Consider the following 144,179-nt stretch of genomic DNA (forward strand, 5'->3'; position numbering starts at 1 on the left):
AAATTGTCCTAAAGTGCTAGTACAGAATCAGTGAACGTGAGAGCCGAAAAATCTATTTTACAAATGAATAAACAAAATAAGCGGCGCTTCCCTTTCAAGAAAATTACTTAGAAATATGATGGGATACAGGGGGTTTCGTTTTAGGAACACACTATTTTGTTAGATTTTTTTTTGTATGTATCTTTTTTTTTGCTTAGCAATATTATTTATTATGATTTAATAATAAAATCTACATGGTTTTGGCATGTGAAAAGGTAGTGTTTTGGGGGTGCTGTCCTTTTGGTGAAAACATGTGCTAAAAACTAGCTTAGCTACTTTCAATAAAAGTTTTTGACTTTGACTTTATTTTTTTAGGTTTTTGCAGGCTGGGATTGAAGCTATAGTAATATTACTATATTTTAATGTATTTACATATTTAGGTCAATTTATCATAATTTACTCTGCGATATGCTTATTTATCATCATTTATAATGCATGTAATTCTCTGTTCAATATCAACTCTGTTCTGGTTAATACAACGCGAATATTAGCCACGGTCACCGTATCAGGTAACTTCAAATTACAGTTATTAAATGCAAATTTATTTAAACAAATTATGAAGATCTAATAAATCAATTTGCACACCATATTTTATAAAAAATATTGAAATCATAGTAGTAATTATTTATAACTTTAATAAAAAAAAAAACTTAATATTTTTTTAAACATAAATACTATGCAAATGGAGCTATTAATTAACACGTATAGCTTTCTTATAATTATTATTATTTAAAAATATGGTAAACATCTCTTTAAAAAGCTGTACAAAAATGGCAAAAACTTTGTAATAAATATGTAACGTGGAAGTCGTGCAACGTGCGTTGAATTTTATTAGTTTCCTTATTTAACCAAAAGGCGTACTAATAAAAAGCGTGTTCCATTTATCATTAATATATGTAATATATTTTTATTCATAGGTACGATGATGGATGACGACCCGGAGGAAGACCAAAAAAACGATGGAGAGAAGACTTGTATAGCTTCCTCGCGGAATGGCCACAAGCAGCGGTCAATATAGATAGATTTAAGGGTATTGAAAGGCCTTTGCCCAGCAGTGGGACAGTATAGGCTGAATAAAAAAAAATGGTACCTATGTTCGCATTTTTCTGAGTATCTTCACATTTATTCAACATCCGATAAATAACAGCCTGTACACAAAATAAGGCGGGCGTCACACGACGAGGGCGATGCGTAACGCGTCATCGAACATCACAGGGCAGGCATTGTTCTAAACACACCATAGGAAACCAGCCTAAGTGATTGTTGACTTCCATTCTATCAGTAGCATGTGTGTGTGTGAGTAGTGTGTGATCGTTATGATAAAGTATTAAGTTAATTTATGATTTTAAGCGTAATTTTTAGGACTGATATGTAGGTATATGTGTGAGAGAATGTATGTAAAATTCTTTCCTCTAAATATCAAGTGCGACTGTGGTTTGCGTGGTTTTTATCTAATCTAGTCCCATATATTTTAAGTGAAAGTAAAAACATATACTTGCGTAATATATTAATTATTATCCTTTAATATATTTTTTTAACTTTTGACATTAATTTTATATTTTACCATCCTGTTGGGCCATAATTTACCATGCACCTACCTATAACAGTGAGGTCAATATATATAAATAAATATGCATGTGATAAAGTCTACATACTACTACATTCGAATTGACTACTCTTTTTTTGGAAGTTAGTCAAACAATCAATCAGCATTTATCTGTAGTTTTATGGCATCATTATTTAAACTTCACATTGAACATTTAAGGAACACTGTTCCCCAATAATACTACACTAAACACTGCGATTGGTACTGATCAACGTAAGTGATAGTCAATTTTAATTTCGTTTAATGGTATGCGTGCAACCAATCGCTTTATTATCCTGGGCGAAATTGTAAATTAATTTCATAATAACCGGTAAACGGACACGACGGGTATCGGCGACCGATACAAAATTAAATTCACTGTTTTGCCTGGATATAGGGAATGCTTAAAATTATAGATTTCAATGTTTATTAGGGCTTTTTAGCGCTTCAAAAAATGTGTATTATCGTTGAAAAATTAAGTTATTATGTATTTTTAAGTACATTTTACATTACACTTTACATGAATTAGTCAGCTTTTCAAAAATTTGCATATTTTTATATACCTTCCCAGCCTTTTCCCAAAAAGTTGGGTTCGGCTTCCAGTCTAACTGTTAAGAGCTAAATATCAGTGTTTCACATAGAGCGATTGCTTATCTGGACTGTCAAAAACATGCGTGTACAAACTTCTAAATACAAACCAATAAAACCAAATTGGAGGTCAAAACTCGCCATCTTCACACGCGCTCGTGGTCTACACTTCTAGAATTTTATCTTTTCCTTATCAAATGTCGTTGGTGGCACGTGACACGGCCACGACACGTCCACGTTATGGCTGGCCAACACGGAAGGTCCGACTTGATTGACACTACTTATTTATTCATTCTCGTGTCCTTTAGAAGGGTTGGGTCAGTTTTGGCCCCTACTAAGAGTAGTAGGAGTAGTAGGATTTGAGTTTGGAAGGACAGAAGTAAGGTGTGGTTTTGGTAATGGGAAACCTGTACATACTTTGATTGCTTGCACTTTTTTTTATAAATTGACCAATTTTACCCGGCTACGTCAGAAGGACCGTTATATTTTGCAACAGTGTCGCGCATTTTAGATACAAATATGTAAAAGGAGAGTATTTCGCTATTGGTTGAATTTCAGCTAATTACTTAACTAGATAAATGATTGATAAAAAAATCACAGTTTAGGAAACCTATCCTTTTTTACCTATAGAGTTTCTACCGTCGTAAAGATGTTACGGAACTTCGAAACTTTCGACTTCCAAGTGTAGGGCCCATTTTTGTTTGCGGTGCCTCTTGGACCCTTTAAATACAAATAACCTTACCTTCTGGGAACAATGTTTATGAGCTTTTCATTGAACGGAGGTCACTGGGAGGGGGGCGGAGAGGGGAGGATGTTTGACGTAAGTAGTGTAAAGTCTACCTTGGGACGCGTTCCTTATTTGTCAGGTCATTAACTCGTAACATGCTCCAGCGAAGATATTTGTCTTCTCGTGTTTGTCAGTAAATATTGTGAGTGTGTGTGCGTGAGGGTGTGTGCAAGTAATTGGGGATTAAATGGCCGGAATTATGAGATGTTAACTTGTGTTGTGATAATACTGTGGTTTATGGTCCTTTGGAAATATGTATATGTAGTTGTGTGTTGATAGAGTGATCTTTAAGGATGTTAAGTTTAGAGGTTTGTGATTGAAAAGGATGTATCATAATGGGTATATAATGGGCTATGGTGATAATAATATGATGACGATGTCCTTATTAATATGGCAGTAATTGTTATAAGTAGGGGATAGGGATTCCTGCCACTCATTAATGAAGGCATATGTAGGCACTTAAAAACATAAATAAATTAACTTTATAAAACATGTCAAACCGCAAACATTACCTACAATCTATCGAACCCAAAGGTCTAAGCTAAGTCGTTGACCCTGTCAGTCAGACGAACTAAGTTGCCGTCTAAATTCATTTAAATACTGATAATATTGATAACCGCCTAGACGCGGTCAATGACCTCTTTTATCATAACGACCTTCGCCGCCACCAATATTTTCTTTTATTCCGCATTATTCCAATAAATTCTGACGTCAGAATTTTTATGATTGTGTCTGCATAAAAAATTGCTGTGTCATGTTTTTTGCAAAATCATCAATAATTTCACTAACAGTTTTATCACTTTCATCAATAATCTTTTGATAAATTATGATAAAGTTGACATTGTTTTTGTGTCAAACTGCAAATGGTGGCAAGTCATTAGGTAAGTTGGTTTTTAGTGCAGGTCTTTATTTATACGAGACTATAGTTCGGCCATTCAGAGAATGCGTTCCTGACACGTCGCGATTGAACTGACGACGTAACTTTGCAATGGCGTTGCAGTTACGATAAAAATATTTTTGCTGGTTGTTTACCGTTTTAACAATTGAGGAGCATTAAAACAACATTATTATATCAATAATCAATGAATGTTATAATTTTGTGCCAAACTGAGTGTCAAATAACTTGGTAAACAATATTTTTCTAAATCTATACTGCGCTATTACAAGGTTATGTCAGCGGTTTATATTTTGTAGTGCTGTGCTAAAAATAACAGGCAAGTATCGTAATCTGTTCTTATACAGTTATAATATAAAATAATACGTTTTGATTTTCTTTTTAAGAATTGGAAAATAATGGACTATAAGACTTAATTATAACGTTTATGAAATATAAAAATAAAACTATGACCAAACCGCATTTTTATACTTAGATTAAAAATGGTAACCCCAAATGGCGTTATGGGCCGCCATTTTGTGACGCTAAAACAGTCGTCCGTTGTCGTTTCGTGCGCATAGACCACGTTTTTCAAGTGTTTTCGATCTGTTTTTATTTGATTACCCGGCTTTTGTTAGACCGAGATATCAGGATTGATTCTGTTATTGATAATAATATAATTATACATGTAGGCGAAGATGATGATGAAGACACCACCTCCTCAAGCAAATCGGAGTCTGATTAATATTCTGTTCGCACATTCAATTCAATGTACTTGTAACAAAGAATAAATAAAACAATTTTATTATATGAATATTACCTTTTTTTGGTTTCCACTTAAATAACTAAAATATAAAACAAATGATTCCGCCAATTTAAAACGAAAATAATCTTAAAATAATGCGGCGGTTCATTTTGAAGGAACGGTAACGAACTCAGTGTTATGTTGTGCCCATCACTAGTCGTGACTAACTGATAGGTGTCAGGAACGCATTCTCTGAACGGCCGAAGTATAGCATTCCCTCGCGTTCTTTCCTGTCTGTTGATTTGGTTTCATTTGTCTTATGCTTTAAGAAAGTGTCCAAGTTTCATTCTAAACTGTTCAGCACTTGTTTGATTAAAGATTATCTTTATTTTGCTCATACTTAGCCTTTAGGAATAGCAACATTTAGGTTTATAAGGCACAAGTTAACCGACAACATACACATCACTTTTTTAAAAACAATTTTTTACTATGGATTTTTATGTTCAATTTTCCAACTAAACAACTGTTTCAATAGGCGTGTTTCAGTCCTAAGTTAGTTTATTTCACATTAGACATAGGTAGGCCTTATCGCTAAATGTTGTGTTAGGCACGACTCACGCGTCTATCACTAATCCCCCCTTCCTCAATATTCATCATGTAGGCAGTTATTTAAATCAATACCTAAATATGTATTTGTTTTCAATACCGTTCGGGACTTGTTCAAACTTGTCCGGCTTACTCATAGTAGGTATAGTGCAATAATCTTGTTATTTATGAAATAGGTAACGTTATGCCTATTCATTTTATTATTACCTGTATTTCAATAATATACATCATGTGAAAGTATTACAGACAGTTAATATGAAGGGAAAAAACTAACTTTTTCATTCATAAAATGTTAGCAAGGTTGTGCAACACTTTCAAGGTTACATTTAATAGAGAAGAAGAACGAAAGAAGATCCTGATGCTGATGTTACATCTACCAGGAAATTCATAGCAGAAATGAAGCACATATCTGTCATTAGGTTTTCAGGGTGAAATACCCAAAATGTACTATGACTGATTAAATAATGGAAGTCACCGATAGATAATACAATCAATTTGAAAAAAAAAAAAACTTAAAAAAGGTTGCATTTCAGCTATTCCGTCTTTCGTCTATTTCCCTTTCTAGTCTACCTACAAATAATGTTTTAATTCACACATATTTACATACCCAAAACATACCTGTTTTAACAAAATACATACTTACATACATTTGTAAATAAATGCTCTGCCATGTAACGTGAGTGGCATTTACCCACATCACATCTACATGACAGCTATTTACAGTTTTATAACTTTTACCAAAATAAAATGTTACCTTCGCGTCTGTTTGGTGTTTATTTTTTATGTATTTACCTGTCGTTTACATGTTTGTGTGTAAATATAGGTGAAGTATAGTTTGATGTTTTGTGTTTCTATGTGACGTTACGAAAAAACTTTTCAGTGGCTACATTTGTGAGTCTGAAAGTATTTCAAAAAGATACACACGTTCTTTATTAATAGTAGCTTATTAAGGCCGAAGTTTACCGACTAATAATCGTTGTTTTTTTTTTTTAATAGCTGTTTACTATGAATTTGCACGTTCAAGTTTCAAAGTATACAGTTGTTTTCAGAAAAAAACTTGTAGATACGTTTTAGGTGAACTTGAGCCTAATTGATTTAGTACAAATATGTTTTCACTAATATGAACACCGAGAAAATAAAAGATTATTCCAATATTGATAACCTTCAATATTACCTACAAAAAAAATACATTCAAAAAAACACAAATAACACCATTATTATTACCGAATCAAATGTCATCAGCGCAGGCAATTTCGAGCCGACCTACCTATCATATGCTCGTGACGTCACGATCAAAATATTAGATAACGTATACAAGGTGACACGATGATAAAAAATATAAGAGTTCAATGACCGTGTTATCACCACGACCTCAGAATCACCGATAGTGTATCGCGATGGGTTCGCGCTAAACAATGTTTTGGAATACGAATATTATCTACGTTAGTACTTATGTTTTTATGGGATTTAGTTTGGGTTTTTAGTTGTGTGAGCATATTCTGTAGACTGTATTTTTACTAAGAAATGGGCTGTAAAAGTTCAATAAAAATAAAAGTGTATAAGTAATCATTATATTTGTCTGTATTTTATGAGATGAAATGCGTGTATGTATAACCAAATTAATTTTATTGGAGAGTGACTCATAGTACTTATTTGGTCTTAGAAATTGAGCTTAGATTGAATTGTGCCTCTAAATACCTACTCATAGGTACCTAGGCAACTAAAATATTCGTCTCTTCGGTTATAATTTTATAATAACCAAAACAGGCTATCGGAGAAACCTAAACACATGACCACAAACCAAACTAGCTTAAATAATATTATTTTCCTTAATTCAAAATAGGTGAGTATGAGTACATATCTTTTTTGTAAACGCTTCTAACGCGAAATTTAACCACAGCGGTGTTTATTTAATATGACACCAATTTGAATTTTAATAATGATTTTCCGTTTATATTCACGTAGATTTCAATTAATATACCGGATAGAATTAAAAGGTCTTAATATTTTTTTTTGATATCCATGAAGTTTCTTGTCAGTTCTTCTCCATAGGACACACTTTTTCGAACCATGATGACACGTACAACCAGCTATGTGTCTACCTATTTCTAAAAGGGTACATTACCCAGTGACAGCGACGAGAAGCAATTTTTTGATACAATTTATTAGTTTTAATTTGTATATGTAAATATATTTATGTGTTTATTTTATGTGTAAAAATGTATACATTTGTTTAATAATAAAGTTAAATTATATTAAAAAAAACTGTAATATGTTTACATGAAATAAAACCCTTGACTTTGATAAACAATAAATACTCGATTTAAAATCTAATATGGCGGTCGTCCATGAATCATAGTACCAAACAATTAACCCAGATACAGCGATCGAGGCATAAACTCCATGAAATTATAAATTATGTAGGAAGTAACGCTGATGAATCAACTGGTTGCATGCTGCACTCAAATTGTGCACTAACTTTGGAGTTAATACCATTTTATTGTAGTAAAAACTTTAGTATATTATTCAGAATGATTTTATAGCCGTCCTTAGACACTTTAATACTGTACCTGAATACGTATTTTGATGTTTAAAAATTCAATTAATCACCACCAGACTTTGATGCTACCCTAAAAGTTTCCATAGATAGGATACTCTAAAATGTATACATGTAGGTACTTGGTAACACAGACTTCTTTATATTTTAGTAGCCTGGTATATAGCCTGTTTCGTCACCAGTCATTTCATATTAGTTCACGAATATACAGTCAATTTTTTTAAGTTCTGGCTGCCTTGTCAAATCTCACAAATAACCTGTGAAGGCATCCATTTTATGGCCTTGCGCGTGAGCAGTAGTAAGTATTTCTTTCGTACATTAGGAACCAGCACGCATTGAACGCCCAAAAGTTCTTTAACTCCACCTACTTAGATCCATCCTAAAATGTCTTTCCAAAACAGCACATATTTAGATAGATTTCTACCAACTTGCATGTAATCAAATAGGCCATGCCTTTTAATGACGTCATCGGCTGGACCAACCGTGCGTAACACGTTCGTGCGTGGCAATGGAAGAGCGTCCTAATATTTCGGACGTGGCCTAAACACCGGAGCGAAATTATGATCTTCGTTGAAGGTGTTACAAGAATTCTTTGAAATATGTTTCTCGTAAGTAGGTTAATCAAATAAATTAGCTATGCGAAATTAAATTGGTAAATAAGTTTTTTACTATGCTTACACTTCCTATTACTTTTTTCGTCACGAATAAAACTTCCGTATACTGCAAACTTTTAGTCGGCCAATAGATTTGATCAGGCTCTTAAACACATGTGCGCACATGTAAGCAGCGAAAATTTCAACGATGAAGTATCATCCTACTAAATAGTTTGATTAGATATTCGTCTGACAGCGTAGTCTGCAGTCTGTCGCCCTTCAATTAATATAATTTATCACTCATTAGCTTCCTTTAAAAATAAAATTCCTCTGAAACAACTAAATAATGCACCTAACTCCACATATTTAGCATCGGCACCTAACCTTGCAGCTTATCTAAAAGTGAGTCAGTATATCCAGTGCAGTCGTTTCTGGTAACTCGCCCTTCATATATCGTGCGTCTCAAAGTTACTTAAATACTTAATAACTACGCACTAGGTCAATGTTGCATCGCATGATTTTTACTACTAATCTGTATTGGGATAATTGCTTTGGTCTATTAAACTTAGTAAGAAATAAGCATGTCATTATTTGTGCGTTGGTCTGTATTTATTTTAAGTGTGGTGTTTGAAGGCGGTTTTGTTTCATGCTACATTTTAAAATATGACATAATAGCAATTCGTATATTTTAAAACTAAGATAATGGTACACATATGATAAGTATAATATTAAGGCACTTGCTTGAGTCTCATATGATGGGAGATATACATAGATGTAGGTAGTTGGTACCCAATTAAGAATCGGGTACTACTAGAATATTAATCGGTTTAGAAATATAATTTTACATACACTTGCCTATACCAGTAAGTGAGTCTTGAATTAAATAATTTTAATGACAAAACTAAATTAAAATAGCATAGAACGAAAAAAAAATTGTCCTAGGACATTCTAACGACACCACTATGAATCAAAATTGACGTAACCACTTTAAACAAGTTACAACAACTCAATAACCAATATCTAAATTACTATATCCTACTTATAAACTAATCAAGAACTCTCAGACGTAACATCCTTTCAACTGAAAAGTTAAGCACTTTATCAGTGCCTACTGATTACGAAAATGCGTCTAAAACACGCTTTACAAAACAACTTTCTCTGTACCCAGACAGTGATGACGAAATCGGCTGATAACAGGTAATATAAACAGTTTCTTATCACTTATCACCAGCTGACCTTGGTGGTAAAGAACTCCTGGGAACGTGATCTTGGCATGATGCAAGGTAAAATGATGATTGATGAGCTGATTATCAGCTGGCTTATTTGTTGCTCGTTTTTGAGTTTATTGGTGTCGTTTAAGTCGGGTAAATCCCTTGGTTGCTTGTGTTCTTGAATTTTTCCAGTGGTTTCGGGTACAAAAAATGGGAATTATTTCGTACATCTGAAAAAAAGTAGCCTTTTGCCTTCCTCGATAAATGGGATGGGAATGATAAGTAATCATACCCCAAAAGGTTTTATTTTAATGGGACTAGTCAAAATATAATAGCGCGTCCAAACAAACAAACTTTTCAGCTTCGTAATATTACTTTAGATTTTAAAATTAAATGGAAAATTCTTCAGGAAATGGACGATCTGTTTGAAGTCATCCAATAATGAATTCATTGCAAATTACACATTTTATCACTTACTACCGTTTACGTATATAATGTGACTCAAAGTTCCTAGTTGAATCATTTCCTAGTAATGCCGTTTTCATTTCGAGAACTGTCGGGGAATTTTGATATTCGATTGTAGCACTCTTATCTTTTGAAATTGTTAAAAGTAAGTCATTTTCTGATAAAAAATGATTTTTACTGAATGGAATAACTATCCTAGTTTATACAGAATGGAATTAATATAAGCTTATGCTTACTTTACTTGCTTTGCATAGTATTCAGTCAGTATATTATGATAATATATTCAGCTGTTTCAGGAGTCTTAAGGTATCAAGGGGGCTTAATAAAAGTGACAGACTTTCAAATTGTACTAGTAATTCCTGAGATAAACGCGTTCAAGCAAACAAACTCTTTACTTTTATAACATTACATGCTACACAGACCTATAGCCACACGATACGGGTGGTCAACAAAAAACCCTGCACCTAATAAATTAACTTTATTCAGTAATAATTAATTATTATTTATAGGTACGTTATCTGCATATCCCGTGCAGGGTAATAATGATTCATTGGTTCCCGATACCTACGTGACTGTGGACTTGTAGTCATATCTAGTAATACTAGTAGTTACGTGTTTATAATTTGTAGTCTTTATTTCGTCAGCCAGTTTTAATGTGTGTTTATAGACACCTGTGGTTTTTAATTGCGTTTAATTTAAACTAGGACTGATAAGTTTTGTTTTAGCTAAGATTTGAGACTTTGTTACTTAACTATGGCTAAAAGGCAGGCTGATTTATATTTTTTTTCAGATGCAGATGGCTGGTGTGGTCAAGTCTGAAAGAGCCAGTCCGTCATGAGCAGCATGGTGATTATATACATATGTATAACGTTCATACCGTGTTTGCATCAGAAGATCAGCGTTTGGCTATGCCCTGCAGTTACACAATAAAAAGGTTTTAAAGACAAATATTTCCATAGGTGTGAAACAACAGGTAAACACATAACACCAAAAAACAAAATTGTTTTTCCCACAATTTCATAACATTGGTAAATGCGCATCAGACATAATCATCTGATACAGGGATCATCACGGAATTAGTTCACAATCAGTCAAGTCCTGATGCAAGACAATATTGATATCCTCGGGTCACATTGTGTATTGACGTTCCGCGATGACGGTAATGACAATTGACGTATGGCGTGACGTAAAAATGTCAATGGGAGTAAACGTGTTGAAACTAAAGTAAATATTTGGAAAACTAATGAGTGGGACGTGATCTAAGAAAATGCATTAGTTATATTTTTTGTGCTGATTTACTGAACAGATTCTCCTGACATATAATTATGATATCGGTATTCTGATGAAACCTAGGTTTTAATTGGAGGCCATTTAGATAGATAGATAGATAGATAGATAGATTATTCTTTATTGTACACCAAGACACAACACAGGACATCACAACATACAAAAACACAGTACAATCGGCGGTCTTATTGCTAAATAGCAATTTCTTCCAGACAACCTTTGGATGGAGTTTATCTGTAGAACACAGTGAAAAACGAGCAGTTTAGATGGGTTTCCTTTTCTAATAAAATACAGATAGTTTAGAAATACGTCATCATAGCTAGGGGTGTGGCTACCATTTATTGTATATTCAAGTATTTACTTTAACACCAAATACAAACATTAAACTGGCAACACTTTAGCTGTTTATTGCCGTTCTTGCTAAGGTCGCATGATTTTAATCTCTTATATATCTTCTTGATCGTGCAATAAAATTGCAAAATAAATACTAAAATACTTCAACACTGGGAGTGCTAAATTACTGTGTAAATTGATGATATAATTACTGAAACAAGGACATGAATCTTTTGCAGTAAAAAAGTTGTTAATAGTGTGTAGTTTTTTTATTTATTTGAAGGGTAAATATGTCTGTAGGCCACCTGGTAATAAATGATTGTAGCATATTTGGATTTCGAAATTTTTAGGCATAGCAGCAGATGCATTATTTTTTAGGCAGGTATGAAGGTGTATAATGATTTTATAACTAACTCACCCACGTCTCGGTCTATACCCTTCGTCAATAATTGGGCTATTTAACTCATCAAGAGTTATTTACCAGTCTGCAGCAGAATGACGAAGAAGAAACGTAAAACAGGCGCAAATGCGGCGAAAGGATGCTGTTATTAGAATGTAGGGTAAATGACAGTGCGATTCCAAAAAGTGAAAATTGTGACGACCAAGTGAGGGTCATCAGTCCACCCGTGACCTCGGTCAGTGCAATTCGACCGAAATGTCGGAAAAAATAGGTACCATACCTTTACATACAGTATCGTGTTTAAGTCCCGATTATTTATACAAATATGTGTTCACCGACGCTTCAGATTCATAAAAAGCCACTAAACTTAAATAAGCTTCTACTACTTTCTAGAACAAACTTACTCCTTAGACGACTTTAACAAGTCACCACAGGATCACGAAGGGATACTCAATAAATACCTTACTATCCTCAAAAGGTCAGGCGTTATCATCACCCCTTCAAGGAAACATACTCGATGTGCCACTAAAAATAGCAGCGATAAGGCTTATCATAGCGACAGATTGTCTGCAGTTACGATTGGCGAGTGAACCGCGCTTTCAAGCCGATAATGTTGATAGGAATGTTCGTATGTCTGTGGGCTATATATTGGCGTTTATTGTGGCTGTTACAGTTTACTTTCTGTTGCAAGTAAAAAAATATATGAGTTTTTGAATTGAGTACCCCCTTCTTCTTTGGGAGTTGGTTGATGTGTTTCTGGTACCTAGTCCTCTGAAAACTCAAAAGTAGTCAAAATGTATGGCAAACTTTATTGACGGAAACTCTTTTTTTTTAACTAAATTTAATATAAGTCAGTTAGATTCCCAAACATTATAAGCATTTTCTTTCCATGAACATCCTATAGGTTCTCTGAATTCACCCCAAATCTGCGTCCATCCACTAAATATAGGAAATCGAATGTAGAATTTATTTATGTATATTCATGAGAACAAGGACTGAACACCGCCCTCTACAAGAACATACCAAATTAATTTGGATCCACCTACTTAACATTCATTCCGTATAAACCAATCCCCATGTTGCATTAATACGCCTGAATTAATCAACAGTTGTTGTTGATAAAGTCTTTCACTTGATTAAGACTTGACAGAATTTAGTTTTGCCCTACGATTTCTTAGGAGAATTTATTTGTTGTGGGCATAAAATGCTGAAAATATGCGCCAATTCCTTTGATGCAACTATTAGTATGCACTTTATTAGCCTATTTTATAGGAATGTACGATCGTGTCCTGTAAGGCAATCTGTATCGTGTCATTTCGCTGAGATAGGAGATTGAAAAGATTACATGTCTCATAGACCATCGTCGTCTTATCTTGTATCAATTCTTGTCGGTTATTGACCTCTTAACTGTTAAGCACATGTTCATAAATGTTCGGCTCAATATGATAACGATAAACTAGGGATAAGGTATGCTAACTTTCTAATTCACCAAAAAAAGTAATTTATCTAACTTTCAGCACTCGGACCAGTCCATTTAAAAACTCTCAACAAAAATCCAAGGCAGCAAATTATTTAAATTAATTCGTACCTTCCAAGCAAGGCAAGATCAACACCCTACTTTTCTTCCAAGTTTAGAGCCGAAAAGTACATCGTATCGTAAAATGGGAGCTTCATCAATCAACTTAATTAATATGTAGGTAGGAGGAAAATATTTAGCTCTGTAATGTAACAGATAAGAAGCTGATGCTGGGCCCTGAATAACAAACAGTGCTTAGCATTCACGGCAAAACCCTTAGATATTGGACGTGATGAAAAAATACGCTGCGGCCGAAGTTGAGCCCGTTTCAATTTGTATTTACTTGACAATCGGCGTTCTTGTTTTAGTGGCTTTAATGGGAGCACGACTTTTTCTGTTTGCCACTTTTAGGGTAGTCGGAATATGATTTTGGTTTGGGAAAACCTTTGATGTGTCGTGAAGAGGATTTCTAGGCAATGGTTGGTTTGGTTGATTGATTGATTTGTATGTGACGGGGGTTTTTTATCCATTTATTTTTATGTTACGGTTGAAGAATAAATCAATGTTGAAATTCCGTTGCAAGACTTAAAATTCAAATCGATTGCTTAACAATAATATATTTTGTGAAGTAATTTGAAAGAATTAATTATTGTCTGAGACGTAAAGACCAACCCACGTTTTCGACTGCACATTTAATTCCCTCACGTGAAGAGAAATCTCATTGGCGCCAACAGTAATTGTGTTGTCTTCATTCAAATAAATTATTTCTTCCTGAATAAATTGTACCTTCGTAAACATATTAACTTACCGTTTACCTTGTTCAGAAGATAACAATATTCTTTGTATGTGGATAGCAGCTTCCTTGTCAACAATAAATAATGCTTCTCTGTTAGGTCTTCCTGTGTTTAATATTGTATTGAATAAGCTCTTTGCTTTTAGAAATTACTTCATCGTATTGCAAATTATTTATAACATTATTGATTTCATATTGCACAATATGTCAATCATCATTCGTTGTATTACGTTTTTGGAAAATGATGTCAAATAAATAAGTTCCACTTTTCTCTATAATTGTGTTACCGTTGTGATTTCTCTTATAAATCATGGTTATTGCATCCATTATCTTTTCAAGGTCATTCAAAGAAGCCAAAGCGAGGAAAGCCCATGTTTCATTTGTAGTCTAATACGTCGTTTCGGTCCGCTCACCTATTAAATTTACAACTCGCCATCAAACCCACATTCGTTTACCGTCCATCCGTATGTACACATCTCAGGTCATTCCCATACCCATTAAGTGAAGCCATTACGTCAAAATTAAATCCATCTGCGTACATTTCAACATTATAATTTTAAGGGCATTGCAAAATTGCTCCAAATATGATGACGTCATCAAAAATGAGTAATGATCCGTCTAATGCGATGTGGCATACGAAATTAAAGCTATAAATTTGAATAACAGGATAGGACCCTCGGCCGAGGCGTTATTTGTGGAGCCTCTTTAATGAAATTGCATAAAGGAGAATTTAATATGCCTTAGTATCGATAATCTTGTAACATTATCATTTAGCTGAGTGGACCTGAGAGCACTAAGTTAGAAGTGAGGGTCTCCCAGGGGAGTGTGTTGGGCCCTAACGTCTCGAAGTAGATATAAATTGGGATCGGCCTTTTCACCGTTACTCAGCATAAGTTATTGCTTAAGACTTGTTTATTGATGACATTACTAATTTTCTTTCTTCGTTTGGGAATTTAGTTCTATTGCAGAAAGTATTTCAGTTTTATTAACTTTTCTAATGCTACCAATATTTAAGTACCTATGGCCTTTTTTCTTCATTATATATTTAATTTTAGATATATTAAATTAAAATTAAATGTTACAGATTTGGCTGCTTTGTTCAAGGTTTATTTTATCTTAATTTCGTTTTATTATTTATCTTCAGTACTCTCTTTATCTTCCATATACTTATTTGTTGCATATACTTACTTACTGTGTATACTTACTCATATTTCAGGAATATGGGCAGCCACTGCCTTACACCTGCGCTTCAATCGTCAATGGTTTTCAGGTATCAACTCTTTTTAATTCAGAAAGTACTTCAAAGATTTTTTAGGAGTATATAGTTATACCATTGTTGAGGTATGTAGAGATATCTAAAAAAATTGTTTTTCTTGAAGTTACTTTTAAGACTTTTTAAATGCATTGTTAAATGTAATTTAAGCACTTTGTATAAAGTAATTTATCTTTTGTAGGGGTGTGTGAGTTATGTTCTTGGTGTTGCTGTGTATTTTATTTTTTAGGGGTTTCAGGGAAGTTTTCAATAAAAATCGAGTTATTTTTTAAAAACTGGATGTTTTACTTTACGATATATAATAATTATATGTTCATTGAAACAAATTACAAATACAAAATTTACACAGTTTGTCTTATGTATTAATCAATAACTACATTATTATTTAATCGTACCTATCATTTTAAAAGACTACTCATACATTTTATGTATATACCTAAAGATACAGTGACAATAATTTATACAACGGACGAGGGGAAAACGATGTTTAAAATATGTCTTGCATGAAAACTTAAACATAATAGAACTCCTAAATTATTGGACAAAGATGAATAAATGTGCCCGTGGAGGGCGAATTACTTAAAGATAAACCAAACTGATCTAATATGTACAATCTTTAAAACCAATGTTACAGAAAAAAGTTGAAAACAACAGTTTCCAATTTTTGGTAAGCCGAATGTTTTATCGCTACGTAAAAGAGATCCATCGGTAACAGTGTTGAAAGAGCTTCGTATCTTTTTGGTATAAATTGAATAACACAAACTAATAATCAGGTATCAGGGCCGTTAATGATGAAGGTTCGTCTTATCAGACTAGAATGTATCGGATCTAGGATGCAGCTTCCGACGTGGCCAAAAATATTTACAAGTCCAATGGCAAAAGCTGGAAAATGAAACATCAGTCCGATCCTTAGCGATATTTGTTAAAGCCATGCTTTCTAGCATCGTATTAAGTTTGGCATTGTACACCAAAGCACATATTTCGAATGTATACATGCATCTACCTTAATATTATTTGTTAAAATTTAATGGACCATTTTTTTGTTCCTAATTTGTTCAAAGTAATTATATACAGTAAATCAACTTGAAACGTTCAATTCAACAATTAAGGACAGAGTGAATCGCAGGCGCAGCTTCTAGCGATTGTTGGACAGTAATTACACAGAGCAGTGCATCCCCCTGGACACAAGTCGTTAACACAAAGGTCGCATCTTACAGTAACATTTTCTTATTCAATATGCTTTAAAACTATCAACTTTATCTTATGTTAGTTCCTTGATTCATCTTGTGCGAAAATTTTCGTTATTTTTTATTATTATTCTTGTTTAATTATTAATAGTTATTATAGATACCAATAATTATGACACACTCTACTATAACAACGAATATATGCGAGCTACTGTCTGGTGATACATTATCGTTTATATTGAGTTACAGACACCAATTATTTTCTATTTAATATTAATGAAGTGCGTGAGGATACGAGAAGGGAACAGAAGATTCGTTGTGTCTTGAAATATTTCGAAGCAAATAGGTTTAGGGACAAACGGCTCTAGATCGCGACCAGCGTTTGCACTCGCGACCAAACACACAACATGGCTGTGCTCTTGGTCGCTTTCTATAGTTTCAAATGTGGACGCAATATCTTAGAAGATTAACGTCCAGTTCTTGTTATAAAATACGTCTGAATGTACAAGGTTATGCAAAAGCCAGGCCTTTGGTCTAGTGAGAGTCCTAATTTAAAACCTGAAACTTCCCCATTTGTTTCGAAACCGAAAGAGAGGTACTAAGATAGAATATGCTTATAATAAATCAACAATAGCGTAGATACATATGATACAGAGATATAATTACGATCAATTATTTTTTTAAACAACGTAACGAGAATATCAACTTTTCAGTTCTGTGAATGATTTCACTAACATTTTAATCGCATTTAAAGTTATTATAACCAATTCTTATTATACAAGTAAAATACTTCATCGCAATTTGTCGCCACGAAATATACATCTAGTCGGTTCAAGCGAGATTGTAAGCTTTACTTAATGCGATCTCGATAAATTGATACACAACAATACTTCTTACTTATACCACGGTCAAACCACTCGCTTATTTCTCGAAGTAACCGGCCAACACGCGAAATATACTAGTCATTTCTACACAACACCCAATCGGTTCGTAAAATATTATAATTTGACCGTAGTATACGCACGTACGTAATATATAATAAGTATATAATTACATAATTATATAACCTACAACAACTACGTCCTTTATGATATTTTTACTTAAGACGTTTTAATATACCCTCTAATTTTTTGTCACAGTGTCGCTTTATTTTGACTTCATTATTATAAACATTTTTTTTTTTTCAATACTTACTTACATACCTGAGATTAAAATATACTTCCATGGTATTCATTAAAAGAATTTTAAGGCTACGAAGAGAAAGCCTTATGCAACGAATTTCGAAGAACATTGTCCAAGGAAGGCAATGATAATCTTAGGGACATTTATACATCTAAAATACATAAATGAAAACTATTAAACCCTGATAATTCCAATAATTATTGAAGAGAAGCGCTAATTTACAACATTTTAAATTCGATGTTGCTTTATTAAATACTCTTGGGGTTTTGACAGCTCCCCACTAATAAAAATCATATTTACAGGATTTGTACAGCGGCTTTGCAAATTAACATTATTAAAATAACGTTAACATTGTGTTGTCAATCGGTCCGTATCGAATCAAAATTAAATGTTGTTTTATTTGTATTGAACGCAAGCATGAAAGGCGTAAATTAATTTTTATTCGAAGCAGAACGATTTGTATCGGAAACAGTTCAATATTATACTGAATATTACAATTTAACACGGTAGCTGAATGTCTTACACTAGGCCTATTGTTGGATACGACAGAACTTACAATTTTTATTAGTAGAAGAGAATTATTCTAATTTGAGCGTAATGTCACTTACTGTAGACACATATATTGCTTTTAATCGTTGATTTATTGATTATGAACCCCATTATATATGGAAAGTTGCAAAAAAGATGGCAGAAAATATAGCGACTTTGAAACAAACGTTAAAGGAAGGTCCGCAGAAACCCGCAAAGATAAAGCAAAAAAAAGATGACACTTTATTGTCAAAGTTGAAAATACGGAGGGACTGGTATACAGTCAAAACATAACTAATGAAATTCCTCATCCACAGCAATATTTTACTTGTTGAGACTTTTTTGACATCATACCGTTTTAACTAAAGCCAGCGAAATGCCAAAAGCGTTAACTTAAAAAATGACTGAGTAATCTGAGTATATCTACTTTTCTGAATGCATTCTACCAAAATAATTTTACAATACTTAAGAAATGATATTGAAAATGATTTCTATTTCGAAGACCACATTAGAATGATTAAGAAGAAAATAAAAATGACTATAAAAATGCCCCAGAACAAAACCGAATCAAGAAAAAACTCAAATCTTCTGGAAAAGGGAATAATCCAAATTATCAGGAGAATTTACACAAAAAACCGTTTACGGGTAATTGCAGATAAAATAAGGAATTCCATTAGATCACAAACGAACGAAGCAGAATGATAAAACAAAATGCAAACCTGGCATCGAATAATATAATCTTACAATATCTTTTATACAAGTTTTGTCCATTAACAGCGTCTAAACACTACGCGCTTAAAATACTTGTTTGAGCATCACTAAAATAAGTATTACAAGAATTTTCAAGTTTTTTTTTATTAGGCACAAATTTATTTTTTTCGTCCTTTCTTATATTATCGCCCTACGACACACAAGACAGATATAGATAACGCTTTTTATGCATTTTTCCTTATTTATATGGGTTTTCATAGACACTTACTAATTAATACATGAACTTTTTTACATATATAATATATTATATAAAGAATATAATATAGGTAAAGCATTTTCTTTCTTACCTATTAGAGCACAACGGATCCCTTATATTTCTTGGGACACAGAAGTATCTACAAATATTATTACAATTTGAAAACAGGTATATTATGTAGAAGGGTTATCTATCTTAATAATGTATGAGGCAACATTCCTTTAAATATTACCTCTTAACTGACACGATTTTCAATGAATTGACAGATTTTTAGCAAAAATTTTTCTTTTTTTTTTTCTTTAAATACAATTTGTTTAGCTTATGCTCTGCTGTGGAACTCGGAATCAAAAATGGTTTTTAATTTCTTTATCTAAAATTTAATGATTTGATCGTTATTTTTGGCTATCTAATCTGGGAACATTGTTGCTATCTATTTAAAGTATTGATGAATTTGTAAAATGTCCGAAGTCCATATTCCACAGCAACGCAAAATATCAAAAATATGTACGTATTTTTTTCACAATATAAAATGTTATGCCCAGTATTAAAAATTAACAAAAAAAATAAAAGAGTTAGAGAAGCTAGCGCTGCTAAAACTAATCTATGCGATATCAGTCTCCACTAGAACCTTATAATTTAGAAAATCCATAAAGTAAATCACAGAGTTTGAATTAGCAAAACATTTTGTGTTGAAAACTAACAATTTGTTGACCCATCCAATATATTTTTTGTTTATAACCCACCGTCCCGCGGTACAACGCATTCCAATTATTGATATGTATCTTCTATAGACATTACTGAGTTGTCAATGTAGCGAGAAGAGTAACGAAACGAGAATTGAAACTGTCCCTTCACATCGATCCATAGGTGCCATCATGCTTTACAATATAATTTCATACCTTACCATTGAACAAATATTAACCTTACTCTACGAATCTTAACTTACAAGACCGACTCGAAACATTTAATATAAATCAAACAGTGGTCCCCTACCATTTCACCCTGGGAGGGGCGCGGCGGGAGCGAGGGACGCGCAGCGGAAGAGACTTGGTATACATACAGCAGACAGAGTACGAGTACGCGCCGCTCGCTCCGGTGACGAGCCGGTGGTAGGGGCCCACCGCATCCAACCGAGACAAACACGAACTCCCGCACACCGAAATTCTTCCAATGACATACCGATCAGCTTCCAATAGTAAAATAATAATGTTTAACTATCATCTACGTGTGCATCAAAGTATAAAGTGAACTTACGTACAGTATATACGAACGCAAGACAAACGACTATAACTAGTCTTATTTTTCTATTACTCGAAGAATGATACATATATTTCAATCTAAGACGTTTCAAAAATAAAAAGACGACCCTTAAAAGTACAAATGTTAATAAAATAAAAAGAAGGTGTGACGTAGAATGCAAACTCACGATTTTCGAATGCACTAGAAGCCAAGTCGTGTAATGAACACGTACAAAGAATACGGCGCGACAACGCGATGCGAGCGTGGGGCGACCTGACTGGCCCATGGCTAACTAACCAGGCGACGGAGAGCAGACGGATTATTTACTGAGATGCGTCTGAGACGTGTCGTTTGGAAATTACCTCCATTATGTGTCGAAACCATTAATTTAATAACGAAAGCAAAACGACAAAACAAGAACCAACTCACAGCCTACGTTTATAAAACCCGATGCCGCTTCCTAGACGAAGCGTCGCCGTTATCGAAAATGAAACTTTAAAACTAAACGATTTAAAAAGTAACCGTACGAACCGAAGAGGAACGCGACCGTGAGGTCGGTTGTCAAAACAATTTTCACCCTCGATCCTTATTAAATAACTTTGTACATTAAATCCAAATGTCGACACGTCATTTTGGATAGGCACTCTCTAGGCGGAGCGGCGAGCGGTCGCCGCGTCGTCGGCCTCCGTGGGGCGGCCCGTTGGCCGACCGCATGAGATCAGTGGAACCGGCCGGCAGCGGCCGTGGCGACCCGAACACCGCTCTAAGACGACGTCAGATACGACGAGAACGTGTGGTCGACCCAGTCGCCCGCCACGCCGATCTCGCTCAGCATGTCCGACACGTCGGGCGTGCACGAGAACTCGAAGTGCGACCCCGACGATGACGACGCCGTCTCGAACGAGTCTATGTCCGTCGTGAGGGCCTCCAGGTCTACCTCGCAGTCCGCTGGGAGCGGCAGCAGGTCCGTGATGGAGTAGAGATCTGTTAGGTCCGCCGGCTCGCGACGACTATGGTCTTCGTAGAAGCAGGCTGATTCCGGGGAGTCGGGTGAGCCAGCCGGACTCGCCGGTAGTGGCGGAGGTGCGGGAGTCTCCATCGGTACACTTGGCACCGATGGAACTGGTCTCCTTCGCCTGGCGACGCCCCTGTTGTTGTTGGAGTCCGCGCGCTGCTTGCGTTTTGGTTTCGATACGCCTCCGGTCTTTGGGCCAGACCTGTCTGATTTGGCGGTTTTCTTGCGCGGCCTGTACTTGTAGTCAGGGTATTCCCTCATATGTAGCTGCCTTAACCTCTCCGCCTCGTCGATGAAGGGTTGGCGTTCCTCGTCGTTGAGCGTCTTCCACACGCGGCCGAGGTTTTTGGATATTTCCGCATTGTGCATGTCTGGAGTCTGCTCACATATTTTCCTGCGCTCTATCTGCGACCAGACCATGAACGCGTTCATCGGCCTCTTTATGTGGTTTGGGTTGTTCTTCTTTGTCTGTGAACAAGAGAGAAAACACTGTTAGTCGAGATCACGTTTTCAAATTTTACAGGCAATTTGTGCCCAACTATAATGTAAATTCGCGTTCGAGGTGGAAAATCAACGTTATCTGCTTAATTGTGGGAGCACTATTATTATTTCAGGCATGTCCGATTCGCGGAGCCGGGCCACGTCCAATTAGTATGCAAGGTGGTGCAACATTAACTCAGTGTCCTTACTATTAATGGTATTGTTATCATAGGAATTATTATTATTACAAACAAGTCGAAATCTCTAGTAGTGTACACAGTTATTGCGTTGTTATGGCGGTTTGTGTATGTTATGTTCAGGATAGTGGAACATGTTGAGTTTAACCGAGTTTACCGTGATCCAGATAAGTTTGGTAACTTTATATTATTATTGTAAACTAGATTAGCATTCGCACAATTTTGGTATACCTTAGTGTAGTTCTCACGCGACTATACGTCTGTTGATAAGGCACCAAAACCTACACCAAACACGGACAAAATTCAGCGCAATTAGACCAAAAACAGCGCGCGATAACGTCTGCCACTAGTGACCCCATTTGAAATTCTATTTGAAACGATAGCTCCAACTGGAACTATAAAATGTTCAAGTGCAATAAACATTTCCGTAATTTCTTTATACAAAACATTGACTAACGAGGATGTATAAGGACGCAGGAAGTTATTATCAAATCATGTAGGAAGTGATCTGAGGACAGAAGCCGGTAGTCTCTCCTTGGAGATAAGCGCTCGACTTTAGGGAAAGTGTCGCCGTTAACACGGATTAGAATCCGAGGTCGCTTAAGCGAAGGACTGTGTGAAAACTCCATTTATTTTAAAGCGCCCATCCTAAACACAAGTAAGTTAAACTCATACCATAAATGACATATCCAGGAAATGTACCAGTTTCAATTAGAAAAGTAACTACAGTGACTCAAATATTGAGCGAAGGTTGTCTCAAGAAAGCAGCTCATCCAAGGTTAAGCACCAGATATAAACCAATTTACAATGCAAATGAATAGAACTCTTCCTCATAATCTGATCTTCGCTAAATCACGCCAATACACGACCTCGGATCCCTAAACCGAACCACTTTCGTTGAACACGACTTGACAAAAAGTTTTTTTCCAAACTTATTTATATTCAAGACAAAAAAAGGGTTTGTACGATAGCAACTAAATCAAGTTCAGAACACCCACACAGTTTCAAGGTGAACCGAAGAGGCAGTTTTTGCGGTCCGCTATCCAGCTTGAAAACGCAGTTATTATTTAGCTGAGTTTTTTTCTAAAATTTGTTTTAGGCCAGAATTGCAACGGCTGTGACTCGATTAATCACGTGTTTGGTGTTCGTGACCGGCCTGTTGCTAGGCCACTTTTTGTATGTGCCTCGAGTACGTTCCGTGCTATTGTTGGTTTTAGGATTTTCGGTTGTTTAAAATGAAACTTCTTTTAGTATCCCATTTTGGGGATTTGTAAAGTTTTTTAACCGTTTTTTGGTTACGGTTGAGTTAAGTGACTTGGAGTTTGTCCTATTTTTTGCTCGCGTCATTTGTTGTATCAAAATCCTCCGCTGTGCTACGGATGCACGATAGTTCAAGTTCAGAGTTAAATATAGGAGAGCCAATCATTCACTGACATTGATGAATCATGTCTCTGTCTCAGTAACAGACGTAATGACGGTCGTACCCAGTTTTTACTATAGTTTGGTGCATGTTTAATGTGCAATAAATGTCACATGTTTTTGTAGTTGTCGCAAGGCTCGGTTTGTATTGCTCATTAAAATATCAGCTATAATTGTGTCCAATGAAAAAGCTTTCAGTAGAGTGGAATCGTTTTCTAATATTGCCATGGTGGAATTATAAGTAAATACTTCTACAGAAATGGGTTGGAGGTGTTTAAAATTCTAATTAATTTAGTGGTAGCCTCGTCACTTGGCAAGTGTATAATTTCTCAATACTATTATTGTATCAAATATGCAGTAAATAAGACATTTAAAGACTATAGTAACTAAGCAGAGAAATGACAGCTGAACGATTAGAGTATTCTGGAAAACGATGCGATGAACTTCGGTATTACTAGAAAAATTGTATTATGTCTGCATTAGCGCAGGCAATTGTGGAAATTAATAGGCTTTACTCTGCAGCCTGTAATTTATTCTACAATACTGACTTTGTTTGTTTAGAAAAAGAGTTTATATTCTTTGCAAACAATGATTAAAAAATTACCTTTACTTGCTAAGCGGTTTCCTTGACATTATTTATTACTGTCTTTTCTTGAAATGTCTTAAGTATTTTCTTTTAAATACCTAGTCCATTCCTTGTAAGACTGAGTTCTAGATAAAATATGGAAATAAGTATGCAAGAAAATATGTGCACATAAAACATGAGATTGTATCTCGTTATATGTTATTACCTTAAAGACAAATATGAAACTTCCTGAAGTGTAGTTTGTGCGGAAAAGGAGTGCTGGATTGTGTGTCCCTTTTAGTATATTATCAGTGTTTGTACGATCAAAACTTTACACTATGTACTTGTAAGCACGTGGTCGTTGCAAAATTATAGTGTTTTGCTTGTAAGCCTTTTATGGAAACGGTGTTGCTATAGGCAAAGATCTCAGATTTAATACAGAGGTGATTGTTTAAGAAATTCTGGTATATTGTTTTATTGAAATATTGCGATAAGTGAAAAGGGTAAAATGTTTCCGTATTTTGAAAGACTTTTTATATATTTTATAAAAAAAAAAAAAACATTACTACCAAAAACTACCATGGTATAAATAAATGATAACGAAGAAATACGTAGGTATGATGGCTTTTAAAGAAGTGTTTTTTTTTTATTATCGTACATTAAATAATTTCAGCTAAATTAAATTGTAAATAATCCAATTAAACATGAAAAACTGACCGTATAAAATAAATTAACAATACGGAACATCCTGCATTAGCTGGCAACACCGTATGTTTATAACTCGCTTATTATTGTGAGCGCGTAGAGTCGACTCTACAAGGGCAGCCGGTTTGTTTCCTGGAACCATAGAGATTGCTCTATGTATCAATGTCTAACTGAGAGTTTAGCTGACCTTACTAAATCGGTCTGTTTTATTATTTTTAGATGTAGAGTTACTGTTCCCTTTCTCTTGTTTACTTTATACCATTTTAGGTACTCTAGTCGCCTAATAATGTTGGTCGTATTTTGGTTGAAACTTTTTAATAGTGACTTTGCAACTAAAACGGTTTTATTATTGAATAAATTATAATTTAGATTTTTCTTATCAAATGAGCTTATTGCAGCTTAAAATATTAGTTGCATTAATCAAACTTAAAAATACGATGACAGTTAAAAATGTACTACTTTAAAATATCTTTCCGGCAACCATTTACTAGCGATCGGGAAATTAATGTTTATTATTCTATCTACACATTAAAGTCTAATGATTAATTACTTGTTTCTCGTCATGTTAGTCAAGCGTGATCGCCATATACGGCTACTAGGCCCAAACGTATGCCTATCGGCGAAACCAAGGTTAATATCAACTTCCTAGTCACTTTATTATATTCCGGAATTTTCGCAAGCCTTCGAACAGAAGGTCGAATTCGATAAAGTTTTTGAAGAAGATTTATAATGACTTCCTTTGAGGAAACGAATTTATTTAAATGAGACCAGTTTTTTTTCTAACAATTTTTGATAGTGTAACACTGTGTATGCTAAAGAAATTTGAACCTTATCTCTAAGGCGTTAAGGTTGATTTTTTTCATATGGAAATTGGACTAAATATTTTCATCGATGCTTCTTTCGTGTCGATATCGATTAAGTAAACAGTGACCGTATTGTAATTATGTGGTTTATAAATAGCTACTTTTTAAGCAGTTCATATTCTTATTATTGGTTATGAAGTCTCAATCGTCGAATCTCAGTTTATTTTTAAATACATTGACATGTCCATGACATTAAGATGATATATTAAAAATGCTAGTTTTTTCGTAAATCTGCAACTATTAACCAACTTTCTAAAAAAACATAGGCTTACCTTAATCAGATATCCAAATAACCAAAGTCTAAAATTACGTACTTATTGTCATTTCTATTTAGTCCCAAGTACCCTCTTCAGTTTAAAATCCATTAAGCAAAACTACCTCTTTAACTGTCACTAAAAGTACTAAACTACCTTTCTCGATCGTCGGGCTACCATCAGCCTCACGCTTATAAGGAATTAATGGCCAATCAGATAAAAGCAACTTTAGATAACTACATAATGTACTCTAAACTTAACTATAGTTCAAGTAATCGTTTTACCTATTTTGAGAGTATTTTGGTATCTATTTTGAGAGTTAATGCTGTCGTATTGGCATTCTCTCTGGCTTTTGAAATGCCAAAATTAATGGTCGATGCGATTTTAAAAGCTGTTTATGCCATAAATAGTGTGCTCGAATATATGTAATAGTATTAACAGTCGTTGTATTGACCTATCAGTTTTAACGAGCCATTTGTTAATACTTATTTTATACCAAAATAGGACAGGTCAGATTGTAATGAGGTATATAATTTATTATTCCATTTTGTATATTCCAAAAATAACAAGGGAATATGTGAATTTAATGCGTATAAAAGAGATTAGCGCTCTATTAATATTTAATTTGGTTAATTCATTTCATGTTGTGCACGAAATTTTTCGTTAGTTAATTTTAGAATGGTAATTTAACGAAATTAGTTTGTATGGATTAACTCAGTGTCAGTTTGCCTTAATGGAATGTTATGTTATTATGACATACTAGCTGTTTTTCGTAGTTCCACCCGCGTCTTGAGGGAACTAATTCCCGTAGTTTTGATGTTAGCATGAAAGAGCTACACTACAGACTTTCACATTTATACCTAATATTAGGTGAGGGTTTGGTTTCAGATTATTTTTGTACTTTAACATTATTATATATGTATTTTAACATTATTATATATGTATTTTAACATTATTATATACGTATTTTGGTAACATAAATGTAACCAAAACCGAGAAAATTTGCTGTCAATTTAATAGAAAACAGAATCACAGCTAAACAAAAGTGCACTTAACTAAAACAATTAATTAGATGCGCGGGTATCTAATGGTCTCTGCACACAGCGGGCGCGGCGCGGCGGGACGGGACGGCGACGCGACAAAATGTACTAGATCGTCGCGTCCCGTCGCGCCGAGCGGGACGGCTCTGTGTGACGTCGTCCGTAATATCTAGTACATTACAACTGCTCAGCGTCGCGTCGCCGTCCCGTCCCGTCGCGCCCCGCCCGCTGTGTGCAGCGACCATAAGGAGATTACATCGATGTCCGCACACTGGAACAAAGGCCAAAGTCTCCGGAAATATTAATGAAGATGTTCGACACTTTTGGGGCTTTTAACTCAGAACAAAGAACCCTCGATTATGGGACCCCATTGTTGAGGACCCAGATGATGTCTTCTGTTTGTGGATAATAGTCAAAATGAAAGTTCCTTTTTTTATTAAAAATCGGACCGTTATTACTGAAGCAATTTGACTGGTTCAAGGAATAAAGATTGGAATTTGACGCCATGTTGCCAGTTATTAAGTTTGATTTTATTTCGCAAAGGAATTTCTGTTCGTATTAATTCTTGATTTATTTTTTATTTGGTAATTGAAAATGGTTTGAGTGAATTTTCGTGTTTATTGGCCTCTGATTATTTGAATAAAGTTATTTATTTTTATGGAATCTTAACAAGAGTCCTATTAAGTTCTCTTCATCTTAGTTACCAGAAAATATTCTCAACTGCTAGATAAGAAAGATACCTGCACTTGCAACCCAAAACTACCCAAAAATATGTATCATTTTATATAGATTTTAAATTTAAATATCCCCATAGAGTGGCGTTGACTCGATATATGTTAAACAGGCTACAGAGAAAAGGCCGGATTATGCCGGCTCTGGGAAGCGAATATAAATTGCGCTTAAGTGAAGGATTGTCGCCCAACGCAACAGGGATGCACTTTATACCAACACTACTTTATACCACTGGCTTTGGTACCGCATAAAGGATTTTTCGGCTCAAATTTATGTTTTTAGACTTAGCTTTTCATATAAAGTTATCTATACTAATACAATAAAAACATTTATTGTTTGTTTGTGCTATTGGCTCCAAAACTACTGAATCGACTTGAAAAATTATTTCACAATTATAAAGCTACACTCTTCTCGAGTAACACAGGCTATTTTTTATCCCGCTACGGGCACTAGTTTCTACGAAACGCGGGTGAAACCACGGGGAAACTACTAGTACCTAGTAGTAATTCATAAATATTAAGTTACATATTCAGTGAAAATAGAACATTAAAAACTAAAATTAAAGCCGAAATCGTAAAGGGTACTTGAACATTATTATTCAGTGTCTGAAAGCGTGATTATTATGAATAAAATATTTTTGTCTACAACGTAATGCCTTTCGACTCACTGGGGATACACAATTTAAGAATTTCGAGTGCCTATTTTTTACTGGCGACGTGAAACACTATTAAAGTTGTAGAAAGATTTTATCAAACATTCAAAGTTTTTCATTATTTATTCATTTTTATTTCTGTAAAGACTAGCTTCTGCCAATGATTTTAGCTGCATCCCACGAGAACACCTTCGCATACCTCGATAGAAAAATAGTATATAGTATTCCTGGATATAGGTTATCTAACACTGAACTTCTATTTAAATCGGATTAGAATTTTCTGACATTAGCGCTTTCAACAAACAAACTCTTAGCTCTCAGTATAGCTTTGACCTCTTAGTTAGAGCTATGAATTTTATTTATAAAAAATTAATAAAAAAAAATATTATTTCATTTTCATATTTAGTCGTACATAGTCGTTGTTATTCACACAAAAGCTACACTAAAGCTAAACTAAAAACGATGTATGATGACTTAAAATAGATTATCACGAACAAGACGTACAAATAGTTCCGTGTTTAGTACGTTAAATTGATTTGTTGCAGTTGTAACAATTTACTTTGCAATCAGGAAATCGTTGCCTTTAAGAGTGTAATGTATTAAGTTTATTCAATAAAGCTCACTTAAGTATTATGGTTTCTATTACGGTGTTATTGGTTTCAGAATTAACTGCTAGATATAAAATAACTAAAGAAAAGTCTTTAGATAGCTTATAACTACATACTTAATCTATACTTTCTAATTTTTTTCAAATAATATTTCATTTTCACTTGTATATCTTTCTCTTTTTCTATTTTGTTTGTCTTAAAATAAAGTTTCAAAATGTTTTCTCCGTCCGCTCCATAATTTTTATTGACAGTCCTACAAAGTACGACTGGTAGGTCAAAACCTTTTCAAAGATATGTCCAGTCTGACCCACTTTTCACTATAATCGTCTATTCATAAGCGTACATGAGGCGAATTTTAACCAACTTTAACCTATAAAGTGGTAACGTGTTTTAAATGTGATACAAGTACCACTTTAGCATTTGTCAGTGTTTGTCATTATTTTGTTTTGTTATTATTTAAATTTGCATCGATTTCCAAATTTTCTTATTATATTGCAATTTTGTAGGCACTATAGGATTGCAAAATGATAACAAACCAGTTATTTCTCAGCAAAAAAGAACAAATGATATTCAAACGTTCTTCAAATAAATTAGGTCCGGCATTTTTTTATTACCTACAAGTTACCTAACTTAGGCAAAGCAGTGTCGTGTCTGTGACGTACTCTTTGCCCCCAAAGTATACAAACAGTATACAAAATAGGCAGTCCTCCATATATGTGTGTACTAATTTGGTACAGCCAAATACAGGCGATTGTCTTGTATTACAATACTTATAAAATTGATTATTGATCAATACATTATTATTAACTGTTTATTGGGATGGCAGCATTTTGTTTAGACTGGGTAAAAAGTAGTTAGTTTTCTCTAAAAAGTTGAAAACTGTTTTGCCATCGCCATTATTAACTGATACCTAATTCAATAAATTAGTAAGCACCTATAATGCTCTATGGATTTGAAAAATTATAACTTTTTTGTATAGTATTATCTCTATAAATTCTTGATATTATACATTAAGTTGCAGTCCGAATAAATCACCTTTTCAAAGGTATCAAAAGGCAAAAATAATACCCTTCAAATCTTAACTTCCAGTACATTTAACTTGAAAGGGCTCATGTAAGTACATTACGCTGCAAGTACATCAATATTAGATAAAAAAAGTCCTTTGCAAGGGCATACAATTATAAAGGTTTTCATATAATACGTGATTTGTGTGCTTTTCATATCAATAACAATGGCACTTTTTAGAGCACTGCATTTTAATGATATGAGCTGTCAATTGTTACATTAAAATTTGCCCTGTGTTTGTCATTTGTTTTTTGGTTCAATATTAATTCAATACACAGCTTCTCAGTTCATAATGTGATGCATATCAGAACAATATTCATCAGATCAGATTGTTTTTTTACTAAATGTAAAAAAGTCCACATTATTTAATCTTTTTATCCAGATTTATAGCAACTTTTCAATCTATATAATGAGCAAGATACGGAACCCGTATAGTATCACTATCAGGCACTATTTCCATTGTTCTTCATAACCGTATACACTGAAGCAAAACTTGTAGGCCAAGGTTGATCCGAACATCACGTACAGTTTTTTATATATTTTTAACAATAAATTCACGGTTTTTAAAGTGGGGCAACGAAACAAGCGATGCTTCATAAGATCTGTGTGTGTGTGTGTGTGTGTGCGTGAGGCGCGAGCGTGTCTTTCCGGGTGTTGGTTTAACTAGTAATCATTAAGTTTGTAAGTATCAGCTTTAGGAGTAAAATGTATGTTTAATAATACTAATACTAATATTTCATCTGCCTAGCCTTTTTCCAACTATGTTGGGGTCGGCTTCCAGTCTAACTGGATCTGGATGCAGCTGAGTACCAGTGTTTTACAAGGAGCGACTGCTCATCTGACCTCCTCAACCCAGTTATTTGGACAATGCATTTATTAATTCACGAAGTATAATAGTTATCAATGGAAATGTTCTGTTTGTTTGCATCTAGGTACATTATGAAGAAGTGTGCATATGAAAAATCGCCTGTTCTAAGGCTCCACTTTTAGCCACAGTTTAAAATTCTACACCCATTTATATGGTAATGTTATGAGATATTTTTAGACACCTCGTGTAAAACTATCCACTACGTTTGAGTTTTGAATAATAGTTTTATTTAAATGTTAATTTATCTGTGAGCCTATTTTTAGATACCTACGTGAACGATGATTGCATTTCTGTATTTTCATGAAAATAAACTTTGCAGCGCATATTGTTATTGATGATTTATCAGAAGACGTAATACAATAGTTTCGAATAAGTTTTTATTCCACCATTCTCCTTGGTATCGTATTCTTACATTTTAAAATGTCATAAACTGATGGCTTGGCATTTTATACTGTGTATAACCTTTAGCTGACCTTGAGTAAAAGTCAAGCGTTAAAGCGAACAATACAGAACACAGATTGATATAACACAATACTGTAGCATAAATATTTGTTACGAAACTTGATGGATAGGTTGTACGGTAAAATGTTTTTGAGAGCGTATTTCGTATCATTATTCATTGCTACTATTGCGCAAGACAGATTTGATTCGGTCAATTTAGACCTTCAATCTTACCACTTGATTACACTTAAGTACTTTGAGTGTAAAATCACTTGGATATGAGCCTTAAAATATGCGTATAAAAAAATAGTCCGAAGTGACATTTAAGGGTGTAGATATCATAGTGTGACGATAATTTGTAGTTAGACATAAGTAGAGCATTGTTGGCTGTCAAGTTGGCTATCTGACGTCTCACACGGCCACTGCACGATTAGCGGCGACTCGATCGTCATTTCAAGTCCTAACCGATTATTACCCTGTCATTTCCAGCACAGAAACCCGTCCACATCAGCTGACTCACTAACTCAATGCAGCTGTTATTTATCATAATCCCAGATCACCTTGAAACTAGACAATACCTAGTTTTAATAGGCGAACTAAAAATATAGTTTGGAAACGTAAAAAAAGTGTAACAAAAACGTCAATAACGACGGAATGACTTAGTGTCACGTCAAACGGGTCAAAAGAACAAATTGTGGCTGTCATTACAAGAACACGACGCATTTTGTATTTTGTCATGGTTACTTACTAATACATACCTATGTATGGGGGAAATTATAGGAGGTATGGGATTAAAAGAAATAATATACTAATTTGATATTGAAATATTTATTCTATACTTTAAATGGTACTTGGAAGCAATACGTCCGTCTAACAAGATCCCGTGACGCAGTGTGTGTAGAGTTAAATAAACAGTAGATTGTTCAGATAGAACAAAGAACAATGTTATCGAAAGTTAGGGGTATTAGTTTTTGCTTTATATAATCCAACACGCCCCCTCAAAAATTAATCCCTAACTTTTAGTCATTCGTTAGTTTACTATACAGTATCTAGTCTACAATTCAACATTACAAAGTGAATACTAACTTATAAATACGACGTAACATATTATACTTCCAAGTAAGGTCTGGGACAACTGTACAATAATGGTCCAACATTTGCTGCACAGGATCAGGGAAAACCCAGAAAAACCTGATCAGACCATTTCATAATGAAATTGTACTTAAATTAAAACTTATTCTATACCCAATCCTTTTCTCAGTCTTATAAAAGACACGACTGGTAAAGGTTTTGTCAACAAGTCTGCCAACTGGTTACCTGTGGAAATATAATTTAATTTTATTACATTTTTCTCAACTTGTTCTCTAGAGAAATGATATTTTATATCTATGTGTTTGGACCTTTTATGACTTGTTGGATTATTAGCTATGCTAATACATCCGTTATTATCTTCATATAAAATAATGGGCTTATTAATTTTTAAGTTTATGCTTTCTGCCAGAGACTTAAGCCATAATGCTTCTTTAACAGCTTCATATAAAGCCATATATTCGGATTCAGTAGACGAGACCGCTACTGATGTTTGTCTCTTTGTACACCATGTAATTGTATTTTGATCAAATAATTTAAACACATATCCAGTAGTGCTTTTCCTATCATTACAATCGTGGCCACCCCAATCTGAGTCGACATATCCACTTAGGATGTTATTGTAATTATTTCTTGTATATGTTAACTTCAAATCAATTGTGCCTTTGATATATCTTAAAACTCGCTTTAAGCATAACCACAATTCTTTATTGTTCTTATTTGTGTACCGACTTAAAATATTTACGCATGTACTTAAGTCCGGACGCGTACAAAGCATAATGTACATTAAACAACCGATCAGGTGACGGCATGGTGCGTCACACTTCTTATCAGCGTTAAGAGCTTCATAGTTTAATTTAAGCTCCATCGGTGTGTTTATAGGATTGCAATCACTCATATTAAATTTATTCAAAACGGTTTTAATGTAAGCACTTTGGTCTAAAGTAATTTTATCATGGTGTCTCTCTATTTTAATGCCCAAAAATAATTTGATATCGTGTAAGTCGGTCATTTCGAATTTAGTCATTAAATATGCTTTGAAATTATTCATTGTTTGCAAATCTGCACATGCTATAACCAAATCATCGACGTACAAGATTACGTAAATATTTTTAGAAATGTCTCCTTTACCTTTCATATATATACACCTATCTACTGGGGAGTTCTGAAAACCTATTTCTTTGAGACATTGTTCAAATGTTTCGTACCAACATCTAGCTGATTGTTTTAAGCCATAAAGAGCTTTGTTTAATTTGCATACGTAATTATCTTTACATTTTACACCTTCAGGAACTTTCATGTAGATTTCTTCCTTTAGTGTACCATTTAGAAATGCTGTTTTTACATCCATATGATGAATCAGTAAATTATATTGATTTGCGTAGCTAATTAAGAATCTAAAGCTTGCTATTCTAGCAACTGGTGCAAATGTTTCATTATAATCACTAAGATATTCTTGACTGAAACCTCTAGCGACAAGACGTGCCTTATATCTTGAAGGTTGACCTGAAACGTCATTTTTAATAGTGAATATCCATTTACAGTCTACAATATTTTTATTTGATGGTTTTGGTACTAATGTCCATGTATTATTTTTCTTAAGAGAATTGAGTTCTTCTCTGACTGCTTTTTCCCACTGATTCCTATCGTTCAGAGATTTAATTTCATTTAATGATTTTGGTATATTACTTGTGATGGATAACGCACTATAGACATCATAGTCATTTTCATTATATGATTTACGCGAACATGTTTTCAGTCTTTCACTTCTTCGTAAATTTAAAAATTCATCAGGTTTATCCTGATTTTTGTGTTTCAAACTACTCTCAGATTCATTTTCAGGTTCATTCGGTATTTCATGACTACCGATTTTTCGAATTTTACTTGTACTGCATTCATCAGATTGAGAGCTATCTGATTTAGGGCCAGAACTATGAGACTTATAAGACACTGATTTTGTTACGGAGTCATTATCAGTTTCGTCTTGGGAATATGTATTATTACTCCGTTCAGGTCGTAATGAAGGCCTAGATTCGATAAAATTAGTCTCATCAATTACAACGTCCCTTACAGTTTCATATTTTTCGAATTCTGTATTCCAAACTTTATAACCATTGGGTTCATAACCTACCAGTATTCCTTTCCACGACCTATTGTCAAATTTGTTTTTACTGGTTTTATTATGAACATATACAGTTGAACCGAAAACTCTGAGATTTTTAACGCTTGGTTTCCTATCATGCCACATCTCGTATGGTGTCTTTGATTGACTTAAAGCTTTCGTAGGCGTAATATTTATTAAATAAACTGCAGTTAAAACTGCATTTCCCCAAAAACGTTTTGATGCTTTAGTGCCATTTAACATAGCACGAGCTTTTTCTGTTATTGTGCGAACCATACGTTCTGCAACACCATTTAACTGTGGGGTCCTAGGAACTGTTAAATGATAGCTTATGCCTCTTTCTCTACAGTAGTTTTTCATTTCGGTGGATAAGTATTCACCACCGTTATCACTATAAAGATTTACTACTTTGAAATTGAATTTAGCCTCACTTTTAGCGACATAGTCTTTAAAAGCTGTAAACACTTCTGATTTGTAAGTTAACATATACACCACACAATAATGTGTGTATTCATCAACAAATAAAACAAAATAATTTCTGTTATCTATTGTTGGAGGTGTTATAGGACCACAAACATCTGAATGCACAATAAACAGAGGGCGTTTAATGTAACTTTTGTCTTTAACTTTATTAAAAGGCAGGCGAGTCTGCTTCCCATTTATGCATGCTTCACACAACTTATCATTTGGAGTTACGGTATTTATTTCATCTAAGTCATCAATCATATTATGACATTTTAACTGCAGGAATTTAGTTTTACTTATATGTCCTAGGCGTTGATGCCATAATTCATATTTATTTTCATTAACATAACATGCTTGGGAAGCGGATTCCCCTTTTATTACTGGTATTTTAAACTCTAGAACTATAAGATTATTCAATGTCTTACCTTTCATGATGATTTTACCTTCCTTTGTAATTTGTGTGCCTTTGTCATCAAATATTATGGTGAATCCTGCTTGCTGCATCTTTGATACCGATATTAAATTATATGGTACTTCGGCACAGAACAATACATTTGTAAGTATTCCTTGCACTCCTGTTTGACTGATAAGATTTATGTTTCCCCTTTTAGTTGCTGAAATAAATGTATTGTTTTTAGCTACTGAAATTTTTAAAGGAGGATTTAAACATTCAAACGATGTGAAGAGATCATCTCTATTTGTGATGTGATCAGACGCTCCTAAATCTAATAGGAATTTAATTGTCGAGTGGTCTTTTTCATAATGGTATGCGCTTGTCATGAACGCAAATCCTGAAAAAGAAGAATTCGAGGTCGTTCCCTCTTGCAGGGCAATAGTTTGGACTTGTCTTGTCCTTTCTGGGGCATTGTTTTGTATATTTGTCTGTCTTTTGAAATAGAAACAATCCTGTTTCTTGTGTCCTTTGCGTCCACAGTAATGACATTTCACAAATTTTTGTTTGTTTGTTTTCTTGAATGTTGTATTCTTCAAATAGTTTTGTTTTGTGCGATTGTATCTGTTTTTATTATATTTTTCTTCAACATGGAGTATCTTTAAACTGGTATCACGACTCTCGTTTTTTTAATTTTACTTCGTGATCTAATAGTCTAGTTTTTACAAAACCGAGAGTGATATTTTCTTCAGATAGTGTCTCAATTGCAGTGATAACGCCATCATATGTATTCGGGAGAGTAAGTAATAAATGAGCTACTTTGTCCGTTTCCTCTAATTTAGCTCCAGCAGCTGATAATTCTGTCAGCAGATCGTCAAATGTTGAGAAGTGTTTGATCAAGGGTATATCGGCTTTTAATTTTAATCCCAATAATTGTTTTCTCAGCGCTAATTGAGTTGCTACACTTTTCCTTTCATAGATCGCGTCAAAATGTTTAAAAACTGCTTGAGCAGTCCCATTTTCATTAATATAATTAAGATATGAGTCCGCCAAATATTCGACTATAATACTTTTGGCTGCCTTATTATTCTTTTCCCACTCAGCGGATCGCGTTCCAGGAATTTCTTCGTCAATAACACTGAGCAAGTTTAACTCTGAAAGCAGTGTACGAATTCTAAATTTCCATACACTGTACTTTTCTCCATTAAAAGGCTTAATGTTTCTTTTCACTTTTTCCATTGTCACAACTTTATTTTTATTTACAACTATGCACTTTACTGTCACTACGCACTACTGAATGTTCTCACTACTAAATGTCCTTTTTCGCACTGGGCCCATAACCTATAGGAGGTATGGGATTAAAAGAAATAATATACTAATTTGATATTGAAATATTTATTCTATACTTTAAATGGTACTTGGAAGCAATACGTCCGTCTAACAAGATCCCGTGACGCAGTGTGTGTAGAGTTAAATAAACAGTAGATTGTTCAGATAGAACAAAGAACAATGTTATCGAAAGTTAGGGGTATTAGTTTTTGCTTTATATAATCCAACAGAAATGTCAATAATATTGCTTTGTTTTTTCGAGGAAAACATGATACACGATTTGGAAATAAGTACTTTGAAATACATTTTCCTTAAAATGCAGTTTTTTACACGTTAACTATTTTATGGATCATTGCACAATATTTTTCCTTAAGAATCCTATATGTCAATAGATTTCTTAGAAAATCACGTTTTTGAGCACAGTTTTCGTCCTGATAAACGCTGATATTCCGACAGATCCTGTTGCTTCCGATAAGATATACTTAAACTAGTTTCTTTCCTCTCTTAAAAATTCAGTATGTACTTATATAAGATAAGTGTTGTCATCACAAATGCGTCCAGACGTTCTCGTCCACGTTCCTAAGGTTACAGTAAAAACAATTATTTGCTTGTTCTACAAAAACATAATCCGAGTGATTATCTGTGGACGTGATTACACGAGGTACAGTTAGACACACAGGCGGTTTGTGCGACAATATGCCAGTTATACGAAGAATTCATTTAAAGACATCATTTATGCTATGTTTTATATGCCTTGTTATCCTTCTAGATTATAATAGTTTGACATTAAAGACGATTGATTGTTCAATTACTATTATAATTGAATTTTATTTATTTTAATGTCATTTTATTTACTCATATAATATTTTATTTGTTTACTTACATAAAATTACGCGATTTTTTGCTGACGTTACAAAATTTATGTCTACCGTACAAAAGACCGGTTTAAATGATTATAACTATGATAGTTATAAATTTTGTACTATTATTTACGGAACTCGACCTTGTCGGTCTGTATGTAACGATTCAACTACGAAACTCGCCCACAGGCGCAAATGTAATTTATACGTCTTCTACTAGTTTAATAATGGATGTAATTATTTTTGGTGTATATAATAAGCTTCTGTACGCATAAAAAGTGTAGGTATTTAGTTTAATGAGTTTGTATTTTGCATAACTAGCAATTAGTCAGAATATATGGTTATTTACTTATAATACGGAAACCCTATTTCACTTATAACAACAGCAAAGAATTATTAACTTACATCTTACTGAATAAAATAATATTTTGTTGAGAGAAGTAAAAGTATACCCGCTACCGCTCATGCCTTTCACCAAATTCAATACGGAAGGACAGAATAATTTTGTGTTAAATGATTTTTTCGATAGGGCCCTTTAATATCACTGTTTTAATGGCCCGACAGCTTTATTACAGGTAGAAACCGCCTAAGGCTCTCCGTGTAGTCGAAAAATAGTAATATAAGATATAATTAATGTCTTATAAACGCTTGAGGCTAAGTTACATATGTACTGGGATGGTCTCGACTTTGTTTATAGTTTATTTGGATTTTTTAAACATAATAATTTATGTGTGGTAGTAAATTAATGTTAAAAGTATACCTACACTGATTTATTTAGCAGATGTAAGTCAATTTAGTGACTATGTCGACTAAAACATTTTCCGTCTTACCTCAAAAACTTTTAAACGTCAGTTTAAGACTTGTCTAAAAAAATGTCAAATTATGACGTTGACATATGGTTCATTTTGCAGCCACATTTTTTTAGACAAGTGTAAAACAGGTGTTTAAGTTTTTGTGGTAAGGCCATTTATGTTTAGATATAATGATATTTTATGTTAGTGTAATGTACCGATTTATCGTACTAAAGATAGTAAGTTACTAAGTTAAGTTACTACCACTATTTTAAAGATAAATTTAATAACTTCTTGAACATAAACGAAAGCCTAGAACCAGTTCATTTGTGATAAGGTTTCACATCGACTAAGTGGTTAATAATCGATAATTGTCATGTTCGGGTTCGATTCCTGTTTGAGGCACGTTTCTAATTTGACCTAGTATTACTTGCGGTTCTAAGTTTAGATTATTTGTAAGAATATTAAGATAATTTTAAAAGGTGCCTGTTGGTGTTACAAATTATAAACACTGTATTTTGTTTATATTTTTAAGGCAAACTTAAAAACCAAATAGGTACTAAAACAGTACACTATATTATTTATTTAAATACGGACTACACTTTTTGTACGTCCATAATAAAAAAAAATCGTAAAACTAACTCTAAAATACCAACTAGACACAAAACTAACATTGGCCTCGAGTTCCCAGCAGTAAATGCAACAAATATTATTTAAACACCAAAATGGCGGATGCGAAATATCATTACATATAAAATTTATGATTTTGGAAGATAAATTGGATCCTAGTATGGGTCGTGATTTCCTGAGTGTAATGTATTCTGAAGAGCGAACGACTGCTTGTTGGCTTTAAAGGCTGCCACAGACTATCAAGTCTACGTAGACACGACACTTCGATTATACTGCGACGGTATTCTACCTAAGTTTCTGAATAGGTTAAAGATGAGCTCTGATTTCGTATAAGGCTGTCAAACACTATTATGTGTCAGTGTGGTTAAAATCTGATACAAATGACAATCGATATTAGTTTCGGAATACGTTTGTGCATTCAATAGGAATGTTTTACATAATCACGGATTATATGGAGTTATGTTTCGCGTTAACGAGGTACAATTGCAATTGAATAATTATTTTATTGCCATAAAAATTGCTGCATAGTAATAAAATGTTTATTTAATACAATCATTACCACATGATTGTAAATTACAATTTGCATTACAGTAAAATTTTCCTATCACACATATCTGTTATATGTAGGCAAATTTTTCTCCAAAAGAAAATAACGACTACGTATCTGCATGTTCCTCATCGAGCCACGAAAAATACATTTAACGCTGCTCACGTTACTCCCAGAGCTGCACAACACATAGGCATAATACATGCGTAATTACGACCATCTGTATGTCATCTGTATGTCATTAGTGCACGCATCACGTCCTACTCGACAACGTTTGGCGAATGTCAATGAAACGCTTTTTATGCCTCACCACGTAATGTTTATTGAATCTCGCATTGACTTGCGTAGATCAAAACTGTGGCTACGAATGACCTTATGGCCAAATCGGCTAGTTAGGGACACGGAGTCGTTTTCTATGAGTGTTTGTTATTTAAATTATTGTTTTGTTGACATTTGTAACGTGAGTTGCAGGCTTAATGAGTTGTGGTGCATTTTTGGAAGTTGAAGCCTCTCTTACGATGCCAGCTAAAGTGATCTGGGTTAGTCCCTCAAGAAAAGTAATCACAGCATTTTTTTTCTAGAGCTTTGTTACCAAAGAAGGCCAACAATAATTTTATATGTAGTGCAATTTAAATTTACACTAAGGTCATAATATAATTTAAAAACCAAATCACGGCCTACTTACAATTGCAGAACAATGCATATAATAAAATTAATTGGAATCTTCCGTCATACAAATCATTATACAGTTCTGACGAGTTCGACAATCCAAGGTGACATTGGAGTACCGATATGCGGACATGGAATTATTTGAGAACAGATCCTTATTGCCTTCTAGGTATAGTAACCCTATAATTATCTCTCTAGAACTAGAGATTTTTGCCCTCTGAAAAAATCTTCAACAAACAAGATAGTGATACAAAAAAATGTATCATGTTGGTAAAAAATAATATGCATAATACCGCAAATAACTGTTCAAGTTTACAATATCCAAAAACATGAAAAGCTTCCCCACTTCGCGATAAAAACCACAAACGACAGTATAAGTATACGGCAGACTATGTCCTCATTAAAAACGCTCGTAAAAATATAAGACCTCTCATATTCTCTATCAGAGATATAAGCCTCTTCCCTTTCGTAAGTTATCACTTTAATAACCATTTTTGTATGATATAGGTAGGAGTAATATTCACACAAATGTAGGTTAGGACAGTCATTAATACGAGACTATGAGGGTAGTCATATCAGCTGATTTATTTTACAGCTTATACTAAGAGGGGAATCCTGTAAACGTTTATTGATGTTATTTTTGGGCACGATAGGGAGACGAAATTGTTTGGTGATATTAACGCTCTAGCTATATTTAATGCAGAATTATTAGAAGCTTATAACATAGGTCTTATTTCCTCAAAATTAAACGAGAAAAGTCCTAACAATAAGAAAGTACAACAAGAATTTATACAGGTGTCATCCGACCACGAACATTGCCGCAACAAACGAGTCTCGTAGACTTCTCAAGTAAAACTTAAATCATCCGGACTCCGTGAATGAAATGAATGTAAAATAAAACAGTTGTAATGCAATTTGCGTTAGTCTAGACTTTGGAGATGAAAGGAGACTGTATCTCTTGGTTTTCGCCGATAGTCAAAGACAATTGGAGTTTGTTGTAGAAACGATTAGGAAAAATCTGGAAGCTTTACAATTTAACTTATGGATAATGGATTTCAATTATATAATAGCAGTTATTGATCACGTCTACTAAGTTCTATTCTTCGATGATGATTAATGATCATTTCTCAAAATTGAAATCAATATTATTAATGTTTGAAATGATTTTGATCAATACAACACAAATCCTAAACCTAACACTCATCACCAAACAAATACACTAAAGAAAAATAACAGCACAATTATCATACGTACACATATTAAAAAAACAAACACAAGAAAAAGAAACATTTAAACTTGTGTGTCACCTTCTCAGAGAAAATGCGAAGTTATAAAACAACAAGACTTATAAGACGGGAACAGCTGTGAAATTTAAATCTGCTCGTGGTATGAATGCAAAATAAACACTGTTAATGCAATTTGGGATATCATTTACAACTGGATGCGGTTCTCAACTAATGTCGCCTGTTCTGCGTTCAGGAGTTATAATGCTTGGGGTTTGGGCTCCCGGAGTATGATTGGATTTTAAAGGGAAACTCAACAGGGGTTGGGATTTGGACGGATTAAGCTGCTTTATGTTGTTTGGAGGTACATTTTGTTTTTTTTGTTGAGGAAGTGAGAGGTTTCCTTATTTGCCATTTTTTGTCTACAAAAATAATTTACAGCTTACTTCTTAAAGTTGTTTACTGAACGAAATCAGATAGGAAAATATCTCAAAAATCCATAACCAATTTTGAAGTATTTTATAGCAAAATTTTCAAGGAGCTGTGGCCGCTAAAACAACATGAAGTGAAGTGCATATCCGAACTTGGTGTTTGCTTTAACGTATGCGAGCATCTTCTTTGGAATAACACCTCGGCGCTTACCAACTTTCATGCACTTTGGGCTTCAACTTATAGGAAGGGGCGATACTGAAAATGGAGATAGGTTATTGACCTTCCACGATGTGATTTTGGGCCAAAAAATTTAGACTACATATAAGAATCTACAACTTGAAAGAAAATTTGATTGACAGTGATAAAAGTACATAATACAATGTTGGAAATCTTTATGACCCTTTTAAACAAACTACTTTTACAAGATAACGAAAATCATAATTTACCTACTCGTCTTCTACAAAGCCATTAAAGTCTTAATGTCATACAGTAAAACTCGGTCTCATACCTGTGTACAGCACTTTCAGTAACTGCATGCGTAATAAATGCAGTTATTACCATACCAAGTATAGGACAAAGAGTTGAAATTTTCTACCTCATAAAGCTAAGACTTTGTAACGTCTACTTGGTAAATACTTGTTCTTTGACAAAGTTATAAGTATCAAATGACGAGTCTGCGAGTTGCTCATGTTTAATCTTTGGTGATTTTGTGTGAAGGCGAATATTTAACTTGTATTTTTTTCCTTAGTAACTGATTAGGAAAATGACGTGTCATTGTTTTCTAGTTGGTTATAGGATGATAGTATGACCGCAAATATGTTGGAAGTAACAAATATTTAGTCACCAGGTGACTCATTAACCTTTTGGTTATTTTAATTTCTATTAAAGTGGCCTTTGCTATAGCTAACCTGTCTATAACGACTATAAGTAAAGGTGTTAAATCAAAACAAAATTATATCATCCAAAGACTTGTTAAAAAAATAAGATAATTATAAATCTAGAGTAAACATATTACTTGTTTGAATAAAGTTTGTTAATTACAATCAAATGAAAGTTTATTGTGACAACCCTTGCTTAACTTCTGACGCACTGATGTAATTAAAATTTTAAAATGTGTTAACATTTTATGCAATATTAAATTAGTTTTTGTTTAAATTGTAGATGTTGAGACTGAGTTACTTTTTGAATATGTTGAAATTATACGCTTAGATGAAAAAGTTAAGCAGATAATCCTGTAGCAGATGTTCAAAGCCAAGAAAATCATAGAAATATAAACCAAGTTCCACTTGATAATAACGTTGATTCTTAAGGTCCCTACGAAGCCTGACACGGTTTTCACGCACGGCCTAAGGTTACGCACAAACTTCACGCTATTAAAACGTACAGCGATAAGATTACGATAGTCGTGACAAATGATGATGATGTGAAATGTCACGGAGACCATTAAACCACAATGGTCGCCAATAAAATGGGATAAATCTGACCAGAATAAGATTGAATAGCTTCTTCGTGATCTCTTGAAGAATTAAGAGTACTTCGTGAAGATGATGAAGGGCTTGTACATAGAAATGGAGAGAAAGTTAATTTAGATACAGTAATAAAATTGTTACTAGCAAAAGTAACGCGTAATGAGATCGGGCTTCAAAATCTGAACTCGCAAACTAATCCCAACCATCATTAAATATTCTAGGCATTGGGTTTTTACATATCCAAATTGTAAATACTTGAAACATTGCGGAATGATCAAAAATATTTGAGTTAATTGCAGCACATAGCTTAATGCTAGTTGTGTTAGCTACTAATTACACCCAGACTATGTTTAGACTTCAATAAAAAGCGCTGGGCTATTTATATTATTCTCAGTTAGTGACTATAGTAATTGAAACTTCTTCTAGACTATTCACCTTGATTGCAGCTTTTTTATTAGTTACTTAAAATGCTTTACCGTCATCTACTCGAGCACAAGGCTCTCCACCTACCGTCCGTGGTATCTCAAGTTTCTCGAATATTCCATTACCAAAGCCCTCTAACACTGCGCCATAAAAACAAGAAGCAACAAAATATTTACAAGGAATTCCTCAGCTCATCTCGGTTATCGTCGAAAAGCGGGAACTCTCGTAAATCCACCCTGTCAATGTTTCAACTTGGCAATGTAAAAACTTCAAGTTCCAACGAAACCGCTGCACCTCTTAATATGGAACTTTAATAAAGTTACTTGCCAACGAATTGCATAGTTTATGATCGGGGATTAAAGTTCAAGCGAATACTTTGACTTTCAATTGATGTTTTAATTGAGTTTGTTGCTGTAGTTATTTTTTGTGCAACGTGAACTATGAATGTTTCGCATTTTTAAGCAGAAGGCTGTAAAATTTTAATAAAATTCGTCGCAGCTCCATCAACTAAAATCTAGAGTAAAATAAAGTAAAAAAGATTTGTGAATATTATAGAGGTAGCTAGGGGCGTGTATACGGCCGATAGCCGTTGGCATTTCTGAGTGTGATCGAAAAACAGTTCAGAACACAGGTACCTATTATTTTTTATCATCCGATACCCAGGAGGTGCATTACAACTTTAATATTCTCATACACATAAATACAGACTCCAAAATACACGGTAAGCAAAACGAAATTACATTTGCGAACCGACAAATACTAAATAGAACATACGGAGTGCGACCAGTTCTATTCAAAAACGCTAGCTCCGCAAATATGCTAGACTCCGAATGTCTGCAATTCGGTCTGCCATCTGAATAAACAGGTAACAGTCTTAATCAGGTAAGATGTGTGTTGCAACGACTACATTCAGATTTTGTTAATTAAAATCAGATTCAAATTTCAGATATGCAGCCTGCAATTTCCAGGCCGAATTCAGTTTATATTTACATTGCAGTGGATAACAATACCTCAAATTAATTAAATGACATGGCTGGAGTTACTCAATTTAGAAGATTCCTATCTCGATATGCTGACTTAATTTTCACGCAGCTCCAAAGATGCGCAGGTCAAGAACCTCAAGCTAAATTAAACAAGAATGTATATCAAAAAGAATTTGATGAAATAAAACATCAGAAAATGTTTGCAGCGCACAAAATAAATGTTAATACTAAAACTGCATTCGAAATTCACTGCGTTAATTACTGCGTCAAGGTAACGTATAAATGAGGTGAACTAAAAAAATGCTTCATGTGCACGCTACGAGATTCAATCTCCTAATAATGGGCGAGTAATGTTGCCAAGAAAAAATAACACCACAGCATGATATGATCGCGAACATGCGAAAGAATATATTAGCCAGTAAACAGTTTTAATTATGCAAAACATTTTTAATTGTACCTTGAACTTATTCAGACATGTTGCACGCATTGAGGGCATGAAAATATTTGATTAATTGATAATTGCAACTGCAGATAACGTCTTCGAGATTAAATTATGAGTATCGTTCGTAATGAACAACTTATTTTATATTACAACTGCATATTTATTGATAACGATCGACTTTGTGAATGCTTGTGGATTATGAAATATGGTATTTTCTGCTCATAAAAGACCATTGAGATGAAGTCTCGAAATGAAACTGGAGCAAACATTTTAAATTTGACTTCCCATAACCTCAACATGTACGAAAAGGATTGGGAGTTTCATTAAAACATTCAAAATTAAGCGGGACTTTTGATACATTTAAAGATATAGTCAAAGAGAACTCACAACATCTTAAGAAGTTATAATCATACTTAAGTCAAGACTAATTGAACTCTTAATTAAGTTAAGTGTAACTCAGTGAAATGTCCCAATTTCAACGGCTGACGCAAAAGTTATCAGGGGTTTCAATGAAAATTTATTAGTTCAACTATTTGTCAAAATTGTCCCGAAGGGTTGGGGTCCGATGGAATTCTGGCAAATACCAAGTTGAACAGCCAATTTGTTTGGACGACATGACGACTATGTTCCATTCAAATATGTGAGGATTTTAGATTAGTAGTATAACTTTTGAATTGTAATACGTTTTCAAGGAGTATTGGAAACCTTCGCATTCTGTCGGAAGTTATTTAAATGTAATGATAACTTATTTACTTTATCTGTATATTTTGCTGTGATGAATTTAAATTGCAGCTTTAATTTGGAGAGGTCAACAGTTGTATCGAGAGGAGTGTGGCAGATAATACGTTTATAACATCCTGACACGTGTAAGACTTAACTTAAAATTCTCAAACGTTATCCAGCATATAATATCGTACGTAATTTACAAAAGATGTAAGTAGTACTTAAAATGATTTCAGAAAAACATTTTTTTGGAACAAAACAAAAGGTCTTTACCCTCCAAAAATCAAAGAGTCAAGATAAAACATGTGAAGTACACAAAGTTATCCATGTTAAAACAACGGGCGTCGCTTGGATATTGTGAAATATGAACGTGGATCACCGTGTCATTCCCTCGCCTGCTCAACGAATTTATCACGTTTCTGTCCGTCCGTACGTATGCTGCTCCAGATATTGAACGTTTCACGAAACGAATTGGATGATCCTAAAATATTTGTTATGTTTTCTGACGCCACTCCCGGTTTTTGGTGGAGAAATTATTGCACCGCTTGAGGTCCGCTTTATCGAATATGATTGAGCGTTCGTTTCAATTCCATCCAATATTTGTGACTGTTTGTTCCCGTATTATTTATTCTATTTGAATTTATAAATCGTTTGAATCTAAAAACGGATAAATAAATTCAGAACCGGTATCGCGTTAGTGTAGAAATCGCATTTAATCCAACTGTCATGCGTTTAAACGTAAACGAAGCTTATGTTTTTTGTACAATATCACATGAAGTATGAATAAAAAACAATGCCGGTGAGTCCTTACTTTTAATTTATTCTCTTTCCGTTCGTTCACTGGACATCATTTCATTTTGCGTAAAGCAACAAACACGCTTATGCTTTTATTTCCCCGTTGGAGTGCTCCAGCGTTAAACCATTTATTCACCGTTCTCTCGGAAGACGTTAATTTGTTTGGCTTTCTTTAACAGATACTTGTTAGGCTAAACTTGCGAAGTTTCGGATCTCCGAGATAAAACACTAGACTACGGGAATATCTCGTTAGCACCATATTTAAGTGAATCTGGACTAGTGAAGATTGTATCTCGCCCGGGGTGAAATATATCGTTTTAATACACCGTCACTTTTAATTAAGGCGGAGAGTTCAAAACTTTGATATTTAATACGAAACTGTGGCGAAGCTATAAACCGTATCTGTTGTTTATGTGAGCCATCAAAGCAAGATAACAGCCGTCTTTACATCCAGAGTTTAAGTTAGTGTCATTGTTTCGTAACTTACAAATATAAACGATGTTTGGGAACAACGCGACGCTTTAGCATTCATGAATAACATTAAGCCCCCTCGTCCTGTTTTGAATATCGCGAATCTCTTTTCAAACCAACTTTTCAGAGTTGTGTTTATGCTTATTGCCTTTTAGGGAGGCTATTTTTCGTGTGACTTTACGAGCATTACAATATTCACAAGTAAACAATGGACAGCAGGATCCCCGCGGGCCGCACGTTAAAAGAGCAATCCGACGTTCGGAGGCAATACGCCTCTATTTGAAAATGTCCCAAAAGGTTTGCTCTTAAAACACGGTCCGTCTACGATGGTAACCGACATGCAAAGCGTCGCATTTAAAAGAGGAAAGAATAAAATACGTACGGTTGAAAGCAAACAGGAAAGTTAGCCGGGAGCGGTACCCCCGCAACTTGTACGAAACAAGTTTTCTATGGGCATTATTTAAGTTTTGCCTGCAGTAGACACTATATTAAACGTATCAGAGTTGAGTTTTAAAAGTCCTGCCGATACGGTTGAGTTGGCGGGCCGCGAAACAGCCACAACTTGAACACTTGGCAAGGAGCGCCTATAGGAAAAATAAAAGGCAGGCAACAGTTTGCTGTCAACTTGTACTTGCTTGTACAACTGCAAAGAATTATTGTATTTGAAAAAGTGCCGCTTTTAAATGTTGGTTTTCTTGCCTTTTTTGTATGGGTGATGTGATTTTTTGCAATGGTGTCTGCAGTTCATTGTTGGCAAAAGCATTCGTAATAATTTCAAACATTGGAGTGAACAATTGAGTAAATTTAGATAATATAATAGGCAGAACAGGAAGCATCTCAACTTAAAAGTGCAGACGACATGTCAAATCAATACTTCAAACTACTAACAACAAGCCATTATCTTAATGGCAAAAAGGTCTGGAAGATGGCAATATTAAATGCCATAAATACAATATTATAAGCATGCCAGACATGCTTTATTCTGAAGTTGCAGTCTATATGTCCCTGCCATTAAAGCAGCCGAGAGCAAACAGAATTTTATAACAGGAATTAAAAATGTAGTGTACAAAGTAGTAGACTTTTCTCTTTTGTTTCACTTGGAAAGCTTATTAGCAGCTAGATTTTCTAGGAATGGCTTTGATAATCTCTTTTTACAGGTATAATTGTATAACAGGTGTGTTGAATAACAAGCTACGCTTTATAAAGGCTTAGAGAGATTCATGTTATGAGCTTTGCGAATTAAAGGATAATAAATAATTCTCTGAATTTAAAGCTTTGTGTTGAATATTTAGTGAAAGGATAAAACTTCAAGTTGGGAAAATGGATATTAGTCAAGTTTTGGTATAACAAGATAATGTTCTGAGAATTATGAAAGATGATCGTCGTGATACTGTGAATGATTTTAATACTAATCTTCTCAAGTACAAGCACAAAAACCTTGACAGTATCATCAGTTAATTCCGAAACTAATACAGCCACAATGATAACTTTAGCTAACAAAAAACCGCTCCCAAACCCACAGCAGCATAAACACATTCATCTGAATTAAGAGCACAGTCCACAAACAACGAATGGAAACAATTTTCTATTTCGAAATGTCTTACTTGGCCCACTATAATTTAATATTACACGAACAGCCAGCTTTGGGCGGAGACTGCTGGCTTTAGTAGGATTGCGAGAGTGAATAATTTGACTATGGAGGGCTCGGTACCGCGGACGCCTCGCTTGCAATTTATTTGCAACTAACGAATTGGGGCGAATGATGTATGGCTGGAATTTAATTCTGGAGTTTACTGTTCTTAGCTTCTGTGTGACGAAAGTAGTTTTATTGATTTCTCTAGTATATTCTTTCAAGTACATTCCAACATGTAAGTTGTTAAGGCCTTTGCAGGATTATCAAATTCTAAAGACAAAAATCCTATTCCAACAGTTGAAACTATTCTGAACTAATCTTATCTTAAACAAATCCTACAAATGTTTTACTCAAGGTATCTGGTACAGGAACGAGATCTCTAATAGGCTGTTACTATTAGATATCGAGACGGTAACACGAGCCTATTATTCTTGCGGTATCTCAAAGATTGAATGCTATCCTTCAGCCAATTACCCGCCGGTGTTTCGTTACCAGCGCTGTTTTGACGTAATATGCGTAACTCAATTGTCTTGCGGTTAGCTTGCTATCTCTGGTAAAACGTAATGGATTTTTTTGAGATGATCGTCTGAAATGGCACTTACGTTATTGAAGATTATTGTCGGAATGAGGTCTCTATTTATTCGATTGCTCTCTTACTAACTCAGAATGTTTTCAAACCACTTTCTGAGATACGCAAGTCAAATGATGTTGAAAAAGCTAGACAAGAATTGGCTTTCGTTGGTAGCACGATGGGTGATTTAGATGAAAAACCACAACGTTTTAGGTGGAATGGTGAGCAATCAATTTTAATTAAAGGAAATGGCAGTCATTAGGGTAAGTCAGAAGACGTTAAAACCCACTGACTCGGAGGTGAAAGGTGGCGTGATTAGATAACCAGTTATCGTGACCGATAGCCAACCTTAGGAAAACACGCGAAAGAAAATACTTCTAAATATTTTACAACTCCCAATATTGGAATAATTTCTTTCAACTACAAAGTAAGTATCGTAAACATTATTTACGATTTCTTTAACTTTCAGGTGATAAAGGTTTGTATCAGTGCGAGCATTCATTGCTGTTTTATCAATAGCTTGTACGAGTGTGTTTACTAGCTCATTACCAATATGTCAATGTGAGTTGTCTGTACATTATTGCAGGTGTGTGCGTGCGTGTCATCAGTCATATATCGCAGTTCGTTCAACCAACCTTGCGATATCACTTGAACGTTAATCGTAAAAATTTTACGACACTTTATTTTTAGTATATATTGATGAAAAAAATAAACAAACAGTAAAGTTTGCTGTGTCAATGGTCGATCCGTGAATGACGGTCGAACTGAGTTTCGAAGTTATAATTGGATTTATTGGTGTTCGTCACGATTCCCTCTTGATAAATATAAAATGCAATAACGTAGATGTGGCTCGTTTTCCGAACAAGAGAAATATGGCTATGGATATGAAATTTACTGAAAAATCTAAGCCTAAAAATATAAAGTTATAATTCTCTTCCTTTACTGCATAAAGGTGCTGACATTTCTTTACACAATAATTTCAACCGTTAGCCATCTTAATTCAGCTCAAAAGCTTATTTTCTTGCGCAAAACTTTAATCTCCAACTCGAAACTAAAAGGGGCTATTCTCAAACGTTTCGCGAACTAATCTATTCATAGTTAGTTAGCATTAATCATAACAAGTTAACTATAAAGTAACGAAGTTCAACCCTCTTGAAACTTGAGGACGCCAGTCAGAAAAACAATCTCCCCAGAATTTAATAAAGCGCAGTGCACTGAGTGTCTGCGACTGCCTGGCTCCAATATTGGCCCAAAAATATTTGAACCATATTTGTAACTAGGTTTATTACTGTCACTTAAAAAAGAGCTCGAGCCAAAGTACCTAATTTAAGCAAGTACTTTTTATATCGCAAAATAAATCTCGTTTCATTTTCTTGGAATTTCAATTAACTTGACGTTCAAGGACTGCTAAATTAACTTAGTAGGTACAGACGTTATTGAGAGTAGGTAAATAATGTAAACGTCTTTTTTTACGGATAAAAATTGCTATAATTATTAATATTAGACATGGAAACCGTTGACAAAAAAGTATCAATTTTTATTTAATATCAAAAAAGCTTCTTGTAGTTTACAACATAAAATGACAGCGTTGCCATCACGAACCTTGGGCCCAACATTCCCCCAACCTTACGCCCAAAACTTGGCTCAACGTCTAGTCTAGTCCCCAGAATATTACGGAATACGACAGCTGTCTAGCCGCCCTTTCAAAGTTACTTTGTAAAATGAAATCGGCCTAAAGGCGACGTCGAAAAGGCTATGTGTGGTTTAACAATGCTTTTGTATTGCCCCTTTGATAGATAGCGTAGTGATATTACTGAAGGGCTATCGGAGTAATTGTGACGTGACTTTCAGAGGTACTTTGTGTATTGGGAGGCATAACTAATCACTTTGGTAGTAGCACTTTGACACTAGAGCTTTAGTAAGACAAAGGGTGGGAAAACTTTAGGTCAGTTTAGAAAATTATATTAAACTGTAAGGTTTAAAGGATATTTTGATCTCCACTAACAACTTCCAAAAACCTTATAGCTATTTTAACAGCCCTACAAAAACAAATTAGTTGTACCACAACAAAATAAACCACGAAATCAATTTACTTTATTTTCTCAAAAGCAAAGTTCAGAAATTGAAAGCATCGGCAACAAAATTTTAATTCCCTGCCGCGTGTAAACATGTAAAACGTTCGGGTAGTCGGCTCAGATTGCAGAAATAACAGCCTAATAAAAAACCTACCTCGGCCAGATGTGCAGCATTCGATTCCACAAATAATATAAACTCACTTTGCGGTTCCGTAGCTTTTCTACCATTCTTATTTTACTTTGCAACACTTTGAAAAAGCAAGCTTGATCGAAACATTGCCTTTTTATTCGCGGAAACGTTTGCGAAGAAAATAGGTATGGTAATACCAGTTTGTATTTATAGAGAATCGATACTAAAAGTGGCGTTTTTATAAACTTGTAATTAGTAGGCACGAGTTATAATGATTTCAAGTAATCACAAACAAGCCTTGTGACTCCGTGTGGGCGAGACAGTAGTTTAAATAATAATTAGCCTCATAATTAATGCTTTGAACCTATTTATAATTCGATATGATTTTAAAATGGTAATTAACATGTATCGCTTATAAATTTCTTAAAAATTATGTCGTCAAACAATTTGTAAGAATAAGAATGAAGTTATTTAATATGTGCTTTAGATGTTTTTAAAGTTTTGAGTGAAGTGAACATCAACTAACATCGATAAAATGAATACTACGTTTTTGTTTGCCTTTAGTGTATTACCTCGAATTTGTAGGAAGAGAAGCACAATGCTGAATAGTGAAAAGAAAAACACGTATAGCAAAGATAGCAAATCCCATCTACGTTTATGAGGCAAACAGTAAGCAAAAACGAAAATGCCCTTGTCCAATTTCGTAAGGAACCCCGAAACTTTCCTCTGTTACCTGCGAACGTAAATACGGGTTTCGGAGATCGGGATATGCACTACGATATATTCCGTGCCAATTTTTGCTACCATTTCGATATATCGGAGCAAAATGTTTTCAACCCCACTTCGGAGCGAGCTGCAATTTCTCGTGGATTTCTTTCCGTATGATAAACTAGGTATGATAGTGTACACTATTGCTGTTTTAAAGTTATGCTTCTAGCTTTTATTGGTCTTATCTCTTTGGAATTTGTAGAGGGTTTTATTGGACTTTCTATTGTTGATAAAAATATTATGCTTTATTATAAATAACTTATATGTCAACCTATTAGTAAACATGTTGTGTTCGAATTGATAACTACAATCAAAACCTTGACAATAAATTGCAAAATAAGCTTAAACACAACAATAATTGCAATAATATTGTGTCCCGATATAGTAACATCGATAAATAATATGTCACAAATTATCGACAGTTGCCAACCCTACGCCGCCGTGTTTACTAAAAATCTCTTCTATGCTCGACACTTAATTTTAGTCTAGACATCTAAAACTAAAATTATATACGTCTGGCAATACTTCAAGACGACACTTAAAATTATTGACAGAGAAAATGAAAAACAGATTCAAGAACGACATTATAATACATTTTCGTATAAGTATTTTGAGTTATATGAAAGTTTATAAGTGAAATTTGATGGGTTCGTTAATGGGATCTTGTTTTATGGTAAAAGGGTGATTTTATGGGGTGGGCAGAAGTCCAAGAGGCATTAAAGATCGATATTATATACCAGAAGCTTCTTCATTTTAGTGAAGGCGTGGTTGTTATCGATAGTAATTTCATATTATATGTAGCATGCCATAGATACACAAACTAACTAGAATAGTTACAACATTTTGTTTTTCCAAAACATTCAGTTTGTTTACTTCAATCTATTGGGTGTTACTTCAGTCATTAGTAATAAATTTTTTAAAGCCAATCCTTACAAATGGTTTGTCCGTGTTAGGACAATTTAGTCAGGCGTTTAGCGTAAGATTAATCGTTGTTACGATTGTTTTTAATGAATATTGTAAAGTATTCAAGTATCGGGCTTCAACTTGATGACAACCGATAAATATTTTCATAGCTTTTTTTACTTCAACAGTTTTTTGATTGACTTTAAAAGGAGGGTGACATTGTTGACTTTGCCAGCGAAGTCTTTGTAAAAAAACGATTTTCATATGTTTGATAGTCAGTTTTGATTAAATTAAATTCTGCTACGCACATATTTAACCCATCATCAATTTTTTAAGTAAGCAATTCTGCGCCTATTTTTTTGTGATAACCCTATAAAACTCGAGCTACTTTTCAACCGTTAATGACATAAAACGCAATTGGACAGTGGGCACACTTCTCGTTCTGTCAAAATAAATTCTGGCTTCGTGATCACCAGTCACGATCTTAGGCGACAATATCAGAAGCCATAAGCCAAGTATCAATATTTAAGAGCTTTTAAAAATATGCTTTTATTCCTTATCTCTTTAGACGTTTTAAAGGAGATAAAGTCGTGTAAAGATAACGATTAATGTTTATTTTATGATCAATTAGCCCACGATTATGTTTTATGAGTGATTTTTAATTATTTTTAGATTCCTCTTACTTTTCTTCGAATGATTTCATCTCCAAAGTTGGTGATGTTGTAACTAAGTGAAGTTGAAGAATGTTATCAATGTAACATATCTGCCCTTTACACCTAATAATTAAACTTAATGATACACTTTCCATCAAGATCCGATAGCAAGCTCTCAAAGAAAATACTCTAGAACAATAGATATTTATCAGGAAAGAGGATCTACCCGTCAATCTAATGCGTCCCCAATACTGGAATACCATCTTCTATATGCAGTTCAAATCTGGAGAAACAAACTCTATTGTTTAGGTAATAAAGGTGATGTGGGTGCTTCTTTATCTTGGCAGGAGACATTATCGAACAGCGAGTGTGTGTAATGATAACATGGGATTAAGCTATTTGTGTTATCAACAAAATTTAGGGTCAGCTGTATTAATAGTTTGGGTTAGTAGGTATCAGTGTTGTGGTGTTCTGTTTTGGTGTTTTCATGGTGAAGTTTGATTGGAGTTTGAGTTAGGATTATGAGGTTAATTAACTATTATATTTATTATGAAACATAATCAGCACCTCCTTGATCCTATTTTAACTTTGAAGATCATCTTTCGAAAATAACTGAAGCCCGGTGTCAAGTATTAGTAGAGTATATCGGAAAAAAAATCCTAATAACCACACCTTTGAACATCCCGATGAACAAAGAAAAAAAACCAACAAATCACATCCATGTAGGTACCTACCTACCTAATAACAAATATTAACCACCGAGAACCTCTTCAGCCTATCATCTCCTTCTCCAGTACATTTACTATACATTACACCCCACGTGCTCAGTTAGAAAGATAAATAATATATACACACGTATACAAGGAAAACCATCGGTGTTTCAGATTCAACCCCCCCTTGTAACGACGGTCATTAACCTTTACAACACCGTAGATTACAGTGCCCTGTTAACTGTGATGGGTTAACCTTTTTTGTTGGTAAACAGTGCAGTTAGTTGAAAAAAGGTTAAATTAGATTCGGGGAATAAAATTTTGACAAAGTTTGTGGGGGACAAATTGATGGTGCAGTGAAGGGTTGAAGAAATTTGCGAAAAAAAATATGTTTTATGTGTCATTTTTTTTAACTTTAATTGCAGCATTTTACAATAAAGAAAGGTCTCAATAATTTTGATTTATTTATAATCCAGATTATTCTGTTTTGTAACCTACAAAAAATGCCCTCTGTAACCCCTACGATCCCATATAAAAATTCAAGACATTAAGCAAAGAAGAACAGTTGTAAAATTCACAACTTTCCGCCGACTCTGTCCAAGTCTAAACAGTATTTGGAATAACACTCGTGAATCTATAGGCGAACAGTTTACACAATGTGCGCTTATTTTACTTTTGCAAACTGTCAAGTTAGTTTTCTTTTGGCACCTACCATATTTTTGTAGATATACATTGGCTAGGTAAAAATGGCTATACAAAACACGAACAATAGTTACAACTCAGCAACAGACCAGCCGACCGCCAAACATTTCACCACTATTCCCAAAAAGGCACAAAAGGCATAAATTCACAAGTTATTAAAACAATATAACGGCCAGGACGGACGGATTAACCAGTCGATCGGTATTGACTGTGCCCGCCTGCCCGTCGCCGATAAACGTAGATTAAACCTGGGTGTACATCACCCTTAATCCGGCAAAGTCCAGCCATGTTTTTAATATGGCATTCTGATTTTGAATATTTTCCCGCCGATTTTGTGCCGCTGACATTTTTTTACCTTTGGCACAAAAACGCGCTTTTGAAGGGTTAACTTTTTTTTTAAATAATGCGCCGCGAGAGGGTTGGGTAAAATCAGGTGTTTTTCTGAAAGGTTATAAATGAAAAAGCTATTTCGTAAAATTGGTAAAGCTACGGGCAATATCGCGAATTATATTTGGGGGTACATTCAAATCATACTCAATACTCAATACTCAATTCTTTATTGCATTCCACAATGTAGGTTTAGGTGGTAGACATTTATTTGGTAGGTAACAATTATGGACCCTGTCGGGCACAGCAAATGATTCATCAGCAATGATCATGGTTTGGCAATTTAATAAAAATTTCGAGCGAAATATATTGGAGAATTTTCATCTCCTACAAGCTCATTAGAAGATTTAAATTTCAGGGAAACTTCAAACAGGTATTTAAAAAGTAAAAAAAAATATCTTTAAAGGAAAAGATAACAACAGACATTGGAAACAGCAAACTTAAGAAAGTGATGGACATGTCGCATCAAGATAAAGCCTGGGACCATGTTAGGTTATCTACAAACGCACCTAAGTGGGTCACTTCGAAATAAACTATAAATAGCCGACTGTCGGCTCGCTTTTGGCTTAGCAACGAAAAATTAGGATTCTGTTACGTTATTAAAAATATTGTGTCTGAATATAAAAGTAAATTGAGAATAAATTAGCATACATACGTTTGCCTATTTATATACTATCTTAGCTGTAAATCCCCTTATCTAAGCTACAAATACCTATCAATCTATTATAGATATTCAATTATAAAATCTAGGGAGAATTATCAAGACTAGTTCATCAAAATAATCTCCATTTTAAGACTACAAAGTATCAAGTTGATACATTAGTTACATCTGAACTCACTTGCATTGCACATAAAAACTGCAACAACTTTTTATACGCACTTAAAAATATTAACCCCGAGATAAGAAACACATTTGCAACGACTTGCAAACATCTCGTTTTATTAAAGTACATAAATAAACAATATGGCACATAAAAAGGAATATCATTTTTAATATAAACTTTTCCATAACAGGAGTTTCAAACAGTCTTGACGCGGAATAATAATGTAAGTGAAATAAATAAAAAAACTCATACATAAAATATGGGTAGTTAATCCCCAACAAATGAGGTCTAGACCTCAGAAATACGAGCTGCAATAAATCCATAAAAGATACGTCAAAAAAATCAGGAGAGATCGTTAATAGCCCGTAATTACGAAACGACAACTCGCAAACGAGTTGAACTATTCCATTTTGTGAGTTAATAGGTTTTAAGTGGTTTAACTATTAAATAATAAATAAATAGATCTTCTAATGGAAATCGTAAATTTGTTTTCTTTTAGTGTTATTTTGTTTGGCTTTTATATTTATTGGTTTTATTTTTATTCTTATCGTGAAATGGACCACCCAGCTGACATGTCGTTTAGCGTAATTGGTCAATTAAAATAGCTAAACAGATCGTATGTAATGATTTATTTATTTACAAAGATTTAATTATGCTTTGACTATGAATTGTTAATGTAACTGGTTTTATAGCAAAAGTTTTCCTACGCTTTTAGTCAGACAGTAGATACCTTTTTACACACAGTACATAGTAATATTTATTTATATAGTTTATCGAAACACCTAAAATTTCATCACAATATACAAAATAAACTCGTTAATATATTTCGAAGCTTAATATTTATAATTGACAAATAAATAACGATAATAATGACAGATATCCAATTTGGCATGGTTTTCGTCCACGCGCCGTGGACACGTGGCGCCATCTAGATTGCTATAAACAAATCGTACTCACGCAGAACATTGTAACGTCTTCGAATCATCGCGTAAACTGTGCCAAGTGATTTAAAACAACATTATTCGAAAATGTAAACAAGATTAATTGAACTATTAGTACAGATTCTAAATTTCTTTCACTATTTTTCGATCTTGGTGAAAACTAGAGCTCGTACATACAGACATATCTAAGTATATATATTATAAATGTGATTAAGCGACAGAAATAGCAAATCTAGACGTTGGATAAGATTATCGTTTCTCCATTACTAGATTATTGACATGACATAATTGATAACAATGTTCTAATTTAATTAAATACGTTTGTAATTAGACTGTGTTAAATGGAGATTAATGCTGTCGATGTAGACTGTTGACGACAATTGACGATTGCATGCGTCTTAGGTATAAATAATCAAGACTGATCACGTTGTCATCATACACTCATGAGTCATTCAAGCAATTTTTAAGCTGTAAGCTTTCGTCAATTTGACGATTGCATGCGTCCGACACGTATCCTGAACTTAGTCATCATTATAACGATAGTTTAAATACTAAAAACTGAATTCAAAAACCTGTATTTTTTATATAAAAATCTGTTGTAAGTTCGATGACAATGCTAGCAGCTGCAAACTGGACGGTGATACATTAGCGCAGATAATGAGGTCATTGAACTCAATTCTAGTGTTTACTCGTACACCTCATTCTGAACTAGTAAATTAAATACGATTTTGATTTTATTTCATTTGGTTTTATGTACGTTACATTCAGTATTTTTTTGAGTTTTGAACGTTTTTTTTTTGCGTCAATATTAATGTCAAAAGAAGATTTGTTGATACTGAAATATGCATATTGAAATTATTTCATCTTACTGTGCAAAATACTAACTTGTGGTATAAAATCTAAAATAAATAATATTTTTTTCGGGCAAACGATACAGTCGTTATCTTAATTGCTTATGTAGGCATATATTATTTGCACAGATTGTGGTGGTGACTGAACTCTGATTAGATAACTGATATACAATAATTAAACAAACAACATACTCATGGTAAAATACCTTGGGATAGGACTGAAATTATTTAATACAATAAAGCTAACTGACAACTTCAAGTGTTCAAATTACGTCATCATATTAAAAAGATGGTCGTAATTAATTTAACTGTCATAAGAATCGAACCAGTGACCCTTAGCTCAAATGCTCTCTTAATCAAACCAGTTGACCTATTGACACTAAGATATCAAATCTTCATAAACCAGTCAAAACCTGTCCAGATGACACACATAAAAAAAAAAAACTTTTTTTACTAAGACTAAAATGTGTAGTTAAAATCTTAAACTTGAGTAAAAATTAGTTAAAAATAATGATGATTAACTGGTGGTTTTAAGACTGAAATTTTGAGCCGTAAATAAAAACTAAAGGCATTGAACCGACCAGGTTGTTCGCCTTTGACCTCGCATTGACAACGACTTAGCCGCTTAATCATTCACTATACTGAAAAATTTTACAACGATTTTGACAGTAATTTTGTAATTATTTTGAGAGTTATGGTATTTTTATAAAGTTCGATAATTTATTTTTGAATTTAAATATTGAGATATATGGTAGTTAGCTTAGGCCTGTTTTAGTGTTAAGGTATAATATATTTTTGGTTATTTACCCAGAAGCGTAAATCCCAACACAAAAACAAAACAAATGCAAAGTACAGAATATTAATTTTGAAAAGGGTCGCGTTAAAAATAACTTTTGCAAAGCCACACGATGAATTCAAATGTTATATTTATATTCGTTTATATTCAACACGCGGCTTCTTTTAGGTTGATAAACTTTGAATTTCTAAACCGATCGGGTAATAGAAAATGTATTACATTGCCCCTACATATTGCCCAGCTATTTTACTTCCATTGCTCCTTTAGTAAGGACTCACTCGGTAAAGTTTGCTACAAAACCCGCAATGGATATAAGTCACATGATTATTATTCTTCGCGAGTGACTATAGTCAATAACCAACGGGCTGTTGTCATCCATACAAGTCGGTACTTGCTTTTATATTATGATTTTAGAACTGTCATTAATATTGCAACTACATTTAAGCAGCTATTTCTTGAAAATGTAGAAAAAAATCAAAAATAATATAAGCGACATATAAAATCACTTGAATCTTTTTACGCTATTTTCGCAATAATATTTGTACGAGTTGAATAACTGCTAATGATTATACCAATGTTTCTGTAATGAGAGTGACGATGACGCAACGGTGACGACAGTCATCGGCGGAATCGCGAAATTCGTCCCATATATTATTCACGAGAGGCCGATAATGAGGACGTTCACCCCACCGCGTTAGACACAACTCTACTCAACTGATTCTCAAACTTTAGGTATTTTTTTATTTTGTATTTTGAAACTTTGAATTAACGATTAAGAAACTTTGAACTGTGCGTTGACAAAATTGTAATATTATTTTAATATGATTGATTTCAAACGTAATTTATTCCAGTTTTTCTTTATAAAACTGTAGGTACGTAAAAAAAATAACATACCATTCTAGAAGAGTTGATTACCACCTCGAACTTTCATAACAGTAATCACTTAACCATTTACGGAAGTCCAAAAAAACACCTTACCTGAAATCAAAAGAAAAAACACCATTAGTATCATCGTTAACCGTTAATTTTTTACCGAAAAATTCCGACATTTTTGAAAACGATCCATTGTTTGTAAAGTATTCTCTCACAGGCCAGTTCAATGACCGACCAAATTTTTAAAACATCACCTAGATATTGTGAAAAAAATTATAATACGATTTAAAAATTGAATAAAACATAACTGGTCGTGCGTGTGTATTAATGAAATTCAAAAATTCAATAATTGATATACCTAAACGAGTCACGTTTTCCGTTTGTTTGCTTATCATTTGAATTGCATTTTCTTTTATAAATAGTGTAATAGAACTGTCTTCAAAGATTGTTCAGAACTTGTATAAATACACGATTTGCTTAGACTTTCAATTTTTTTTAAGACATTAGTTCATAAAAAAAGTCTTTCAAGTATTTTTTATTTATTTTTTCTAAATGATCAAACCACCATACACCCGATCTGTTTACTCTCCCACATCACCATACCCCCGGCATAATCACCAATGTTTATGAAAGCTATGCTAAAATATACGAAGCTATGTCGCACGCATGGTTACACGCCCTTAGGTCTGGCGTTGTTTTCATTTCAAGCTTCACGTGTAGGTATATAAATCATTCATATTAATCACCAGGAAAAGAATTTCTGATGTTCAACATTTATTTTGTTTTTTTGAGATGAAACAGAGGGTCAGGTATTCGCTGGATACAGCTAGTTTTGAAAACGATTCAGTGTCTAAAGCAAGCTGCTTTTAAGGTAAAGAAATGTACTTAATATAAAAAAAATTGTAGTGAAGTCTACTTGAAATAAGAAAATAAGTAAGGCTCATTATTCATAAAGCCATTTTTTTCAAGAGCTTTATATTTATTATTACAATGCTCACATAAACTGCGATTACATACTTATTTACATAACATTTCGTTCAATTTAAATTCAACTTTCACGGCAATCAAAAACACAATAATTTAATCCAATTTCGGCGCTCACATCAACAATAACCTTTAATAAGACCAGCCCTTAAATATCCGCTCTATAATTCGAAGTTTTTGTTCCAAAGCCCCCAAAACCTTCTTCCAGGCGAGTTCCCCCAAATTACTGTAATACCCCAATGTGTATAAGCGTTATTATAAAATGGCGCTTCGCTGAGCCCACCTTTAGGCCTTATATTGAATGTCCCCTAACTCGTAAAAAAGTTCAGATTATGAGGATTGTGTTAAATTATACTTATAGATATATCTGTTTCATTTAGTGCAGACCATTGTTTGGTAGGTGTTTGATTAAGATATATTTTTTAAATATAGAAACATGTTGCGTCAAGAATAAGACGCAAAAACGGTAGTGAATGTCCGTACAATCATGATTAACCTATGCCACGAGTCTTACTTCCTAACAAGTAAACGTAACCCTGAATTACTAGAAAACCTTAATTCTAAATAACACTAATTCTCGGTATGTCAGCGTTGCATGAAACTGCACAATTATGTTTGTAAGTGCAGTAATAATCTGTCGAGTTGTAAGTACTCAGAACAGTGTAAGTACCTTTTTAAGTGAAGCATAATTATATACTTTATCTCGATGCTGATCAGGAAGACATAAGCTTTCCATTTATGTAAAAATCACTTGAACCGGTTCAGCAGTTTCCGAGATAGCCGCATCAAAGTTGTTACTAAAATAAAAGGACTGATCAAAACATGTAGAGCTCTGTTAATACCCTAAACGTATAACTTGAAAATTAAGATGTCATCCAATCAACACTTCAAAAAGTTTTCGAGATAGAACATTTACAAGATGGACATTAAACATAGGATTACGCTTATGGTTAACCATAAAATTAAAAAGCAATGGCAGTAAATTTTACATAAAACTTTGCATCAAAAAGTTATGTAAAACTATTTTTGTAACTTTTACGCGCCATAATGGTTTAAGGGATTTTTTTCCCATAAAAATATAGTGCACAAGTTTTTTACTGCCTACCGAAGTAATACCATGGGCCTTTTATGATATATCCTCCTAATCCTGAAAAAATAATATACATTATCTATGCACACTGAAAACCAGATGATTATAAAAAAAAAAAAACATCACAAGGCGGGCTTGATAATGATATGTAAATGTAGCATACAAAAACGTGGAAAAATCAGTACATTCACGTGACAAACATTTAGGAAATTTACGAGAATATCACTTAAAATATACACATAAAACGTTAGGGTGTAACATTTGCAAGTTTTAAGAGGCAAAACCTTCAGACGGTGAGTGATAAAAGTATATGGCCTTAAATATATTTTTACGAAGTCAGTCCTCTGGTTTCATTATGAGTTTTATTTAGATTTTAAGCGAATGGACGAGAATTTGTGCTCCCACCCTACACAATAAATAGGGTCGTTCCCTTCCGTAATCTCTTGCTTTGTAGTTTGTATCAAATATCGCGCAAAATTGAATATTTTGCTTTGAGAATTAAATAAATGGATTAAGTCACAAATCACTCTGAGTATAAAACTAATTCACTAAATCAACACTAAAATCTAAAAAACTTTTCTACCATTATTATTTTCAGAACTTAAACTTAATATTAAAACGGTTATAAAAATAAAAGCTGACGGTGCAACTTAACGCTCGCCTTTTCGAACAAAAAATGACCTTAATACTTAAAGAGGCACATAAATCACAATCAAGAGTTTCTCTATTAATGCCAACATTAATATTTAGTCTTTAAAAGACCGTTACAAAGTAAAATAATAGACATTATTATACTACCCACGGTTACCCTTATATGGAAACTAGCTTTATATTATGCCAGTTCATGTTTAATCAATTATTAGTTAATTTCAACCGGTTTTTAAATAAGTATTTTTTGTATTATTTTTTATCTATGCATCTGGTTTTAGAACTCGATTTTTATGAGCATCATATCAATTACCTACAATTGACTTTGGTATCATATCATTTCGGAATAAAAAAATATTACGCAGATTATCCGTAAAGAAACAAAAAAGGTACAATCAAAAATCATTCCGAAACCCATTTGAAAATGTAACACATAACGCGGGTAAAAATCAATCTAAAATGAATCTCATTCGGTATTTCCATATTTTACACATACATAAACATCTCACGAGCTCACAACGTTTTCACCCCACAGACCCGTAATGTGCCCCGGGCAATAAATTTATTATGATAAAGTCGATTTACGTCAATAGGCACAACTTTTTGTTGAATTGAAAACTTTTATTCCGTTCAAACTCTTTGAAAAAGTATTTCGGATACCGAACTCGTATAATAATATGTAGGTACACAATTTTCATGTGAAATCATTTTGTGCGATGTTTTCAATCCCGTGACTGAGTTGAACGTCTCCAAGTTTATTAATACGTCTTCAGAAGTACTTTTTTATGTTGGAATATGAAAAAAGTCTAAATGAAAATGGGGATTTGTGAAGCTCATTGAGATAAGGTTTCTATTCCTAAAATAGTGAGTGAAAAGAGTCTCCAGGGAGACGAATACAATAGACAGGCACGTTAACGCTTGGATTCTCTATTGATTGTTAGTTCAAATTTGATTCTATTCAACTTTTACGTTCAACTTTAGAGGTGGGACGCTCCTTGGACTTTTTATTTCGTTTTTAAAGAGCTTGTAGATACTCTCAGAACACGATTTTGTAGGATCTTTAACGTCAAAAATCCTTTCATAATGAACTCCAAAAACAGACTAATATCTATTCACTGACTTACACCATATTTTACAATATACTCTCATAGAAATAATAACATGAACAAAAAGCGTCACTCTCTCCACTACGCAATAAGGCACACGAGCCCAATTCTACGTTGGTACTCAAAAACCACAAAGTACCACAATTAATCTCCACCGTGAAAGTCAAGATTACCAAGATATCGAGCAATCCCGGCCGATCTCCGACCAAGGCCTGCGTAACATTACTTAGTGGAAAGAAAAATGCAGAAGTACCACAAGACTTAGGAGCCAGAATAGAAAAACCAAGAAAAAAAAACAAAAAGATTTGAGAGACCAGTAGGTACATACGTGTAGATTTAGCACAATGAGGTAGGTAATTTTATTGTTTTACTACAACTATGGTCAAAAACGCAATCGTAGACTACAACCTACAACAGTGTTTTTAAGCAATTTCTTAGAAACTTCAACTGCGTAAGTAAAAATCCCATAAAATGGATAAGTTCTAATGCTCAGTCTATGGTTCATAGATTCAAAATGAACCTTCTGCTTCGTCTTGCCTATTCAATGGTAATATGATCTCGTTCGTTCACTAATCGTTCATTCCGACCGAACGAGTCGAGTTTAACGTATCGCTTGGCAATGGGCGGTGTAGGTTTTATAATTTATTGTAGCTATTGCCCGGGTATCGTGAGAAATGTCTGTTCACTACACTTTGTTGGTTAAAGTTCGTAATTTTTGGTATAACAACTTTTGTATGTTCAATTTTGGGAAACTGAAATATTCATGAACTTCAAGGACTCGTATTTAAATCGACAAAACCGATGTGGATGTTCTTTCTTAAAGTACAATAACCTTGTTACCGTTCATAACCTGCTAAAATACTATACTGCCAACAAAAATAAAAAAAAAAACTCGTCATAATTACCATCAAAGTGTCTCATTGAAAACATACAAGTATTGTACAGGCACCATAGCTTAAAGGTTAAGCTTTCACCATCCAAGGTTGGGTAGCAAGTTCGCTTCCTCGTCAAATCACCTTGATACGTTTTTTAGTTTAAAGAAGGAAGTTAGACTAACCTCTCGGATTATGTTACGTACAGTTAAAAGATTAATTGTTTCTATGTTCAGAACTGTTTGTGAATAAATGGAGCATTCGTTTTTGTAGTGGAATTCATTTTATTATTTTAGACGTACTTTACATTTTGTAATTAGAAGGAAATTTTACTTTTCAGTCCCTGTACATACTTACATTTGTCTTATCGTTAGATTTTTTTAAAGAACCCTCAGACTTCCTAAACAAACAAATGAAGACATAAAAATTTACGAACCGCTCAATTGCTAACGCTTTAATCATTTTCTGTCAGATTTCTCAAATAAAATAATACACTAGCTGCCACAATAACAGAAATAATTAGATTTTACACACTTGTTAGATGTTATTTTTCGAAATACAACAGTTTTTCGAACGATCTTCATTAACTAAATCACGCACTATACTACCGTAAGGGTAAGGTTTTGTTATGATAAGTTTAGAGGTTTCATAAGCGCACGCGATTTTCCGTAGGTTCAAGTGCATTTCATAGAAATGTCTATATGTAATAAAAAATCCACGATTGAATTGAATATCATATGAGATAGAATTTAAACGATATTTGGCCATCCTTTACAAAGCTCTATGTAACTTACTTATTCTTAGGTTTTAGTTCGAGGCTAGATAAACCATAGCTTTCTATCAGATGCAAAGTTATCTATCCAGCAATCTTTCCTTTATTATTTCAATTAACCCTTCACCGCTCTCCACGCTACTAAGCCCGCACCCTAACACCACTATATCGTATTTTTTAAGCTCATTTCGTAACTATATAACCATCAATTGAACAGATAAAAATCTCAAATAGAATTACATCGCGTGTTTCAACCTCCATGGTCTAATTTTGGTTCTAACCCTACCGAATTAAAAAGCCACTCCAACGTTCTGGTGCATGCAAATCAGTTGTATTTTTTGTTCAGTCGGCTAACATTTTTATAAAACAATGGGTGCGTGAATTGTAATTACAATGTCGAGTATTTACTTGTCAAGCGGTCGGTATAAGTGTTGAAGAAACGGCTACATTTAGATTTTTTAATGATATACTTACTTTGTCCGGCTCATGACACGATGAAGTGTATGAATTAGCTAGCTTGTTATTTGGAACGTTTTTTTTTCGAAATAAGTGTTCATTGTGTTTGTGATACTTTGGCTTTTTGTTACTTTTTTTTTGACAGGTACATTTTGGACGGCAAGAGTTATTTGCTATGTAAAAATTAGATTTTGGTGTGCTTACACAATACCAAAATCAATTCAGTATAGCAAACAATGTCATGAATTTAATATAAACAAAGTCTAGGTCACAGACAAATTGAACATAAAAAAATGTCTGCACCAGTCTAAGACCAAGTTTTTTCGCAATGTTATTTTCAACACAAATACCTTTTTCCCTTAAAATATTCAAACACAAAGGTATAATACGGTTTTGTTTTTAAAGAATACCTTTCTATTTTGCAGCCAAATTTACGACCGACAATTTATTATTTTACTTCAAAAAAGTACTGAAAGTGTCATGTTTCACTAAATCAAATACAGCTACTTTAAAAATCTACTGCTCAAGTAGTCACTTGAAAAAAATCCAATTTATTTTTAAGTACTTACGTAGTTAGCAATTGTGTAGCGACTGTACTTGAGTTTTATTGGCCGTTACCCTGATATTGGGAGCCGTGAGAAGGCTTTCCGTTGTCATGGTAACCACCTATTATGAACACCATAGAAGGTTATGTTAAAATGCTATAGAAACATTAATTCGATTGTTGATTTTCCTATTTCTACTATCTTATCTGATGCGCTTATTAATGCTTGTCCGTGAAAGCTAAAATCGTTTTGGGTTCTTATTTTTTATTACCAAATATAATGTTATGGCAGATGAAGGGTTAACGAGCGATGATAGCTAAAGTTCTAAATCTATTTTAATTCTCCCATTTACATTTAAATACAATTGAAATTCAAATGTGTCAACATATTTATGAGCATGACTGTACTTTGAAAACTTTATTTGGTTAACATAACTTTCGAGTGTCTAAAACGTTAATAAAAATACTTTTAGAAGTTTAGTTTGAAAGTCTTTGAAGAGAGAGTTTGTGAGTTTTTATAGGCCCATAACCTATTCACATTTAGAAAAAAAACTGTATTGATTATGACAGATTTGTCTCGACCTTACTAATATATCTATAATATGGTTACAGCCATCATAAAAAATGGAGGGATATAAAAACGCATATTTTATTCAAAACGAACAACATTTTAAAATAGATCTTTTTACGGCATAAACTTGACATATTATGTTTTTTTTTTATTTCGTACAGATATATCTAAGTATTACGAATAAGCGAATGAAAACCACCTATTTAACTTATTTCATGAGGTCCTTAAGGTATTATGTATTGTCTAAATTAATATAACCTGCCTCAAGTCCCATTTCCTCAATCAGAGTAAGCCCAGTAGCCGTCTTACATAGAAATTTACATTAATTAATGATTTCGTATGTATTTAGTCCAGTTAACTCGACTGCGTTATAGTTAACACTATTATAATTAATTAGACAATTAGTAAATCTAATTTGATTGCTAATGCTTGTGTATTAGTATGATTGATGTGTTTTAGTCATTGTTGCTTAATCGCCACTCTCAGGGTTATGTGGTGATTATCGTTTCTTGATTGTTGCAGGAAAGTACTTTCAGAATATTATTTTATGGGTTGCTTTTTGTCTGGTGTAAGTGACATTTCATATCGATATTGGAAACTATGGGATGTGATACTCCCACATATGATTTTAGGTATGTAATTTTGGTTGGTGTCGTTAATAGACTTAATTTTTGCTGGCAGTTACGAAAAATGTAAAACGATTTAATTTGTTGTTAGATTATTTTTCCACTTACTTACCACACAGATTAAGTTAAGATAAATAGAGAAACATTTCAGATAGCTGTTAACCCAACTAGACAACTGCTATCATGTCTATGAACTTCCAAAAGATATAAAAACAAAAACAAAACGTTATCATCATAGTAACCTCGGTCCTATTACACCTACACTAGAAGTTGCGTGCCACAATGACGCGTGGTCATTAAACATCAGAAGCTTGACCTTCTGCCGTTTTTTACTCACTCGCAAGGGAATTGTAACTTGTTCTCGTTTTCAGGCAAAAACTTGTGTTATTGTTGGTAGTTTCTTTGATTTTTTTTTGTTGTTCAATGTAGGAAATAATGTGGAAAAATCATCTAAGTAAACATAAAAAAAACTATGTGACAGAAGTCTTGAAAGAGATGAAAATGTTAGTAGCCTTAATCACGGCGACAGATAAAATTTTCTAGCCTTGACAAAAATCAAGCAAACAATAAAGAAATAGCCAAAAAGTCACGTCCACGAAACTGTGTTTGTATGACATTTCATTAACAAAATATTATAGAAATATTGCAAGTATTCGTGCATAAATTATGCTTAAGATTGTGTCACTAAACTGATTTAAAACACTATAATTTTGGTGGTTACCTTCACGCATATTATGGTGAAATATATAGAATAAATAAAAACCTAAAAGTATTGAAAACTGGTCGTGGTTTTAAAGTAAAAAACAAACAGATTGATAATAAAGCAGCAGTATAATTAAAACTAGACGAAACTGCCAATTCAGATAATAATTTTACTACTTCATAAAACGTTAACAAAAAGAGCGGCACTAACTCTTTGATTAATGACGCGAATACTAAACCTGATGGCTATTACGTAATCACAGCAATAAAAGATCTAAATCGCCAATATATTTAAATTAATTGAAACTATAATACAATTAAAATTATACAAGAATCCAATTAGTTAGATACAATGTTACTGGCGCCGTAATAAAAATTACCCTTCATAAGAGCGTAATAAATTATTGACAGCTGACTTTGAATTTACAAAGGAATTGAGCTCTTTACACTTTGAAATAAGGGCTATAATGGTTTGAAGTAAAATATCTCCTTGATAGTCTCAAGCCCGCGTGGGTGCTTAAAAGCCTCATACAGTGACATATTTTGCAATAGTATACGCAATCTGTGGAATAATGAACGTTACACAATTCAGATATCGTTGGTAACTTCATAATTTAAATGATGGTGCCATAGGCTTAGGACATTAATGTGACAATAATATTTCCACACAGAATTTTGAGCCTTTTAAAATAAGTAGAGAATTCTAGAGATCGTAAAGATTTAAAAGAGCAATAGAGTGAAAACATATATCTCTAGCATAAAACTGACATAAATCCAATTGAAGCAAGAATTTACAGCTTTACAGTATAGAGGTACGAAAATGTACTAAAACTAATAAAACGCATGAACACACTGAGCTATAAAAGTCCATAAAAGCAGCATGCCAACTCAGCCACTCTAAAACTCCAAATTAAATATCATCATACATCGTCTTTCCGATTGATTTCCACTCAAGCCTGGAATAAAACTGAATCTCTCAAATCTCCCAGGATTTCTCCCAATTTTTACGAGAAACGAAATCCTTCTTTAATATCCAATCTATACACAGTTTAATAAACGATAAACCGAACTGCAGAACCATAAAAAGCTTGGAACGTAAAAAAGGAGAAAAAGGCGCAACAAAAGTTTTCTACAGGCATCGGGAGTTAATAAAAATCGTGCCCAAATGACTACGGTAAAGTTTGACGTAAACATACCCACAGTACTGGCTGGAATTGGCGAAATTCTGCAATGATTTAAGGCTGCTGCGCGTTCCATTTTGTTCGTAGTATAATTTCTTGGTATGGAATTTGAAATTTATTGCGTGAATATTTGGAAACCCCTTCCCCAAATTAGCGATACTTATAAAAGTAACTCTTCAAGATATAACAACTTTATCTTCAGCAAAAAACTGCCAGACTGTATAAATGGCATTATCAGAAATAAAATACCCTAAAAAAGAAAGTTTAAAACGAATCTACCCTTCTAAACAAATGAAGGCAGAAAGTAATTTGTCAAGTAAATCCTCAGCGTTCCAAGGAATGAGAAAGGATATCAAGCTGATATCTGATTAATGACTCCATAAATGATTAATAGGCGATTTCAACCAAATTAAATGTGACAAGCAAATACTGGGGAAGGCTTAGGAGAATCGACTATTGAGTTCTTGAGATGGAAAAATTTACTGCGCTTTACATTCTGTGTGAACGATTGAAATTGGTATGTTCATGAGTTTTATATTGCTTTCCATTTCAAATCCTACTTATCTGCTGAAATCTAGTCATTTTAACATTTACTTAGCTCAAACATATCTACATGACGGGTCCTTGAGAGGGCAAACAGCAGCCAGAGGCCACGTTACTTCCTCCATTTTAGCTAATCAGTTCACATCTAGCCTCTATTCATTCGACCTTAAAATAGCAAGATATAGCAGGATTTCCTCTATTTTATAAATAAGTTTCCTTAATTCCTTTCTGTATTTGGCTGTACAAGATAATTCGTTGTTCGAACACAATCGGGCAATCAAATTGTTATCGTCGAGCAACATTAAACAGGGCTCCCATCGTTGTTTCTATTTTATTTCCGTGAATTGGCTTGTCTACTCCTTTTGATAATAACGGTCTTAATAATCTAATGTTCATCGTAATGGCTTCGAAAATTATCCCAAGATAGGCTTGCATTTTCAAGAGGTGATTTTATTTAAATATCTAATTTTCCACCTTTATCTTTTTGAGCGTAACGAAGTTAAAAGATAATGAAATGCGATGAAGCTTTATGCGTTTATAGCATCAAAGACTCAACTGGCTTTTATAAAACACTTTTTCTTTCTTACGGCAACATAAATTCAGTCCTATTAATCAAGTTCATTAATTTGAATAACAAGCACAAGACCATTGTTCGCCAACCTCCAAAATTAACACTCACTAAGCACCCAAATTACATAATCCTTTACAGAATCAAAGTTAACAACAGAGAATGACGCCCCTCGAAGAATTATAACAATTTTTTTTACCATTATGACAAAACAAAAGCACAACCACAGGAGGGGGGAGAGGGAGGGGCGGACACCGTCCGAGTTCCCTTTCTGTCAATTACCGTGATTAATGAAGCCCTCGAATATTGAAACGTTTATTCGACCGACGCCAAAAGTATTATATTACTTTAGAAACACTGTATCAACTTTTAATAAAGTCTCTCCAGGAATTACTCTTTTGAGTTGCGTAAACTGTACTGTTTACATTTTCGTTACGTTGTGTTCTATCTTATGCAGCACAAAAATATTAGCTTTTATTAGGTGAATAAATACTATTCCAATACACATTTTCTTCACCTAAGATTTCAATAAGAGTTAATGCTTATTCAATTACATATAATACGCACACCAGATTATCCATCGCAATCCTGACTCTACAAATGATTTAATATCGAAATCTGCATAGAAATTCAGTGAAAACATTGTCGGTCACAAAGTCAATGAAACAGCACCGTGTCCCCTTGTATCGGGAGAACAAATTAAACATTTTCCAACGCGACCGCCACCAGATTAAATTATGAATTCAAAATCGATTCGCTTGCTCACCCGCTGCGAGTTATTTCCGAAGATTCGGTTTTACCGTCAAAATGTAGGAAAAGGAGTAGAAGGTTTGGTACTACTTGGAGTCATTTAGATGGTTATACTGATGTTACTGGTGTAGAAAATTACAGTAGTAGTGATGATGCTGTTGAGGATCCCAAACATGTGATTTTAGACGGTAAGCAAAAAGAAGGATTTAAATACAGAGCCAACGATTTCGCTCATAAAAAGAACAATCTTTTAAATTACACACCAAACATTATTCGATAAACTTTTCCTCACCACAAGCCCTTCCAAGTATTCCGATCGTCAAATTGCATTGTTCATTTACATTAACATAGAAAGCTACATCCGCGTTTAAAAAGAAAATTACTCATCTTTCGGCCAATTCACCTGGATTTCCCCAGCCTGTCAGATTTCCATCAAAATAAATATCACGTACTTGGCACAGTAACTGCTTGTCATATAATAGCAACAGATTCATGATTGATGGTGAGCTTCCGAGAAATAGAACGGTTTGCGGAAGATTAATTCAATCAAGAAATTCGATTTCATGATGATTTCATACTAAATTTTCCACTTGTACAAGTTATTTTCCAATCTTTGATGTAATGCTGACGGATATAACTTGAATTGTTCAACTTGGAAGTCGGGTTACGAAGTCAATTTAGATTCTATGAAACTTTGGAAGGACATTATTTTTAGGGTTTCGCGTCGTTGTGTCGATGTTGTTATTCAAGTTAATATAACTGAAACAATATCACGATTGTTGTGGCTGTTAGAGGAAGCTTTTGACAGTATTCTGGAATATGTTTATCTTTTACTTAAGTAAAGAGTATTTTTTCTGGTAACAAATAAGGAAAAGTGCTCGCGTCGAATAAACACAGTTTCCACAGCACAACAAAATTAAGTTAGTGTAAACGAAGTGGGAAAACATCAATTGTCGTCCACTTAAAGTGTTCGCAAAGGCAATTGTCTCATGATATCGGGAGGCTGCCAGGAAAAATAGTCACTTTAGAGGAGCAACTGTTTTTTTCCCCTAGTTGGCAACATCCAGACATTTTTATAGCGACACTTAACCGCAATCAAGTGGATCATTAGCCTGTAAAGGCCTGCCAAATATCTTTGCTTCGCCTCCGCTGTTTTCTCACCCTTTTGCGTGAAAGATGCTGTAACACACACCTTTTTTGGACGAATCCCGCTTGGCCATTGCCAAGTTCTGGAACATTTTTTGTAGGACATTACGTCGGCTATTCCCTGCGGTCAGGCTACAGCTGTTTTCGTACGAAACTACGCGGTTTGGAAGCCGATTTTAAAAGCCCGTATCATTTTTGAAGAAAAACTAATTGAATTATGTAAAGAGACTGGTACCCGAAAAGTCAAATGCAAAACTGGAAAAGAATCACTCTGGAACGAGCGGCGGGCGGGGCGAAGCGAAAAAAAAAACAAAACATCAATTTTAATGAGTCGAAAACCCAAGAATTTTCTCTTACATTTAGAGAGCAATATTTTTTCTACAACATTTAATCAGAGTAAGAAGTGAAATGGTAATTTGTGTGGACCGCTCGATGTAAATTTTATGCAAGAATTCGCTCGGCGCTCCCCTCTCCCTAAAAGGGGAAGGATTTTTGCAGCGGACAGAAAATTTTGCTTAGCCAAGTGAAATTTTAACTGCTACGACAGACACAGCTATGGAAATGCGAATACTTAATGCTAACTTACTTCCCGCTGGTTCATTATACTTCATAATTTTTGAGGGAAAAAATGTGATCTAAAGGGTTCCGATGGCTGTATTTTTTGCTCACACTGTTTTGAATATTGAAATATTGATTTGCGTATCTTAACTACAAGGTATAATTTTGACGTTAACTGAAAGTATTTAGCTCGTTGAATAAAAAATTATAATAGGTACATGTCGAGCATCATCATTATCTTCAAATAGAACATTCAATATTTATCGAGATCGAGCGAAGAAAATACGTTTGCGAGCATTAAAAGTTTTTCAGTAACAAATCTTGAGGAGCTCAAAGTTGTTCTTGCTGAGATCAAAAACATTCAAAAACCTATTTAAAATTTGTAAGCAGGCTCAAGCACCAGATAACTACACAAGTAAAGCACTCTAAACTTTAACAATAATTTCAATGATGCTTCAATACAACGATGCTCCAAGTTCAACTCGATTCCATCAAATTATAACTTGTACAAGATAATCTAACTCTTTGAAGTAACGAAATCCACTTTTTGTTTTGGAATCCTTACAAATTAATAACTGAACAATTTCATTTGAGGGTAGTGTCCAAAAATTCTCCAGTTAAAGGTTCGAATGATTTAATTCAACTTCTTACACTGAATTAATAAATCCTGTCCAATTTGAACGCTGTTCCTCTAACTTTAGAAGTGAACTTTTCAGTTTGTTTCAATTTGTTGGCCTCGATGGAAATTCAATGGTTATTACAATGGGGCTCCATAATAACAATAAACAAAAGATGTTCTATTTTATTGTATAATTTTCTCGAGTTGTTTTCGGTTCAATTGCTTTGGTGACAATGTTTGTTATCATGACCGATGTTTGTGAATTCATTAATTTGACAAGTTTTAGTTTAACAAAGTTGTAGCTCCCTTTTGTATTATTAATCTTATCATAAGATGGATTTGTAATCATCTTGTTTTGTTCCAAACTTAATTCTAAGATAACTTTAAGATGACTTTGCATAACCCCCAGTTCTGTTTCAAAATGTAAGTTAATCGGATTGAATTTTAAGCTTCATACCAAACCTAATTAGGAAACGCAGTTCCAAACGCGTTATTAATTTAGGAATTCAAATGAATTCTATTGTCCAGCATGAACATGATTATTACGAATTCGCCATAATCCGTCGCTGGCTAAACACAGCTTATTAAGACCATGATTCAAACACAGGAATTGAACCGACTAAAATTAAATCAGCTCTGTACTAGTTGGAGTACGTCCACTAATTAGTAGTGCAATTTATACATCAAACGGCCAACGGTGATACGCATCATCAAAACGTATCTAGCACAAAAGAAAGTCTGTTTGTATGAGTAATATGATCTGCAAAATTGTTGGAGCGATTTTGATTCTGTATTAATTTCAATGGGAAAGTTGTGAAGAGAAATTGTTGAGGATGCGAAGGATGTGTATTGATCGTTTGGTGTCAGATTGCTCATTATTTTGTGAGCTGGTGTGAGGATATTCTTGTAACTTTTGTTTGTTCAGATGATTGAGTGAGGGATGGTATTTCGACTTTAATATCAAAAGTTAAGTTTTCGTTTTTTATTGTTACGAATTTATCACTGTCTTAAGCTTTGCTGCTTGTTACAAAAAGTATACTGTAGTTAGTTAAACGGTAAACATGCGAATTACTTTTTGTACGAAAATAATGACTTCCATTACTCTAAACGGCGGCCATAAAACAGGGTCACACTACTAGTATAGGTAGCCACAAACAGGCCATATAATAGAGACAAACGGACTAATACAGCTGATCAGCTAAACCCGAACGTGCAACTAACACTTAATGAGGAAGTGGCTACTTGCAGACAAATTAACATGTCACTTGAAAAGATACTAGCAGGAAACCATAATATTTAATGTTAGACTGGATTAATACTAGTTACGTGAGCGTGAACTCTTGCCCTTTGAATTGAGTTCTGTGAAATAAGCTGATGGAGAATTTAATTGTAGGTATGTCTCAGATGTAGTAGCACTTATCATTGAATGAGGATATTACACTTTAGTGGGAGCATTATACTCTGAACACGTAACACAAGTTGGTGATAAAATGTTTATTATAAACACAATTATTTCTCACTCCAAATACTCGTGTAAAAGCATATCAATTCTCGAGTAAACCAACAGGAAAACAAAATACATGAAAAATCAACTCCAATACCACATTCGGGTTGTCATAGACAAAAATAAACAGAGAAACATATCACGCGACGTTATGGGCATGCATTTTTGATACAAAATTCAACTATGAGCCATAAATAATATGAAATAGTTGAAATAAAACTAGCTCACGCGATACACGTATTAATCTGGTAGCATTGGAGTGCTTTCTAACTACGAAGGGAAGTTTTTAATTACTTTGTTCCCGACGTCTGGTAGAAAAAAGGGGGTTTAAAGAATGAGTCGTGAAGAGGCAGGTTTGGGAAGTGTTTCCAAGGAGTATCGTCGTACTTTATTTTTTTGAAATGAAATAGAAATGCGAGCTGGTAGAAATGAAAAGTTACGACTTCTAAAATGTGAAGTTGAATATGTAGATGCTGAACTTGTCATTGGCGACGCATTTTATGCAAAACAAGCAAGTAAATATGATGCTACATAAGCAAATCACGTCCGCAATAAATAGGCTGAGAATAAATACATAATTACGTCTGAAAAACATGTTATAAGTATGTGAATCGATACTAATGTAATACCAAGCAATAACCCCAGATAATATACTTTAATGTAAATTGGTAATATCCATACTAAAATATATAAGTACGATTAATTCATTCATCATAGAAATAGTAATATACTCAGACCAAAACAAAACAAAACATCGCTCATTCATGCTAAGCATCGATATAAAATCTGTGCAATCAACAACTAAAATTCGCAAAACTAATTACTAAGAACACTATAAACTAAAAACGTATCTAAACGTTATTGTAAATCAAGCTAATGAAGTATATATCAGAGTAAATGTAAACGGTGAGCTGTTAAACGTTCCACGTTGTACCGGAACGAACTTCAGTTAAATTTATTGTTATAGTTTTGTTAAGAAACGCAATAGCTTCTTCAGGTAAAGCCTGAGTGGCCGTAAAGGAGTCGATATAAAATACTGCATTACCCTCGTTATGTATTGCCCCGTCTTACCCTAATGCTCACGCCAATGCTGCTGTTTACCTGAAAATACAAAATATATTGTTAGTTATCGCACACTTTGCCAATAAACGAGCGAGATACTGCACTACATTTTCCTTCTTTGGTGTAGGAAACTAAATTTTAAAATCAAATAGGCTATTTGAAAATTTAAATGTTAGCGATGACATATGATTCACAGTTTTTTGCCCTGTGATTCAGGTCTAACCGCAGCCGGGTCAACCATCAGGCCCAATCAGCTTTTCATAAGATCCGGAAATACCAGAACCTTAAACTGTCAGAACAGATGAACCGATAAAAAAGATGAATAATATTTTTATTCTGAATTGTAAATGAGAGAAATATGTAAAGTATCAGCTGTCTATTGTCTCGTGGAAGATGTAACTTGTCGTAATGATGGAGAAAAACTGTTATGAAGATACTAGATGAGGGTTTTCAAATCGTTTCTTTTAGCACACGAGCATTTTGGTAAATTACAATTGTAATATCTCTTGAGAAGCAATTCGTTATTCTGTCCATATTTTCTCACATGAAAATAAATATAGACGCAAACAAATTGTGGGTGAATAAAGATAAATCTCCGCGTAACTCTTTAGGGATTACAGACCTAACGGTTATATCTTTAGACGTACCACTTAAATTTTTATTCACCCCAGTAACACAAAAGAAACATCCCGGCGACCAAAACCGCATTACCAGATATACATTTACATGAAACATGTCAAATAAACGAATGTTTTAAGCACCCAGTTAAGTTATGCTGGCGCACGTACCGCTAACCAGACGAGAAGAAATGTAACAATATAAAACCGAGTGCCTCTCCGAAAATTTCCTTCAGTCTTGTACGATAAATCTTTTAATCCTCTTATACAATTTGATCGAGATTGCCCGGACGGCGCGTTTTTTCCTTTTTGTTCATGGACGAAATGTTTCCGATCTTAGTTTTTGTTTTGACGATAAATGTGCTTTTAATGTGCATTGTGCTTGTTTGCCGGATTTGTGAATGTGCAGTTTTAAGAAGTGGTCTGGCAGGATTTTCGGCGAGAATAATACCCTCGTAAATTATTTGATTACTTTTGTTTTGTTTACAGTTTGAAAGTTCGTGATTTATTGGAAAGGTCAGCGATATTCTTCATTAAGCGGGGTATAAATTTAATCGGTTCATTAGCTCCGGGTTTTAGCAGCGAGTTGATTAATATTTGCTTATATCTGTTAGATCATCTATCCTCAATTCAATGTTGATTACAGAAAAGCTTATTAACAGAATGTTCGTTACATAGCTGGTACAACAATGCAGTAATGTATCTTATTTTATCTGCCAAAAGACAGCAATGATGAGCTTTACGAGGGCAATAACTCTTTCGCAATGTCACCCAGAACTCTTAAACATTTGGAAAACTTACTTATCTTAAATGTCCTAAACAAAAAGAAAGAACGATAGGATAATTCCTCCCCAGTCGATTATAAATGTCAATGCAGCGGAACAAGGCTGTGTAAGCTTAATAGATCGTTTGAGAGAAACAAAATAAAGGCAAATTAGTTTTGCATGTAGACTTTTATGTAAATGCTGCAATTATTTATTTTTTGAAAATAGTAGAAGCAAAGGAATTACATTTGTGGCAATTATCTAACATAATTTAAAACCAAAAAGCCTTCAATCAAGGATCTTTACCTGGCAACACCGATGGCATTTAAATCGCATCGATCACGCCGTGACGCAGATGTTAGACAATGTTAGAAGATACTCGGCCGATAAAAAAATATAATTGATGAGGACAGGTAGTGGATTTAGGGATGTCTGATTGAAGGGACGTTTGGGCGAGGCAGCTACCACACTGGGATTGGGTAGGGGTGTCCACAGGAAATCCCTTTGGACAAATAATAATCTACTAAGTTCAAGCGACTTTCGTCCGACTTACAGCTTTACAGAAGCTGGGAATATAATCCACAAAAAAAAATATGGACATGATAAATGCATCTGATTTCATATACATTGAAAACAACGGTCCTTGAAATTGATCCAAAAGCAGTGATATCTAAAACGAATATAGGAAAGACAAGACATTTATTCATAACTCGTATCTGGACAGATCTGGATACAAAAATTTGTCTTGAAAAGTAAGTAGACGCATTCGAAACAGCCCTATCCCATCTGATACACAGGACGTTTTGATGTATCGTTCTTTTTGATACCAATCGCTTGTTTTACATGTCTGAGTATTACTCAGATAATAGTAATGTGCTGTATTTATTATGATACGATTTACATTGAAACACAGGTTCACTTTCGTATAATATAGTCAGGGAAATAATTTGCGAGACGTCAAATCCTGATTTATAACTGAAAGCGAAGTATAATGTATCGGTTTTTTCTCGTTTGCACGAGACTGCCTAGTGGATTATGTCTGCTATTATTTTTTGTACGCAGATTAACATAAAATACTGTCTGTACAGACTTTCAAAGTTCTAGCATAATTTTTTCGCCTTTTGTTAAAGTTCAGTACTTCATTTCAAGAGAATTATAGTTCAGTATAATACTTTATTGAAAATTTATAGCTGCCATGTTTTTCGTTGTAATTTTCTTAAGTGAGAAGATAGGTTGTAAAGTAACTGAACATAATACAAAGTAGGCAGCTATTATCAAATGAAACCTTTTTTCGAACACAAACAGCCTGTATCGTAAGTTTTTTTCGCCGCCCCCATGTTTCGGGACAATAAAACGCGTTCTTATCTACTCCACTATGTTTTCGTTTTAAAAACATTTTTCGTTCTTTCATGATTATTTTTTAAGCTACCGCACTACGCTTTGCCCACATCTTATTTGTTCAAACCGTTTTCATCTTTATTTTTAAACTTTTAAGGATTATTATCCTGTGATAGTTTGCCTTTAAATTCTTTTGTCTTTAAACTATTGATTCTTTTTTATTTTATAGTGATTTGGAAATGAATAGATATTCAGGTTTTATTGTCGACGGTTTATGGTATGGGTCGGGATTGAGATCTGTTTGAATTAGGGTTTTATGTGTGATCACTGTCTGCGTATTTATGTATTCGTTGTAAGAAGGAAATAAAAGAGGCTTATGTGATTTGTTGGATACGCAGTCGGTCTAGTGGCTTTGTTTTTGGCAAACAGATAAATTACTATGCGTCCTAATTCTTCAACAAGGAAAAGATAATGGTTTTATTTGCCAAATACACAGTCCTCATTCAACTGTGCTCCGATGAATTAAAGTAATTCCAAAAATCATAATTGCAGAGAACAATTCGGGAAATTCAGTCGTCATTAAGCAGGTATTTACTCAAGTGTACAACCGAAAACATAATGCATTGACAACTGGTCGTTTCCTTGTGCAACAGATGGTGATAGCGGCAGTTGCAAAAATATGGAGACAGGTGGCATCGCGACCTACAATTTGCTCCTTCCATGACTAATAATTGAAGTATGCTTAAGTATATAGTGACATACTAAATTAAACTAGAAAATAACAGTTCTAGATATGAAAGGAAATTAATTGAGGCATTTTTTTATTGTTAATTCGCAATTGTGCTAACAAAGTTGTCATTGGACATGTTTAATATAGCAGTTAGGAAGACAATCTAGAATCAGAACGAGTTATTCTTTCAAATATATTTTAAAGAGAAATATTTGCGGCATGAGTTGTTATGCAACCGGGCTATCCAATATTGGTAGTCAAGCGACCAGAAAATAGTATCCATCAATCCCAAGAGGTCCATCAAAATAATGTAGCATCCGATAAAAGTAATCCTTTGACGTCTAACCCAAATGGTGAAACGCGTGGGATGCAAAATATCTGACCCACATTGCGATCCACAGAACACAGAACCAAACCATACTATTATTATGAAACTTCATGTAGAATGAGATAAAGCAGAGTTGATACAAATTGGGAGGCCCAAAGAAATCCTATTACTTATCAAAGAATACCAGCACTTAACTTTATTATGAGTCTCATAAAGTTTATCTGGATTTATGTTTTTGAAGCTGTAGCTCCGTGGTTGGGAACGGAAATTTGGCGGAAGTTCGAATCTGACAACAAAACATTGCTCGGTAGTTATTAAATTAGAATGTCATTCAAAGAAGGACATTTTTTGCTGGCAAAAGTCACACACAAAGTCAGGAAAATGGTTATGGAGACAGAAAAGTGTGCCTACCAACCCAATAATTATAAGTACCAATTTTGTGACATTGAACATGCTCATACTGAATAACAGTACTTAATAAACAGTAGTTAATCTACAAGTAGTATAATACTACAGATAGTACATTTTCTCAAACACTCAGATAAGCTTGGAAAACAATATAAAAACGAATACAATAAAAGAGAATCTTGTTTATTTTGATGTCGACACAGAGTGGCTAGAAAATATTGTTAAAACTAATATTTGCTATGGTCTTGCAACCTTGCAGTTATCACCGAACAAATACTCGGGGTGTGTGTTCATGCCTCTTATCCCTAAAGGACCAGTTCAAAACCCAACAATGTTTCCATTAAGAACGAGATTAAGTTACTCTTGCTTCTAATATTCACCTCCAGACATCTTGATTTTAGTTTCAACACTTTTCTCTCTAGCCAGTTGTTCAACATTTTTATATTCTTGTGCTAAAATGTTTTATCTAGCGATGTGTAAATAACTAGTCTAGGATCCAGATAAAAACTATAAAGACTAGTAGCCAGCGTAGCAAACCGTTAAGTTACCAAAAACGAGATTCTAGATCAAGAAACAGCGATGACATTATGACCAAATATAAAACGTCATGAAAATATCCACATGAGAAATCTCAATTGCTATCTCTTTCAAAATTGTAAGATGACCAAAAAAGTGGATGGTAATATTATTTTTGCTTGTGTAAGTGAGTTTTTGCTGCATAGATCAGTTTAGCAGATTGGTGGGATCAAACGAACCGAGAAACGCCTGAAAATAGTATGACCAAAATGTTGTCAGATTCTCATGATTTATGTTGCAGTAATAGTGGCCATATGTGGCAATACATTCTTTTTAGCTCAGAAATATAAGTGTAGGTCTCAGCTTAAAATGCTGATCTGTCTTACTAAGGAGAAGTCATGTCAATTTTTGCACGTCACGTTAGAAGTGCTGACTACAATTTTCGTCTGGTAGTTGAGAAACCCAATCCCTCAGCACAAGTGTAACTGTTTAACAGTAGGAACCTGACACGCTCTACATATCTGTTCCATTACAAAGTAGACACATTTTGTTTTAAATTCAACTAACGATCCACGTGATTCGAAGGTCACGTTGCGTTGCAGTCGCTCGCCGTTTATGCTTTACATCAGAACAGTAATCACATAGTTAGCCGTCGATCTATATCAAGCACTTGATTTAATCACTAGAGCTAATGTCTTGATAGGAACTGCCAATATTAGCTCAAGGATAATCCTATTTATTTAGGATGTTGCATTCTGTTTGCATTCGACTTTGATTGAAAGCAAACTGCTCAATTTTAGTATGAGCACGAATTATTGTAACCTCTAAATGATGCATTGTGGATAATTTGCTAGTATCCGTTGTTACTACGATCGTTTGTGTGAAGGATTTTACGTTTATGCGTAAATTGAACTTGTGTATATGTATGCATAATATATGTTGCCACACACATGGACGGCACACATGAGATCTACGCAATGTATGTTTTATGGGGTCACATTACAGACAGAAGTCTGTATTAGTTTGAGTAGTGGCTCTATTGTTTATGTTAGTTACAGCATTACTACTATTCTCGTAAACCGTATTATTCATCGGAAAGGATAATAAAGTAGTTACGTTGAGAACCGTGCCATTTGTCAGCTCAAGTTGACAACTCTTTCAATTTCAATTACTAATTCTCGAAAGATCCGAACCTCGGCCATTTTAACTATCTGATCCTATAATACTGGCTCAAGCCAAACTTTATCTTCCAGCCCACCTTGATATTACAAGTGAAACCTTCGGGAGGAGCACCTTGTCCCAACGTCTCGAGATTTAAGAACTTTCTAAAGACTTTTTAAGTTTCTTAATTTCGAAAGTCCCCATATTTCGTGGGAATAAATTGAAATTGTTTTGTAAGGGACTGTACTGCTTGTAAATAATGGTATTTTAGTTATATATCACTCGATGCAGTAATGTAAAAAATGGAGCTAATTTAATTTGTTTTGCAAACTTTGCTACTTTGTAAAGAAAAAAATAAAAGAGCTTCAAGAAAATGTGCAGTAAATAAAATGAGCAGCGATAAATACAAAAAGCATTCAAGTATCAAGCCAAATAATGAAATACCCACACCTACACTTGAAATTACCACTTATCTGTACCTAAATCAGTTAAACATGGCTTATTATCGTAACGAACTATACTTAGTAGGAATTTACTAAATATACAGCGTTATTACTCAATTAAAACATGAATTTACGATTCATAAAAGTTCAAGAGTGTACCTGCGTGTCGTGAGTGCATATATTGTGGGGCGATGTCAGCAATAATTTCGATATGTAGGTGCAGTAAGGAGCGACGCTATGGCGAATTTGCTGTTTTTAATTTTTATAATGGTTTTTGGTGGAGACGAAATATGAAATTGTGTTTTATGGGGAGCACTAGGGAGTGGAATATTTAATGCTCTCATATTATATGGTAAAAAGATTTGTTGTTTTACATGTTTTTCACTTCTAATGCATTATTTTCTAGTTGTCACATAAAAATACACAGTTTTTTCCCTACTTTCTTCTTTTTTCCAGCTCAATCGATACAAAGGTACCAACTGGCGCACACATACGTGCATAAGTGTATATGTACTTTAATTTATTCCTTGGCAACACGAATACTTTTATGATGGTGCAGTTGACACATGACATAATGGCGGCGGTAAAAAAGCGGTAAAAAGTGGTAAAACGGCCACCACTCGCGACTTTATGCGGTAAAATTAAAACCCTTTTTTAACATCTGAAAGCCATTATAAAAACCTTATAGTGTGCAAATGTTACGGCGTAAAGATATTAAATAGTGCAGTCGTAATCAAAAGTTGTATTCTAATTAATGAAAATGTAATTCTGGACGGTACGAAATGGCTAATGAATTACACAATACCACCACGTTTTTATTACAAAATATGTACGCAATAAAACATTCAGGAAGATGAAAAAATGCTCGCTACTTTTCCCTACAGTTTTTGTATCCACTTTTAACATACCAACGTTAACCCCTATAAAATATTCCACATACTTTTCCCTATAGGTGCAAGTAGTGGGTAGGCTAACGAGTAAACAGATAAAAAGTCCGACACGTGCGCCTGTGTGTTCAGAACCAGCCCAGTTATATCAATTCCCATAGGAGTTATCGCGTGCAGCGATGCAAATCCATACTAATATAATAAAAGGAAAACATTTTTTATTTGTTTTTTTGTACCCAAAAGGCTCCAAAACTACTGAACCGATTCGAAAAATTCTTACACTGTTGGAAAGCTGCACTCTTCACGAGTAACATAGGCTATATTTTATCCCGCTACGGGCAGTAATTCCCATGGGACGCGGGTGAAACCGCTGGCAGAAGCTAGTGACTAATAATAACGCTGGTTACGTCAAACACGTTAATGCGCCGATCTTAAACGTGCCGGATACGCAGTTAATGGCGAAAGTGAACTATAAAAAGAAATGGCTATAATTTGTATTTTTGATCCCGTGATAATAGGTTTTAACAGGTTTGCAACATTGTTAGAGACAGATAAGTTTTTGCTTGATATGAGTATTGAAATGACTCATGTTTGACGCGGGTTAATGCTTGGGAAAAATTGAATAAAATAACTATTAAGTCTTTTGCATAAGATCTTATTTCATCAACAGTCCTTCAACCGGCAATCAGCTGTTCTTTCCTTTTAAACCCGTCAGCCGGTCAATCTATCAATCATCGCGGTGCAAACTGAAACGATCAATCGGGAAATTGATCGAGGTTTCCCGACAAAAATAGCACTTCCATCTCTTCCCGTGGGCGCCATAGAAGTTGCATAATATGTACCTAAAACTGAATCTTTACCTAAATGCAGCTACTCTTCGCTTTGTTACTCGCGTGGTTAGGAAACTACTTCCAGCATTTGGATAAAAAGAGAATTGCCTTCGTCAATAAATAGGGTATCTAATAATGAAAGGACTTCTCAATCGGAGATGTAGTTCCTAAGATTAGGGCGTCCACACAAAATCTTCAGCTTATAATTACATATTAGTATAGATTTCAGAGACTGTTGAATAGGAAGGAGATGATGACCACCACGCTTGACAGCTTCCATTCTGTTGTATATATGAGCTCTTAGAGTTTATTCTTCAATAACAAAACAGCCCTGAATTCCAGCCCTAAGAGAAACCGATGCGAACATGTCATCAGCTTTATTTACTCAACTAATTTGAACTAGTGAAGACCCGATGAAAATCTCCGATGAAAGCCGTATGTTAACAGAAGACTTTGGCACACAAAGTAAGAACTAAGACTAGAACCGTTAGTTACGAGTGTTTACGATCCTTCGTACCAGTAATGTTATTTAATTTATTTCCTATCCTTCGACGTAAGGTCACATATAAATTGGTTGTTTAAAGAGTTAACTGCTGAGAGGTTATATTGTATTATTTTATTTATATTTAACTTATTGTATGAGGATATTTCTATGCCAAAGTATTCGCCAATATGGTATTTCCATGTTAGCAAAATGAAAGTTATTGTTTATTTTATTTGATTTTTGAGTCCCTGATGTAATTTCAGTAGGTAAAAGAATAGATTTCCAATTTGACAGCTGAAACTGATTACTAGGAGTCGTGTTTCAAATTCGATTTCGTAAATTGGAATTTTGAAACCAATGTCAGTTTTTTTTTTGTAATTTGAAAGTTACAGGGTCATTTCATGAGTAATCTAATGTATTATTCTGCTTAATACTTTCACGAATTCTTCGAATATCTTCGTAATTATAATTTTAGTATTAGCAATAGATGATTTAAGTAGAAACACAATACACATTGAGATCCCATAAACGGTTATTGTTGTGTAAGTACGGTTGTTAAAACATGGTGTTAATAATATTATAATATTGAATCGAAATATTAGCGTGTTTACTTTATATAACGTTACCGAGTCTAGCTTGCTATCACGAATGGACGAGATATGGCGCGAGTGCATTGTTCGGGTGCTCACACGTTCATAAGCGGTAGCGATTTTATAAACTACATACAGAAATGGATACAAAAAAAAATACGAAAAATTATAAATTAAAAATGTTATTTTTTTTTAAGGATTAAATGCTAATGATAAATTATCTCAGTTCTAAGTTCCAACAGTGCAATAAAACTTACTCCAGAATTTAGTAATCCAACTATTATGACTCAGACATCAAGCAGTAATCATAACTTGAAAACTTTAACTTTATGGAACCAGTTTAAAATTATAGAGCTGGTTATTAGAACATTTTGCAATAAACTTAGATTTTGTCCGACGGACGCTAGCCAGTAAACTGTTTTATATGCAACTATAAAATCTTAATGGGATAGTTAAAATACAATTAAGGCTCGGTCAGAGGAGAAAGTGTTTTTTTTTGTTTTAGTATCGAACAACTTTTCTTTCACAAACACTACCAAAAATATTTCTATCAACATAATATATCCATTTTTGTTCACAGTTTAACAGCTTCGAAAAGGTATACCTATTAATGGAAATCGCCAAAACCATTTTTATCATTTTTTACTATTTTTATTTAGGTACCTATCGCAGCATTTCTGTCCAATATCTACTACAAAAACATATACATACTTACCCACGTATACACTTCCCATGTAACCCTAAATCACTGTCCCAATAAACGATCCTAGTCTAACCCGCTGATCGCCGTCCGTCCGACGCCCGAAGCGCACAATATTATACACGTGGCTGTTTATTAATAAGCCCTGCGCCGGCGCAGCGCGTGTAATGATGTAACTGCGTAGCTACGCTTATTACAGATTTTGTGCCGTATTAGTAGTTTGGGGTTAGAATATTGATGCAGGAGAATTTACTGAACACTAATTGTTCATCCATCCTCCGAGCCTTTTTCCCAATCATGTTGGGGTCGGCTTCCAGTCTAACCGGATTCAGCTGAGTACCAGTGCTTTACAAGAAGTGACTGCCTATCTGACCTCCTCAACCCAGTTACCCGGGCAACCCGATACCCCTTGGTTAGACTGGTGTCAGACTTACTGGCTTCTGACTACCCATAACGACTGCCAAGGATGTTCAATGACAGCCGGGACCTACAGTTTAACGTGCCATCCGAAACACAGCCAATGGTGTCTAAGATATACTTAGAAAGTACATACAGACTTAGAAAAGTTGCATTGGTACTTGCCTGACCTGGGATCGAACCCGCGCCCTCATACTTGAGAGATTGGTCCTTTACCCACTAGGCCACCACGACTTTTTTTTCCACACTAATTGTGTAACACTAATTGTTGATACTGGTAAATAAACTACCATCTCAATTTGGTATTTTTGAGAGAATGTGTCGATAAAAATATTTTTGCCTGTAGCAACTTGCCAGTTTTCAAGCATCTGCGAGAATTGAACCCAAGATTTAATAGTTATAAAGACAAATAAACAATCATGGCTATTTCTATAGTTACCATATGCAACAATGGGTTCATTGACCATAGCCAACACCACATTTAATGTTACAAAGAAACAATTAATATCTACAGTCAAATAGCAAACAAACTAAGATACACAATTCCAAGATTGCATACATGTGTTGTCGATTAAATACATGATTGATAAATATTCGGTAAAATCGGCGCGTGCGCTGATGTAACTGCGCAGATACGCTTACCGTGGATTTTCTACTGCATTTGTATACGGAACACGACTATGGGGTTCTATTGGCTGCCAATTTTCTATGCCTGTTGAACTGTCGTGTCATATTAAGGACGTGAACTTGGTATTTCCAGTTAGAAATTAGTTGAATTTTTATTGCATTTCACTGGAAAAATAAGGGTTAAATTCTAAAATATTTAGAAAAATAACCTCAGAGGAACTACACTTTATATCCTCTTGATTATAAAGTTAAAAATATTAACAAATTACTAGTTCCATAGTCAAAACAAAACGACTTATCACTAAACCACTTAAACTAACGACTTAAAAAATTAATTAATAAGAATTTAAATGTTAATCTTACCCACATTTTATCTACAGTGGACGAGCCCGTTTGCTCAGACGCACAACGGGCAATATGCGCGCACGCAGAATATCGAGCTACTCATCATTTAAGAGCATCACGATAAGACCTCTTAGACCAGTGCATGCGAGACACATGTGACGAACAGCTGATCTGGTTTATTTTTAGTTTAGTAATTAATTCTATTTAAATTATTACGTACGGTTAGATTTAGGGCACTGCCAAATGTGAGGTTTGTTCTAGAATATATTTTGTTTCCACGTTTTGATTAATTGTAAAGTAAAATTGACGATTAAATTAGTTACTGTGTCGCAAAAATATGCCTCTAATAATTGAGAATTCTTTTCGCAATCTAAAGTAAATATTTAATAAAGTTACTTCATTGAACATTTTATCTAAAACTTTTTCTTTCTAACAACCAAAGTCAAGCTAGTCTACCAGAGCCAAGTTTTTTAAGTCTAAGTAAGCAAAATAAAAAACCAACCCAACAAAGTAGTACTAAGAGCAATATTTTTCCGAAACCCCTTACCACCGCAAACCAAACACAGACACCATTAGTATAAATCCTATAAACCTGACTTATGCTATCAGGAACCAATAACTCCGTATCTTGGCGAAGAATAGCCCAAAATGGTGATCTGGAGCCGAGCTCTCCTTGCCTGTGCCAAAATCTAGATTTATTAAGACGGCATCGGTTACTTGATTGCAATTATAGATATTCATACAAAACTACGACTTTGTTTACCATTTTCGAATTTAGAAAATGAAAAACAAACTGTCAGTCATCTGTCAAAAACATTAAATGTCAATGTCAACGAGCAACGTTCGTTTGCACAGCCATTGTGCATTTTGTATTTTTTTTTTCTGATTATCATTCAGTGTTCAATAACTTTCAAATGTGCCTTCATGATAATTAGTAGGTAACGTTAATGACAAAAATACAATGTCTTATAAATAATAATATTTTTTTATTTACATAATAGGTCATTATGCCTGTATTGCGGTTGTTCCCCGGTATAGTGTTACGATATTCACCATTATCATAAGGGTAAATAAGAATCATTGAACTTTGGACACGAACCCTCTGAAACTAAACGAATAGTAGACAAAAAAATGCAGAATTTGTGCTTCAAAAACAGAGTGATTTTAGTTTTTTCAAAATAGGTACTGAATATCTAGTATCGTATATTGACCAACCGCCTCAGTAACCCAGTGCACCGAATTAATACAATTTGCATTGAATTGCTTATTAAACGGGGATATTTCCAGAAGTAATTATCAACAATGACTAACGCTGTGATAGTCACTTACGCGTTAGATAAAACTGACATATAATCGTTATAATTTGCGCGTGTGCACGCCGATTTGCACTCGTATTAATTTCATTAGCATTTTCACGGAAAATGGGTCATCAAAGCAATTTTTCTGAAAACCAATCTACGAAATAACTAACGCATTCTTTCTACTATACATAATATATAATAAGTACTTATTATAAAATTACACGTGTTATCATTCATTAAAATGGAAAATCACTAAACACCCAGTTCTAAAACGCTGTAATTTTCTCAAAGTGTACATTTAGAAAGCGAATATACCGGTCAAAGCGGGTAATTGCGGTAATTTCGCGTTTTGTCTAATAGTTCGCTGTATGTGTTGATGTTGGCTGCACGTGTTATTTTCTACGCGTCATGTAAATCGTAGTATTTTCTCTTGAAGGTGAGACTTCGTATGACCTTCATTTAATACATAATTATAACAGTACTTTCCTAAATGGCGCAGCAGCGAACCGCTCTGATTTCTAAATAAACCACAACGGGTATATCCAAAATGATACTTTTTCTTGCAAAATTGGAATCCTGAAGAATACAGGAAAAGAAAAACTATAATTACTTTAGTAATTAATTTAGTTACATAAAGCAAGAAGAGTGGCAACAACGCGATGTGTCACCCAATCAAACATTACCAATATTGTTGTAATAATTAATATGAAAATCCTTTAGTTTATGAGGAAAACATTACATGTATATGTAAATGAGGCCATCTGTGATAGTCTAAAGTCAGCTGACTGATCACTCGTCATAAGTAGGTAAAATTGACAACTAAATATATATTTATTGGTGGTTTACCTAATACAACATGGAGGTCAATGTGAAAAAATAAAATGTAAAACAGCTACCCACACACACAAAACTTGTTTACCTTATAAGACTAAAATAAAAGAAAAAGTTAATTCTGTGACCAATAAGCATGATTTTAGTCTAGAATTCTAAGTTACAAGTGCCAAGGAAATGTAGCAATAAGCCCTAAGGTCTATAATATACACAGATTTATGCCTTGATAATGATAATGACCAAAAAAATAAGCCTCTATTCAAATCACAAAAAATACTTAAATTTCCGCCTTGATATTAGACCATAACATGATGTTTTACTATAACAGTAAAGCACTATAATGCGTTTATAATTACATACGATGTAGGCTGGCTCGTGACAAGCTGTCAGAATGGGTACAATACACTGAGTGTTCGCCGTGTACCAAGAAAGAAATGCCTATCTAAAAGATTTGTGAGCACGCCATTTTGAAGTAATCTGGCGAAGAAATTGAACGTCATTAAATTAGATTATGGGCTAAAGTTAAAGTGAAAATTTAGAGCTGCAGTGATGTATAGGATTATAACCAACCTTGGAAATATTGAAGTAGCTGTTACTAATCATATGGTGAGTACAAGTTCACCCCGTTATTGAAAAAGGTGACCTTACAATCCAAAATATCCATGAAGAAAAGCAATAAATTAAAAACACATCAATCAAAGAAAACAAACTACATAGAAAAAAAGAACTACCAATCACGGCAAGCAAAGCTACAGTACAGTAAAAAGTACATATCATAAACATGCTGAGAACAAAAAGCTAGGCTGTGTGGAACAGTAATTTTCCACGTAGTCATAATTCTACAGCACTCTATGCTAACGGGGCTACCATCTCCCATACACATGGGAACCATGGCTAACGCAGTTGTTAAACATACGTAATTAAATTACATGTAATTTTTGTAATCTTATGTCATTGATGCGTTTCTGGTTCATGGTTAGATGCGTAGTGAGATCTAAGTGAGACATTAGTAGTGCTCATTATGATGTTAGCGGTATCTTAGTGTGTAGCAGCCTATGGACACTTTATAACGATTAAAAATATGACTTGTATAGTTTTTGGGTGAATGGATCTTTCCTGCTACTTGATAATCGATGATTACTTGACAAGTCCATAATAAAATGAGAATAATGGCTTCTATTGTATATGCTTAACAAACCAAACATACAAATACAGAAATCAACATTAGAGGAGCAAATCACATGCAGATGAGTACAAAATTAGTTTTTAATGGTGACACGTTAAGATTACTTAAAATTGACACTTATGCTACTAGGAATCCAATAAACGTAATGACATAAATCTTAGGCAAAAACGACTAACACAGCATGCAAAATGTACAAAATCGTCAATACCAATCGATTATGGTCGGTAGTAAATTACTATTTAATATCTGGACAATGACAGTACATGACAGGTGAGAATATACTACATTGTTGACAAAAGTGAAGATTTGTATTTAAGACGATCCACATAATCTTAAATCTGAAGAAGTTCCGAGTATTTCTTTTACTCCAGAAGCCGGAAAACTAAATAATAAAGCACCACCTTCCCAACAAAAGGCTGCAAAACTCAATAACATTATATTAACCTTTGTTACAAAAATAATCTTTTAAACATATCCTCAACTTTGAAAGGAACAAATATCAATTTATATAATAGAGTGCTCAGACGAATCACTTTACGTTTGTTGGTCTGTAAATATAAAAGAATCTCGGGTATGTATGAGATAAAAAGGGAAACCTTATGTTTCAAAATTCAATACATTCTTATCTTCAAGATACAGAAGGCAGTGAGAGAGAAATATCTTGAGAGGCAACGAGCGTCGGCGGACAAAAGGATAAAGGGTTCGTAATAAAGAAATCATAGTCGTATGTGTATATGTTGAGATGTCTCGCAGTGGAAATGTTTACATGTCGAGCCGGGGGTGAAATGTAAAAGGTACAAGTAATGGGGAATGTGTGTGTTTGTCAGAACTCGTAAAAATTCTGAGCGTAATTGGGTATGCTGAGGAATGAAATGATACTGACGTATTATTGAACTATTGTCCCTTAAATGTTTCATTGTATTTGACTTGAATTGTAGCGCAATGATCTGGAAATGTATTGTTAAAAAATGTAGCTAGATAAGTGTAAATAATAACCAAGAAATAATTTAACAATTGGGAGTAAATAAAATTGAATTAGAAGACCCCAACCAATTTCAACCACTGATTTAATTATAGAAAGTTGTTTTAAAATAGGCCGCATTATACTCAGAGCTTTAATGAAAATTGTATCAGCACAATCAAACAATGGTACAAAGCGTTTCAATAAAGTACTCTTCAGTAGGAATCCTGTTAATCCCAAACTGGAAGCTGTAGCGAACACACAAATTAACAATACAGAAAATTGAATTATTCCTTTCAAGCGTATTTCTCATTAAACTTGAAATTAGTTACTCGCTTCTTTGGGTTCCTAAACAGATGGTCAGTGTCTTTGTTCCAGTTAATTCTAACTTTGGGTTGCAAGATCAAAGGTACCTATTAAGTTTAGTGCGCTCCGAAAAGGCCTCTTTTCTTTTCCCCTGTACCAACTTTTCTTATTCCGAGAGCTGGTTCGGAAATGGGAGACATTACCGAGTCAATAGATGCCGGTACGAACCGAACAGTCAATAAGATCTTCGCTTTTGAGCCGATCTCGTTTCAGCTAACTTCTGGCTTACGACGTGATTGGAATCCCTAATACTACATTTTGCAAACTATTCCCCTTGATTGCGTAATTTTAATCAACTGTTTTATCATTACACCGGTAATCTTCTACTTTCTGCTCCACCTCATATCATCAGCTTGAATTAGATCACATTCGTATTAAAATAAATTCATCGCAAGTTATTTGTGAATATATTATCTCTTTACATTTCCATGTCAATTGCTCGAGCTGATAATAAGACGCATATACTCGTAGATACCGTAAGTAAATGTCTTTCCAATTTTGTACAAATAAATATACATGAGTGTATCAATGAATAAATAACGCAAGCGGCATGTTGGGGTCGAATAAAATGGCGTTCTGTGTCTTCTAAATAAGTAATAAGACGGCGCCATTTACCAAAATGTGATCCGAGGTAAATATCCAGGTGACTAAAACGTTGTTACACTAAACATGTTCGGCCAGGGTCCCTAAAATGTTACGCTAAACATCTGATACGAATCTCGAGGTATTCCCAAAGCAATTACAGCAAGTAGTGTAATAGTCCAGTCGGGGATGTCGGATCACTACTCATTGACCCCGTCCCAAATTCGAATGCCCGGCAACGAGTTTTAATAAAAGGAAATTCCTGGATACGTAAAACGGATGAGAAACTTGTAAGCTAAGTTGAATCAAGTGGCTTAAGGGCTGCAAACAAACAACTTGGTGCCGAAAACAGAATAAACGAAAAAAGTATGTGATGGATTAAAGTTAAGTTTGGCTGCTAAGATTCGGACTAAATGAAATTAGTTGTGATGTAGCCTACAGCCTGAAGGTCGAAATTCGAAGTAGAACACGAACTTTGTTTGCTTCTTTTGGGTCTATGTAATTAACCGTGCATAATTGATATAATTAACTTTGTTATTGTCATTAAGTTGCAGACACAAAAACAAATTGATATTCTAGACCGCTTTCTGCTGTTGGATTGTAAAATCAAATAATAGTACAGCAGAAACTACATCTCAGTGAATTCATATCACACAATTCTTAACGCCAAAGTTGTGCATAGATCCCCAGAGGCGGTGCTGTGCCGTCCCAAGGAAACTCTGGCTGTCTGACGCGGCCCGATGCATCAGCTGCATGTCGTAAAACCATTGCCAGATGCTCCCAATCAACTCTAGGGTTGAGAGAATAAAGAAAAACTGCACTTTTTTGCATTTAGCAATAGAAGTTAGACCATCGAGTTTTTTTTTTTTCAATTCAAGAACGATAAACAAACGATTTGTGTTGTTAAAACTACTTAAATAGAAAACCAGTTTGTATAACAAGAATAATACAAACACGTGTAGAGCTTCAATCTAATAGTTAAGAACTAAGTGGAATGAACCAAACAAATAAATCTATTTGAAAACAAAAGGCCACTCGAGCTTGATGAATCAATACTTATCGACGTCAAAAATAATAAAGCCGTATTTAAATCATACTTGAAAATTAACGAACAGCCCTGAGTTGCAGATGTAAGTCCAAACTATGGTACATTGTCGTTTAATATGGAACTTTTTATTTACACCAAACAAAGTGAACTTTCCGTCCGAAGTAAATGTTTGAATTTATCGCTCACATGCGCTTAATAAAAACTATGTAGCAACAGTTACATTGCCAAGTGCTCTCAAGTGCCCAAACCCCGCGTGTGTTTTTAGTCCGTTTGGTATTAATAATGGCGCTTTTATAGCCGTAGCAATATTATTACTTACTTTTACTAGATAACGCTTTTTATAAACGTCGGTTATAGCATTATGGGAATCTTTAATGGTAATGCTTGAGATGGAATGAAATTGTAAGCGATATGATATATTTTCTAAGTTTATATTCACTTCAGTAATGAGATTATTTATAAAGAAGCCAATTCTATCAATAAGATATTAGAAACAGAATCTTGTACAACATAGAATAACAAGAACCTAATCTAATTCGCTACCATTAAAATTCCGCCCGAAACTCCAAGAAAACTTCTCCATCCAAATTGCATATACCATAAACGCACTCCGAACTAACACTATTAGTCGCTAGCCCCTCGAGACGAGCCGAACGCTGAAACAGAATGCATCTAAAGAACATTGTTTGCTCACTAGAGCGTCCCGAGCCCCGTCCAATCCTCCCAGAGTTGGCACCAGAACAAATATTGGTCGTGTATTAGCGAACATGGCTGTAACAAGTCACTTCTTAGCTTGGCTTGGCTTTTTTCCTTTAAAACCTGTTTGTGATACCCTTGATTTAAAGATAAAGGTTCCTTTTTATTTTGTGACTCCATTTTGTCCTTTTGTACTCATAACATCGAAGAACGCTAATAAAATAGTATGAAAGCTGATATGGAGTTTGATATAACGCAGTCGCTTGTCAGAATTGCATTCGACAAACAAACTCGAACATAGAACATAATCAGCTGTTTATCATTCCATGCAGGTCGAATGCCAAACGATTATGCCTAATGTGGATTCAAGTAACGCATTGGCACTAATTGTGACTTCTGTTTAAACCATCAAGGATCATTAGTGACTTAGGCACGTGTAAACAGATAGAAAATAAACTTCATTTCTTTTAAACTTTAGCAGAATTTATGAAGCTAAATGAAAATGATTCTCTATTAAGATTTATTTTCTCTATTAAGATCATATCGTTTACCAAGTCCACAGCGTTATCAGAGTCAGCTAAACCCTTTGAATCGCAACAAGCAACCTACGTCGCAATATCAGAGCGTTCAAGCTTAATTTGTTTTCACTAACCGTCTTTACAGCTCCGTCTCCCCTTAAAAAATAAAAAGCGTGAAGTCACCTTCACATAAAATTCCCTTTTCCGTCCGTCTATTTGCAATTTTATCTGCCATCTAAAGGGGAGGTTGTAAAAAAGTTTCAATGAAAACGGTCGACTCGCTGCCATATTTCGTTCAGCTTTCTTCATAAATCGTCAGCATTGAATCTCATCTACATATCTCGGAGATTGTCTGAATGTAGATTCGGTTTGTCGCGACCTTTCGGGTTCCGTAGGATGAAAGGTGAGTCTGACTGCCAACTAATCTGTATGTCTGGATGTGGATTTAATTCATAATGTTTTTAGATTTACTTCAAAACATACCATTCATTTCATAAAAATGTATGTGCCTTTTAGCCGCACGAATTCTATGATGGAAAATTTCTCCGAAAGTAACTGTATCTTTTTGATCATGGCTATTATTTTTAATATTCATTGAGATTGTATTCAACTGTATTATTATGAGATTTCTCATTGGAATAGCTAATGAACCAACCGTAGACCCTATTAATCCACCTTGCAATCAAAACTGATTGGGCAAATTGCTATACACCCAGCTAATCCGAATTCATTTTCTTTCTCATTTTTCATCACACCCTAACCTTTGACATTAATGTTCTCTTTAGGTATTTCAATTAATTCACAAGGATTAGATGTTTTTAACAATGGATTTAACGTTAAATATTTAATTGCTCCGCTCGTTACAAAGATCGTAAAATATATGTCTGAGGCATCAATTAGAGAACAGTGTTAGCACTTGAATGTGTAATTAAGTGCCACGGCGTCGTTATTGGGAAGCCAGTTTAAAATGCTTCAATATTTGATTCCATTTTTATTCTATTTTTAGAAAGTTGTTTTCATTTTCGGTGACCTTTCTAAAATGTAAAGTTAATAATAGATGAACATCAATTATATTGATATTAGTTTTACTTTACAGTCTGTTTGAAAATAGATATTATACTATATTCTTAAATGCGGGACAGTGTCGCATCTTTAACTTTTTCTCTTCAGACTTGCTTTCGATCACTTTCCGTAGTGGATTAAAACTTCTGAGTAACACTCGTCGGAATATTATTATGTTGTTCAGTGAAAACCTCACCCTAGCCATATCGGGAGTGCCTCGAGGCACACCGGTCACATTTGAACAGCTCGCCTCGAATATTTTTAAGTTCAAGGGCACTGAATTGTATACAAGTTTTGCTTCGGCTTCCTTGTGCCGGCTTCTTGCTCGAGGTACATTCAACTCTGTAACGTCATCACTAAGGTTGGTTTTACCTTGAGTGTCGGTTGCAGTTTTTTGTGCAAGTTTTTTTGTTGTTCTTGATTTAGTTCAGTAGATCGTGTAGTTTTGATGGTGGAACGGAGTAGGGTGACAACTGGTAGACCAGAATTGGGTCTAATAAACATCTTGGTTTACGACTTTAGGAGTTTCGAGGGGTCTTTTATTTCAGTAGTTTTGTGCCGAACTGCGTAGTCTGCTATTGACGACCATTCAAAACTTCCGTTAATGTGATTAGAAATTCCTACCTAGTATTAGACATCAGAAATATTCTTACTTACTGGTCGGAAATTTTGGACGATCTCCCAAAATTATGCAAGCATGTTCAAAGACTGTATTTATCACTTAACTTAAACAAAGTTACTGCACAACTTAAATCTCACATCCGCATGGCTAAGCCAAAGATTTAGTGAAACAAACCACTTAAGATAACAGGCGTGCGCTCATAAGTCTTCCGGACGCGTCACCCAGCGGATGTTTTCTAGTGTTACTGATTCGATTCGTACTTATCTGCATTTGATGACATCATGCCGTCGATGGAAATAGGCCAATCCGGCTTTAAGACGTTACTGCAGGTATTTAGACGGATCTAGAGAACAATCCACCCTTTGATCAATAGTATATGCTAAGCTTGCAAGTTTTTATTCAGTGCATTCTAGGAGATGGTACTTTAAGTAAGATGCAAGTATTGATGTGGTATGATTAAAAATGTCAAGCTCATGCTGATAAAGAGGTTAATGCAACAGAATGCAAGTAGGAGGAACGTTAATTTATAAAGCAATAAATTAATCCTCAATAATGCATAAATTTATGATTAAAACAGCTATAACACAAATAGAAGGCATCTAACACCTACATGACAAGTCATTACCAGAGTTTCGTAAGACGTGTGTATAACCTCTAATGTTCATTTAATACCAGCTGATTAGTTCATAGAAACGTGAACAAAAAGTATACAAAACGCGAACAAAAAGTGAACTTATGAGTTCATCTCAGTTATTAGTTTAACGACTCAATATTAGTGCAAGAACTTGTGAAAATCATGCCATCATATTTCATTATTATGTCAGTTATTTATTTAGTGAAAATTATACTGAACTTTATATCATGCTGTTTTTGTGGATCAACGGTTTTGTAATCGTTTGTCACTTTTAAACTAGATGTAGTTTTTGTTAACATTAAAATTAGACTTCTTGCGTGACTGGCAGAAAATGTCATTAAGCTTATTAACAATTTTAATTTCAGTTTCACAAAGATAAATCTAAATGTCTTCCCAAATTAGTCAAATGCAAATAAAATTTGAGATATAAATCTATGCACCATATACAGCATCCATTAAATATTAAAATTAATGTACATGGTATCACTTTGCATTAAAAATCCAATTCAATATGATTACAGCATAGTTGTTATCGTTTAGATCAATGGTTAGCCAAAAAATGTTTAAAGTTCACGGCCGAGCTTAGTAACCGGTGATAACGATCAGGTTAATTGTACTTCGTTAAATTTGGATGTGTTTGTTGATAGACGCTTAGCTGTTGCTATGTTCGATTCAGGTATAAGCAGAGAAGATGATGATGATGATGAAACTATGAAAAAAATGAGATTATTTCTAAATGATCATATAAAAACAATAATAACTTGAATTAGTGTACCTAATACTTCTTCAATAAACTAGTTTAGTACTTACTATAGACGTGCAAAACTAGCCAGATAATAATATTACAAGAACTGTTCCTAAACAAACTTCGAGACTAGAAGTCGATTATCCATTAGCAGCTCCAGAATCAGCAAATTATTACACGAACCATAATAACGTACAAACGAACATTTTTCCGGAACATCGCAAAACTGTCGATCAGCAAGTAATCATGTTATAGCTTGTTTTTAAGAACGTCCAAGTTTCCAAGAAGATATTATTATATCTCTGAGTTCCTGATTAGTTCGGCAAAGTGCAAGATGTTAAATATCGTTAGGTACCGTTTTTATAAGAAAACTTTGCGCTATTTACACAGCGGGGTGAGGTAGTACTTGATCTTTAACTTTGGCTAAGTCGCTACTGCAATTCGTAAATTTCAAGCCGCTATGAGGCTGTGAGTAACTTCAGTTCTAACTTTTAGTAAAATTTTGCAGAGGAAAATGGTAAAGGTCTGCAAATTGAGATCCAGAACACTTTAGCGGTATCATTTTTTAACGGGATTCTGTTGATTGTACTCAGCTATGTTTTGATAACTTGAGAACTGGTTCGGGTGATCTTCAAAAACTCATTCCGTCATCAGCAACTTTTCCCATTTAACAGAAGTCCAGGCAAAAACAGATGCTCATACGAATCTAGAGCATAATCCCAACTGTGTAGTATCATTATTATCAGTACCATTAACGCAACAGCTCTTTTGTTATCTGCTAACACATAATTAGGACAAGTAATTTAATCACCATTAGTTGTAGTTAACACGAAAATGCCTGATGTTTTAGTTTTGTTTATTATAGGTTTACTGTCAGTTAATGAAGAGGTTTGGTGAATTATGAAATAATTGGATTGGTCAGGTAGAATCTGATTGTAACCTATCTTGACTTTGAGAACTAAATCCGGAAAAAAAAGATATCAAATCTTCCACTGCACTTTGATTTATTAATTCGCAGCTCATAGATGAAGGCCCAGATTATCCATGTTGCAAGCTTTCTTGAATTTATATTTAAAACCCATTCAAGTTCGAAGACAGAGCAATAAATTTCCGGCGAGCCTAACCAAGCTTACACATATTTTTCCAAAGACTCGCGCTGGATAAATACATTTGCATGTTCCCCCAATAAATTATGGCGTTCATGAAAGTCTAGTCGCCCGTTATTTCAGTTAGACCCAAAGGAATTTTGATAATTCACACGGCCAAATACGAAGCGATTAATTTAGCCGGCATTCTACGAACTACCCGGCCGTTCCTCATAGTCACGCTACAGAAGGCATAAATCATGCGAATGCCTCGGCAGCCGATGCTGTTTTTTCAAGCTATTTTTAAGCTATTTAAACTTCAAGCCAAACGTTGAGCTTGCAAAGAGCGATTTGTTCCACGACAGCAGTTGAAATGTTTGAACGATTTTTTTTCTCCGTTTTCGCCTGACTTTTGGGCCTGAAATGCGATTGCTTAAGGCAGACTTTATTGCTGACGTTTACTGCTGGTGTCGTTTTAAATTCTGTACCCACATTGTACAAAAAGGAAAAAAGGTGGCATTGACTACTTTTTACGGGAATGGAACGAATTTAACGTTAGGTTCAATTTGCTCGTATTTATTGCCGAAGCTCTTTCAAGTACCCACGTTCAAAGTAGTTTTTAAAGTTACAATGTAACTATGAGAACCTTTATCGAATGCAATTGAAAGACACAATACTTCAGAGAATATTCCAACAAATAAGAGCTGAGTTATGTTGAGGTATGAATTTATACTCATCGATAGTATATCGTGCTCCGTGTTCAATTCGATACAATACAATATTCATTCCTTTTACACCGGCAGGAAACCGTAAGTAATTCCAGACCAGACCAGTAAGTCTGTCTAGACGACTCAGGGTCAACGGTTGGACAATCGCACCTATAAGTTCAGAGGTCTTCCTCACTTAGACTAGACTTAAATCCAACTTAATGTATGCAAGGATCTCTAAGCTCATTTCGCTCGCTCACGAGTGCTTCAAGCTGTACTTGGAAGCCTTTTAATAGAAACAACGTTGCGTTCTAGAATTGCAATTACGTCGAGAAGAGTTTCTCGGTAATAGTAACCCTATTTGCATAGCGTTTTATATTCATTTTTTTAAACTTAAGTAACAAGTATAATTTCATTCCAGAAATACCCAAAGGCTTGAAGTTTAAAAGTTTAACACACAGGAAATTTGAGTTAGATACTTTTCTAAAAGTAAGACGCCTCCAACCGGTGTCAATGCTAACTTTCCAAAAAGCGAGGAGCATCCTGTGTCAACGTGCTGGAAGTCGCCAACTTTCAAAAAACTAGATTAAAAGAGAGAAGGATTTTTCCAAGTCAATAAGTAGCTAATTGTATAAAGGGGCTGTCTACGGGTTAATAGAGTAACGCGATTAAAACTCACAATTGAATAGAAGGACGAACAAAAAGTTTGGAGCCGTCGACCACTTACGCGGCTAACGATCAATAGTTCTGTTATTGTGATGCGAGGGTGTCTTGGAATTATATGAGGATTACCAACTAATTCCGAAGATGATTTGGGAATCAAGGAAACCGGATTGGATGAGTGGGGTGGTGCCGCGTCGAATCTAAATTACGTTACGGAGGAAAATAGATAGGACTTCTCTCATAAATAAACAGGACTAGCTTTCTTACTGTAGATACAGTGGATATATTTACTTTTGTAGTATCTACTCATTGTGGAATTATTAACTATGCGAATATTATTTATTTAACTAAATATAAAAGAACAAATATAAAACAAGCACTTAATCATAACCTTCACCTAACCTACACAAAAAATAACATATGTTCGTTACGAAAAATCATAAAGGGGAAATGAAGTTAGCATTCGAGTTTCTTTTTTCGAAAGTGTCGGGGATCGAGTGTCGTCCTTTGGTTCGTCGTAAACTTTATCGTTTTTAGAGTTCCGTCGGCTTAATGACGGCGTTTTAACGTTTTGAAGGCTGCTGAATATTTAAGGCTTAAGTTCCGGGTACGGTGTTTTCGGTTTAACGGTTCGGATTAACCAGGGTTGTAAATGTGATGAAATTTCGGTAAGAGTTATGTTTGGGGTGTAATTTATGAGTTTCGAATAGGCTTGTGAGAGACAGAAACTTTTGAAAACTGTTTCAAAGGATAATAAAATAGTCTACCAGTCTACTGATACATTCGCGATTCTTGGAAAGATTGGTTTAGACTTAGCTACAGCTGACAAAATTAAACATAACAATGATTAGCATAATGCTGATAATTTTCGGTTTTTATCAGAAAGTAATTTACTTGCATGTGATAAGATAGTCGTGACTTTCGCAATTACTGACGAAAGTGATAACATTTAATTTTGTTTGGGTGTTGATTTTAACTATCTAGGAAGAAATGGCTTGAATTTTAATCATCTTAGTCAACCCATGACTTGCTGACTATTGAGATAGCCTTAGAAATATGGTTTAAAAAGTCTGGGTGAAAAAGAAGGCTACATTTCTAGAACTGCAGAAATCTCAATTCTTGATACAACTAACACAGTTGTAACAACTTACTGAAAATACCGACCGCAGCAAGATATTTGCCGAATGAAAAATACCCTACTTATCGCAAAAAAACTGGGAAGGAAACAAACAATAGTAGCGGAAAATACGAACCAAAGATATATGTGCAGCAGTTTTGTTTCTCCGACTTCAGCCGCCGTCATCGCGAGCCCAACGAATTTATAGCTATTTGGACTTCAGACTTTCTGTTTTCATGCGGGAGTTTCGCCAGGAATCTAGTTTTGGCTTGAGGTTTAATGTATAACGTATATCGCGGATTGTTGATGAAGTTTTACGTTCTTATGAGGTTCTAAAAGATTTGCGGTTTTCGGATTTTAGTGGCAGATGGTTGAAATTTATTTTTGCAACTTACATTAAATTATGTTTAATGAAAGCTCTTTGAAATACTCGTTTTCAATCACAAAATTAATATTATTATAGGTACACAAAAATTAATTCCCTCAAAACCAAACACTATTTTTTCACTTGAAATGGAGTTTCAACAATCGGCTTACGAAGAAGCTTGAAAAACTCAAAGAAAAGAAAATTATTAAAGAAACTGGAATCCATTAAAATTCTCTGAAGAACCTAAATATTACTATTCCAAAATAAAGGGTCCGAAAACAAATTAATTTTCAAATTAGTTAAAATTGGTCTGAGACGCGAAAAAAGTCAATTAACGAATTTATTTTTTACGCTCCAGTAATGCTAAATTTTTCAGACCTATTTTATTACTTGCTGTATTTTACATCAGTGATTTCTAGAACATAATTTATGTTACATTTCAGTAATGGAGCAAGATCGTTGTTACTACTAACTGCAAAGGCGTAATTTAACGACACAAATATAACCATAATATTACTTTAGCCAAACAACCGAATAAGTACGATAATTTCACCCATATTACTCCTAACGATATCACGTTAATCCTTCTCTTTAAGGAAATGCTACTTTAAATTGTTCCATATACGTATACAAATAAAGATTATTGTTGGTTAAAGGCAGGTAAGTCAAGATTATTCTTAAGCAACGTTCAACTATAATAGGACTATTAAAAACACCCACGGGTTGCAAATTGCAAGTGGCTTGAACACAATCAAATGCTGATTTGCTTCAGCTGCCAACACTGTTTTAGTGTAAACTATGGTAATTAAAATTTTGGGTGGCTTTGCTGATTTAAAACATAGCAGAACTCGACACTACAGAGGAAGGAGTAAATGTAGCATTGAATTTAATGAAATTGTTTATTATCCTCTTAAGAATTAATAGCTTCTAGTGGTGGAGTACTATTTGAAGACCTACACCCGGAAAGAAGAATTACTCACTCAAACAAATAGCGTGACACTCAATACTAATAAAAGAGACAATACACAGGAAGAAATCAACATAGTTTCTCATTTGTCAAAACACAAATTGAACAAAAAACTGCTGCTCCACAAATCACGTTATCAGCCCTTATTCTAGGGTTGAACTCGAAATACCAAACACGGAGAATTCTTGAAATGCCTGCATATCGTGAGCCGCAGTTGTAACGTCGACATTATAGGGAGGAGACACGAAGCTGCCTCGCTACTTGTACGACACTTTTTCTACGAACTCAATGTAAATTGTTTCAAAGATTTCGCGTTAATGCAAATGACTACGTTAATCGCTTTTTAGTGCTTGCCGGAGTAAAGTTGTGCGAGTTTTATGCTTTTCGTAATGAAGGGGTAATGGGATACAGTCCGACTACGAACGTTATATTGAATATAGTCATGATACGTGCTTCTGAACGGTCTTCATGCTTTTTACATTCGTGTCTCAAATAGAACAGTTAGTCGCAAAACTAATGCAATTGCACGAGACAAAATCGAAGTAGTTTTAACCAGAATAATGGAAAAATATTTGGAAATTAGACAGGCACGTTACACTGTGCAAATCCAATTTTCCGCAAACACCAAAGTCGGGTGAAACATTTTTTCTAAATAAGTAGAGAACGTTGAATAGCAACGGGTAAATAAAAGTACGATAGATAACCTTGTGTAACAAAACTGTTGCTGTACTCTTAGCTTCGCGTTCGACAAAAAATGTTAACAAAAAATAACACAGCCAGTCCGGTCGGTCGCTCGCTACATAATGATCCAAAGCTCCGCCCTTAGTTAATTTTGCATTTTTTTGCAACAACCAAAAGCTAAATTTTAACGTCCATTTTTTTGGCCAATAAAAGCATATCGATTTCATAATTATTGCCTAACAAAAAATTGACGAAGATGGTTTTTTTCCAGCGTTTCGGTTGCGGATTTTAAGACAACTTAATTCTCCATGGGCTACCCTTTTTTGCCAGAAGCAATTAGTCATAGACCCGACGTATGATATCAGCTACTATAAAAGAATCTTAACAATCGTAATTTTTTACAATATTCAATAAGTCGTGATGACAGAAATGTCGGTAATTGCGCGCAATCAGTACAATTAAATATTGCAATGATACTGTTAATCGTTTCCTTATATTAGCAACGACACACGTTTGTACGTTGTATTTCCTTGTATCTGATTGGCAAGAAGCTGCGCGAGCTGAGGTTATCTCGCCGAGAGTGGCAGTGTATGAACTCTCGAGAAACACTCGCTCGCCCAGCGGATGACTAAAAATACATTGTTACGTGTTGACATTGAAATGTTAATGCACTCTCCGCTCGACGCATTTCATGGATACAGCATGGCCTTAATATATGTCTTTTTATTTTATTGATTGTTTTGACTGGTATAGCTTCATTTCATACGATATCGCGTGAGCCGCTGTTTATAATGCGATAATGCGAAAAAATCATAAATGTGTTGCGGTGTCGTTGCTCCCGGCCGTGTGTTTCGTATCGTTCGCGTCACCAGTGTGTGCAGCGGATTTATCACCGGCCTGAGCCACGATACTTTATTTTATTCATTACCGGCTACCGAGTTTTATGAAACATTTATATTTTCAAGTGTCCATCTCATTTATTTCACGGTCGCTTAATTTATTGCAGCCTTTTCTATCGTTAATCTTGGTTTTGTGCAAATCTCTTTACGTGACTTGTAGCATATTTCACAACAATTTTTAGTAATTCATCGCTTGCTTAATTAATATTGTCACCCAGACGTTTTGAAGTTAATTCTCGTTTCAATTATAGGAGTAATCAATATTACTAACAATTGCACGTGTGATGGACGTTTTATTTTGTATTTCAAGGTTTTAATAATAATATTCAAATGTGAGAATTTGTAATATTAACTTTAAAATTTCAACACTACTTATTTCCAAGGTTTTATAATATTACAGCCTACTTAAGATTTTCTTACATGTATTGAAATATTTAATTAGGAGTTTAAAATCAAATAAATTCTCATAGTAAACGAGGAATAATTATTTTTTTCGAGAGGCTTTAGTTTTATTTTTATAGGTACTTGGAAGTTTTATTTCACAACTAAGTGTCATCACAACTTTTACGTTATAAATTAATGTAGTATTATTAATTGTATGAAAATTAAGTCCATTATTGTCAAGTCTTTCGCAATAACATTTTTTGCCAGAATATTTCCGACCCTAAAATGCGAGCGTTCAATTTATGTCTCAAGTCTCGTTGAAAACTTTATTCCGGGATTAAAATTTTCGATTTAAGTACGCTTTAACACCACGTGGGATTTTTTATTGCAGTGGGTCTCTCGGATCGCATGTCTGTGCATCATTACTCCTCGTTAGTAACCAGTTTAGTCAGCGAATTGAATTTCAGTGTCTCGGTAATAGCCGCGTCGGCCAATGAATGTTTATTACGATTATCTCGCAAGATAATAGGGGACTAACCCTTTTCAACCAACACACCGAAATTACAAATTGTTTAAGTTAAATGGGCCGTTTGTAGGACTAGCGTTCACACACCAGCCTAGCAGAAATTTAATTAATTTGACCAAATGCCTATTATTTTGATTGTAACGTTGTTTTGAATTGTAAAATGCTATTTATTAGGTATGATTTTCAATTTATTATTTTTTCCTGTAGGTCGAAAATGTAGGTAGTAGACAGTGAGTTTTGAATTTATTGACCACATTTTCCGACTAGTTAAATTACGTTTTTGATTGAATGTTATTTATAGGTAAGAGTGAAGTCTTACACGTCATGTTCAATGTGTTTACAAAATATATCCTTTAGCCATGTGTTGACTACTTTCAGAGCGATAAAATTATATTGCGCGTTACTTTTTGTATATTTTTGTCGTTGAATTACAGTTAGTATATTTTTGTGCGTATGTCACAGATTCGCACATTTTTTACGAGTTCGTGCGTAAATATTTTTGTTATTGATAGATATAATTTTAGATAAGATTTCCTTGATTCAGGGTATTTTTTACGATTGATATAACTTTGTTTGTTACACGATTTTATTATTTTGTCGCGTAGTTTCGAAATTAGAAATTTAACCGTCATGGAAAATAAGATAGATTTTTTTTTCGGATACCTTCTTTTAATTTTATTTTAACAAGTTTTGAATTTATTCGCGTGTACGTTATTTTTTTGATCTATTTAATTTTTTTTACTTCATGTTTATTTGAACCTACTTTTCAAACTTTATTTTTATATTGCCCGAATTAACTTTATTATTTTGTTTAGATTTTTTTATAGTTTGGGAATTGTAGTTTTCACTTTTGTCACTTTGAAAAAGTTTGTAGTTGGACTTACCTGAGTGGCATCCGTGTAAGGAGTTGATGAGTTTTTGTCGACGAGCTGGGAGCCGAACACGGGCACTCCACTCGACGTCGGCGACAGGGACCTCACATCCGACACTTGTTGGGGCACCATTTTTGTTTATCCAAAAAAATAAACCCCAAATAAAACTTAACACAAAAAAACACAGTTCACCTATTGCACTTAAAAACACTAAAATACTAATTTGTTTGAGTCCAAAAAAAATTCATAAGTTTCTTAATAAAATATTTATAACAGTCCAAATGGGGCAACGAGGAGCCTCTGTTTGTTCCCGAACCGCAGCCTCTCGGCGGACGAAACTCCGGAGACCTCCCAGTACCTGGACACTATCCTAAAAGCTTTCTCTTCTAGAACGAGATATCTGCTACTATCTTCGTCGCCGGCGAACAGTCCAAAAGTCATAATTTTAGCGGTGTCCCGACCGCAGTTCAGTTAGCACTGCGGGGCGATCGTGTCATAATCAATCGGGAGCGACGAGTGGTGTGGGCTTTATGCGGCTACGTTCGCACTCCGCGGTGACAGAGAACCTACTGACTGAGCGGCAACGTGCTGTCAATATACCCGCGCGCTCAGCTGTTCGCCCCTGCCCCGCGCCGCGCAAGCGCCCCGCCCTCCCCCCGCGTCGCACTCGCACGCCGGCGGCCGGCGGAAGCGCACGCTTCCTCCGCGCTTCCCGCCGTGCCGGTCCGACCGGTCGCGGTACGAGCTGTGGCCGCCTAACCGTAACCCACAGCCCACGGTGGCCGTTTTAAATGCAAATTTTAGATGTATGAACACTTATTTCGGAGTTTTACGTAAGTATGAAGATGTGTTGGCAACTGTTTCCCGTAAACTTTATGTTTATTAAACTTTTATGCGATAACCGACTAATGGGACAGCGTCTACGTTTTATGGTTATGGAAACTTTGAATTAGGTTTACTTTTGCTTTTTAAATGTTTATTTATTTTCTTGACACTAAACTACTACTGTCTAACTAACTTTTTACAATACTTACCTAATAGGTATGAAAGAAATGATGTACTTACTTGAATAATGTTAACATGAAAAGTTAATTGCTATTCTTGGACCTAGGAACTTAACATTTATGCTCTCTTTCCATCATTTCATTATCCACTTAAAGCAGTTTAAAACGATAGTACGTAATCAGTGCTAAAGGCTTGTCTATGTTATGATCAAGCAATTAAACGTAATATCTAGTACTCCACATTATTGTACATAGCTTAATTAAACTGACAATCATAATTACAACTGTACCTTAAATAAATGAGGTCGCTAAAACAGTTATTTACTTAACTATATAAAATGAAGATATTCCCCAAAAATATTCCCATTTCCCTCAAGTTTACACCCGGCAATTTGCCCAAAAGTACCCACACTGGGCACAATAATTTATGCCCAATTTAACTACTCGGAACCCACGGGTTAAGCTCACTATAATTATCATGGTCATTCTTACCTTTTGTCAAAAGAAACTCCATAAAGATGGTTAAACCCAAAATTTGTATGCATCAGAAGGTTTATCATTTGGGACCCTAAAGACCCCTTCAGAAAATGAACTACATAAGTATGAATTAAATATGCAATAAGTCAACTAGGGATAAATTTATTAGCCTAACTTATCACCTTTTGAACACTTTTTACTTACTCATTTTTATGTGACAAATACAGCAACTAACATAAACTCATTTATGTACATTCAAAGTATTTAATCCATTTTGCTAATGCAATAAGAACAGTGCCTAATATTACTGTATCATTGAAACTGTCTTAATTTTTTTATTCTTGGACCTTTCCATTCTTCTCAAATGATGGCAAAATTATGATCCTTCTGGATTTTCCTATATCTTGACTACAAGTGATGTCCCGACTACCATCTGCCGTGTGGTTACAGTTTACCCGCATCCTATTGGGTGTGGTGACCATTATTCGGGACATAAAAAAGACGTAAAGTTTTATACTCCAAAATTAAGAAACTTCAATAATAATAGGCAGACTCGAAATGAAAGTTTAATTAAGTTAGCAAAACTTAATTATTGTTAGTTAAGTAATTTCAAAATATAACAAGTTACAAGATATTTGTGTGTACAAGAAATATGTAATTAAAATGTTATGATTGATATTGTTTAATTAAACTTTTTTGTAATTCAAATCACAATCAAATCTACATGATAGGTACCATATCATCCTGTAAATAATCCCTAAAAAAGATCCCTGTCAATTATCCTAAAGACAGCTGTAAAAAAATAAAATATCTACCATACAAGCTCAATTAAGTAAGTTTCTATAAACAAGTTAGGTACCAGATTTCCCAGAAATTATCTTAGATGACGCAATGTTAATCAGGATTACAGCATCACTTCAACTTTCTACTACAAAACTGTGGTTAGTGCAGTAGGGCTAATATACTAGGAAACTATAGAATTCAAGTCAATCAATTTTATATTCCTTATTTATTTTACCTAAGTAAAAGAGAGCACACAGAGAAGTAAGTAAGACACGCGGAGTAAGGAAAGTCATTTTGTTCTCCATGGCAGAAGGAGTGTTATGTATTTTAGAGGTATATTCTATAATATTACCTATTTAAAAGTGATGATCCTATACTATTAACCAGACAACATTAATCTAGGATTTTTGGAAGCAAGCCTTTAAGATATAAAGAAATTGTGAAATTAATAATTATGCTTGAGATTTTCCATGTATCCCAAATACCCTTAGGATATTTCTCTTCACTGTTGGTGAAAAGATACACTACGAAAAATACCTTTGATAAAGACATTTAAATTATATCTTTTGCCCGGATTCGAACCCACATTCACACACTATCAAACCAAGACTAAGTTTTTACTATAACCTAATTTCCTATAAGTCAGATAAGCAGATGCACCCCCATGAGGTAACCACATTAGACCCGGGGGCGCAAAACCCATGGATTGCTTCAATTATTTCCAACAAAACCGAGGAACACCTGACGGAATTCGTTAATTCGTAACAAGTTATGAATATTGAATAGCTTCACTGTGGTTTTGTTTTCACGGTTTTTGGGAATAGGGGTAGGTGTAGGCAGAAATGTGAGGTGAGATACTCCAGGCGAACCTAAATCACTGTGCCGGTGCACAGGACTTGTTTCTGCAAACCATGGCAGAGTGGTCGATAGGCGTGGCCGTAGCTGCAGAACCATATTTTGTCTCTCCTCGCCCTAACTGGGTGGGTGACGTGGACTCGTCTGTAGCTATAATCGGCTCAGCGGATCCCAACTGCACTCCTCCTATACTCAAGGAAAGGGGCTCGGGATACGTTGCAGCTAAGTGGGGTGAGGTCATCATCTTCGGCGTATACTTTTCTCCGAATAGGACCCTTCCCGAGTTTGAAGACTTCCTTGACAGACTTGGGGCCTCTGTTCTTCGGATGGCACCAAGCCAGGTTTTGATTATGGGGGACTTCAATGCGAAGTCTACTGCATGGGGCTCCTCCCGACCTGACATACGAGGACGTGTTGTTGAAGAATGGGCGGCGGTAACTGGACTCGTTCTTTTGAATAGGGGGTCAGTTAACACGTGCGTGCGGTGGAACGGGGGCTCAATAGTGGATCTCACTTTCGCTACGCCGGCTCTTTCCGCGCGCGTACTAGATTGGCGGGTTGTGCAGGATACTGAAACCTTATCCGACCACAGATACATTCGTCTGGATGTATCTGTGTCTTCATACAATGACGCTGCTGCTCGACATTCGAATGCCCAAAAGTTTCCACGATGGGCACAAAAGCAGCTTGATAGAGAATTACTGGAAGAGGCCGCCATTGTTCAGGCGTGGCTATTGCCACCAACACGCTCAGAAGCGGCCGACGTCAACGTCGGGGCCCATCGTTTCCGGAGCGCCATGACGGCGATCTGTGATGCGGCCATGCCTCGTGTGCGCCGGCGACCTTCTAAGAAGGAGGTCTACTGGTGGTCTCAGGAAATGGCGGGCCTCCGGCAGGCCTGTATTCATGCGCGGAGGTGCTACTCTAGCGTCCGCAGGCGACGCCAGCGCAGCGACAGCCTTAACATCTTAGAGGCTGAGCTTTATGAGACGTATCAGGCTGCACGAGAAACTCTACGGGTGGCGATAATCCGGGCGAAAGACCAAAGCAGAAGCGAGATGCTGGATGGCCTTAACCGCGATCCCTGGGGACGCCCGTATCTCTCAGCAAGGAACAAACTTCGTGCTCAGGGCCCCCCACTTACGGAGGCCCTCGAACCTCAGTTAGCCAAGTAGTGGAAGCCCTATTTCCCAATCGGGCAGAACATGTACCTCCAGTTATGGCTCCGCCTGAGGAGGAACAGCACGATGAAGAGGAGATCCTGCCAATCACTGAGGCGGAGATGAATACTGTGATTTTGAAGGCGCGCTCCAAGAATAAAGCTCCCGGCCCGGATGGCGTACCCTCCAAGGTACTAGCCATGGCACTAAGCGATGCGATGAAGGATCAGCTGAAGGAACTGTTCGACGCGTGTTTAACGTCGAGACAGTTCCCTGAGCCTTGGAAGGAAGGACGCTTAGTGCTTCTGCAAAAGCCGGGTCGGCCGCCAGATTCACCTTCGGCTTACAGACCCATTGTCCTGTTAGACGAAGCGGGTAAGATGCTGGAGGGGATTCTGGCCAGCCGCATAACTCGACACCTTAATACGACCGGCCCCAACCTGTCGGATGCCCAGTATGGCTTTCGGGCCGAACGATCGACTGTGGATGCCATATTGCACCTGAAAGCAGAGGCGAGGGAAGCGGTCGCCGGAGGGAACGTGCTGTTGGCGGTGTCACTGGACATCGCCAATGCATTTAACAGTCTGCCATTCAGCTGCATAGGTGAAGCGCTCCAATTCCACGGAGTGCCTACATACCTGAGGCAGCTAGTGGCAGACTACCTGAGAGGACGGAGCGTCTGCTACCAGAGACGCGACGGGCGCATGGTACGGTGCTCTGTTACGTGCGGTGTTCCGCAGGGGTCAGTCCTGGGACCACTCCTGTGGAACATCGGATACGATTGGGCCCTGCGTGGCGGCTTTACCGCCGGGCAGGGTGCAATTTGCTATGCAGATGACACCCTCGTTACCGCTCGGGGTGAGACTTTTGACGAAGCAGCTCAATCGGCAATCCAGTGCGTGTCCCTGGTCATCAGCCGTATTGAAGCGCTCGGACTGCGCGTTGCTCTGGAGAAGACGGAGGCCCTAGTATTTCATGGACCCCGGCGTCGTCCACCTGCCGGGGCCCACCTTGCCCTTGGGACTACAAGGGTAAGAGTTCAAACCAAGATGAAATACTTGGGCCTGGTAATAGATCGATTGTGGAACTTCCGCGAGCACTTCTTGCAGCTTCAGCCAAAGCTAATCAATGCTGCGTCCTCCCTTGGTCGATTGTTGCCGAACTCGGGCGGACCAAGCGCGATATGTCGGCGGCTATACACGGGGGTGGTTAGGTCGATGGCGCTCTATGGAGCACCGGTGTGGGCAGATTCTTTGAGGAGCCCCTCAAATAGGGCTTTACTGCGTAAGCCACAGAGGATCACGGCGAACAGGGTCATCCGTGGATATAAGACCGTTTCTGCGGAGGCCGCATGCGCCCTGGCTGGAACCCCCCCGTGGGATCTAGAGGCACAAGTGCTCGCGGAGATTTATTCCCGGAGAGCTAATGCTCGCTCGAGCGGCGACCGTCCTCCGCCCGAGCTTGTGAGAAGATGGCGCGAGCAGGCGCAGGAGGATGTCCTGTCCCAGTGGAAGGATAGACTGGCGGCGCCTACTGCTGGTCATTGGACTGCGGCGGCAATAGGGCCAATTCTCGAAGAGTGGGTGGGAAGAAGGCACGGAGTGCTGTCCTTCCGTATCACCCAAATTTTGACCAACCATGGTTGCTTCGGCTACTACCTGCATAAGGTGGCTAGACGGGAACCTACCCCCGTGTGCCACCAGTGCGGTAGTAGCCCAGATACAGCGCAGCACACCATTGAGCTGTGTCCCGCCTGGGACGAGCAGCGCAATGCGTTGGCGGCAAATACCGGACAGGACTTCTCGCTGCCGAATTTGGTGAGGGTGATGATCGGCAGCGAGGCCGGCTGGATAGCCATAGATACCTTCTGCGAACAAGTAATATCGCAGAAGGAGGCGGCGGAGCGGGTCCGTGAGGCAGACGCTCATGCGGACCCAATTCGTCGCCGGAGGGTGGGCAGGCGTCGGACGCGTTACGCCGCCCAGATGCCGCCCTAGCAGCAGCCAGTGGGTAGCAGACCGGGGAACTCCTGCTACCTGCATTGCACGAGCTGCTGCTGAGATGGATCGCCAGTAGATGGAGGCGACCAGCCACTGCCGAGAGGTCACGAAAGTCGTCTTTGGTCCTCGTGGCCCCTCTCTAAAAGGCAGAAGACGGCACAAACGCTGAGGTTTTTAGTGGGTGCAAGCCCCACATAACCTCACCGTCTCCCCGGGCGGTGTGTGTATGCGTCAGGCATTTTCCTCAGCTGAAACAAAAAAAAAAAAAAAAAAAAAAAAAAAAAGGTATTGAATAGTAGACGAATATTAGTTTAAACTTTTTAACATATGTAATGTATCTACCATCTACCTAATATTGCAGTTTGTTATGATTTTATTAATTAGAAATGTTGTATGTTGTGTACATCAATTATCAGGGACTTGGTTCTGTTTGTTCTAATTAAAAGGCGAAACTTAAAATGAATATAAACAATATTTAAATCCTGTACACATAGGAGGAAAGTTAATAAATTTCCATGTGACAGATTGCCTTAAAAACACAATTGGCGGTTTCCTGGAAGATACTTTCCTTATTTTTTTCCCGTTCTTAATATAACGTTAGATACCCCAAATTAGAGAGTAATTTAATTTAAATTAATTGTGTTTTTATGATAACAAACATTCGCTAGCTCGGCGTAAATGAGAAATTATAATAGGGATCTTTTTAGGCAATTTCCGAACTTTTAATTCGAGCTTTCAAGACGGGAATTTATGATTTTATTATTCGCTGTCCGAGTTTTCAAACTGGAAATGCAGTTTCCTTCTGTTTTATGGATCTAAGTAAAGAGCGTTTAGTTGAAATTATTTTATTGCAGCTGTTAATTTGTTTTATGGCTGATCAGTAAAATCTGATAGCAATAGTTTAGAATCATTAGAAAACGAGTTATTTAGTTAGAACAGTTATTTTTATAATTGGCAATAATCTTTTACAAAATCATGCCTAACAACCTCAAAAAAGTGAATCATACCTACATAAATACATTCCATATTTTCATATGAAATCGACAGTCATTCACATGATTGATACAAACATAAGTTCGGATGACAGTCGTAATTCTCTTCCCTTCCGCATCGGATTAACTTGTGCAGTAACTACCTACATACTAAGTTAGTTTTACTAACTTTTTTGTTTATGACCAGCACATTATTAGTCTTTATTCATACTTTCCTCGGAGGAAATATATTATGTCGGAAAACTAGCTGTGTCATGCGGTTTTACTTGTCAATAGTCATTGTTTGTAAATACAAACAATATTATTATGCGAGGCATCCCTAATTTCATTTGGCAGTAATCCCTTAAATACCTGAAGAAATTAGTGCTTTCAACTAAGTAACTTATATTCATGTAAAGCATTTGCTAGTGTTAGAGGCTTATTTAAATTTATAATTTAGAATCAACCGTAAAAGTTATTTTTTCCATCCGAGAAGTGTATATTATGTGTATATTATATATTTCCCAAGATTATCAAGATCAGATTTAAACAGACAAAACATATAAGACTGCCTTTTCCTGAAGGTTTTATCAGGCTCTATTTTTTCATGAAACTGCGACAGACAGACAAAGTTTCTTTTACATTTATAATATTAGTGAGGATTGATCCAGCGCAAATACAATTATACCAGGAAATGTCTAATGAGGGTTTGCGAGATATAGATTTTCCACCTGAGCTACATAGCTGTGCAAACAGTTATTGTAAAGATAAAAACCATAACATTGTTTTGGATACTATGTATAATAAAATAATAGGTATTCTTCAGCAGTCTGCGCGATCTAGTGCGACGGCTGGTAAGTCTAAGATGTATACAGTTTTACCTGGGTGGAATAAACATGTAAAAGCTGCATACAGGGAGGCTCGACTTGCTTTTCAAGTGTGGAAATTTTGTGGTAAGCCAGATGCGGGCAGTGAATTTGAAAATATGCGTAAGACACGCAGAGTTTTTAAAAGTAAATTGGAATGGTGTCGTAAAAATGAAAAACAAATTAAATGTAATATAATAGCTGAGAACCATAGAAGTAAGGACTTCGGAAACTTTTGGAAAAACACGAACAAACTGAATCCTAAGTCGAGCCTCCCTGTAAGTATTGGGGGTAAACATGAACCTTCGCACATTGCAAATATGTTTGTAAACCAATTTAAAGTGAACCCCGTAGCAAATCCGGCAGTTAATGTGAATGAAACAGGGGCAGACACTGACGTGAGCATGAAGTTGGGTGTGCAATTCTCGGCTAAAGATGTCACAAAGGTCATTAAAAGTATGGTTAGAGGTAAGTCCCCAGGACATGATCACCTCAGTGTCGAGCACCTAAGACATGCTGGAACACATTTGCCGAGAGTACTGGCTATGTTTTTTAACCTATGTATAAGCCACTCCTATTTGCCAAGCCCACTTATGAGAACTATAGTCGTACCTATTGTTAAAAATAAAACCGGTGATATTTCAGATCCCGCTAACTACAGGCCAATATCCCTCGCAACGGTTATTGCTAAGGTATTGGACAGTTTGCTGGATACATACATGGCACCAAGAATTAGTCTTCATGATGCACAGTTTGGTTTCAGGCCTAGACTATCAACAGAAAGTGCCATTATGTGTCTTAAGCGAACTGTCCGGTACTATACGGATAGAAGTACTGCTGTAAACGCGTGCTTTCTAGATCTCTCCAAGGCTTTTGACCTTGTGTCCTATGACCTTTTATGGGAGAAGATGAGAAATGAGAGTGAAGTGGAAACTGAAGTTACTTATCTGCTAAAGTTTTGGTATGAAAATCAAATAAATAATGTTAGATGGGCAGGGACACTCTCAGATGAATATAAATTGAAATGTGGAGTGAGGCAGGGCGGAATCACTTCCCCACGCCTATTTAACTTGTACATTAACAAGCTGATCGTTGAGCTCAGCAGCACTGGCCTCGGCTGTCATGTTGATGGTGTTGCAGTCAACAACATCAGCTATGCGGACGACATGGTCCTGCTGAGCCCTTCGATCAGTGCGTTAAGACGACTTTTGAAGATATGTGAGAGTTACACGGTGGCTCATGGGCTAAGGTACAATGTTAGTAAGAGTGAGTTTCTGGTTTTTAAAGTTGGCACCAAAAGTGACGTAAATGTGCCTCATGTTTTATTGGAAAATACCCCCCTAAAACGTGTTACAAAATTTAAGTACCTGGGCCACTGGGTCACCGATGACCTATGTGATGACCTGGATATAGAGAGGGAGCGCAGGGCGTTGTCTGTCCGTGGTAATATGTTGGCCCGCAGATTTGCACGGTGTTCTCATAACGTCAAAATGACCCTCTTTCGAGCCTACTGTCAGTCATTCTACACCTGCAGTCTGTGGGTTAAGTATACGCAGAGGGCATACAACGCTCTGCGTATCCAGTACAACAATGCATTCAGAATGCTTGTTGGGCTGCCGCGGTTCTGCAGCGCGTCGGGTATGTTTGCCGATGCGAGAGTCGATGATTTCTACGCAATTATACGTAAGCGTTGCGCCTCTCTAAGGCATAGAATACGCGGCAGCTCCCACAGCATACTCAGAGCATTGAGCGATCGGTGGGACTGTCCAATGTTAGGCCGATGGGTGAGACTGCACACACAAGTTGGAGTTGGATGAGTGTTTTTAAAAATATTTATGTGTAGTTGTTTTTGTTTCTGTATGTGTACCTACTAACAATAGTTTAATAAGTTTTAATGTATTTACTAACACTATGGACCACGGTCTGCAAATAAATGAGTAATAATAAAGCCATAGGTATACGCATGTATAGTAAGAAAACCATCTCCTGACCCCATTGCAAACTATTTTGGGTGTTCCATAGTGGTGTACCTTTTATCAATTTTGTATGGCTCGTGGCTTCAGTTGGAGCGAACATTCCTTAAGCCGACAAAGTAGGGTAAGTTTACGTTGTACCTTCTTCTGGGCTTATGTACAGGCTGATGCTGTTTTGTTTTTAGGGAAAAGTGCCCACAAACGAGCACAGGGAACGTTTACATTTCTAAACAAAAATGATATTGATAGAGATGTGGGCTTTAACTAATATTAGACATTAAAATGAATTAAATTGGCAGTTAATAATTTATCAAATCTCTATCTTTTTATTTTCAGGCTGCATAGGCCCATATATGGCCATTTATGGCTGAAAATATTCGTTTAGCAATCATGACCTATCCTGTTGCTTCGTATAATATATATTTCGATATTTTCCATATAAAATCAATAACTGTTTTCCACGATTTATATATCACCCCAGTACCTTCAGACATTTCATTGATGAATCATCATGTGCCAACCAGTTATTATTAACTATACATATATAACCACAGCTTCTATAGAAATATTCCAACTAAAATTCACAACCCCCACCCAAAAAACGGAAATCCAAACACAAATGACTCAATTCCAATCAAATTGCCATACACAAACAAACAAACTAACAAATTGATTCGCAATAATCACATTTCGATTACTTAGTGCGCACGCGATGCTCTGACACTTGTGACGTCACTGACCTTGACCTGTTGACTCAGAGCTTAGGTCATGTGTCAGCTAGAAAGTTTTTAAACGTCATTATTTTTTATATTGATGATCTTCTTTGAGTCCTCTTTTTAATGTGGTGTGAGAATTTCTGACGTAAACTGTAGATCTTAATAAGGCAAGACAAGACAGACAATAATGTCGGGATACCTTTTTACACACGGTGGGTTAGCCCCATGCTAAGTTATTAATTAACTTGTGTTATGGGTGCTAACACAACTGATAAACTACATAAATACATATTATAACACCCAGACCACGGCCAACAAGCATGCGCATCACACAAATGTCGACCGAACCGGGAATCGAACCTGGGAATTCATGTTTGACAGTCACGTATGGTGACCATTGCGCCATCGAGGTCGTCATAGAGTGGAAATTGACGTCGATCTCATAGCTTTTTATTGATAGATTCTATGAGTATTTTTATGTGATGTGAATTTTTGACGTAAATAGTAAGAAATAATAATGTATTTGAACGGTTTTTTTAAGCAATATGAGAATTTCTGACGTCGATCTCATCGTAAGTGAGTGTAACGTAAGTATTCAAACGTCACTATATCATTGATGTGAAAACAATAAGTTTTGTAATACGTCCATGGCAGATTGTTTGGACTAAGTGAATGACTATGATTGAAATGTGATAAAATCATAATTATCACATCCGCGTCCTTTAGGGATCACTTCGCGCACCCGAATAGGAATAACTCTATAGCCTTCCTCGATAAATCTAACACTGCAATATCTCTTCAAATCGGCCATGTAGTTCCTGAAATGAGCACGTTCAAAAAAGTACAAACTCATCAGCTTTGGAATATTTGTAAAAGCCTGATATCAAAAATACTAGACATACATACAATTAACAACAAAGAAAATGAACTCACCCATAAAACTAAAGTACCTACATTATGAAATAACCTATCACAACATGATGATGTCATAGCATCGGAAACCATTAATAATAATTGTCTGCGCGTTGCTAAGTCAGCGGAATCGCACTGTGAATCAGTGCGTTTTGCTTTTCAATGCACTTTGGTTGCTTCGACGGTAATCTGATGACTTGGATGACGAATAGATCGATAGATGATTAATCAGTGACATGTAAAGGTAATGATTATGTTGTGAATTAGAACACTTCTTTGAATAACTGTGTTGTTTTGTGTACTGTGTGTGTGTATGACTTAGTTTTAGTCAAACTATATCTATGTCGTGACTTTAAGAACACACATAAGTAGGGAAGTACTTAGTCTATTTATTAAAATTAAAATCGTTTAGACTTAAGACTTAATTTGTACTTAAGTAATTTGAGGAAATAAGTCAAGTAGTTTGAAGTAATAATATCAAAAACACAAAAAGCAACCTACTCTCAAAATTTAAACTACACATTCTAAAATTGAACAATGAAGTCATTAAAAAACGTGCCACGTTCCTAACTTAATCTTGAAAGTTTAAGTTAAGATTAACTTGGGCTACTTACGTTCTATGGGCCATTTAGACGTGATGCTATTTAGCGGTGCAGCTTCCCGAAAGAGATCGTTACACATTAGGCTCATCTTAGATCATCCCTTTAATGGTACAGTCACAACTTGTTGAACTGATAAGGGTCAAAAAATGGTTCTCTAAGCTAGCAGTAACCCTTTCTTAGAAATTGATGTAGGTCTGTTTATACGTATCGCAGGTGTTGTTTTAAAGATATGGTTCATATAGTTTAAATTATAAAAAATAGTTACTCAATCAAATTCTCTTGTGACGAGTACCCATTCAGGTTGATCTAGTTAAGGTCTAATTTTAAAACACCCCAGTATATCTTTGGGATTAAAATTAAGAAAAGAAAGAAAGAAATAATTTGAAATCAACTTGCTTCGCTCCTTTGGAACTAGATTTTATTCCTGTAAATACAATTTTTATACAACAACCAAACAGTAAAGTTAGTGTCTATTATGTTTGAAGATAGTTCCCATAGAAAACAATGTTCGTGCATCTACCAATTTCACCGAACTGCTTAGAATCCAACCTACACTAAATCCTCGAACACCCCACCTCCTGATTAACTAGGAAGCCTTGTTTACATTGTTAGGAAGCCTGAAAAAAGTGCAGTGTACAAAAACTAGCCAAGTAGCAGTCAGACGAACGTTGTTCGAACATCTGATAGAATCGAATGGAACACTTCAAGTCAGCAAGCCGTGGCCTCGAGAGACGCGAGGCCTCAGAATTGGCCTCCAATTTAAAGATTATGACTTGCTTTATAAATTAGCAGGGTAAACATTAAATTGGCTAACTAGGCTAGCTAAAATTACTAGTCTGAGTTTTTTTGCAGCCTAAAAGAACCTTGTTGGATAATTTTGCGCGGTTATTACTGATTAATTTTTGGGAGTATAAGGTTGTATGTTTAATTTATTTTCTGTTTTATCATACTTATTAGATTTCTAAAGAGATGGTAAGCAAAAGACTTCTAAAGTGCAAAGTTGACTTAACTTCACCCGAGACTTAAGTTATGAAAAGACCCAACTTCAGAAGGACCAAGAATCGAAATGTCGACAGAACTTATTTATATAAGTAAAATTAAAATCAAGTAACTCCCAACTTCAAGGAACTTAACTCCGCTGTTTTCGAGGGCACGGCCTTAAAATCGAGACTTTATCCAGCTGAGGATCATATATTTCCCTAGTGCACCCTAAAAGGAACCTTAAAACTGGATCAGCAAAGTCTGAATTAAATTACCGCTGACCTTCGCAGAAAACGCAACGTGCAACCAGCTATACTATATTCGTTTATCTTTCTCGTGTTTGTGTTGTGGTCTTACTCGGGCATCGATTAGGCGTCTCTTTCCCTCGTTCGTGGAAGTGTGTCTGTCTCGCTCCGACACGATCTAACCGGTTCGGACACGTTCGCAGTACGTTGGAAAGAATTGTGTTGATAAGCGCTGTGTAGTTTATCTGTCCTATTTAGTCACAGTTAGACACTGGACACGAATGTGCTCTATTTTAGTCTATTTTTATTCATTCGTTTGATTATTGCAGTTGTTACTGCAGCCTCATTTTGAATTGCATTTTAAATTATCAATTTGTTCTCGTATTCTGCTGTAATTATTTTTATTCGCACTGTGTTTATTTGTATGTCTAGGTTTATTGTGTGTGCTATTCGTTTGCTATTTGATTTCATTTCAATTGCGAGATGGAAAAGCTTTCATTTCAAAATTCAGAATGCTCTCTAGGCAGTCACGTATTACATCACAACATTTATTGGTTTCATTTTATGGGCTGTCTGAATTCATCTTGCCAAAATAATTTTGTCTAAATTTCTATTCCACGTTATTCTCATCTCGCTGCTTAGTTGTCGCCTAAAGCGTAGCAGTGTGTTGTACTGCAAGCAGTTGGTGCGGCTTGAGTTTGAGCTTCATCAAGTATAAGCAGTTTTACACATTATACATACACGTATAGTATAGCTAATCCAAGTACATGGGTAAACAATAAACATCCTTCCTTCAGCAAAAGCTTTCAACGAACTTTGTTACTAATACTTTCTAAGCAAAATCTTCACATACAACGAAATTACGTATATTGAAAACTGTTTCTATGTTTGCAAATTCTTACTTGTGTAACGCATCGACACTTCCATATTTTACAATATTGCGTTGGTCTAGTTTTAAGCTGAGAATCTTCTCAAACGTATCTTGGGCTCAAAGCAACTGATTCAACGCGTATGCGTAATATTTAACTTTTATGTTCTGTTGCAATTGCAGATGTAATCATTGCAGGTTTAGTTACTGCATGATGGCTCAGATTTAATTTCCAAAATAGAAGTTTTTAGAAAAATATGTGCGATTTTTGCACAGTATTACATTTCTAAGACTTTCAAGGTCCGTAACATGCTATGGGTCGTTATCTTAGTAGGTGTAACCTTCTACTTACCCCATACCTATGTGTGAAGGATAAACAATAAAGGTCTTATTATCCTTGACCAGCTATCCTCTTTCAACCCTGAAAAGAGCTTTCGTTTCAACCTTTATTTGACCAACACTAATTCATAACACTTATCACCAACCCGTAAGGTTCAATTTTGAAAACCTTTTGAATATTTACTTTTTTATTCGTGTTTGGCGATGTAAATATTGAAAATAAAAATGTTTGCGATTACTCGCAGTTTTAATGAATGTTTAACGAATTCAAGGCTTCACGTAATTATGGGATAAAATAAATAGAAGTGAAACTCATATAAATATTGTTTGGACATTTTATTAAAATTCGCTTGTGTTTGAAAAGGTCCATTTTAATAAAGATTATGATTTTAATGAACGTGTATTAAATTCTTGTATTGCATACTTTGAAGTAAATTGGATATAGGTAGGCACTTAGTTATTATCTAATGATGCTAAATATTATTCTACAAAAATCTTTATCGTTAGTTTGTTGACAGTGAATAAAAGAGAACATACTTCATAGACAAAAAAAACATCGTTTGAACTTTGAAATCACTAATTATTGCATGTTATTCATTCAACTGTCGATAAAATCAGTTCAAAACTCATCATTGATAATATGTAATACGTGATAAGATAAGATTGACAACATATTTAGCATTTCAGGTGACTAATTGTTACTAACAGCCCCGAATATTTAAACTGGACACAAATTATGTGTCTACTGCAAACCTCAAATCAACTTCAATGTTTTAAATAAGGGCCTAATTGTAACCACAGATAGTATTACTACTTAGTTACGATACCTTAGATACTATACTGATGACCACCTGTGACTACAGTCGCTGCAATTCGGCCGAAACATCGGGTAAAGAAAAAGGTATCAATCCAAAATTTCTAAAGAAACTAATGTAGACTAAAATCCAAATAGACATACCACTTCTATCAAGAATCAGGGTCACGTTAATTGTTCTAATCACATAACAATAACACCTGGAACCGTTAGACTACAAGCACACTGCAAACTTTTAATCGGCCGATAGTTTGTTTGGGCTCACAAATCGGTATGAAGATGAATGGTAGTACGCACATTACAAAGATCAGGTATGAAGCCGGTATCAGAGCGACTGAAAACTTTGATTGGACTTAAGATTATCTTAAAAAAAATTGGTAACCTTCGTTCAACTGTCAGCCGACTATTTGTGGTAAACTTAATGCTAACTTCAAAGTTATCACTCCTTACAACAGTCACCCACGCTAGATATTACGAAGACAGAAAGATTCACCTTGGCCTATTGGCAAGTAACTACAAACCCATGGCTTGTTTGTTTTTGTGTTATCTTTGATATTTCGAAAATTTTGTCTGTTAGTATTTGGTTGGATAGCCTTATTAGTGGGATTATTGTTGTATTAGTGAGTTCTTGATCAAATATTATTACTTTTGTGGTTTTGGATGTTGTGTTATTATCGTCTATTCAGCGACCGTAATTTCCCGAAATTAGGTCTGAAATATTCAACAATTCGGATTTGTTCTTTCCCAGAGTCCAATGCGTGCAAAATATAAATATTGATTAAGCAAACCATTTTGAACAACTACCTCTTCAATTTGAATCTTAATCACTAATATACATCTTTTAGCAATTTAATTAATTTCAAATGGCTAATTAGTAGAACCAGAAACACATTTACGTTTTACTACAAACATTTATTTGCTTACAAGTATTCGTGCGACCTCTAGACAAGTCGTAAATATCTAGTCTATACAACATCCTGTGTGTTCTAGCGTAGAATTCAGTTCAGACAAAATAACGATACTGGAATACTAAATAGGTATCATGTTGTAACTATCTTGATTTGGTCACAGTTGGCCAATGTTGGTCCTTGATGATCTTCAATTGTTTGTGTTTAACCTTCTTGAGAAGAGATCCAATGAAGAATGATAAGCTTCTACACATGGCTTTACCCGCTTCCTGAGGGAGCTTCTTCCCACACCCGAATAGAAATGAAACCTGTATATTAGCTACCACTCACAAACCATCGACGATTTGATAATATACAAGAGTGATACCTATATAGTGTAATCAATTAAACATCAATAACAAAGTTGTCATTAAAACTTCGTTTTTAAATTATATTATAAAATTCGCTGATTTTGCATCTAGTTTTCTCCAATTACTCTTCAAAATCGTAAGGCGTACCTGGTCTTCGTCTATCAAATATTTTAAGACCTGACAACTATTTAAATTCTGGTTTCTATGTTAATACTATTATCGATACTTAAGCTTATTCTTAGAAATGCTGTTTTATCTTATATATTGAAAGATTTTATTATATCGTTCGTAATACCTTCGAGTAGTTCTGAAATGCCCTTTTGAACCTATCGCGAGAGAAACTAAACTACTAAGCTTTTGCTCGGTAGACGAATTAATTATGTTATGATAAATGTTTAATTATTCTATAACGAAGAAATCATTTTATTATTTGCTAGGGCCCCCTGCTAAATCTATTTATTAGACAGATACGAATTGACTTCAACTCACGTTTAAGGCTGTTCTGAGAGAATATCGTAGCTCTTCACTATACTAATGGCCTTAATAAATAAAAAAAATACTAATGAGCAAACAAAAAATTTTCTTAATGTTAAATTATGCAAAATTGGACGAACATATAGTAGTTCGTGGTGGCCTAGTGGTTAAAAGAACCAACCTCTCGAGTATGTGGGTGTGGGTTCTATTCCAGGTCAGGCAAGTACCAATGCAACTTTTCTAAGTTTGTATGTACTTTCTAAGTATATCTTGGACACCAATGGCTGATAAAACGGTGAAGGAAAACATCTTGAGGAAACCTGGACTATAGTCTGAAATCACCAACCCGCATTGAGCAAGCGTGGTGATTAATGCTCAATCCTTCTCCATGTGAGAGGAGGCCTGTGCCCAGCAGTGGGACGATAAAAAAAAGGCAGTAACAGTAACAGGACGAACATATTTGATAAAGCATACTCTAATTAATACCTAAGGCGACAGGAAAATCTTACCTATTTCAATATCAATTTAGTTCATTAGGTTGCGAGTCAAATTCAAACAAACCGTTAGTCTAATTAGGCGGCCTATTTTTGTGTATTATCAGTGTCAGCCACAATCTAAGTCACATATTACTGCTCCGTTTGCTTATCGTGAGCAAATACAGTAATTGATATTAGTTTAATATGGGAACGTGGGCCTGAATGTTGATTTAGCGGCGAATGGGGTGCGTTTGGTTAGTTTTTAATGAAGGCATAAATAAATAAAGTAAATAATGACAGTGGTTTATTGCATTTTAAATTAGAAGTCAAGAAATATTATAGTTAAAAGTAATAAAGACATTTAAAATGGTTTGACGTGATTCCTATTTATTGTTATTTAACTTGTTTTTTTTTAGTTTAAACCTGGAAACTAAAATCAATCTTAAACAGTTAAATGTGCAGCACGTGGAAGCTAACATCAAGAAAAGTTTCAAAACTACACAAGTTATAAATTATGTTAAACAAATGCTTAGGCTTTGTCCGGACTAATTAGTAGATGGTCTATGTAAAGTTTACATAAAATCGGTCGAACGGTTTCTCATTTACTTCACTTTACCTATAAGTAGCGAGGCACGTATTAGGCCGCTGGTTAGTTATAAATTATATTAAATCCAAACTTCTCAAGTTCCAAGATATGAAGCTAGGCAATTGAAAGAGTCGTGGGGTCAAAGATCATAACGTTACAGAAGTAATAGATCTCCGAGGCTTCTGGATGACGGATCGGCGCCCTTTGATCTCTGACACTTGGTTCAGTTAGCCGTGGCCCTCGGATTACTGGCCGCTTTGCTATCGGTAGCCTATAAATAATTAACTTACTTATAAGTTTTGAGACTATTGAATTACAAAAGTATGCTGCTAATATGTACTCTATTTTCTTTATTAAGCTATGCCAAGAAATTAACTAAAAGTAATTAATTAAAAAAAAACCTTAAGACTTTTGTTACGTTGTACACAGTTTTTACAGGGATTTAATACTGTTTCGTTGGTCAAAGCAAAAATATACATAACTATTTGGTATACTTACAGAAATAAAAATTAGTTCCTAATATCCTGTATATCGGAGAATGATTATAAATTACAAGAGCGTTAACTCGTACATATTTTTATAACATAGGTACAATATTTATCCAATAACGGTGTGAAAACTACACACTCTTCTATCATTGACCATAACACGTTACATTATCATCAATTCACAAAACTAACTTACTTAGTATACCGATAATAGTAATAATTGTTACACCAAAATCAACCAGAACCAGACCTCTGCATTTTACTGCCAATCAAAACTGTATTCTGCCACCATCACTATAAAGCCGATATTTGAAGTGGATTTAGAAACTGGAAATGGATTAATACGCGTGTGAAGTCTTGTATTTGATTTCTCAATTAATGTTTTGTTAATATTGTTCTAATTAATCGAAAACCATGAATTTTATGTTCTGACTGAGTTTAAAGTTTAAAAAAGACCAACATAAAACTTCATCTAACAGTCACCTAATATGGTGAATACTTTGTTTTGGTTAAATCTAAGTATTCTCAAGAATAACTGTTCCTATCTAAAAAAAAATCTGTGTCACATAGCCAGCTCATTTACCTACCTGCGAAGAGGGTTACTTGGCGGTTTATTCGGGTGCACACAGCAGTTCGCACGGGACGTGGGCAAAACCACGGGTGAAAGATAGTTCCAATTACATAAAATTAAATGCATATCTTGACCTACGACTAATACCTTTATTGCATTTAACCAAACTCAGCAATTTATATAATTACGAAACGTCATGAACATTTGTTTACATAGTACCAATTTCAAGAGTCCGGTTACATGTAACCCGATGCCATGGATTCGAGGTCACATATACATATGTGTGGGCTACAATAGTTACAACTGATCCTTTGTGTAACAGGAGATAGTCGGCGATCGGGGAAGGATTACTCATCGGCTGTGAGTGCATAGCTTTATCTGGGTTACTGGATCAGAATTGCGTGCAAAGTCTAAAGTATGAAAGTGTTTATTATGTTTCAGTGTTGTTTAGGTTTATATCGTTTTCAATAAGTATGAAATTGTTTGCTGTTTTATTATTAGTAGACATAATAATCTTCATTCTGCGGTTTTGCCCACGTCTTATGAAAGCTTCTTCAGGCACCCGAATAAAAAATGCCGTACAGAACAAAACTGAAACCATTTTAAATTAGAAGAATCGTTCCTAATCAAACAGGCTCTTCTACTGTATAATATTAGTATAGATTTAACACTAACTTCCCACCAAACATACCAACTATTCGAAATTCAATAGGCTAGTAATTAGAATTATGATATATCAAAATACTGATGAATAGAACTGAGGGCTCTCTTCGTATAGAACAAGTTTACAAACTCCCAACCTTACTAAGAACTGGCGTGGACAAGACAAACATTTCAAACCAAACATTCTTTATAATAAAAATAAATATAACTTATATTATATTATATATTCATGGAAGAGGAACAATGAGAGAATAAACATTGAATTACTGATTACTGAAACATCTGATCAAACAAGTAATGAATTCATCGTGGTCATGGAACTATTTACGGTGATATTATTTTATGTCGCATGCACTGTTGTAAATAGTAGGTTTTTAATATGACCTAATATAACGCATTACATTTTTTTATTGTAACGTTTAAAACCAACATGAAAATGTCATTTTGTTATTAGTTTTTCAGGTTACAAGAAATGTGTATTGTGCAAAAGATTTAAGTTACATGCAACTTAAAAAGTGGTTAGTACTATAAAGCATGCCACATAAATCAGTATAGCTATACAATTTTACTGTTAATTTATAACACTTTATTAAACTTTAAGCACATTGTAATTTAACGCCAATTTATGTTTATAACAACTTTATAATAATTAAGTGCATTTATAATCAAACTAAGCCTACTTTTTGGGCTTAAGTATTTTATCGGCTTTATTACTTATTGATACTTTCAGAGATTTAATTTTAAAGTTATGATCCAATTAGATTATGGTACAATCCTTGCGTGAACATTAAAAGATTAAAATGGATTAGACGAGGCTTTGTGGCCCATGTTTTAATTTATTTTGCAATCACCAGTAATTTTTATTAAAATGGTTTTTTTCTTATTGAATTGACTAAATTATGAGTTCGATTTTGTAGCCAAAACAGAACGTGTAGAACACGTTCTGTTTTGGCTACATGTTATTTTATTTACGAAACACGTGATGTATCTATTTCTTGTTATTCAATTTTTCTCCTGTGAAACCAAGTTATTGACATTACCTTGTCAATGTAGGTACTTCTTTTGCCAAAACCATTTTTTTCTTTCTATGGCTGGTGATTTCAGAAAATTCGCAAGAGACTTTCTATTTAATGTGATCAAAATATTAATTAACAACAATATAAATTAATCATGTTTTCGTGGTACCAATAGAATCTATTTGAAATTCAGCTCATCATTTCATTCCAAAAGGGTCAAAGTAAATAAGAATACTTCTATTAATATCCGAGCCATAACTTTATAGCTAAAAACTCAATTAAACAAAAAGTTATGCAAAAATTTTGCAAAGCCTAATATTCTGGAGAGCGCCCGATCTAAATTGTCTCAAATTAACATAAAACCTAGAATTTTAATTAAGACTTTAGGATTTGGGTGAGCGTAACCTTCGGGATATTTTGTTAGGCGATCCTCCTTGGAATAATATTGGAGGAGATAAAATAACGATTAGTGCCACTCAATTTAATTTTGAAAGATGACTGTTTTCGTTGAAAAATTACTATTAAATCCTTTGTTTCCAATACTAACCAACCCTATTTCATATTTATTAAGTAACAAATAAAAAAGCTATTTTAATAAAAATAAATTCTAGACGTTTGCCAAAAAGCTAAAATTCTCCATTTCCCGCAACAAAAGCACAATAATTCCACCATGCGTTATTATTTAACTGACAAATAATTTTGATACGTTTTACCAGTAACCGTTATCTGGTGTACACTCGAGATGCCATTGGCTCGAATCATTTGCAACTTGATCACATTATGATGTTATCTCAATATGCCGCGAATTTTATCTAAGGAATCTTACGAATGTGCGATCGCATTGGTAAATATTGAGTCGTGTCATTGTCGCGTGGGGTGATGTTTGGTTTGAAACCGATGCAAGGTTTTTTGAAGGTTGTGTGTACTATAAGTTTGATGATTTCAAAATTCCATTGAACTTTAGATGTAAGTAGTAATGAAAATAATACTTCTCGTAATTCTATTCCACAACTGTCAAGGGAGTGACAGTTGACATTTTCTTGGCGTGTACTGACCTATTCTTGAGCAAAAGACGTTAGGGTCTCATCAGTCTCGATGTTAGGTTCCAGGTTATCACACAAACATGAAACACAGGTCAAGCAAAGAACCTCCTTTTTTAAGTCGGTTAAAAATGATGATGGTATTGCTTGTTTAGAATAACCCATGTGCCATAATAATACACTCGGATAATTCTTAACCTACTAATGTATACTCAGGAAATTCTTAACCTACCAAAAATCTGCTATATAAAGTGCCTTGATTTTTTTTTCTCGCTTATGGTGTGTTCAAGACTTTACATTATGGAAAATTACTTATCGTACGTACTTCTTGTAATCTTACAAAAATAGTAATGTGCTGGTTTGCTGGGTCATATTCATGAGAATATGATTAGGTAAGAAGATTTTTTTCAGATGAGTCAACTAATTTACATAATATCATAATTATACTGTGATGAATGTTTTATTTTTGTTTCTAAGAATCAAATATACATATGGATGACTCGGACTTTTCTGGGTATTTTATATTTTTGTATGTACTTAATAAAAATTGTTTGGGTTTTTATGTCTCCCTGGATGCGGTTTTAAAATCAGTTTTACAGGTACTTAATAATTAAAATAAAATTTTCATTGTTTAATAGCCCATTTCTACTCGACTTTGCGGTAAGTCGACGACTTTTTTCGTTTTAGTCACACGTCAAAATCGCATACTCCCAGTTTCCCTTAGCCACGCATAACGTCCCAATGATTCAAATTATGATTCTGCCGACTTACATCACGAGGCACATTTTCCAAGAAATTAGATCGCCCGCCAAAAATCCTAAGGGGTGTTCAAGTTTATGCTTTGCGTGTGCGTAAACACAACTTTATATCTACAGCTCAAATACAACCTGCCATGCAAATATCGACTTTAGTGCTTAAAAGAGAAGGATTGTTGGGTAGTTTCGTAGCTGCAAAATAAGTTGGCAAACAAAAACTACTGTTCATTTTTCATGTAGCGTTTTTACGGTAGACATGTTTAGTAATGCAAAAAATAATCTGAATATAAATAAATATGTTATGCTAACTCACGTTTCTTGGCTGATAGTGTTGCCAGGGTTTAAATTGAAAGCCTTTCGGTTCTTCTACGTGTTTTACTTGACAGCTTTTTGTATGAAAACTTATTATGGCTTACGTAGAAGATTTTGTGCGAAATATAGATAGCGTGAAATCTAAGATAAAATATGTGGTAATACAGAATATTAAAAAGCATTTAGTAAGTGTCCCGGATGACTATATAATTGTGGGTGCTGACTGTAATTTCTATATTTTTGGCAGTCGTTACGGGTAGGCAGAAGCCGGAAAGTCTGACAACCAGTCTTACCAATTGATATCAGGTTGCAGTCACTTCATGTACCTCTAAAACATTGGTAGGTAGGTACTCAGCTGCATCTGGTCGTAAGCCAATCAACCCCAACATACTTGTAAAAAGGCTTAGGCTACTTAGGAACATACATAATTATATAAAAAATAAAAATAAACATACTCTAGCACGGTACATTAAAAAAGAGGGTACTTTTTTCAGTGTCAACGCTGAGTGTTTTAACTTTTTCACTTTGCAGCGTTATTTTCATTCATTAATGTTAACAAAAAGTGAAATTATCATCATAAACAGGCCAGCCCGGACCCCAGGGTTTCCTCAAAGTTATTTACGCGAAAAGTTTCGTTTTAGGACGACACGATTCCTGTATAAAACAATTGTTATGTCGGATTGTGAATGTATGGCTTTATGTTTTGGTTTAAAGTCTGTTGTGTACTGGGTGAAATGAGAGCTGTAATTTTGAGTGTCCTGAATTAACATTTTAAACAGCATTTTAATTTTCACAATCAATATGCTTTTTAAAGGGATATTTATTTCAGTATTTGTAAAAATAAATTAATTAAAATGAGTACTAAAATGCTTTATTTAAGTATTGGAAAAAATATTCAAAAATATTGTACCTTCTATAAAAGTAAATAGTTATTTGTTATACAAGAGTGCAAAGTTGCTTTTTAACCGCGGGCTCAATTTTGATGACCGAGCAAGCGAAGGATTCTAAAATTGAAACACGAGCGTAGCGAATGTTTCAATAATTAGAATCCTGAGCGATAGCGAGGGAATCAAAAGAGCACAAGGTGAAAAATCTTTGCACTCGAGTGCAACACGTTACTTTTCATCCCACCTCATCGAGGAAATTACTAAATGCAAAAAAAAAAAACAAAATGGCGCGCACATACGAGTATCAAATTAAAAAGATGTACCTATTAAAGTTAACATATTTGAAAACTTACTTTAAAAATGAAACGACGTTAAAAATCTGTGTAAAAACAATAATAAAAAATACTTAATTAATTGAATAATTATTTTAAGCAGTATTTTATTTATTTAATATGTATTTGTTTGAAAAGTCTTATCAAGATTGGCACAAATGGAGTATTGCACACGATGTTCTAAATTCAAATCACTTTGCCGCTCTAGAGGATAAAAACGACTTTTGCGCTCAGATATCAAAGGGTAAAACTACTCTTTCCGAGATGGTGGAATGAAAAGGAATTTGCAATTTAGGAGCACATTATTGCTAATTGCAATTGTTAATAATTTGCTTGTGTAAAACCTTGTAGGAATGTTGTGTTCATTGAACGTTGATCCTTACAAGTGATTCAGATTGTGTTTATTCAAACTTTTTTCTCTTCAGATAAAAGAAAAATACTTTAACAATTGTAGTATTGGATTATATTTTTTTAACTATAAATAATTATTCAAAAAAGGAATATAAATACATAGCTAGCTTTCGACCGCGACTTCGTCCATAGCGCGAAGAAACTACATCCCGCACTCGGATAAAAACTAGCCCTTCTCCGCCTTCAGGATACCCCCTATATTCATGCAAAATTTTATCGCAATCGGTATCGCTTATGTAACAAACATACAACCTCATTTTCACAGTTTTCATATTGTTCACTTAGATACCTTTTATCCTTTCTAGATCTCAAAAAACAATAACGATTTTGATTTGTACGCCATGGTCACACGTTACAATATATCGAGGGCATCACACGTGACAGTGGCCCAATTATAAGGAAGTCTGACGAAATGAACGGATGTTTCATTAGCGGCCTTAGCTGGATACAATATTGAGGATAGGGAGACTATGGTGACTTGGGAATATGGCAAAATATTAAAAGAGATCAGTTTTTGATGTGATGCTAAAGATGTAAATTTTTTATCGTTTGTTTAAGGGGTCCTTTGTCAGGTTTCATTATCTTTATAGGAGGATAGTAAGATAAAACAACAGTATTATGTATAACACTAGCGTCTACCAGTGGTTTTACCCGCGTCCCGTGATGAGAGTACCTACATAGAAAGTACATGGCCAAGGTTTACCTCGATACATGGGCTATCTAATACTGTTTTTAAATCGGTCCGTCATGCAAGCAATTAAATTCTTCAGCTTTATTATATTAGAAAAGATTTGATTTTTGGGTTTTTTAGAAAAGGTAGGTAACTAAAGGTAGGATGAATCAGAAGTAGTCCTAACTGTTTTTACAGGAAAAGAGATTCCCTAAGATGCCTACTAAACAATGACAATGTCATTTAGTTACAATTAGGTAAATAATAAATCGGGGATTTCCAGTAAAATAACAACGTGAATGATTCATGGGTTTCAATTCCCACATAATAATTAAACTAACTGCAGTCATACAAATCGATTAATTCAACTCTGTATAGATGACTAGTGGTTTTCAAAATTAATTTAAATAAAAAAATAATAAAATTTAAACCCCTTGGATTTCCCCATATTTTACCTATATTGTCCTTAATCTGTTCAGTGGTTTAAAAACCCAGTAACAAATATATGGACAAGGCTTACTGGCCCAACTTTGCCTTATAAAGATTTTTTTTTATGCAGTGTCAACTTAACCAAGTAGGCCTTTGGCCAGCAGTGAGACAGAATTGTCACGCAGGGTATAGGCCTTTCTTCTCATGCAGAAAAGGAATTTGCGTTTATTACCAAATTAAATAAACAAAATCAAAACGATAGAATGTCCCAAATAGGTATTTTTCTATATCCATAATTGTAACAATGTCCAAAGTCACATTGGCCACGGTATTCACAGTCACACATCTCTGCGAGTCGTTGGACGCACACCTTTTCGGCGTAATATCGAAGATGTCCTAATTAAGGGACGCGCCATGGGCGGGTGCAGCCTATATTGCGACCTTTCAATAATGAACACTGGGGGAGGATTAGGTAGGCCTGAAGGATAGGCTGAAGCGATTTAAGAAGACGAAGAGGACGTACATTAGTTCCTCTAATATTATTAGTATGTCTTATCAAGCGTTTAAAAAAACTTAGTACACCAGGTGTGATGCTATAACCAGCTGTTTTTGACTACAAATATGAGAGAGTCCAGCCGGGGTCGAGTCGCTAAGTTGTCTCACTAGAAACAGGCTAACAAATATAATAATTACATAATTGTTAGGTACGCACTTGATGCTGGGAACCAGGGTATCGCCATATAATATCACTGGTAGTCGTATTCTACCGTAAAATTTTCACTATGAATTACTGCTTTTAGAAGTGTCCCCGGTTGGATACTCTGACATTTCAATAAACCCCATCTTTTCCATCAACGCTACCTCTCACCCTTCAACCACACATCGGATAAAGGAAAATATTTGTCAATGAAATCCTTAGCCCCCTGTAATTGCGGCGTGGTAGCCGAGATACCGCCGTTACAAAGAATCGTGTTTCAAACAGATACGACAAACGTTCCTAAAAACAATACAGGATAAATGGATTACCGATACGCGAGGAATTGGAGACACAATTAAGAGAAAACCTTTCGAATTGATTTTCTTTAAGTAAATCTGTGTGTGTTTTGTCATCTGCGCGGATTTATTTGGTTTTGGAATGTCTATTTATAGTATAATCTGTGGAGATGATTTAGATACGTGAAGGTATGGTATGATTGTTTCTGTTAACCTTCCTTTTCTTTATATTACATTACAAAGCTGAAAAGTATTTATTTCCATGAACGCACGGAACTCTGAAAATAACCTATCCGATTTGAAAAAATACATATTAGATAGTCCTTTTGTCAAAGGAGGTTTTTGGCCATTTTTTTGCCTGGGCAAAACCACTGGCAGAAGCTAGGTCACTCATAAGTTTAGTTCCAGTACTTAACTGGCTATTTTATCTTCGCGCAATATCCAAAATAATCAACTCTGCCATTCTAAAAATAATCCAAAAGAAACAGCTAAACGCAGCAAAACCATTCCAATTATTTCCAATACACCAGCCGGGTCTCAGATAGCGCATACATAAGTTCCTCTAATGGTATTAATGTGTAATTTAGTCTTATCTAGTGGATAGAAAAACTTAGTATACCAGGTGTAAGACTTTACCCAGCTGCTTCTAATAGTATTCAATCGATGAGAGTTTCAACGTTACACTATCAGTATCATGCTCCTGTGAATAACTTTAAGACTGTTTTTTCTTGTAATACTTTCTTGTTTATATTTTGTAGCGGCACGAGCTGGTTATTATCGGGGGTATAAAAATAGATAGTTTGCAAGTATGGTATTGATTTTACATTTCTCTATTCGCGATTTGTATTTTACATTTATAAGTAACTAGGTGTTTTTTTCATTAGTGAGGATAAATTACCTGTTGGCGTAAACATGATCTTAATAAAACCATTTTTATTACTGTCTTCTGTTTGTAAGTTATTTCCTAAAGTTTTGACTTCATTTTAAATAAATTGAAGCAGGTAATAATTACCTTAACTTTGACATCCTAGTATTGTAAACATGCATTTTAACTTTACCGATCCAAGTATTCAATTAACGACTATCTTAAATATGTAGGTAGTACAATTATCATGACCTTCCGAAAGTCGGTACATTACAAAAGTGAATTCGGAATACTTCAAAAACCATAAAAGTTATAAAAGTTTTTACTTTTATTAGTGTCGTGACAAAGGTGTGAAAAGGTACTTAAAATATCCTTTTTATGGACCTTAGGGCCTCGCGATATCCTTATATAGGAACTGTTGCTATTATACGGCTCATCAGCCAACGTATTTTTTATACAGCCTTTATATGCATACAGCGGGCGTTCTTGTTGATGTGGTTGTTACATAGTAAAATAAATGAAGCATGTATTGAACACGGTAGGGTCAGTGATTATAATAAGTTTCAGTTATTTAGCAAAATTATTATTTACTGTTAGGTGTCCTGCAATAGAGTAAAAATATATAAAAAAAACCGTTTATAATAATTCCGTAGGTAAAAAGTTGCTTAAGATTTGAGCACTTACGCATTTTTCTATTCTTTTCATTCAGAATATTATCTTCGTCGAATATTTCTGATACAAAAAGAAACACCATGTATAAGAAAAATAAACATTATCATAACATTAGTATTAATGAGTGGATATTTTAAGTTTTGCATGTTAATTAGCTATGTCATTGTAATAAAAGTGCTTTATATACCTCGGTGTGGAAGAATAACAGATGTTTTCAATAGGTACTGCTTATTGAAAACTAGCTTCCGTCTGCGGTTTCACTCACGTCTTAAAGAAACTGCTTCCCATAGTGTGTATGTTATTCTGATGTGTACCTATAGGTAATACTCTGTAATATTATTGCCAAGTTTTATCATTCATCAATTATTATCTAAAAAGCTTCAGGCCTTAACCGAAGAAGCAACGGAAAATCGGAAGCTACTTATGCAATTTTACTTTTCTCACCTTCTTTTACCTCCTAAAACCGTTACAAGAAAAAAAATCACATAATCACACTTTACATATTATTTAGAGGGCCAAATTGGTCTAATTCTGACGCTAAGAACTCCATACTAAAGTCATTAGTACTGTTAGGCGAAGTTCTCAGCAAGTGCGTAGGAGGCCTAACAACTACGTAAACTTTGTGTAAATTAGGCCTTCTACTAGAATAATTGTACAAGTTAGTTACAAAAATAACTAACATTTCTTAATGTAGGAAGTTTCCTACGTTTTGTCATTTTCTTTTCTATTATTAGGGTCACCACATATTATTAAAAAGTACTCCTGCCACGTATTTACGTCAGTCGTTATGTGTTAAGCTCAAAAACTATTGAACAGTTTTTTGTGGTTCAAAGCAATAGGTACAATGATTCAGGTTTTGGTATATACCTTCGTACAAATACAGAAATCAGCCACAGCCGTTCCGGGCTGCTTTTATCTTTATGACTTTACAATTGATAATTTCATAAAAAAATATCAAGAAAATATTTATCCTGTTAATATAAACCATGTTACCAACTTCTGTATGAAATATTTGTTAATTTCCTTACATTTTTACGAAAAAAAAAGTCTTGCCAAGAATTTTCGTTTTTTACCACTTCTCAAAGATTGTGGTGCTAAAAAATATGGAATCCAAACAAGCCAGGACTTACTAAGTCTATAAATTTAGTAAGTCGTTAGCAAGTTTGTGAGGAGAGTGAAGGACTGCTAGTGCTAACGGCAAATCAGTGAACATTCATGAAGTATTCGCGGTGCGTTCCCGTTGCGGGTACACTTTATTTAGGTATTTATTAACACGGTTTAAGTAGTCTAATTCACATTTGAACTTATGACGCATTGCAAGTAATACCTATATCATTTGATAAACATACTTTCTACATTACTGAAGAAAAGAGATGGACATCATAACTAAACATCATAACAAGAAAGCTAATCTAGGAATCAATTTTGCTATATGGATTGATATCTATAAGAAAGATTATATATCTACATATACTATATATATACTATATATATATATTATATATATACTATATGGATTGATATCTATAAGAATATTTGCATACGCTATAAGCAAAAAGCGTATCCTTAATCTGTTCGACAAGGGGATTGGACAACGAACACTTCACATTTTAAATTAAAGCAAAGATAGACCAAATAAGAAAACGGGTAACTGGTAGCATACCGTCCCATAATGATAGGGTGGAAATCAACCCCTGATTGAAGAGTGGGAGCTATTTCATCCCTCGTCGGCTCCGAGGGTGGCAGTACGGCGTCCTCATTTTTTTATTGAATAGTTTCTTTACAAAACATTTTCAAGTATGTGCTTTTATAAGATTTTTAGGAATTTGAAAATATGGTCGTAGTTTTTATTAGATTGGCAGACTTATCAAATAATTATAATATTAACGATTCAAAACACACAGGAAAAAAAGATGTATATCTTTACAAAAAAGTAAGCCAGATTGAAATAACTAAAAGAAGGATCAATGTATCTTATCAAAAAGATCACAGTTGTGAGCTTCACTAAATAGATCTAGAGAAATGTGAGAAGGAATATTACATAAAAGGATTATCAGATAACGTCACGAATATAACCATATTTCACACGAAACCACGATAAAATTACATACTGACAAACAAATGATTATTCGGAGCTTACGAACCTTAAATAAGATTAACAATTCTGGTAGTTCACAAGAAAAAATCCGAGTAGTAACAACAAAATCATCTCGGCAAACAAGAGGAAATCACCCTTAAATCATGACAACAGAGTCGAAAATCGTAGCAAAAGTAAACATTATTCGTAACGTTTGTATATTTTACAATGTACTTGCAACGTTATTAATGCTGTTCTCAACACCTTTATCACAACTGAGGAAGGTTTAAAATCGGTTGATGAAAGTGTAGATGAGGAGTGTGGGCCTACTAGGAATGAGGTGAACACACCAAATATTGACATTAGACTTAGTGGATACGACATAGAAATGTGTCCAAATACTGAGGTGTCGATGTGTATTTGTAGAGCAATAGAAGACGCAATAAGATGGTAAGATCTGTGTCTGATGGGATACGATGGGGGAGTACTGACAGATTTCAAGTGGCCAAACTTACGTTATGTCGATGATATGGTTTGAGTATGCGAATATACGACGTGTCAGAAAGATAAACTGTAGCATGTTTTAAAATCAGTTGAAATACAAAAAATCTGAAAATTTAAAATATTTTCAGATCTTTCGATTGCTAGTAGGATCTCCTCAATATTTACAATACTATATCACCTGCCAAGTTTGGTGATTAACAAATTTTCTCTTAACGTTACCATCCGATGTTTTCCTCCCGAAACTTTTAAAACATCTCTAATTGAGATTTTTTATGCATAATGTCCTCCATTCACAGAGCATTTATTTCTCTTTAAACGATCTCCCTTCCGTTTTCACGACATTAGTTTAATTCCCCTTCCAAATCATAGCCGCGTTAAGCATCTTAAACGTTTAATTTCAGTATTAAGGATTCACTTTGTGCAATGGGCCTACTCGAGTCATTTGCTTAGAGCTCATGAATAACTTACTTTCCTTTTGATGTACAATTAACTCTTTCTTAATTTATGAAGCTTAAACGTCAGATGTTTCGTGTTATTGAAAATTTAATTTTTGGATAATTGCTCTCGGGTGCTGCCAGTTTTGTTCCTGCTTGTGATTCGCAAAGGCTTGCCAATTTATTATTACGCTGATTTGATTTTAATTAGTTTTGATAATGTCTCTGAAGTACAAGCTTTTGACTACCCTCTATTTTTCAGCAGTCAATAAAACATTGACTTGGCTATTGGTACGTTAAATCTTCCTTCCCATACATAATGGTACATAACATACTGTACACATCGGTCTATAATTCAATGTTTCAGAGTCTTTATCATTGCTAACTAACTTTGTATATAAACCATCTACCTACATAAAAAAAAAATGATAAAAGTTTTGTACCATATATGATATTTCCTTTTTTGTCAATTATTATAAATACACTTCCCTCTAACAGAGCCAGCATCACAAGTACAACAATAACTTCAATAGAAACCAGTGAGTCATTAACCAAACGCTAATTACAACGTTCTGGAAACTTAAGGAAAGCGCGTTTCGTTACCCTTTCAATATAAGTCGCGATTACGTGCGCGTCACCGGTTTGCGCTCATTTGTTTTAATGACTTGCTAGGTTTGCGTTACAATTGAAGGGTTCAAAGATCAGAATTGTTAATTTTGGAAATAAATTAAATTCTCTATCGAAAGTTGTTAAGGTTTCTGTTGATTTTTGACTGAAAAAAATCGCAAACATTTCTCATGAAAACATATTTTATTTTGTAGACGAAACACAAATAAAAATATGGTCTTGTTTTCATCTAAAATCGTGTTAATTTGAAGTTACTTTTGTTTCACCAGATAGCTCCTGTCATTTACAAAGTTGAAACTTGAAAGCTCACTTCAATCACAAGGAGGTATCGAACTATTTCTGCTTACTTTGCTGGTTTCCATGTAAATGTATCTGTCTTCTATCTTCGAAACCAAGAACCATTCCGCTTTTATTACAAACTCGATTTATTAACTGCATCAATTAGATAGCAAACAGACATACTGACTTTATTGCGAGGGACACGACCCTAATAGAACAAACAATTTAGCAACAAAATTAAACCGAGAAAAAATCACACCGATATATCTAGAGCCGTTGAAACCACAATACATGTGTTTTAAACCCGATTATAATCGCCAATTATCCCTTTGATCGTCGAAAAATAAACTTTTTTTGTACAAAATGCGTAAACAAAAGGGTTCGCTACAATCGGAGGGTAGGTACTTTAAATTAAACACCAAACGAGGTTCGGAGAATGAAACAGCGAAGCACCGATGCGTATATTTTGGAATTATAAATGTATATTTTTGGATTGTATTCTATTCACAATCTGAAAATAAATCTTCTATTGAAAATTTTGATGTTATTTAAATAAAAGATAATCTGAAAATGCTGTAAAATAGTCAGTCAACCTTTTTATCATTAGTGTGACAGACTTTTGTAACCGATCACTCCTTCATTCGATAAGTAACATTACTAACGAGTGTTTAAGTACCCAGCTTATAATTATCCCTTGTTTTTCTGTTTCTGCGTCTAAACAGAACCATTGCCTTGACACAACGACATCCCCTTAGCATCCAAAATTTATTTACAACCCCGTGCAGTTATCCGCTTCAATCAACCCCGATTTGACAGCCAGATAATTATTACCCCTTCACCCCTAGGCCCAAAAACTGGGCCTGTCATATTTCCTATTTCATTCTTTGAGAGGCTTTTAAAAATTTCGGCGAAGGAAGTATTCATTTCCTCTTCCGTTTGTCTGTCTGTCACCGACACTGTAAGAAATGGGGTGTTTGTTTTCATTTAATTTTAGTCCTAATAAATAGAATTTATTTTCTTAGTATTATTTTGATGTTTATTGTAGTGAGGGAAAATGTACATCAGAATATTTCAGTAGTTTTTTCTGATACTTTTTATTTTGTAGTTTTAAGGCAAATAAGTTTTCGTTTTAAACAATTTCTTAATTTATTATTTGTAGAATCTTTCTTTCTCCTGCCCTGTTCCCAAATTTTACTTGGGGTCGGCGCAATATGTCATTTTCTTCCATTTTCCCCTGTCACTCGTCATATTGACACTCACTCCCTTTCTATTCATATCATCTTTCAGGCAATCCATCCATCTTTTCTTAGGTCTTCCTCTTCCTCTCCATCCATCTACATTCATACTTCGCACACACTTTGTTGCATGCGTATCATCCCTCCTCATTACATGCCCATACCACGACAATCTTCTACTTCTCATGTTTTCTGTAACTGGCGCTACTTTCAGACTTCCTTTAATGTAATCATTCCTCACTTTATCCATTCTTGTAACACCACACATCCATCTCAGCATTCTCATTTCTGCTACATGCACTCTCTTCTCATCCCTCTTTTTCAACACTCCGATCCATACAGGACGACAGGTCTAATGACGGATTTGTAAATTTTGCCCTTCAGTTTGAGGGGCATCCGCGGGTCACAGATAGCGCTAGTTACCTGTCGCCATTTCATCCATCCAGTATTGAGCCGATGCGTAACGTCCCTGTTCACCTCACCGTCACTTTGGACGAGTGAACCATGGTACCGGAAGTCGGAGCAAACTGGTAGGGGCATGCCGGCTAGGGTTATGGTCATGGGTCCTGAAATACCACCAAAATCACAATGAAGGTATTCGGTTTTGCTCCTGCTCACCTTTAAACCTACTATCTCCAGTCTCAGCCGCCATGCCTCCAATCTACTCTGGACCTCTGGCCCACTCTCCCCCACCAGAACAATGTCATCGGCGAAAAGCTTACACCAGGGTGCCTTCTCCTGTATATCTGCCGTTAGCGCGTCCATTACCAGCAGGAAAAGGTACGGGCTGAGAGCCGACCCCTGATGTAAGCCAACACCTACACTGAAACTGGCGGTAGTGCCCGCTGCGGACCGGACTTGTGTACTGCATCTGCCGTACATCGCTCGAATCAATTGCACATACTTCCCTGGTATACCTTTCTCCTCAAGGGCCCACCACAAAACCTCACGAGGCACCCGGTCATATGCCTTCTAGAGGTCAACGAATTATATGTAAAATAGGTAAGTTTTATTACGAATGTGAAGAATAGCACTCAATCGCACAAAAAAAAAACTCTTTTCTTTCAGAATGTCACCACATTTAATTTTCTTTCAAATCTTTCATGCGATCTAAATAACTGCAGTTCAGTAATTTTAATTCAATTGAATTGAATTAAATTCCATCATTTTTCTGAGCAACCCTTTATGTTTTCGTCGCGCTACAGAATTAAGGGCGCTGCAGAAGGGACGGCTAATACTCGTAAATTATTAAGAAATCACCCTTCGGAATATTGTATTTTCTCGAGATTTTCTCTTATTCACGTTGAATTTATTTTTGTTCAACAGTGTTGTGTTTTGTTTGCGTTTAATTCTATTTTGACGACGGCTTTAGAATTAAAAATGTATCGTTAACGAAAAGGTTTCAAAATACTTGCTGATTAGATTATCCTTAGGCAATTTTATTTTCAGCAATAGATTCTATATTTGTATACTTTAGATCATTATTTTACCGTTTTCCAATCTAAGTAAATGCGTCATTCTATTTCAACTTCTTGTAATGATAAAATTTATTCATATAAATAATATAATTTCAAATCTACTTGAATGGACGTTTAATTAACTAGGAACCTGTAAAACGAGAAAAGAAGATGTACACACATTTATTTCTAAACCATCATAAAAGCCCATGCCATTGTTACAAAGGTGTTAAACCACAGATTCAAATCGCAGCGGAAATTAAACATTAACAATAGCCAATAAAAATAAAAAACAATACAAATGACATTACAGTAATATTGTAATTAAATAAAACTAAATAGGTTACGGTGATAACCACAACCCCAGTGTCAATCGATCGTGCCTTAACCCTAAAAAAACAACGGTGGGCTTGCGTGACCCCGGCAATTAATTTCAAAAGTACGGCAACCAGTGAGTGGGTTTTATCATAATTATAAATGCAACGTTTGTAGTGTTAATATGTATTCACGGTAGAACGATGTGCGTTAGTGATAAATAGCTGCCTAATTGTTTATATTATAATAAATAAAGGACCCAATGTTTAGGGTTTGGAGTGTTGAAAAATTACTTGTGTTTTTGTTTTTCGTGGTGTAACAATTCCAGTGGTATTAAAATTAATTTGTTGACAAATTGTAATGAAGTTGTGGTATGGTAATGAGGTAGTGGGAAAACTTAAGTATCTGTGTTATGTCTCAATGCATAATTATAATGTATGTAAATGCTGACGATTCAAAACCTTTATAAGTTGTGTCATCTAATAATGGACCCATATCAGACCAGAAATAAACATATATAAATAAATTATACATAATATCATTTATAAATTTTTTGATGCACTGTATTAGTTTTAAGTTGTATATATATATATATAAGTTTATTTTATTTTATTTTCAATTAATGTAAATATATTGTGAATATTCAAGAAATAAACTATTCCAATTAATCAATTACCTTTAGCTGTCAGTTGATTTTTTTTCCGAAGTTGCTTTGTACATTATTGTAGGTACGGTATGTACGAGTACTATGTACGCATTGAATTAGCCTACTCTATCAATGTTTGAATTAATGTAAAATAAACTTACAAATATACAAGTTTATAGATATGATTCACATAATTACGCTAATACAAAAAAATTACAGATCTCACTATTTACAGTAAACAGTCCAAGTTTAGGAGTTGAAATAACATTACCCGTTAAGAATGATCACTTGAAAAAATATTGTATGTTCAAGTTACATTAGTATCTGAGATCTACGTTATAATCTAACATGTAACACTCCACTTGCCGACTATCAAGCTATTTTAATTGTGCCTTAAATGACCCGTGATGTTATTAGGGTTAACAACGCTTTATTTTTTTCACTAGTGTTGTAGCAATGTCGACTCTGTTGATCGATGTGATGTGTTCGCTTTGTCGGCGTATAATTAAATAGTTTGCGATGTGTGTGTGTTAAGGCACATTTCTCGGAAATTGCTGATACAGTTTTAGTGGAATTAAAGTTTTCGACTTGATTGTTGATAAGTTTTTGTTGATTTTCGCCGAAGCGCTAATGAAACCGTTTCGGGGTAGTATCTGCATTGTTAATTTATTTGTGAAGCTCTATTGATTCTTTTAAGTGCCGTTATATTGTGCTGCTGTTACGAATTTTGGCATTTAATTTATAGGAATCGTATTTGTGCAAAGTGCAATGTACTGCAAAAAGGGGTCAATATTTGAAACTGATTAATATTTTTTTAGCATCATAGGCATACTTTTACACATAGTGGGTACTTACATAGTTTTCTTGTTTCATACTTATATTAATGTTTCTTCGCCTTAACAGTTTATGTAAATTAGGGCTCTCACGAGTACTGTAATCACAGGCGATGCCGGGGTATTTAATGTGTTATTTCAGCTTATTAAATTATTATTATTGTTTGCTTTACTGTAATGAAGAAAGTCTCCAGAAACACTTTATCAATTTTGAAGTTAAAAACGTAACCCTTTTCGCAGTCGGGTGAATACGCCACAAATATCTCATAGTTCACCTACATTGAAATGAACACACAACATAACGTATTAAGTATAATCTAAATAAGTTTAGGATCCTGAAAACAGTTCAGGATACTTTCTACCCTGGTATTTCAAGACCTGTGATAACTTAAAAAATAGTTAGAAACATCTTAAATACAATGCCGTAAGATTAAAACCATATACTTAAGAAATACTTTTTCAACAATTTATGTAAATCAGATCCCTCACACTCTGCCGTAATAACAGGCCATGTCGACAACGTGTGTTATTTTGACTTTTTAATTAATATCCACATTGTTTCCTAACTTATTGTTACTTCCTTCATTAAGTGAAGTTTTTCGGTCATTATTATGTGTTAGGAAAATATATGGTACAGATTATTTTAAGTGTGTGACACGTTTTAATATTAG

The 144,179-nt window shown here is 34.9% G+C and overlaps 1 protein-coding gene across 3 annotated transcripts; it reads right to left on the reverse strand.

The window, feature by feature from the left end:
- Positions 1-15,913: 15,913 nt before the first annotated feature.
- Positions 15,914-107,202, reverse strand: LOC124638575 (transcription factor SOX-12-like). Of its 3 annotated transcripts, XM_047175593.1 has the most exons (3): positions 97,026-97,182; positions 76,642-76,671; positions 15,914-22,238 (listed from the first exon to the last, which is right to left on the reverse strand). In XM_047175593.1, exon 3 carries the CDS (start codon positions 22,200-22,202, stop codon positions 21,519-21,521), a length of 684 nt encoding a protein of 227 aa, XP_047031549.1. In that variant the 5' UTR covers positions 22,203-22,238; positions 76,642-76,671; positions 97,026-97,182; the 3' UTR covers positions 15,914-21,518. The 3 variants fall into 3 exon arrangements, with proteins under 3 accessions (XP_047031549.1, XP_047031547.1, XP_047031548.1); XM_047175591.1 differs by lacking the exons at positions 76,642-76,671; positions 97,026-97,182 and adding an exon at positions 106,650-107,202; XM_047175592.1 differs by lacking the exons at positions 76,642-76,671; positions 97,026-97,182 and adding an exon at positions 60,352-60,564.
- Positions 107,203-144,179: the final 36,977 nt, after the last annotated feature.

Source organism: Helicoverpa zea, chromosome 17, assembly GCF_022581195.2.
Source record: "Helicoverpa zea isolate HzStark_Cry1AcR chromosome 17, ilHelZeax1.1, whole genome shotgun sequence".
Lineage (NCBI taxonomy): Eukaryota > Metazoa > Arthropoda > Insecta > Lepidoptera > Noctuidae > Helicoverpa > Helicoverpa zea.

Coding starts and splice junctions, on each gene's coding strand:
- LOC124638575 (XM_047175591.1), bottom strand. CDS start 106,769: ATGGTGCCCCAACAAGTGTCGGATGTGAGGTCCCTGTCGCCGACGTCG. Junction 22,239..106,649: donor CTTACACGGATGCCACTCAG/GTAAGTCCAACT, acceptor TCTTGTTCACAG/ACAAAGAAGAACAACCCAAA.